This window comes from Centroberyx gerrardi, chromosome 14 (assembly GCF_048128805.1).
Source record: "Centroberyx gerrardi isolate f3 chromosome 14, fCenGer3.hap1.cur.20231027, whole genome shotgun sequence".
NCBI classification, from domain to species: domain Eukaryota; kingdom Metazoa; phylum Chordata; class Actinopteri; order Beryciformes; family Berycidae; genus Centroberyx; species Centroberyx gerrardi.
In genome coordinates, this window is record NC_136010.1 from 11836203 (window position 1) to 11979155 (window position 142953).

At 43.3% G+C, this 142953-nt stretch overlaps 7 protein-coding genes and 1 non-coding gene across 14 annotated transcripts; 3 read left to right on the top strand and 5 right to left on the bottom strand.

The window, feature by feature from the left end:
* Positions 1–994: 994 nt before the first annotated feature.
* On the top strand, positions 995–1066 carry trnae-uuc (transfer RNA glutamic acid (anticodon UUC)). Its single transcript has one exon. It is a non-coding gene; the product is annotated as a tRNA-Glu (tRNA).
* A 557-nt stretch (positions 1067–1623) lies between these two features.
* Positions 1624–20332, top strand: LOC139917613 (RNA-binding motif, single-stranded-interacting protein 2-like). Of its 4 annotated transcripts, none has more exons than XM_071906778.2 (14): positions 1624–1741; positions 7641–7822; positions 11179–11237; positions 11593–11684; positions 14054–14211; positions 14733–14812; positions 14989–15098; positions 15259–15305; positions 15393–15486; positions 15688–15741; positions 15895–16005; positions 16681–16761; positions 16863–16953; positions 17114–20332. In XM_071906778.2, exons 1-13 carry the CDS (start codon positions 1670–1672, stop codon positions 16938–16940), a joined length of 1218 nt encoding a protein of 405 aa, XP_071762879.1. In that variant the 5' UTR covers positions 1624–1669; the 3' UTR covers positions 16941–16953; positions 17114–20332. The 4 variants fall into 4 exon arrangements, with proteins under 4 accessions (XP_071762879.1, XP_071762880.1, XP_071762882.1 ...); XM_071906779.2 differs by having other exon boundaries at positions 15691–15741; XM_078288037.1 differs by having other exon boundaries at positions 1647–1741; positions 7644–7822.
* Positions 20268–27756, bottom strand: senp1 (SUMO specific peptidase 1). 2 transcript variants are annotated; one of them, XM_071906786.2, is made up of 19 exons: positions 27151–27756; positions 26824–26882; positions 26511–26698; positions 26337–26412; positions 26020–26212; positions 25707–25851; positions 25487–25605; positions 25326–25382; positions 24904–25187; positions 24706–24769; positions 24160–24198; positions 23971–24055; positions 23727–23867; positions 23297–23428; positions 22829–23032; positions 22655–22734; positions 22415–22499; positions 21874–21969; positions 20268–21768 (listed from the first exon to the last, which is right to left on the bottom strand). In XM_071906786.2, exons 1-19 carry the CDS (start codon positions 27282–27284, stop codon positions 21706–21708), a joined length of 2244 nt encoding a protein of 747 aa, XP_071762887.1. In that variant the 5' UTR covers positions 27285–27756; the 3' UTR covers positions 20268–21705. The 2 variants fall into 2 exon arrangements, with proteins under 2 accessions (XP_071762887.1, XP_071762888.1); XM_071906787.2 differs by lacking the exon at positions 25326–25382.
* A 1499-nt stretch (positions 27757–29255) lies between these two features.
* Positions 29256–34586, bottom strand: LOC139917622 (protein lifeguard 2-like). Its single transcript, XM_071906797.2, has 12 exons — positions 34490–34586; positions 33191–33281; positions 32793–32881; positions 32573–32637; positions 32375–32428; positions 32214–32264; positions 32088–32127; positions 31686–31723; positions 31321–31408; positions 31055–31150; positions 30899–30952; positions 29256–30804 (listed from the first exon to the last, which is right to left on the bottom strand). The coding sequence occupies exons 1-12, from the start codon at positions 34502–34504 to the stop codon at positions 30655–30657; spliced, it is 831 nt and encodes a 276-aa protein (XP_071762898.1). The 5' UTR covers positions 34505–34586; the 3' UTR covers positions 29256–30654.
* A 797-nt stretch (positions 34587–35383) lies between these two features.
* On the bottom strand, positions 35384–38631 carry slc61a1 (solute carrier family 61 member 1). Its single transcript, XM_071906795.2, has 2 exons — positions 38524–38631; positions 35384–38074 (listed from the first exon to the last, which is right to left on the bottom strand). The coding sequence occupies exon 2, from the start codon at positions 37985–37987 to the stop codon at positions 36542–36544; it is 1446 nt and encodes a 481-aa protein (XP_071762896.1). The 5' UTR covers positions 37988–38074; positions 38524–38631; the 3' UTR covers positions 35384–36541.
* A 577-nt stretch (positions 38632–39208) lies between these two features.
* Positions 39209–51407, bottom strand: nr1d4a (nuclear receptor subfamily 1, group D, member 4a). Its single transcript, XM_071906782.2, has 8 exons — positions 50842–51407; positions 44738–45049; positions 44525–44613; positions 44285–44429; positions 41475–42043; positions 41171–41356; positions 40843–41053; positions 39209–40731 (listed from the first exon to the last, which is right to left on the bottom strand). Exons 1-8 carry the CDS (start codon positions 50861–50863, stop codon positions 40535–40537), a joined length of 1731 nt encoding a protein of 576 aa, XP_071762883.2. The 5' UTR covers positions 50864–51407; the 3' UTR covers positions 39209–40534.
* A 2175-nt stretch (positions 51408–53582) lies between these two features.
* On the top strand, positions 53583–99364 carry rarga (retinoic acid receptor gamma a). Of its 3 annotated transcripts, XM_078288006.1 has the most exons (10): positions 53583–53597; positions 59200–59265; positions 67419–67782; positions 92009–92157; positions 92651–92792; positions 94019–94182; positions 94617–94793; positions 95129–95333; positions 95603–95761; positions 96639–99364. In XM_078288006.1, exons 3-10 carry the CDS (start codon positions 67614–67616, stop codon positions 97001–97003), a joined length of 1530 nt encoding a protein of 509 aa, XP_078144132.1. In that variant the 5' UTR covers positions 53583–53597; positions 59200–59265; positions 67419–67613; the 3' UTR covers positions 97004–99364. The 3 variants fall into 3 exon arrangements, with proteins under 3 accessions (XP_078144132.1, XP_078144131.1, XP_078144133.1); XM_078288005.1 differs by lacking the exon at positions 53583–53597 and having other exon boundaries at positions 59050–59265; XM_078288007.1 differs by lacking the exons at positions 53583–53597; positions 59200–59265; positions 67419–67782 and adding an exon at positions 78282–78882.
* A 2776-nt stretch (positions 99365–102140) lies between these two features.
* Positions 102141–117079, bottom strand: calcoco1a (calcium binding and coiled-coil domain 1a). The gene is made up of 15 exons (XM_078288531.1): positions 116946–117079; positions 115530–115694; positions 115304–115406; positions 113897–114099; positions 113476–113688; positions 113114–113262; positions 112937–113006; positions 112648–112803; positions 110947–111201; positions 110411–110536; positions 109410–109505; positions 105488–105575; positions 105066–105313; positions 104742–104833; positions 102141–104337 (listed from the first exon to the last, which is right to left on the bottom strand). The coding sequence occupies exons 2-15, from the start codon at positions 115659–115661 to the stop codon at positions 104310–104312; spliced, it is 1959 nt and encodes a 652-aa protein (XP_078144657.1). The 5' UTR covers positions 115662–115694; positions 116946–117079; the 3' UTR covers positions 102141–104309.
* Between the last annotated feature and the right edge of the window lie 25874 nt (positions 117080–142953).

Here is a 142953-nt window from a genome sequence, read left to right on the forward strand (position 1 = left end):
GGCCAGAGTGCCCCCCCCCCCCCCAACCCTGACTAGCCCAGATTCGAATCGGGCTTAGAATCAGCGTTAAAATCGTCTAGTCTGTCCTTAGCTTCAGGCCCAGGCAGCCAGAGGACCCCACAAAAGACAAGAATAGAAGTAATATAAACTTATTTTTTAGCAATTTGTTACAATAAAAATAATTTCAATCTTGAGTGATGGCCACTCCCCTCAGGCTGTAGTGGTAGAGGGCTATTCCACTTCAATTCTAGCGCAATATTGTTGCTTGACTTTAAGTTAATTTTCCTTTCACCAGTTGCTGTGAGAGAAGTAAAAAAAATGAAGCAACGCTACTCAAGTGGCACAGAAAAACAAAACAAAAAACAGAGAGGAAAATAGAAGTTTTGTTGACAATTTTTTTAATGAAAGAATCAAGTGCTGCTAGTGTTTCCTAATTTCCAATTCCAATTTTACCACTGCCTCGAAGTTCAAGCTCTAGTGAGCTCTAGTGAAGCAAATGTTTGCTCCACTGCTGGCAGCAACGGCAACAATGATGGTGGGTGTGCTGCCGTGACAACCGATGCTCAGTGCCAAGGGCAAGTAAACATTAGCGATAATAACGATGAAGATGAGGAGGATGACGAAAACATCAAAACATAGTGAGTAACACCATGTGCGTAGTATTATTGTTTTCTTAGTCAGGAGAGGATAGAAAGGATGGATTGAAAAGGGTGAAGGTTGGGAATTAGGGGGAACCATGCTTGCCTTTGCCTAGGGCCCCCAAATCACTATGTCCGTCCCTGGCTTCAGTGCAAAATCATTATTGGCCTTCCAACACCTTTATCAGTCAAACCCTACTCCCTACACCATCAAAACTCCTTTCAGATAAGGTTCCTTGGGTAATAATCCTATCAAATTGAGTTCCTGGTCAAATTGGTAACTATTTAGCAGGGGAAGAAGGGGAGGGGGAGGGGTGGGGCCTTGACCCTTGACAAGCTTGGTAACCCCTGAAACCTCCCATATGGTCTAGCGGTTAGGATTCCTGGTTTTCACCCAGGTGGCCCGCGTTCGACTCCCGGTATGGGAATGTACTTTACCTGAATTTCCCCAAGGGGCTCAATAAAGTGCAGTCTTATCTTATCTTAAATAAAGGAGGATGATCAGCATCAAAACATGGTAAATGACACCATGTGCGTATCATAGTTTTCTTTGTCAAGAGAGGATAGAAAGGATGGATTGAAAAAGGTGAAGGTTGGGATTCAAGGGGGCCCATTCTTGCCTTTGCCTAGGGGCCCCAAATCACTCACCCCTGGCTTCAGTACAAAAATTCACCTTCATCGGTCAAAACCTACTCCCTAGACCCTACATCCTATTTGTATACTAAATCAAAACCCTTTTCAGATAGGGTTCCTTGCTGTAATAATCCTATCAAATTCAGTCCCCGGTCAAATTTGTAACTATTTAGTGGGGGGGGGGGGGGGGTCCTTGTCATGAAAAAGTTTGTGAACCCCCTTGAAATAAACTCGCATACAACAACACACAGCCTATAACCAACGCCAGTGTCGGGTACAGCAGAGTGCTGCTGGGGGAGCGACTCCAATCACTACCGCTGTTCCAGGCTGAATTTCCCTGGCTGACGTCAGCTGACTGGCTTGGCTGTGCTCTCCGCTCCGGACATAGCGCTGTAAAAATGCTGCTCTCTGTGCCGCCAAGGACAGGAATCAACCCATACAACGGCTACACCAGCAGAAATAACAAGAAGGTAAACGCGATATATTACAGACCTAACTGTCCTCTCTCTCTCTCTCTCTGAAGTACGAGTCATTTCTCGGTGTAGCGTTGTCCGAGCTCTTGTCTCTCTCCAGTTTAGGTTGCTCGACTATATAAGCTGCAGTGTCCTTGAAAGTGGATCATAGGCAACGTTTAAACTCTCTCTTTAGTTGCCGCTACAACGTCGCTGTCGACTGTTTGTTGTTGTTGTGGGGTTGTAACAACGAATACGAGGACCGTTACAAATATTGCCCGTGGATTACTACTACAGTTAGCTTTCGTTTGTTCCGATACGGTCGCTGTTCTCTTCCTATACATAACACATAGAGTATAAGCTTGCAAACTGTGTGTTGATGCCCGTAAGGCTCGGAACAAGCCACCAACGGCTAATTATCTTCGACTTTAATATAAATTCGTGGGTGTTTATTCGACTGCATCTTTGCCTAGGTAATGTTTCATTGAATAAACCACAAGTTAGCAAAGTTTTTTTTTTTTTCCTCTTTTACGCGTACAGATATGCCCCACCCCTTGAGTCCTACTAATGATGACTGAAAATGTTTGCATGGCACAATGAAAGAAAAAGAAAAAAAAAGGGGGGGGAAACAGTTACAGAGATGTGTAATAAGTCTAATATTGATATATAGTTACAAACGTGTATGAGAGCAGGAACAATAGGCTTTGAAAGGTCTAACTGATTACCTTGCCTGTGCTAATTAATTATTCATGATGTAACATTGTTAGCTAATTTCAGCTGTTGTTTTTCCTGTATAAAATGACTCTGTACACTTAGTCCATCATATCTGTATTCAGGAACATTATGAAATGATGATGATGATGATGATGAAGCTGGTAATGCAAAATGGTGTTGTAAGCCCTCCTTTGGTGAAAGTAACTAAAGAATACTGCAGGATTTAAAGTATTATGAGTGTTTCTTTCAGTAGAATTAGGGTATTTTTCTTTCTTTTCTTTTTTTTTTGTAGAATTAATTTTAGCATTGAGATTAATACCAGATTGTGTTTTAAGTAACTCTGCTGCTGGAATATGTAGGCCTGTGCTCTGTCTGTCTGGAATGGCATATTAAGTATTTCGATGACTGACTCTCAGCATTTCTTGAATAATGTTTCAACGATGCTGAAATCCAACACCTCCCTCCTTGCCTGTGTTATTCCCTTCCCTGCCTCACGGCTGGCAGGAATTCAGATTGCTCAGATTAATGACCTGGAATTCCTGGAATCCTGGATTCAGACAATGTGCTCATTTCAAGAAGGGCTCTCTCTGCTCCTGCAAACTCAAACCTTTTCCTTTAAAAAAAACCCCCAACTTTATTCCACATTGTTAGGGCTCCAAAGTCACACAGAGGGAAAACTTGTAAATCCCACGTCAAGTGGTAACCCCTGGTCTGTGTCTTTTACTATGAGGAAAAGGGTGGAGAAAAGAAAAGGATTAAGAGATTTTTTTCTCCTTTCTTCTGCTTTTGATTAGCCCCCCACCCCTCCCCTTGCTTCCCCTCCGCATCCCCCCTTTTCTTTTCCCCTGTGTGTTTCACATACCTTGATTTCTTGTCTGTCAGTGGTTCAGTTCACATGGACAAGAGAGCCTGATCATTCCTCTTTAAAGGGTGAATCCCTTTCTGTAAAACCTTGTCCTGAATTCTTCCTTCAGGGTGCTTGAAACCTACTGAAAACATAATTTTGTAGGGATTTTCATGCTGTTTTTTAATGGAACTGGATTGACTCAGAAGGAGGAGAACAAGGAAAAGTCTCACCTGTTAGCCACAAGCCGCTAAGGATTTTCATCACTCTTCACACTTACTTCACTTATTTCTTCACACCTAGTATAGTTTTTTTGTTTTTTTTTTTGCATACGACAGCAGAAATATAGTATAAAGTGATTGTGTCTGTAACAACATGATCTTTTCCACGGTGCCGGTTAAGGTTACTTTTACAAAGCAGGTAGGAATCAATGTTTTACACATTTCTTTCTCATTCAAGATGCAAAACTTCAGTGTTTAGTAAATAGATTTGTGCTTTTTTACATAGCATAAATAATACTTTTTGTGGCATATTTTAGGCTATAATTTGAGCAATTTGCTTGTGCAATAGCTTTTTTTCAAATGCTATTATAGAGTTATCGACCCTGGAAAGTTAGAATGTGTTGATATAGACTAAATGTATCTTTGATAATGATAAGCGAAATAGTTTTTATGTTTGAAACTTGGAGATCAATTCAGTTAGGTGTGTGTTACCTCTATAATATTATTGACAAGATCAGTGGAATAATCTCATACTTTTCATTTCTATATTTACTCTATGAATGCTACATTTGCTTGGATTATGGTTTCCCAGGACTCTGTAGGAAACTACTGTTACATCTTGGGTTAGAGAAAATTAAATGAAAGAAATAAATGCGATGACGTTAGGAAAGATTGTGTTAAGATTGATCTAACATCCTCGGTATCAGTTACACAAACTGTTCGTTATCTTTGTTGCCAGAACAAAGCCCAGTTGTCTGGGAGCCATAGATTTGTGTTCATGGTTCATACCAGAGATCAGGCTAATATCTTTGGTATGACTATACATCCTGCCTCGCTTACTGCTCGGTCTTCTTTCTCGGATAAGAAGTCTTTGAGTCACCTGTGCTCCCCGCGGGCATCACCTCCGCTCTCTCCAACTGTAATCACCTCATCATTCTTCAGTTGCTGCCTGGGGCACAGTCCTCCTCTCTGCACCATGTTGTGGGCCACTTACTGTACTCATGCTCCTTGCAGAACTGTAATAGCATGGCAAAGACTTGAAATATCATCGGGCAGCAACGGCAGCATAAACTGCGATAGTAATGGGGATGTGAAGACTGCATACTGCCTATAGGGTTTCTGTTCACAGTGGCTGGAAGCAATTGAGCATTAGAGTTAACAAGCAACTACGATTAATGTGTCATTATAAGTAGTAAAAAGGGAATGCCTCTTGTGACTTTGATGCTCATGTAGATTGTATGTTTGCTGCATGTAGGCACAGAAAGATTTCCTGTATTTGTCAGGGTTGATCTTGTCTCGTTGTCAGGAATGCCAGTTCCCATAGAACTTGTGATGCATCAAGGAATGTGGTTCACGTGTTAACGACTGTAGCTTGAACCATGGATCTTAACCCTCACCAACCCCCCCTTTTCCCTTCTAGGAGACAAACACAAACATTTGTTTGTGGCGTGGGAATGTAAAGAATGCTCAGAGATGACATTGTGGTGCATGTAAGGGGCAGTGTAAGCAAACATGTAGGTGGCTGTTGACTGAAGGGTAACAAGCAGGAAGGAAATCAGTTACATGCCAGCAGGTCAGGCTTGGGGCACTGACTGACTGAGGGTAAGCATTATTAATGCAATGTTACAGGCAGTGAAGTGAGATAAGTGACTCCTGATCATGCACATTTCAGCTTCTCGGCATACTTACTCACCTCCCAACCTTTTAAAACACAGGAACATAGAAATTCATGATGTTTTTGTGCAGATCATAAGTATATATAACAAGTATAACTGTAGATTATGAAACTGGTAATCATAAACGATTTATAATGCTGTAATCAGTCTGTGTCATGTTCTTGAGTGACTGTGTGTGTGTGTTATTCTGCATGTGTTACTGCACCGTCACGATTGGCATCACTGTATGTGTGTGGCAAAACACCTGGAGCTGGCGGCAGGGTGCTGGGGCAGATGGGGAGTAGGTGTGGATCTGACTCACTGCCATCCTTTTCTCAGAAGGAGCCTAGCGAAGCGGCCTTAATGAGACACTACCTTCTGACTAGAGAGCACATGAGAGGGATTAGCGCTTTCCGCTAACAAGCTCAGACCCCAATTAGACAGGCCTCGCTAGCCAGGCCCGGGCCGAGACCGGGTCTCCAGTCAGATCCTATCTCCCCAGGCCGCTGCAGGTGCATCCCTCCTGATAGGCTGCGCAGGCTGCCTGGAGTGAAGGCAAGGGGAGGCTGTGATTTTGGAAAAACAAACAATACTATTGATGCTAAAGAAGCGAAGGAGATTAGAGGAGGAGGAGACCAGGATGAATGGGCTGTGCAAGAGTCACTGCGACTCTCAGTTTGATGGAGGAGAGGGAGTATGGTGTGAAGGCTGCGTTGATTCAAAACTGTTTGGAAAACATCAGGCAGCTGGGTGTTAGTGGGGATACAGAGCAGATACTATCAGAATAGCTTGCACCACCAGCACTGGTGTTGCTATGTCAGTTGTTTCTGAAAGGATGTTGCTACAAGATATATTCAAACAACCTGAATGACAGTTCATGTTCTATTGTTGCTGGAGACATCAGGTCAGAGTCCACATTTTTCCTGTTTTCAAATTCAAATGAAAATGGTTTTGCATTCACAGGGTAAACATTTACTCTTCTCTAGTTTAATTTAAACTCAGAACTATCAGTAAGAACAGATACAGAGCAGTAAAAAAAAAGGACAGAGGTCATAATTAGCTTGATTCCTGCAGTCTTTTGACAACTCCCTCTCTGTTAATAAGCTGGTGGTCCATTGGTGACCTTGTGGTGTCCAACAAGCCATCCCATTGTTCCCTGGGGCCGGGACTGGTGACCCTAACTAATCAAACAGTTCCTCCTCCTCCAGCACTGAGAGGGAGACAACGGCAGGACCAAACATAGCTGACAAGTGGAGATAGGCTTGGAAAATTGAAACTCCGGACAGTGTGCAAGGGTTTAATCTGAAAAAGGTAATTACTTTTGCTCTTCCATTCGATGCCTTTCTTCGGGAACAGCAAGTTGCTCCTCTGTTCTATTTTTTGCGTGGACTGAAAGTGAACATTGACTTGTGGAGCCAGCCATTCGTTCAAACTGTTAATGATTCTCCTTCCCAAGCAGGGTTAGCTCGATATTGGTGTGATTGAATCGTTGCCCGCGGCTTGCAGAGGCTACTGCGATTTGATTAACGTTAACAGTAAATGCTTGAAGTATCTGTGTGACCTCATAATCATGGTATCAATGGTATCGGCGATGTTTTATGTTTTCCCACCATTACTAAACCACAGTGAGCGCCTGTAATACACGTCTGCAATGCATAGACACTTCCTGTACATATGCAGCATTATATGCAGCATTTCATACTGCACATATTTCATGTTTTTGGTATATTCTCATCATATCATACATTGATTTTTTATTTGTTTTTTATTTGTCTCAGTATGTTCTACTGCTACCACTGCTGCTTTTTTGCGCACCGTCTCACTGCTGCAATCCATCCTTTTTTCATACTTTTCTACTTCAACACGTTCTAGTGTTAAAATTGTCGGTTCCATATGTTTATGTATACACACATATATATATATATATATATATATATATATATATATATCTCCCATCTGCTCTGTTCTTTTTTATATTCTATTGTCTTGGCTGTATCCTATTACAGTTTGCTGCTGCAACAGCCCAGTTAACCTACCTATAGCATCTCATCTCATCTCATCTCATCTCATCTCATCTCATCTCATCTCATCTCATCTCATCTCATCTCATCTCATCTCATCTCCAGAAAGCACTTAAGTCAGATAAAGCAGTTAAATTGCTATTGATGTGCTGGCTCTGACCCCATGGTCTATTAGATACTATTGACACCATGCCTTCAGCTTAACCAGCCACTGTCGCTGGTGATCTGGCTAATTGTATCCTTAATTGATTTTCTCCAGATAAGCATGTAGTTAAGAGTCACTCAGTGGGCCATTCTGAGGAACTGGCTGACTCATACCACTCCCTGCTTCAAACCCAATTACCTACTGCATCGATTATACATCCATTTTCATGTACCCAAGGAATGATCATAAATAAAATTCTGCTTCGTATATGACTGTACCATCCAAAAATCTGACCCTGCGCTCTTTTTGCCCTGCAGCAGACGTATGTGTCCCCCTCCAGCCATCAGATGGCTCCTCCCAGCCCCAACAGCAACACCACCAGCAGCAGCAGCAATGGCAGCAGCGGCAGTGGGGGAGAGCAGCTGAGCAAAACCAACCTGTACATCCGTGGCCTCCACCCAGGAACCACAGACCAGGATCTGGTCAAGCTCTGTCAGCCGTAAGTAGCCTAACAACAAATCACCCCGACCTCTGCACGCGCCCTCAATAAATCTCTCCCAGGCTGCCCACGGTGTGAATGAAGCAGGTTAGAGGAGCAGAGTAGATAAAGGTAGAACAGAGTGATGGATGAATTAATGGATGAATGGACAGATGGGTGATGGCGGGATAGATGGATGAATGTGTTGATATAGATGGATAAATGAATGGATGGATGAATAAATGAGACCTATGACATATAACATTGTGTTTAATCATATATGTGTTGTTGTTGTTGTTCTAAAGGCCCATTTACACATTCGAAATACACATCAGTGCTAAAGCATACCCAAGCAGGTATTTCTTGAACTGAGAAGAGGGCCACATTTTCATCCACAAAGTATGTTTTAAGTGCCATCAGTTAGTGGCCTTATGGAAAAACCAACAACCATTTGGGCTGCAAACTGAGACCTTTCAGTTTAGCATGGCCAAGCACAGACTTTCCAACAACTAGGTACTGAATGTTTAGTCTCACTCTCTCACGCTAACTCTCTCTTTCTGTCCTCTCTCTCTTCTTGCTCCTCCTTAGCCTTCCATCCTATATGAATTATCACTCCTCTGTGCTTTAGTCTTATAAACGACCTTCATACAATATGATAATGTTGAGTATACTCTGTCCTTATTCAAAGTCATATTCTGCACTATAAATACCTCACTGTGTTGCTCATCAGTGTGAATGTTGTCTGAAAACTGTGATGTGGGCAGCATGTAGTCAGACGTCAAACAACAGCGTCATGCGATCTGTGTTTGTTAGATCTTCAATGAAACACATCAAAACAAGTTGGGTTGAGATAAATGATCTGGGTTCGCTTAATTGAATACTGGAGCCTGGTGATGAGATCCAGAAGAGCAGAGAGAGACTTTGAGAGAGGAGAAGAGTGGGAGAAAAGGAGGGAAGGGGAGCGAGAGAGATTGAATGAGAGAGGGAGAGAGGGAGAGGCCTGCTATTTTACAGCTGTCTGGAAGATATGGCTCACATGAGGCTGCCCAACCCTACAGGAAACGGCGAGCCCAGGGGAAAGGGAAAGACAAACAAGGGCAATGGCATGAAGAGGGGGGTGGGATGGAGGGAATCAGAGGGGGAGGAGTGAATGGAGTTCAGGGTTTGTGTGTCAGGTGGTGTTCTGTGGGGGTAGTTCTCATATTTCTGCTTTTACAGAGCAGATAAAATCACTGCATGAAATTTGCCTTTTAGCAGAGCACATTAAGGCCAATGTAATTCTCTGTTGAACTGGACTGAGAGGGGATACTGTATCCAATTATGCTTGATAGAGAGATCGGTCGCAGATGGGGATGTAAAAAAGCAAGAGGAAAAGTCACAGAGTAAATTAGATTTACTTTACTCGAGTTTGAACAACAGTAAAGGCGCGCATACTATCAGGAAACAACACTCCCCCGGCTCCCCTCCCCCACGCCGAGAGTTGTTCTGTGCAGGCTCTGAGATATAGTGTGGAGGGAGTGAGGGATGAAAAAGAAGGGGATGGGGGTTGGTTCTGCATCCCGGCCCCTGCAGCGTCTCTCTGGATGGCTGGCTGTAGCTCTGGTTCTAGCCCCGGTTCTGTCTCTGGTGGTTGACCATGGATGGACGTTGGGCTGGACTCTCTGGACACTGTGCTCTCTCACACATGGCTGAGTCTCCAGCCCCTCTTTTCGCTCCGCATCATGTAGCCCCAGACCTCTGAGCTGAATTCAGTAAGCGGGCATCTCCACTGTGTACGCAGGGCAGCAAGAACAGCTCACAGCTAAACCACTAACTCTAATTTTTCTGAAGTTGTAGACTGGTTATGGGCTGCTGTGTAGTCAAATCGACGATGCATATGAAAAATATAGGAAGTCATCATTAAGTGTTCCAGACAATTATGTTATTCCATAGCAATTGGTGGCATATCCGCTCTATAGCTTAGAAGCAGAAATGTACCATGAAATAGTAATGTTGTATAGGAGGTCAAATGCATAATACAAGAGACCTAGAGTGAGCAAACACTGGATGAATTCAGTTCAGTTGTTTCTTCTGGGACTGAGTTCATATTATGTGGCCAACCGTAACATTTTGATAGGATAAATGAGCAGCTCAACATACGTAAGTGTTAGAAAGAATGTGAACTTAAGTAGTTGATATGTTGGAAGACCAATTATGGTTTGGTCTGCTTGCATTGCTCTATATTGGGGTGGGATAGTTGTAATTACACTAATATATGAACCTGCTGCACACTCCATAGTTAAGTATTTATATTCTGCACATGTAGTAGTATAATCCACTGATGTAGATGCATCCAAGTCAATAATTTATCATTCTTGGATAACGCCAGAAAAGCATAATCATCCTCAATCTCATGGTGACCTTTAGTCACCAAGGTAAGGTGAGAAGGGATTTGCAGATTTCTGTCTGGAAGTAAAGTAATCTAACAGTAACTGAAAAGAATCAGATTGTATTACCAATTTAGAGTAATTCAATCAATTACATTTCAGATTACAATTTTAGCAGGTAATCAGTAGATCTTTAAAAGAGCACATTTTGAAAGTGACTCTCCTAGCCCATCTGATATATTGCAGTGGTGCAGTGTAGCTGGGTGAAAGCAGGAATTAACCGGGAGGGGCACTAAGACCCAGCCGAGGAGCAGAATGCTGCCTAGAGAGAAGCTGGTTAGCAGAGTGAGAGTGTGGATGTGAGCCAGCATTGGACAGGACAGCCAAGGAGAGGCATATCAGATTACACTGCATGCACATGCCTGGAGAGATGGGAACTGATAGACACTCTGCTGCACAGAAGCATCGGCCCAAGCCAGGCCGTATCCTATACATCTGCAATATCTATAGCTGGCCAGCTAGACAGACAATGCAGCATTGTTCATGTTGACAGTGCATTGTGGTGCTGTCTGAAAATGCGGAGACATTAATTTTTACAATATTGTCATGTCACTTTTGATTCCCCTTGAGGTATGATCCCTATCGGCATCTACATGTGGGCTGGAATGAATAAGATATGGAAATCCATAGTTCTTTCCAGCAAGCAGAAACCCACGGGTCGTTACTCTTATTTCATTCAATTTGCGTCCCATCCCCTTTCAAAAACATTTCCCTCTGAACATCATTTATTATCAGCGGATGTAATTGTATTCAGCTTTCATTTTACTCAATCTGTCAGCTTAATTATAATTCAATAGTCGTCGAGCACAAAGTCTGTATAGTATGTTTCGTGTAGATAGAAACTCCATTACTTCAATTGTGTTGCAATGCTAATAAGGATTGTAAACAAGCAATTATTTTCTGTACACAATGGAAGAATACATCCTGAGCATAAACCTCAATGTTTTACAGGTATGGGAAAATCGTGTCCACCAAGGCCATCCTGGACAAGACCACCAACAAGTGCAAAGGTGAGGAGTTGAGGTTATGGTACATTTTTGACACACTCTTCACTATATGTACCCAGCGCAAACATTTTGTGCTGGACCTTCTTTTGTGTGTTTAGTTGCACACTTATCCCCACTCAACAGGTGTGTATTTTGACGTAACATGACTGTGAGCAGTGTTGCATAACTCCACATCTGTCTTCTGTGGAAAGGCACTGTCACATTAATCCAAACCTGGCTGCCTGTCTCTTCAAATTCAAACACTACTGTGCGTGCTTCGTGAGTTCATGCGACATGCCTGTGCCCATAGAATCCTGTAGTATGCATATCTCATTGTCATAAGTTAAAAGTATGCTGCTGTCTGTCTTGGTCCCTGCAGGCTATGGCTTTGTTGACTTTGACAGTCCAGCCTCAGCTCAGAAGGCGGTGACAGCACTGAAGGCGGGTGGAGTGCAGGCTCAGATGGCCAAGGTAAGAACCCTGCTCCCACCCATGAGAATTACTACGCAGTCGACCCGTTTCACACTACTTGCAATCAGGTTAATTTAGAATCTTGGTCAGGATTAAATCCAAAGCACGTGTGGAAAAACTTCACATCCCTCCTTATGGGGAAGACATCTTGACAGTGATTTCGCAAGAAGTGATAAAGATGAGTTTTAAATTATGAATTTAATGATGATCTTCTTAATTCATTAACCTTGCAGTAGGAACTCTCAGTTGGACTGTGGAAAAATCTCTTTGTTCATTGACCTTATCTTCTGCTTATGCACGCTCTCTTTCCATGCTGTCTCAGGATCTTTCTCTATCTCCCCTGCTCCCTTTCTCCCTATGGTTTTTTCGTTGTTAGGGTATTATATGAGCAGTGGCTCATGAATGTAAGCCAATTAAGCCTCTCAGTCTGTGTGTATGTGTGTGTGTGTGTGTGTGTGTGTGTGTGTGTGCGTGTGTTTGCAGGGCTTGCATACATATGCACATGGGTTTATGCTTATACCAGTGTATTCATGGCTATGAATATACTTTACAATATGTGTGTGCACAAGCAAGAGGGTGTGGATGCAGATAGGTATGGGTGTGTAATGGGTGTGCGCACATACATGATGTACATGTGTGTGTGTCGTGCTGCATAGTGACGGTGCTGGGGGAGCGTGTCCCAGGGCCTGCTCTCTGAGCTCCCTGCACAAAGGACCTGTCTGTTCTCCCTGGTGGCGTCTGACTCAGTGTCTGAGCAGCTCCCCAGTCAGCAGGCCCTGTGCCCAGCCACCCGCCCTGTCAACACACACACACACACACACACACACACACGCACACTAACACACCGCACTTGACAACCACACACGCACTTTACCAACCTTGTCTCAACCGGATCATCATCATACTCGCACGCACACACACACACGTACACACACACGCACACACACACCACTAACACCCTGGGAAAGCTGATCTCTCGTTAAGCTGGATCACTGACATTCATACGGCTTCTCACTCACAAAGTAACTTGATTTCAGTCGCCCATTCACTCTGGGGTTTACAGCATGGCTTATGTTTGCGTCAGATTTCTCTCTGACTCACTCTGACTCATTTGTGGTTGAAATCCACAGCAGGTCTTTTCTCCTTGCTCCCATGGGTTCGCTCCTCACCACTACTTCTCACTGCTGAGAGGGTGGAAGAGGAGGAGGGAGGTGAGGGAGAAATCACCTTCACCACAGGTCGCAGCAATTACACATGCATTATTCATGGCATGGAAATTAATTCACAATGCATTGTTACAGGTTTTTAATCACATCTGCACTTCGAAGCAATGAATATGCAAAATGGTTAGAGGGAGATGCAGATTACTTATCTTACAAGCTATCGTTGCTTTTGGTCAAATTCAATTTGTTTGAGCAGGGAGCAAGGTAGGAAAGCCTACCAAATAAATCAAAGGCATAAGACGAAACTGTGGCACTCCAGAAGAGTTTCTTTGAGGTCGTTCTCTAAGAATTTCAGATTCAGCTTTGAAATAGCTGCATAATTTGGCTGATTTATGCAAGCCGACAGAGCCGGCCCCTGCGCCTGAATTCAAGGTCAGGATTAACACATGAATATAACTGCATGCATGTGAGTGACATATTATCACCATGCCCAGGGAAACAGGATGATAATGGTCGCTTGTGGGAATATGATAGCACGAAGCTTTAGATGTTCTCCAAATCATTTCCAAAGGTCTTTGTCCAAAATGTCTTCTCTGTGATTCTCCACAGAGAGCACATAATCATTTTAGATCATCCATGGATGGAGAGCCTTTTGAAATGTAATTATGCTCTGATATCACATTACCTGGCACCTGCCCCTTCATCCTCTTAAGGGGCTAGTCGCACACAATGGGCCTGTCTTCTACCCCTTTGGTAATAAAGTATTGGAGATGCAGTACGAGAGAGAACGAAGGAGGAAAAGAGCGAGAAGGATAGATGAAGGGGGAAGAGAGAGAGAGAGAAGTTCAGCTGAAGTCCAGCCAGACCACTATCTCCCCCATCTCTGCATATCTTCCCTCTCCTCAGACTTCTTCCATGCAGCTCAACTCCTCACAGGCCAAAATGAAATCCGCCCTCAACCTCACCCCTCTACCCTTTCTCTCAGACTGTTTTTCCAACTGTCTGACGTCCTCCACTCTCCGCCCTCCACCCTCCCAAATACGAGAGATTTTAAACACTTCCTGTTAAAAGGTTATATAAATTTCCTGGTGCTTTTGACGGCAGCTTTGGAAGGCTTTTGGTTATTGGAGGACTCCTGTCATCTTGCCACAGAAGAGCTGCGTCTGTTCCTCATCCTTAATCCTCTCCTGGCTTCTCTCCATCCAGCAACAGGAGCAGGACCCCACCAACTTGTACATCTCCAACCTGCCGGTGTCCATGGACGAGCAGGAGCTGGAGAACATGCTGAAGCCCTTCAGCCAGGCCATTTCCACACGCATCCTCCGCGACGCCAACGGCACCAGCCGAGGCGTGGGCTTTGCCAGGTATATGCTTTGGGTGTGCAGTCAGAAGTACTGGGGGGGGTGGGGGGTCCTGGTGGCTCAGCTGGCTAGGGCCTGTACCATGTAACCGTAATGTCCTGGGTTTGAATCCGGCCTGGGACATGTCATTCCCTTCTCTCTCACCTGATCTATACTGTGAACTTTCAAGTAAAAAATCATTAAAAAAAAAAAAGTACTTGAACGGTTGTCTAAAGTCGATCATTTTCGGTGTAACTTCACCTCCTTGAAAAAAAATAAAACATGTATTAGGTAATATGAGGCAAAATTCCAAACCAGAGTAGTTAATACTAACACTGTAGATCAACTTTATTTTCCAGTACTTGCAGTTTTGACTGAATTTGAGTAATGGTGACTGAGCCCTCTGGTGGCCAGTATGGGTAGAAAATATTAAACTCTGTCAAAGTGGAACAAATCAGTGATGCTTTGCCACCTGCTACTGCTACTGCTATACACAATGATTGTTTTTAATAATCACTTGAAATAAAAATAACCCTCTCCTGCAGGATGGAGTCAACAGAGAAATGTGAGGCCATCATCCAACATTTCAATGGCAAATATATCAAGACTCCACCTGGAGTGCCAGGTGAGGTTTTTTTATTTAATTCATGTCATTGAGGTGACATCTTGATTGCATGTAGCGTCCTTTCAACAAATAACAAATCAAAGAAACAAATGTACTGTAATGATATTGGATATAATCCTCCATCACACAATATTGTCCTACTTTGATATAACATGTGAATCAAAACTCTATCCCAGTGCCAGCGGAGCCCTTGTTGTGTAAATTTGCCGATGGCGGCCAGAAGAAGCGTCAGAGCCAAGGGAAGTATCTGCAGAATGGCCGGCCCTGGACGAGAGACGGGGAGACGGTGAGTTTTCGTTTTCATGCTTTTTATGACCCATCTGGAAACTCATATTTTTTATTATGCTACATTGTTTGAGGCGTCTGATACATTGCAGTGATTCACCGTCACGTTGATGCAGTATTTAGTTAATAGCTCTGTCTGTTTTTCTGTTTTTTTCCCCCAGGGAGGAATGACACTTACATATGACCCCACCACAGCCTTACAGAATGGGTGAGTGCTACTAATCTGATAGATGCCCATGATAAATCGGCCAGATTGGGAGCATGTTCCGGTGACTAATGACTTGTGTCTCTACAGGTTCTACTCCTCTCCCTACAGCATTGCCCCCAACCGGATGATCGCGCAGACCTCCCTCTCCCCGTACATGCATTCACCTGTATCTACCTACCAGGTACTATGGTGTTAAAACTCTTAAAGCTGGGGTGTTAGTTGGCTAAGGCGCGTAACTGTGACGTCCTGGGTTTGAATCCTTTAATAAAAGAACTCTTAAATCCGAAGAAAACAAAGCATTTTTATAGGACTTCACCATTAGATACTAAGTTGGAGGACGCTTTTATATTATGTATCATAAAGTGTATCTTTCTTGCCCCAGCAGGTCCACAACCCATCCTGGATGCATCACCAGTCGTACCTCATGCAGCCCACAGTGAGTATCTGTTGTTTGCCTCCCTTCCTGTTTTTGTTATAGAAGACAGCGTGCCGTTGTAATATTCTGTTACCTGAATAGAGGCTGTCTGTCTGTCGGACTAGCAGTCTCTGTGTATTAAATGGTGAGTGCTAACACTTTGTTTATCCACAGGGAGCGGTCCTGACACCAGGAATGGACCACACCATGTCCATCCAGCCGACCTCTATGATGGGACCCCTCACACAACAGCTAAGCCACCTCTCCATGGGCAGCAGTGGCACGGTCAGTGACATATAGAGTGTAGAATCTATCATACAGCTATCAAATAGATAAATTGTAATTATCAGGACCTGCGTACTTCTATCATCAATCTTGCAATTAAAGCTGCACTAAGCAACTTTACACGTTGGCGGCTCCAAATGGCAGCGAGGGGTAACTGTTTGAAAAATTGGAACTACCCTAGATTGGAAATACCCCAGAAATCCTGTGAGATGACGGCAGTAAACTGCACACAGCACACTCATGTTTACCAACCCAGCCAGTCTGTGATCGGTTAATACCAAAAGATACCAAAAGGACCAGAGAGGCAAACGATCTCATGTTGGTGAGTCCAGCTTCCTCTGGACGGAGCGCTCGATCACTGCTGTTGAGGAGACAGTTTGGATGTTGCTCTTATGTTTTGATTCGTCACTTACTGTGGGCGGAGAACACAAGGATTTTATGTGGGCAAACAGAGTGAATCCTCAACAAGGGGATGGGACTCTCTTCTCTACTGCAGCACCACTTAGTGATTTAGGCTGAAAACACAGGTGTATTTTTACATAAAAAATCTCGCCTAGTGCAGTTTTAAGGAAAGTTCTCCTATTCTTCGAGTTCATATTCAACGATATTGCCAATATACAGCCATGTTGAGTCGCTGTCAAGTCTTATGAGCTTATTGTTTCCATTCTGTTACAGTATATGCCTGCAAACACCTCTATGCAGGGGACCTACATCCCCCAGTACACCCAAGTGCCTGCCACCAACGTCTCAGTTGAGGTAATAAACCGTGCCCTTTTTTCCCCTCACTCGAATGAGATAAATCTATAATGTGGCCGGTGAAACACTCATGGATTTGATCTTTACCGCCTCTCTTTTAGGAAAGTGCCGTCCAACAACCTGTTGCCATAGAGACACCCACAGAACACACAACCTACTCCTACCAGCATAACAAGTGAAGAGGTGGCAGAGGTGGGTTTTTGCTGATGTCTAGTGTGTGTGTGTGCATGTTTGTTCTGTATCTCTGTATGTGCACACATGCATGGAGCTAATATAAAAACAATGCAGAGATGTGAGACCATGTAATAGTAGTTTTCATTGCTAATAGTCTGGTCTTGTCACCGTGTGTCAGATCTTCCTCTGGAGCCGGAGTGACTCTCATGGGGCCCGACTGCTGAAACCCAGCACAGGGACTCTGGACTTAAGGCACCAGACACTCGGGAGGAACAAGGACTGTTACACACACAGAGGACAAAAGGATATTTTCTACAAACTCATACTTTATGACAAACTCTTTTACTCCATACAAGCAAGACTAGAGGATGGCAGGCAATGGGAAATGGAAGAACAGAACATGGAGCGTCTATTTTGATAACGGTCAAGAAAACAAAAAAAAAAACCTGTCACACACAAACACACACTACACACATTTCACGGTTGTTGTTTTTTTGTTTTTTTTTGTGCACATATTTGATTTTTTTTTCTAGTACTACTCTGGGGAGCCAGAATAAAACCAGGAACAGAACATTTCAACACCACGTATCATTTTTAGTCATGTTTCGTTTTCACCTATTGTAAGATATGCTGATTTTACTTCTCGTTTTTGTCTGATACTTTCAAGCTTTGAACCTGCCTTTTTGTACATAATTCTTTTGTTTTGTTGTGTTTTTAGCTTCATGCGTCATTGTTTTATTGATTAGTGCAAATATTCGAATAGAGAAGGCTTAAAAAACAAACAAGCAAGCAAACAAAAAGCCAAGGACTCTCTATTTTGGACACATATGGTGCTAACTTGGATTAGCTTCTATCAAAGTGGCAGCAAGTTTATCGAGCATGAAACCTTAACTGAAGTGGTCTCACTTCTTTTTGGCACTTGAGTCTCAAATAATTTATAGTTCCAACAATCTTGACAAAGCTTCAGACAATCAACGGATTACAATGAAGTGATGATTTAGAGATGATGGTCAGCGATGACAGATTTCATATAAAAGACTGCTTTCAAAGAGCTTAATAGACTAAAAGCGTTCCAGAAAATATGATCAGAAAGTTTCAAATTTGAGCTGCTCCACTTGATTATATCCAAAGTTGCTCAACAGGGATCACATCTCACACAGAGCTGCCTGTACATAAGAGTTTTGAGTTTATTTAGGTTTTCTTTTGGTTTCTTTTTGTCAGTGTAATGATGCTACAGTTATTTTAATAACAACATTTGATCAAATTGTGTGTACGTAGCAATTAGTCTATTGCTATGTATTTTCAGTTAACAGGTTTTTACACAATTTGCTTTTATAAAAGCGGACGGTGAATCTCCACAAAAAGAAACCACACATTTATTTTCTGCAGCGAGACCTAAATGTTGTTATTAGAGTATGAAGTTCTTATTACATAGACAAGGAAATCAACTGTTAAAAGTGTGTCTCTGTCCTGTTATTTCTTCAGGAGGTTGAGGTGGATTGATATGGCCAGTATACAGATGCTTTGATATTGGCCATTACTGTGTGTTTGCTTCTACTTCTGCATTACTGTTTTCTCCCTCATGTTTTTTATTACAGTTTTTTTTATTTAAAGAAAGTTTTCTCAAGATTTTTTTTTTAATTCAATTTTAATACTTTTAAGATTGATCCTATTTTTCAAAGAGGCTTTGATTTTATTTTTGGTAGCGTGTTGTGTGCTTCAAATAATGATGAATAGGTGTGTTTTCAACAACGCATTTTCTTTTTGAGATAGTGATTTGTTTGTATGTTGGCATACTTCTCTTGCTCTGGTTTCAATGTTGATGATGTCAAAAAGGCTTTAATGTTTTGAAGACACGATTCTGTCTGTGTCACTTTATGAGCATAACTCCCGATCATGGATGAATTATGTATGCTAGGTTCATATGCATTGTCAGAGTTGTGCCCCAAGCAGTGGGGAACAATGTAAGAGATATATGGTCAAAACCTTAACTTACCTCATCATGCCGGAGCAATGTAGATTCAGTTAGTGTACAAGGTTCATAGACAATAACTAACTACAGTAGTTCTCATGGCTGTTCACAGCTGGTACTGTGTCCATATCCTTAACTCTTCCGTCCAATGTTCGGAAAACATGCCCACGGTCTGATGGTCTATGCAATTAATTTATTATCCTTAATAATGCAATACTACAGATATCTAAGAGACACCTCACATTATGACAATGGATCACCTCACAAAATGACTTCACATTCTGCTATTTCAGTGGCTTTCATTTTCATTAGACGTGAATAGATTTGTCTTTAGTTTCCTGATTGACACATTCATCTTTGGCTCATTAATTGGCAGTAAAATGGCTGCATTAAAAGGGAATTTTTTTTCAAATCCAAAAGTGTGGTTTATAAGACGACTATAGGAAATCTATTCAAGTAAAAAAAAAAAGGCAGGTGTGCTTGATAGACGAAACCTGTCTATCAATTGCAAATGTCCTGTTTGTTTTGTTTTCTGTCTCACCAAAGAAGTCACCCAATGGTTTGCAGTCTGGGTCTATATTAACAGAGGATCTCACTACTGTGGTCCACTGATCTAGGATGGATCTAGGCAGTTTGTTAATATTGACCCTGGAGAGAGTTAGATGTTAGATGTAATTTCCATTCCATCCAGTTGCATTTTTTATGTATTGGTCAATTACGTTTCTCTCGTCTAGTCCTGTTTGTTAATGTGCTTTCACGCGGAGTGATTGAAGCTGTTAGTTTTTCTTTCTTTTATTACCATGAAACCAACTATTAATTCCATGAGAAAATAAAACTTCACAGAAATGCCTTAGATTTCACTGAAAGGGTTATAGGGTGCTACACAGAATTGATTGGCTGGATCTCTGACTGGAATAGTTTTTTTCTCATGCACTGCTAATGTTGAAGAGATTTTTGTTATATCAAACTACTCTGAACATAGATCTACAAAGCAAAGAAATATTTACCAGATTTTTTTTATGACTATTTTGTCTGTGTTCCATTGTCATTCCATTATTTTTATCCAAAATATTGAAGAAAAAAAATCTGTTACAGATTTCCTAGTGGTTTATTGAGTCTAATGAACTATTGCTGCTAATTTTGGATTGCGAAGTGTTTAGAAATCATTTAGCTGAAGCTCGTTCAATAAATCAAGTCACACATGGGGTCAGTTTGCAAATCATGTTGAACAATGTCCTTGCAGTCCTATCTCTGGTTGTCATGCATCAAACCTCTCCTCAGTTGTCTCAATTATGTGTTTGTCCTTCTGTGCCATGGTGCAAGTCTTTTGTCCCCTTCATAGAAAAAAACTACAGCTGTTAAAACTTTAATTTGGTTTGATTTTGAACTTGGTCCTTTTTTTTTTTTTAATTAAAAGATTTTTTCACTGTGGTTTGTGTGCTTTTTATTACACCAGCGACCATCTGCATGTTCATATTTATTGTCCTGTAAAAGAGTTAATGCTCTAAGCCGAGACACATGTCCAGGCTCTCTCCCACATACCAAAAGCGGCAGTTTATATATTAAACCTGGCTGATTTTCAGGCAATACACAAAAGAACAGTCACAATACATGAGGAATTTATTTCTAAAAGGAACTTTGATCTAGATAAAAAATGGATACGAAAAAGGTAAAAAATGTATATTAAATACACTGTCCAAGAGGCTGTATAGTTATAATTATGTACAAAGTTTAAAATATCCTGAATATGCCCAAAAGTTGCTGTTGGAACCTCAAATACATAAAATAGACTTTGAACCTCAGTTTACAATCTTGTATCAAGACTCATGGATAAGTAAGAAATTGTAATACCTTTGTATCCAGCTCTTTTAGGGTGTATCAAAGACTGTTGTGTTACACTTTCAGGTCAGTGGCATGGAAATACATGAATATGTATCACCAATTCTTCCATTTTCATTACAAACCATACTCTGAGGTAATGACACATTTGAAGGTTTTTGTGCATTTTCAACAAATAAATGACAAAAAAAAATAAATACTACTAATTTAGGTGTCATGGTTCATCTTGCAGGGCAAAAAACAGATGAAGTTGGATGCCCAAATAGATGCCCATAGTTTACAATGTTGCTTCTGACAACCCTGTAGCCTGAAATATTGATTCATGTCATCCAAAAAAAAACGAACAATTTTGTTGTCAGGGTATTTACAATTTCACGGTAACTGATAACTTCAAAAACAATTTTTCTTTGAATATACCACATAACTGGTACACAAACATTGACAGTGGGCAGTCACCAAAGAGTATTTTTACTGCTGTTATAATATGATGCAGCATAATGCATTGTAATCATCTCCTTGCAAGACAAAAACAACATGTAAACTTTGTGTGTGTGCATCAAACTGTGGTTTAGCATATTACAGCTCAGAGTATGATTTGTAAGTCAGTACAAAGTCTGATTCTTCAAACAATTCTGGCTGGCCAATACAAAATGCGCAGTGTTTTAGCTGCAATACCAAATGCTCCGTGGGTGCACCAAAAAAACAAGCTGGAGCAGAGTACTGAGGCAGTGCTTTCTGCTCCAGCCGTGTCACAGCAGCCAAGATCGGCCAAGGGCTAGATTGACCTAAGAGGACGTGGCGTGGCGGAGCTGGGTCCTGATCCGGACGGGCTGGTGTGCGAGTCTTCCCCAGAAAAGGACTAGGAGGATCCTGCTGTTGAACAGAGCACAGCCACCATCGTCACACATACTTCTGACGCCTTGAGCTAGCTGTGCCAGTTCACAATCCTCATCTCGACCTCACAACAGTTTACGTTTCAGAATCTCCCAAACCATTCTTCTTCTGAAGTAGGGCATGTGTTTCTGTGAATCGAACAGGGAAATCATGTTAGCCATTTTGTTGGTGGCACACCTGCCACTATGACAGGATTTATCAGATGCATCCTCTTTTGTTGTGTTAGTGCCTACCTGTGTAAATGTGATTGGCTTGTCTTTGGTGATGTACTCTGCGTATTTGCATGTGAACATTCCACAGTCACTGCCATTCATCTGCTGTGGGATTTCCTGTAGGAGAGTAAGGGAGAAAAAAAAAAGTTAATTAGTTGAATACAATTAGTTGAATGTTAATGCACAGTAAAGATGCATTAAGGAGGCTTTTCACTGTCCCATAGCACAAAATGACCTCAATATATCTGCAGGGTTTGATGGGGTTGTTGATCAATAATAATCAACGATTATATCAATGATTGCCAGGAGCTGAGATTTTTGTCTTTCAAAACTCACTTTCCAGTCTGTTTTGGAAGACATTTTGTTCTCAAGCCAAAAAAGCAGATGACAAAGCAGTATTATTATTGTTATACTATTTTGCACAGTGATATATTACCTCTTCACTAGACATTTCTAATGGATCTCTGCTCTCATTAGCTAGCTCACTCCTGTTGATGAAAGTCATACATTACTTAATGCCCCATTTAAATCCTACATTGTGGGCCATGTGTGCAGGACTTACATTGCGCCTTTTGCTGTGCAGAGACCAGCCTGAGGTATCCAGTGCTTTGCCCTTCTTGTCCTTACTTTCCTGCTGCAGGTATTCTCTGTGGACACCAAAACCAATTACTTTCCGTACATGGGTCCCAATTACATTTTAAAGGCTCAATGAAATTAGTTTCAAGATCAATCAATATGCAGCAGTGAAAGCTTCAAATAGCTATACAATGCCACAAACAAATGTGAGAACACTGAAACTTACAACAATATCCTGCACGCTTCATCATTGTTTCCTCCCATAGAATCAAAGTACATGATGGCCTTTTTGCGGAAATCCACCACCTAGGTGAAAGAGTCCCATGTAAACAAATTTGCAATATGAATCACAAGACTAGCTTTTACTTTTTGATCGATAAATGTAGTCATTCTAACTTACAGAGAGGCACCAGTGCACCCCCAAGTGGACAGGAACCAGCAGGATGTCCACAGAGAAGATGTCCATCTTTTTGGTCCAGCGGCGGACAGCAGAGTAGCCGCTGCTGTGCAGCTTGAGAAAGAAAAAAGTGTTGAAGGTATCAACTGACGGCAGGCTGGGGTCCTTGCTGCGCTGCACCAGCAGGTTCATGTAGAAGTTGATCACCTGAGAATAAGAAGAGAGAGACGAAGAGAGAGATAAGCACAACTGTGTGGCACGGTTGGAAGTGCAACAACAAATACTACATGTACATTGTACTTGATTCATTAAGGCCACAAGCACCTGCTGAATGTTATGTGGTGCATAACCACAAAAGATGACAGTAGTGTGTCCATCTGGTGTAATAGTAATATCAACTGCTTGCCATTGACACACACCAGGGCACCATGGCAGTTTTGAGATCCTAACTTCAGGATGATGTGCGCTCACCTCATCATTGAGCCAGTTGAGGTGGCTGAGGGTCTGCAGGTCCTTGCGTGTGAGGCTGAGCCCAAAGCCTTCACTCAACACGTCATGTGGACTGCCTCCTCTCAGCGCCCTGTTCACCTCAACCTCCATCTCCTTGAGAGAGAGAGAGAGAGAGAGAGAGAGAGAGAGAGAGAGAGAGAGAGAGAGAGAGAGAGAGAGAGAGAGAGAGAGAGAGAGAGAGAGAGAGAGAATGAAAAATGTAGGGGGAAATATGATTTAGTCATACATGAATATTTCCAAAAGAAAAAAAAAAAGGCCAGGGGGAAAAAATAAAAAAACCTAGACCTATCACATCTCTGGACGAGACGAAGAGTTAAAAGAACCAAGGGATTGGTGGAGCAAACTAGACAAACAGAGCTGTGCATACACACTGAAGACATGATAACTATACCTCAGTGAGTTCAGGGAATTCTGGTTTCTCCTCCAGGGGCTTCGGCTCTTCTATGACAGGAGTCAGAGGAACTTCCTTCTCCAAAGGAACTCGTACATGGACCTCCACATCTGGGCTACGCTGCCCTTCCTCAGACAGACGCTGAGGACCAGGATCACAGACAGGTTAGTGGAGTAACAGGAGACCCAAGAGCAAGACATGGTACAACCAAATCTAAAAGAGGGCTTCTGTAGCGCAGACTCACCTGTCGCAGCAGCTGGGCAGCCAAGGCCTCCTGCTCTTCAATCTGTCTCCGTCTCTCTCGCGCTCGAGAGTCATACATACTAGTCCTACCAAGAGAAAACATACCTCGTTTCCTTGTAGCTCCGTTTAAAACATAGTATCAGTGGATAATGGGTCAATTGTATAATGAAATGCCTAAGTCTGTACTTACAATTCTTTGATCCATAATTCAGCTTGGAAGCATGGCACACTGCAGAGACAGAGAAAAGGTTATTGTGTAAAATCAGCAAGTACAGACATTCATGCTGTTACTGTATATCTTGATTGATTGGCTTGTCTCAATGTCAGGATGCATGCAGTGCCATAGCAGGTAGGTTGTCTAATGTTAAACCTAATGCAGCCTACAATATCAACAGTGTTATCAAATCATGACTGTGTTAAAAACTCCTGCAACTGATCCCAATGAAATATGTGGTTTGACTGAGTAATAAACTGCCTTCTCAACACCAAGCAATGAGCACTCATTCAGTGGATTTGTTTGGGAAACACTACGACATTTTCAACATTGTGTCTTTGATAATGTGCAGAGAAAATCTTAAATGGGAATCTGATTTCCCATTTGAAGTGGGGATGACTGGTACAAAGAAATAACAATATTGTAATAATACTGTTCACTTTGTGATTTCAGGTCAAAAGTGCCCGCCATATGACAAATGGAAGGAATAAAATAGTAACATTGACTCAAACAAATACAAACCTTGAGCTGTCTGGCTTTTTACCCTTTTGCTCTTTTACAATTATTACTGAGTCGCCATCATGAGCTGCAAGAAAAGACGAGAAGATCACAACCACACAAAGATTGTGGAAACAAGCAAACACGCAATTCAAATATGAAATTCTGTTTTACATTACCTAGATTTCTATTACTGTAAACACAAAAGGTTGCGAATCGTACCTGATGACTGTGTGTCCTGAGACGAGGTATCTTGCAGGGCGGCTGGGGAGGGTGCAGACGTCAGAGTGGCTGCCCCGCTGGAGCTGAGGTCAGCATCTGGAGACCATGTCTGGTTCCCTGGCCTGCTGGAGGCCCCCAGCGGGCTGGGGAGGTTGCTGGAGCTCTGGCTGGATACACCTCTGGGGCTGGGGGGTCCGCTGGGTCCCTCTGAAGTTCCTCCTGCCCCTGACCCAGCAGGGGACGAGAACTGTAGCAGCCTGCGACTGGTGCTCAGGAAGCTGGTGCTGAGGAGAAGGGAGGGGGTAGATGCAGGTCACAAAAGAGAGAGAGAGAGAGAGAGAGAGAGAGAGAGAGAGCGGTGCCCAGATACAGTCAAATGGTTAAGTCCCTGCCTCTGGAGCAACCAGTGTGCCTCCACTGACCTAGGTTTGAATCCTGACAGTGCTTTCTCTTCTGTATCTCCCCTACTCTGTCTCGCTCTCCAAAAAAGGAGCAGGAGCAGTATGTAATGGTTACTGAGAACTAACACAACTGGGATGAGGTACTGCTTAGACCTGGGCAGTGTGATTGTATGGATACTTACAAATCTCTGTGCGACCGAACGATGGCGTGTGAGCTGCCGTTGTGCAGGAAAGACGACTGACCACCAGAGACCATGGTCAGCAGCTGTCTGTACACCGCCTTCTCCTCCTCACGGACAGACTGGCCCAACACAGAGGGGAAACACATGAGATTAATAATGCAACAATTGAATAAGAGAATACCCAAAAGGTGCCTTATCCAGTATGGTCCTGATGTCTGACCTCCTGTGCAGTGCAGGGAGGGCTGGCTCTGTGTACGCGGCTGGATGAGGTGCTGTGTGTCGGGCTCTGCACCACTTTGATGGGAAAGGTCTTCTCATACATGCTGGTGTAGGAGTTGTTTGTTGTGCCCATCCCACTGAACAGACTGCAGAGACAAAATGACAATTTGTTACTCAAACAAGATCAACCGACAAAAATGCATCCGCTATGATAATAAGTCATAGAACAAAAAGCAAATATTCAAATGATGAGTTACTTTTCTCCAGAGAAAAGTAAGAGAAACTACAGAACTAGGAGAAAATCAGCATCTTACTTTGACGTTCCATGTGGTCGGAGGTTGAGGGGCCTGCCTAGCCGTGGAGAGGGATAGACTTTGGGGGTGCTGGAGGGTGGTAAGCTGATTGAGTGCCCATTCGTTTTGGGCACTTCACGATGTGCAAAACTCATACACACTTGTCGCCTGCAGACTTTCGATCCCATAACTGACTTCTCATTTCGGAAGAATTCTACAGTCAAAAGATAAAACAGTATAAGAATCATATCGTCACCAGTAGCTTTAGGTCTGTACAAAAGACTGTAACCCCCCCCTAAATGCAAAACCTTGTAGCATGCTGCAAATGATTCTCTTACCTGATTTGGATGTTTTCCACTCCAATGTTGTCGAGGGAGCAGCAAACGTTTCATCCAGAGAGTTTCTCTCTACAACCTGTAACCCAACACATCAAATATGTACATGAACTATGTAAGCAAATGCAATGTAACTTCAGTATAATCAAGTTTAGGCGCCATAAATGCATCCCATACCTCCCTCCCTGCCCAGGCTGTTGCAGATGTTGAGGCCTCTGGCTGGGGTTCTACTGGTGGAGGACCAGGGGAGGCAGGCAGTATGTTCCTCAAGGTAGGGCTCACATTGTTCCTCATCCATGTAGCCATATTAGAGCTATGACTCTTTACCCCTTCAGCTGCAATCTTGACTGTGTCAATGAGATCCCCTAGAGAAATAGCAAAAATGAAACCGATACAGTCAAGCACATTAAGTAGGTCAGATCTGATTGAACTAAATCCTTGCCTATAGTCACACCACAATGTGTTATGAAGTGAGTGATTTTGCAATTACCCATTCGAGATTTCTTGATAATTAGGCCATCTTGGTCGATGTTATGTCCATCTTCCAAACTTAAGGAAAAAAGCATTACTGTCAACTGCTGCACAGTTACAAGAGAAATTTGTGATCAAACTTTGATAAAGAATGAGTGTGTAATTCTCTTAACAACAAAAGGGTGAACTGCTTCATGCACAGCGAGGCAATAACAATCCTGCAGAGTCCACTGCTAAACTGCCTCATTAACCTCCATGCAAGTTAGGGTCAGTTTTGTTCTTTCCATGTCTTTTTAAATTCATTGGCTTCTCGTACACAAGGGAACAGTAATGTTACAGCTCATACCATTCAATTGGTCTTTTCCTCCTCATCTGACCATCTTCCTGTGCCCCGTGTGCATCTGAGTGGTCTGCAGCTGGCACTCCGTTGCGAAGATTACCAAAGCCTGTTCCTATCCATTCGTAAATTTTGTTCAACATGGTTCGAAAACTTAAAAAATAAAGCCGCTACTTGAAAAATAAATCGCTACGGTTGCTTTCAACCCGCCTGCCAATACAGTCAAAACAAATGAAGCTAACGCACGTCATTCGACTGAGGCAGGTTAGCTGTAGCTATTTCGCTGGCTAACTGTCCTCACAAATATCATGTTACTTTTCCACGAAATGAGCTAACTGTTAGCTAGTTAGCTTAGAGTTGGCTAGTTAGCACGCTAGGCTAACTACCTAGCTAGCTAACGTTGTTAGCCACACGGCTAATTTATACAACTATGTTTAAATTTCAACTGGAATGCGATCAGTCGCGTCAACTCACGCGTCCCGAAAAACATTGACAATTTTTGAGTCGCACCAGAACTCAAATACATAACCTAAACGTGACTTTAAATTGCATTTAAACTCGATAAAGAATAACCTCTCCCGCTTCTTCCTCATTCAAAACCACAACATGGCTGAACTCGACGTCTTACCATCGCACATTTTGATTGGTTGAGTGGATGGCGTAAATTCGAGTGTTCCAGAGATTCAGTGGTTGGTTGTAGATTGGAGGAAAGCATTGAAGCATAGAGTATCAACTATCAATCACGTCACAGCTGCCAACATTGACTTCTGAAAATAAACATTTCCAGCACACCCTGCAACAGACACGCACGCACACAAGCTCTTCGTTCACAGTTGTAGGACAATTTTTTTGTGGCTTAGCTGAATTTATTTATGTTTTGAATCGTAGCTAAATAGAATGGCAATTTCTATGCCGAATATCTTTTTGAACCAAACTCTGTTCTCAGTGAAGTTCAAACACCCCATTATACTTTCATCTTTGTGACAATTAACAATTAAAAATTAAGGCAAAAAATCTAAAATGGAAAACCAAGAGGAAACAATGTTCAGTCTGGAGGCTCAATAAAAAAATAAATCACCGTTCTCTTGTAGTTACTTACGGTTATCAGTTTTATTTTCTCATTTAAAATTTGAAAAATAGAAAATTTAGTGCAATATGATTAGGCGGGAGCACAGAACTTGAATGGATAGAAAGGACACTTCCTCATGGTAATTTCCTTTGGCAGCCTGATTTACATTACAACATTATCAAGCATTATATGGCAGCCATTGCAGGTGTACCAGTCAAATGACAATAAAGAGACTAGATTTAATGACCGTTCTATCACTTCAAATTCTATGAGCGGGAGGCTAGGCGGGACAACGGACTCCACCGACCAATAGGCTAACGATCCATCCTCCGCTTTGGGTTCTCCTGCCAATCAAACGACATGCATTTTTTATTTTTTCAAATGACAAAAAACAAAACAAAATCTGACAAAATTAAAAAGCGAGCATTAAATCTCAAATTAGCATTTATTTATCTGATGGGTAACAAATTGAGATTTTAGAATATTGCACTGGAGTTTTCCAGTTTTCTATTCAATATTGAATTGTAAAACTAAAAAGACAAGACTTATAGGCCTACTGACATTTCTACTACATCATTGCTTTGTTTGTCTGTCTCGCTCTTTGCACTGAATGTGCGACGGCGGCCATAGAGCTGTCCGATGCGTAGCTCACCGATAGGACTGGTGTAAAAAACCCAATTAACTCTAAATGAGAGTTCTTCTGAAATACTGGAGATTAAAGGGATGTGTTCATCACAGCGGGAGGGACAGTTTAAGAAAGGGAGAATCCGGTCTGCAAAACTCAAAATAGACTGCCCATTATCCACCATAGCCTAATTACCATAATTTGTTAGAATTTTGTAGGCCTACTATTAGGGGCCTAATCATTTTCAAGAAGTCACGTCAAATGGTGGATAATATATTTTTTCTTACAATCAAGGCTAACAAATAGTACAGGTAATGCAGAAGTAAATTAGAGGTAAACAGCAAGTGCCTTCATTCACAGTCACCCTTTAATAAATTAATACTGTAACACCAAGACTACAGTGAAATGTAGGCTACTTCTAAAACAATACATCTAATCATCAAATAAACAACAAGGTATTCCAAGGCCACTTTAGAAGGATAATAAATTCATTTCAAGCTTCATTCTATATCACACAAATAAATACTTTCTGAAATGTAACATTCAGGGCTTTCATAGAAAAATAAAATTCAAATCTCATGAAATATAGCCTTCCAGACACTTTTTCAAATTATCAAATGCAGTAAATTGTCCATGCATGTATGGCACTGTCATCATGTTGTTTCACCATGTTGCCACTGCAAACTAAAAAAATTAAAAGAATATCAGCATTAAAATGATGATGCCAATAGTTAATATCAATAAAAGTCTGCACAAACTAGCTAAATATCTACAGTGAAAAATTTAGTCAAAACAATCTTCATTCAAAAGATTTCAGCTTCAACCACAAATCCTCGAGAAATTGCTTACTAATAACAAACATCACTGCAATGTAAATGCAGCGAATGGCAACTTCATAGTTAAATATTACAGAACAAAAATCAGTAAAAAGAGTTTGCCTATACACATACAGAGAATATGAGCTACAAATCAAGGCAGAGATGAGGCAAAATCCCAAATCCCATAAATCGCATAATTTTCAGACTGTCATTCAAAAACCAGGAAAAAACAGGATGTCGTCGACCTTCATCAACTAACTTTGTTAAAAACAGCCAAGGAAGTCCTTGTAATGCACAGAGTATTGTGACAACATCAGAACAGGATGGAGATGAACACCTACACTATAGGCAATGTCTCTAAAGCTTTTGTTTTTGTTTTTTTCGGCTGATGATTTTCAAGGAACATTTTGTGCTTTCGCTCACTAAACCAACACCCACAGCAATAGTCCAATGGTAGGATGAATGTACATTGGCATAGTTATGGTTCCTTTCTTACAGTCATGCATAATGTATTGTAGATCAGAAGTAATGACCTCTTACAGAGCTTTGACATCTGTTGTTAGATTTATGACATCTAGGTATGGATACAAACACGTCGATATAGCTTTAGATGGATACTCAACATGTTTTATCTACGATTTGATACTCTACGCCTTATGGGAGAAGATCACTGGATGTTTCTGGTTGGGTGAAGCTACCAAGCTAACCACGCAATACGGTCTGGATCCATTACATGCTAGAGAGAGGGGTGAAGAGTTGTAGACATCGTGGGAGTAGATGCTGATCATCTCTGGGTTATCTGTACAAGGGATTCACAATATTTTCATGACCATATCAGTAGCGGGCAAAAAAAAGAAAAAGAAAAAAATACAACAACTGTTATAATTGGAATCATCATCACCACCACCATCACCAAAATTTGAGAAGACGGTTATCATGTTGGCCAGATTTCCATATCGGTGAATCCCTAGTCTGGAGATCAGAAAGGGAGGTAGATGGGTTTACTCTCTTTTTGTTCCAAAGATTTGGAGGAAGAAGGAGAAGATGTAGATGATATCTAGGTAGATATTGAGAGTGGCGAAGATGTACTCTTCTGGACTCATGGTGTAGCGCTTGTTCCCCATGAGGAGCTGGGTGTCAAATGCCAAGAACTAAAACAGAAAATACAACATAAAATAAAGACATCTCTCTTTGATGCTGATGACCTACAGTATATGGCTTTATACTGTGAACACATACACTTACCATGGTAAACAGTATGGCTCCCAAGGCAGCGTAGACAGCATCCAACCAAGGTACCTGATGTGCAACAAAGGGCTTGATTAGATGTGATTCCACTATATTGATCATCACATTAAGACACAACTGATGAAAGTGCCTGATCTGGATAGTTGTGCTTACATATTGAAAGGGGAGGACGAATGCCAGCACCAGTCCAGAGATGAACATGACCATGCAGAAGACAAAGAGCACGCCTTGGCATGATGTCACATCAATCTGGATGGACAAAGGACATGAAATCAAATCTATGTTAATCAAACAACATGAAAAACAAACACAACTCTCGTTTTTCCACTCTTAATACTGTATGTTTCAAATGTAATCTGAAGTATAGAAAGGGAGAAATATTATTTAAATAATGTATTACCGAATTTGATTTTGCTCACCTTAGTTTGGAAGCTGAAGATAGTGACAATGAGACAGACCATGGCTGTGATGCCTAGACACATCACCACTGACTTGGTGTTATAGAAGCTATTAGAGAGAAATGTGGAAAACTTGGTCAAGATGTGTTTTAAGTAATTAAAAATGAGATACATAACACAGTTTTATATACCTGTTTTGCATCACAAGCCACACAAACTGTAACCCTACATACCGTAAAGGAAACACACTGCTATGTCGTTTACATGGATGCAAAAGCCATCATGCTGGCCAAGGAGACAGTCTGCAGAAGGCATGCAAAGCAATGACGTTGCAAAGTAAAACAACAGACAACCACATAAGACATTGAGCAGACACACAAGTGTACCTGGACAACATCCCTGTCATGTAGGAGAGGGAGAGGGTCTGTAACAGGACAGACAGTCACATGAAAATGTAGGAATTTAATCAACTGTCACTCTTCAGATAACTACAGGTCTGGAAAACAGAAACTCTCACAACATCAATTCATTTTGAGATCATTTTTAACTGTCAGCTTACTGGCAGTTATATAGTAAATCCATATCATTTGGGGCGTGAATGTTACACATGAACTAAAAGGAGACAGCTTTTATAATCTGTGAACATACTGTATACAACGCTCAATCGTACAGTCTTTATATTTGACTTGAAAACACCGCTCATCGTAAAAAAAACAAAAACAAAGAAAAAATCATGGTTATACACTATACATATAAAGAAAACACATGAAATAGAAACTTGTACTTACAAAGATGCCAAGTAGAATCAGATTCCATGGAAACTGTCTCCTGTAGGAGTAAAGAAGGATCTGAGTTGCAATATTTTAGGTGAGTCACAATTTTTTGTTGTTGTTCTTGGAGAAATGACAACTTACCTTGGTGCGGAACAGCAGGACAGAGTCAGGTATGTGACAAAGAACACAGCGCTGTGTTAAACAAGAAAAACACATCTTATTAGATACTGTATGTCATAAACCAACATTATACAGAGAGACTCTGTGTTACTGACTTGAGACTGACTAAACTTGTTACTTACTAAGAGGCCCAATACCAGCCTGGGTTGGACTGAATGTACTCCTTCACAGGATCGCTAAAAACAATAGAGCCTTGGGTAAATAAATATACAACCCAGTGGATTTTTAACAACAGACTTGCTTATTCTATATTGTTTAACCGGAGAGAAAATGAACAAGATGATGAACTGCAACATCTAGTAACTCACTGTAACACTCACCAGAATGTGAAGAGAGCCACAATAGCAAGAGTGACGAAAAGTTGGATCATCAAGATGGCGTACACCTGAAAGAAGGCAACTTACTATGAAAAAACATTGCATAATGATACATGGATCTGCTCAGTAATGTTAATGTTAAAAGCATTCCCAACAGAGCTAGCACACTAATTGTTTCCATAATGTAGCCTAACCTACTGATTTTAGGACAGAGTTTTGATACCTTGCGGATGAAGATCCTCCTGATGTTCTTATCATCCCAGGTGAACTCTGTGAGCATCTCAGCATCACTGTAGCAGGGGGTGCTGGTGCCTATAGAAAACATTAATATAATAACACTTTTTGGTGGTTATGATTTATCACTTTTTTTTATCCAGCCAACATATAAGTAATCCCATATTTGTATGTGGCCTGTGTTTATCAAGGCCTTCAGAGTTGGGGGTGCTGACCCAAATCCCCCTTGTGTGTCCCAGTTATTGTAAAAGGTAAAATCAGTTCTAGATCAGCAGTACCACACCACCCTGAAACATGTTATAAATACCGGCAAATGAGTTTATTCTTGGAGATAATGACCTGGAGTAACATGATGATAAAATACATGTGGAGAAGGTATAATCATACCGGCAGTGGCTTCCTCGTAGCTGGGAGGCGGTGGAGACACCGAGGCCTGTTCGCTGGAGGTGCCATTGGTGGTCTTGTTTGCAAGTGCAAGCTGATAGCACAAAATATAAACAGTTTTCCTTTAGCTTATAAGACGCATAATTCCTCTTAGGTGAGAATCAATCAGTAATCAAATAAAGACGTTCCCTGGCCTGTAGATTGAACCTCAAATTAAAATATCTGGTCCTAAGTGTAAAATGTTTCCAGTCCTGAGGTTACGTCTCTACAGCTATAACCTAATGCTTCATAGGTAAAGGCTGTTCCCAAGTCTGTCAGTAAGTGAGTCAAATAGCTGGTCTGACCTAATATATTGAGCTTGTACATACACCCCTCTCTCCCAGAGAATATAAAGGTATAAAGCATCACATGACATCATTCATACTTTTAAATGATGAATAACTAAGTCAGAGGGCAGGAGTTTCTCAATCTGAGGAAATGGAAAGAAAAGTACAGACTGAACTAGATCATCACAGATTTGCAGATGTTTGGTAACATCTTATGCAAAGCGATTAAGATTGAGTTTGATGAAAGACTGAGCAACAAATCTGGTCCCAGCTAATTGAATTGCGTAATCTGATGGACAGTAAGGAAATGACTTGTCAATCAGCCACAGGGAAGTAGCTTATGCAGCCTGCGTAAGACGCTTGATTGATGACACTGATCCTATTGATCGCTGTACATGACAAGGCTGTAACAGAGGTAACGAAAGAAATGGGTTGTCATGGTGACGCAACATGGAAAAACAGCCTGTGACGCATTTCACTCATATAGTGAACTCAAGTAGAAGAATCACAACAATGGCTTAGTTTTGAACAACAGAAATATACCATATTCTTATTATTATTCTTATGAATTCTTCATAAACAAAAAAAAACAAGATTCAATGAGTATGTCATTGATAAATTAAATGACGAGCCACTGTATGTGACAACTATTGGAATTATGCAGGACCCTGTGGCTAGAGATATTAAGCTGCAGCACACAAAACTACTCTTACATTACACTATAACAATATTATTAAACATTGCAGTGTTTCAACTACTTAAATCACTCAGATTACAAAATCTAGTGTCGAACAGCCTGTACTACCATTAAGTAGTCCACTACAGAGAGATGGAGCAGAAACACGCACATCCAATGACTGTTACATAATCTAACCCAGATGCAGTGATTCCCAATAAGAGCTCAGTGTGTCTTCATTATTGTTAAATACTGAAGGAAAGACGGATTGAATGAGTTATGATTAACAGAAGCCCTTACCTTGCCCTGTGTCATGATGCCCGTCTCTCTGTCTGTCTTTCTGCAGACGGCTGCTTTGTTTTGTGTGTGAACCAGTCACTGAGCCTCTGGTGTCCCCTTTCTTGATAGTGTGGTTCTTGCAGAGTCTAACAAAAAAGGACTGATAGTTGTGAGAAAGGACACTGGATTGATAATGTTCTCCTCTCTTGCCTGCTCAGACTGAACACCCTCTGATGATACAGTGGCGTAATCCAACAACAACGCAGTTAGGACTCGCACAGATCCCCCCCCCTCCCTCACCCACAGAGGGATATTCTAGCAGCATCCAGGTGAAGCTGCAGCATAGAGAGAAGCTGGGACTGTACCACACCATCAGGAAAAATGGGGAAGATGGTGGCTTGCATAGTGCATGACAATATGAGCAGAGAAGAGAAGGAAAAGACCAGAGAAATCTGGAAATGTGGTCTGCAGTGAACACAAGGAGGGGGGGTGCAGGGGCTAAATCATTGATACTTTCAAATGATTTCCTATCATGGGAAAAACCCATACTACTAGGGCTGAAAAATATCCAATTCTGATATCATATAACATGTTTTGCTGAATACTACTATGATATGAATTGCAATGGGTAGGGAATGTGCTAACAGGTGTTGATACTTAGGATTTGTTAATTTTGAATAAACTCCAAAATCTTCGCTGACTAATAATTTGAACACTGTGTTTATTAAGAGGGAAACATCCCCTCTAACAAATATTGGAAATTTAAATAGCTGATATTTTTGGGGGCATTTTGGGGATTTGTTGGAAACACCACCTGCCACTACAGAACAAAATATAACATGTGGCCAACATCCATTAATAAGTCACAAAGTGGAAATGATAGTAATACAAAGCAATTTATTCCTTCTGTACAATATGTACAATTTTATTAAATGGCACAAAGGCTAGAGAAAATATAGATGGATAAAAAAACAAACAGTATTTATTCAAAACCAAAATGACCTGTTTTGCTCTTTTCAAGAAGAAGAGATAACATGTTTTATAAAGTGTTGTAAAAGATTTGACATTCAGATATTGGTCCACATGCCATTCATAACCTCATTTCTTTGGATACGGATTCAGCTCTCTGGAAGCTCCAGTCTTTTCATTTCTGTTTCCTAAGATAAGTTGAAACTTCGGTAAAACTTTATTTGAATAGTCCAATGTTGATACTCAACTATCAGGTGACAAAAAGTAGATTTTCAACTAATTGTTTATTATTTGGTGCATCTCCACAGACTGCCTAACCCGGACCTTAGCCTAACCCCAACGCTAACTCTGACCACAATTTTAAACCTAACCTGAACCTATTTCTAACATTAACCCTAACCCTAAGATTAACCCAAGCCCAGACACTGAATATCTATAGAACTATAGACTACTTCTATCTATAGACTACTTTTATCTATCTTCCATCTTTTATCTATCTATAAACAAATTATGAGTATCACTTGAAACTCAGTAGACTTGTTAGTGACACAATATAATCACTTGATAGGAGGTTTAGTATCAATATTGGACTATCCAAATAATGTGTGACCGAAACTTCAGCATTAATGATCCTTGTGGGGAAATGGACTATTTCCATTCCACCACATCAACATCCTCCCATCTGCCTGTGGGTGGACACAATAAAGCAATTACATGTTATCTGAAATTGTTAACTGAATGACACAGGGGCTTATGCTGACAAAGTTTCCAGCAATGCACTTGACAAATCAAGGTAGATATGGCCGTGTTCCCAGCTATAACACCATCTCCTGGAGCATCATTATGCAGACAGACAAGATCAGCTAATGTTAAGAGCAGCCAGGAAAGCAAATAAATATAAAACTGTAACGTGAATCTAACTATAATCTACCCAAGCAGCCCTTATGGACTATGATTTCTTTCAGTGCTGCATTTTGGCAAAACATAAACTGATGAGTATTCCTGGAGGTGACATGAAAATTCTGCTTTCAGTCATACAAAAACTTCACAATTCATTTGAGGCCAGTGAAGCAGTAACTGGATTTCTGGTCCACCTCCTGCTCACTACATCTCCCCCTCCCCTCTGGCTCCCTCCAGTCTCAGGTCTGTGTCGTTTCTGCCCAGGGTGAACAGACTCACCACAGCAAGGAGAGCTGCCAGCATCATGACTGCACAGCCCCCAAACATGTGTCTTGTGCCGCTGCCTCCTTCCCCTCCACCTGTTCCTGAAACCTCCCCATGGAGCGCCAGCAGCCCTAGGCAGGCCAGCAGGTGCAGAGGTAGCCGGAACCAGGCCAACACCCCAGCCCGCTTCTCCTCTGGGATCACCCTGCCCTGGAGAAAGCTGACTGCAGGGAAGTAGAGTCCACAGGCCAGCTCCAGCAGCAGGAAGGCCAGCAAGGATTCGTGAGGTCTAGGCTGGCCTGGGGCAGTGGAGAAAGTTAGCATGAAGAAGGAGAAGAAGGCCATCAGCACGGCCAGGCAGAGCAGGTGGCCAGGCTGTAGACGGTAGCGAGTGGAAGTGGCTAGGCGGTACAGCAAGGAGCCAGCCATGCTGGCAGCCATTAGACAAGAGAACACTATTCCCAGAGGAGGTCCATGGGGGTCCAGCACAGGGGTCCACAGGAAGACAAAGATGTAGAGGACACTTTCAAACAGAGCCTGCACTCCACCCAGGAGCATGACTCTCCTGTCTGACAGCAGGCAGCGCAGTCCCTCTTGGCAGCTGCGCCAGAACCGCACCCTGGCAGACATACGGGCCAGAGGTGCATTCAGAGCCCCGAGGAGCGGTGTTTGTTTGTCTCCCTCCCCACTTCCTTCGGCCTCCTCCTTGCCCCATTCTGTCAGCACCACCCAGCCACAGGCCCCCAGGCAGGGCACAGCCAGGAGAAAGGGAGCCACCGGCCCCAGGTGGAGCCACTCTGCCAGCATGTTAGCCACCAGCCCCGCTCCCACAGCCAGCCCGTGGTTCCAGGTAGCAGCCTTGGTGAAGGTGCTGGGGATCCACTCCTTGGGAAAATCATGGACATCTACGTGCCGGTGCACGTACCAGGACTCAAAAGTGGTAGAGAGCAGGGATGTGGACAGACCCCCCAGGACACGGCCTATGATCAGAACAAAGTAGTCTCTGGACAGCTTGGTGAGACAACAGGCTGAGTAGGACAGGCAGAAGAGCAGGCATGCCTGTCTGCGGCCCAGGGCCTGAGGGAGCCAGCCTGCAACAGGAGTAAACAGAACACAGGAGGCCAAACCACACACATACAAGATGGCTATTTGGGATTCCAGGAAGCTGTAGTGGCGGTAGAGTTTGTAGAGGTAGGGGCCCTGGAGCCAGTCTGCCCACAGGGCCAAGAGGTACGCCTGCAGGAACAGACCCTGAAAGCGACGGAAGGCTGGATTGGCTACAGCTGTAGGAGCAGGCTGAGGAGGGGTGAGGCGTCGCGCTGTGAGCTCAAGGCCAACACACAGGGCCAGCAGGAAAATGATGGCAAGATACGCTGTCACCAACATAGTGTCAGAAACTCTGTCCACTTGAGGTCAAACCTGAGGTCCTGGTGGTTCTTCAGCTCTTCTCTATCTAATGTTATCTCTCAAAACCTGTGGAGAGACAGGGTGGACAGTTGTGTGGCATGTATGGACAGTAGCACAAATCATAACGGTACAATTACCACTGAATTAATCCCTCTCGATCTATTTGCCTTGTTGACAGACAGGTAAGACAAGCTCCAGTAACTCGTTTATGAACGAGAAAGCTGCATAGTTAGAGGACAGCAGTCAAGTTTCATCGGCACTAATGGATGTCAGCCTGTTGTCAGTTAAGCCAAACAATTAAACGGATAATGTTGCCGTGTGTTTGCTAGTCAGCAGGGTTTTGTTAAGATGCTAAACAGTTAGCTTGTTTTCATACCAAGCTAACGCGTCAGTTGACGTGTGTGCTAACGTGCTACTAGCTAACCTAGCCTTTAAGCTAAAATCGTTTTAAGTAGCGTCACCATCCTAACATTTGTGTTCGATAGTGACATCTGAAGCTATATAATTTCTCTTACCATATCGTTTGAAACTCGTCCCATATCACTTCCACAGCGCACTGAGAGGTTATATAAAACATCACTGAGAGTTGGAGACATAAGTAATTGTTGTCACCAGGATGTGCAAACAACAGATCACACACTTCCGGGTTCGACGTCATTTCACCACAAGGTGGCCCTGTTGCTGCGTCTTTTGATTTCAAGGTTTTAGGAGAAAGGATAAAGTGGAGTATGCCCTGACCTGCGGTGATTTATTTATTTACAAATGAATGCGTCGTTATTTGAAATAGGTAGTTCCTGAAAACTAGGTCGTGATGTTCTCACTTTTGCTGATCAAATCTACACCTGGATAAAAATAGTAAAACAGGTGCATAGCCTATAACACATAATATAGAATACTGTTAACCCTTACACACCCACTGTCACGTTGTTTTCTTCTGTCATCCACATGTCTACGAAGGTAATCACCCTAGTTTATATGCTGTGCACCCTAATAACCCTAGGATATTTAGTCCTGACCCTGTGTCTTGGAGAATGACAATGTAGGCGACACCTGTAACTTTCCTCAGATGTGCCAATGTACATTTTCAATTCTCATTCATTTCTCATTTCTGTGATCCCCATAATTGATCCTCACATTTTCTTTGTCTTTATTGTATTTTCCCTGAATGGTTACAAAAGAAAGACACACAAGCAGAACCAATAGGTACATAATTTCAACTTTATATCATTATATCATTTCTATTCAGGAAGAAAGATTTACAAAATGTACAAGATGTGCTCAATCAACCATAATCAAACAAGCAAGCAGTGAGAGGATCTATACCAATCTAATAAGATCCCTCACCCAAAAATATCTCTTGTGTTTGTATGACAAACATTGGGGGCAGAGGAAAGGGTGCATGTGGAGTGAGTGCTGGTGATTTCAGGGATTATGCTGGTTGGTTACATCATCTGATAGCAGGTCTGAGCCGTCTGAGAATCCCTAATATGTATTCTCCAGTGCAAAGCCCCCTTGGCATGGCCAAACCCCCACCCAGTGCAGGAAGGTCAATACATTCCTCTTGACACTGAACTCTTCTGTCAGATCCACCATATCAATTCAGTCATTAATACAGAGACATCGGGGAAACATAATATTTACAGCAACAAAAACAAACAAAAGAACTACAAAATCCAACATGCATGGAGAGTCTCCATCGGTCCTGATGTGATTCCAGATACGATACAATGACGCAGACACAATGTTTTTGTGAAATAATAATAAAATGCCATTGCCTTATTAACTTGGCATATTCAAACCCAAGGTGTAAAATGACACTTTTCTGGAAGATTATCCAAAAATGGTAAAAGATAGAATGGGTCCTATTGTGTACAGGTGACACGTTAAATAGTGGTTTCATTCCAGTACTAATGCTGATGGTATGTTTGTTAGTGAAACAGTGATACACAATGACCTTAATATTTCAGGTTTAACTATGTATTATATACAGGGTCCCTTTCTCTTAAACACAAACTGACACATATTCAGTCATCACAAATGGTCCCTAAGTAATAACTGTCTGGATCTACGATATAATTCTTTCAACTGTGGTTTAGTGATGGCCTGTTGATACGACTGTAGGAATAAGGAGAACTTAAGTGAACTGGCTTTTGGTCTTAAGTACACTGGAAATATTGAGTAAGTGCACAATTTATCTGTCCAAAAGGGTAATGGTAAGTCTACATGTTGATTTATGGTCTGACTAGAACAATGTCCCTCAAGAGGTCTTCAGGTGTATGTGTGTGTGTTTGTATGTGTGTGTGTGTCGCAAAACATCGAATGATGATCAACATTGAATCAAAAATATGTTCATCACTGCCCTCTTTTATGTTTTTGAAAAATACTTCAGATTGCACAATTCCTTGTTCCTCATTTCCAAGAAAGTCCCGCTCTTGGAAGATAATGAGTAAACGTGTGTGTGTGTGTGTGTGTGTATGTTTTTGCGTATATGCGTGTGCCTGTGTGCACTGTTCTTGAGTGGCCTGCTCAAGGGTCGATGCGGAAGGCCAACAGTTTGTCAGAGTGCAGATTGTTGAGGGTGCGCAGGTCCGGCAGGCGCAGGAGGAGTTTGGGGAAGAGGGCGCTGTCGTCTGGGCGCCGGCGGGTGATCAGGGACCGCAGGGCGCGGATCAGACCCTCCTGGAGCTGCTCCACAGCTTGCATGTCAGAGATGCCGGAACGGTCTGAGGAACACAGAGGATCCCAACGTGAGTGGTTGACAAAGACAATCACTGTGTTATTGCTCATTAACAAACTGTAACTTCTCTGTCACTCTTATTTCCCTGATCCCTCACCTGCAGAGACCAGCACCACAGCCATGAAGAGGGCCATCTCATCAGGCTCCAGCCCCAGAGAGCCCAGCTTCTCACTGAACTCAAACATTGCGTCCAGCAGGGAGCCCATGCCCAGGACCCGCAGGGTGGACAGGGGGTAAGTTTGGCCGTTAAGGAAGGTCACCGTACGCTCCTCAGCGTTGAATAACGTGCAGAACCTCACCATCAGAACCTAAGCACAGCCAAGAAACAGAGGGTAAGGGTTATTCAAATTCACACTCATCAAGAAGATTGACATATTTTGTATTCATTTTTAGCAATATAAATCATTTATAATGGAGGTCATTACCTGGAAGGTGCCCGACTTGAGCAGCATGACCTGGTCTTGCTGGCTGAGCTCTTGAAATCCTGGGATGCCCTTGGCGAACTCTACCACCTCTTTGACAGCAGGAGTGAAACACTGAGAGAAGGATTCCCATATCTGCTGACTGCTGCGATCTGCTCCTGATACAGGGCATGCATTGAGAGGGCAAGCCTGGGAGAGAGAGAGAGAGAGAGAGAGAAAACAAAGAAACAGTCATAAATTGTTGGCCAGACAAGATACAGGCTGTAACAAGAGTCTTTATCTACGTCATAAGTCTCCATGTACTTACCAGCACTTTAGCTCCTGCAGCTAATTTCCACGGGCAGGAAGGCTGATTTTGGGTTATTCCTGCAGTGGAATAATTGTTATGATTGGCAGATCTGCCCCTTTGAGGTGTGGTACCATTAGACTGGCCATGATTCTGATTTGATGACACCAAGTAGGCGTAACGACTGTTGTCCACAGTGGGGAATGTGGGCTGGTTGTCATTGGGGGCAACAGGGCAGCGAGCGACGTGGGCAGCAGGGCAAGACTGGTAACCCTGGGTGGAACTGGGGTGAGAGGAGACATGGGCATAACTGGCATCCTGAGAAAAGGAAGACGTGTTGTTGTTGGTGGCGATGTGAGCCCTCTTGGCTGCTCTCTCCTGGCTGCTGCTGGTGAAGATGTCACGGTAGGCTCTGGAGATGGCCCCGATGGCCTCTTTAGAGTTGCCATCTTCTGGGCTGGACGGGGTGTCCCTCACTGGAGATGAGTCCATGTCCATGGCAGCCGACTCATTTAGGCTGTTCATGTAGCTCTGCATCTCATCCAAAAGTCTTTGCTTCTCTCTCTTGGGGATGCGGCCAAAACGCACAGCTAGAGAAAACACAAGCAGTGAAGACAGATCAATTTCCACTCTCTGTTAAAACATGTACATTTGTTCTGCACATAAGACAATTAAAACATGCACACATTTTGTCAGTTTTGTATTGTCTCAATAAATGTTATCCCCAGGAGTTTTCTTGGTGGGATGGAAAGCCCTCTGAAACAGCATCAAGTCACGGAAATATAAGTACTCTCCATTGAAACCAAGACAAATTAATTTCTTTAAGATGCATCCTATCTATCCAGTGGAAACATTGCTCTACAGTAAATCATACAGATTGTGCATGGTTTGATTGGATGAACACTTTCCTCTCCTCACCCGTACACCCCCCCCCCCCCCCCGACCCCCAGAGTAACCATCAGCTGGAGAGGCTATTTATAGACCCCCCTGCTACCATCCGCCTCATCCTCTCCTCTATCCAGCCCTCTCTCCTTCTCCTTCTCCCTCCCTCTGTTTGTAAGTAGGGCAGTGGGGCAACGTGAGCGTGATGTCACTAGCACTGAGATCGAGACAGGGAGAGGAACGAGAGAGGTGGGCTTGAGGAGAAAGTAGAGAGAATGAGGAGAGAGGAGTGAGAGTGAGAGATTGTGAAGCACGGAAAGAGAGAGAGAGAGAGAGAGAGTGTGTGTGTGTGTGTGTGTGTGTGTGTGGGGGGTACATCTTCAAAGATGCCTGCAAAAACCGAAAGCACAAAGTATACACCATAACTCAAATTATATGAAAATATAGCAAAAATGTTCACAGGAGCAATAATATCAGTAAATGTATGTACCCTGATTCCTAGATGGTACACATAAGCAATTTAGATCAAATCATCAAAACATAATGATACCATGTTGGGTCAGGTGAGGCCATTTACACATTAGATACTGCCATGTTTATTTTATAAAATATCCAGTAATCTGTTCATTGCCTGTGGGATGCAGTACCATATCCCTAGATGAGGATACAGCCAATCATTTGGCATGAGATTAATCCGTCTCATCATAGTTAAAAAGAGGCAAAATGTGGACTAATGAGCTGTAGCTCTAAAAAAGATGCTCTGGTTAGAGGAAGCAAAGTATGCCATCATGCCAACGAACTTAAATATTTGCCTATATTGCAGAGCCAAAGTCAAACAGCTGCCTGATGTGAAATCAGGGTGTACTATTTATTGTGGGCTGCAGGCAGTTGCATGTGGTTTTCCTGTTTTCGCAATATCTGAAACAGAGCAAAAAGGGGTTTCTAGGTTGTGGTCCTTGAATCTATCAAGAATCTCCTCTAAGGGGGTCGACATGAGTGTTTGTTCTCTTACTGAGCTGCCTTTTGCGACCCTATTTTCTATGTGCACCAAAAGTGTCGAGCACATGCAGAAATAACACTAACCTCTTTACTAGATTAGGCAATGCAGAGCACTGGAGGGTGGAGATAAGCAGAAACCATACTGAGCGGAAGGAGACAGGCAAACTACACCAAGTAGGTCATGATGTATGAGTACACTATAGGCCCAATTCTGTATTGTTTTTCTAGGTCAGCCCAGCTATTTTCTTAATCTGTGATGATAGATGATCAATCAATGTTCAGCTATCAGAGCTAAAAGTAGGTGATGCGAGCGTCATGCCTGATAAATCCTGTCACAGCGTCAGGCTGTTTTCTGCATCCCTAGCTTAATTGTTGCCATATCCCTCATTAATTGCGGTAAGATGTTCTAAGGGCATACACAAGGTAATCAAGTTGACCCTGTTCCAATTTCCTAAAATAATTCCTGTGTTTGCTGCAGTTTTCCGGATGACAGATAGCTTCAGGGACTTCAAGGCTCCTATTCTCATAAATCATTGTCTGAGGGGGAGATGTGAGGGAGCTCAGGGAACATGGTGGGCACGTGGAGGGGGAGGGGCCGCATTGAACGAGAGTACAGAGGCAACAGAACGGGAGGATGCTGCAAAGGGCAAGAGAAAGACACTTGGAAACTTAGAGAGTGATATAAGCCTAGATGGTGATCTCATGTACTGCAATGACACAGTAGAAGGACAAGGCAGATGCAGGACTGCTGATAGAGTGAGTGATTGCGCTACTGGCACGATGACCTCAAAAGACTTTCTGCATTACATTCTTCACACAGACCTACATATCAGCACAGTGCCTCATTCTGGCTGCCCATTTCCCTGCTGCTTTGGCTAATCAGATCACTGTGGCACACTGGCAAGATCGCATGAGGGCCCCTCATTAAAAAATGTGTCAGGAAGTCTCACCATCTCTCGACATGCCAACGGAGAGGCATTTCTTGAAGCGGCAGTGCTGGCACCGGTTGCGGTTCATGCGCATGATCAGACAGTTCTCATTCTTGACGCACATCTTGTAGTTGATGTTCTGCTGGATGCTGCGGCGGAAAAACCCCTGGAACCCAAAAATAAATCGTCACATGAAAAAGACGCCTAAAAATAATCCAGTGTGGAATCATTCAACATGATTTTTTGAGCAGGGGGGCTTACCTTGCAGCCTTCACAAGCGTGCACTCCGTAGTGGAAACCAGATGCGATGTCGCCGCACACTTTGCACAGCAGGACCATCCCGCCTGTCTCTGAAGAGGGGTAAACAAAGTCAGACAGTCAGATAGATTGCCAGGAAAAACAACAGTAACAACACAGATCATTCAGAGTATAAATGACTAGATAAAAGCATTAGGACAGTGAGGAAACACTCACTGGTGAAGGTTCCCGGGAACATGCATGGCCTCTTTCCCGCGATGGGGTGTGCATACGTATGCTGAGGGGGGGCTGCCGCTGCTGCCGGGGGGGCGCTGTACACCTCCGGGAACTGGAACACCAGCTTGGAGGATGGGGTGGTGCAGCCGCCCGCCCTGTGTTTCAACGGCCCGATCTCTGTGAAGGTGACCTCCTCCGGAGATGAGGGCTGGGAGAGGGAAGAAGGTGACTGGGTCTGGTACCCGCTGGAGGGGCTGCCTGGGCTGGGGCTGGCACTGCCGGAAGAGCCTGCATACAGGATCACCCCACCACCTGCTGCAGTCAAGAGAGAGGGCAGAGGGCATCAGCATGACCTCACAGTTCAGGGGTTAGGGTGCAGGCAGTTCAAATTTGAGTTCATGTTCCTAATTACATATGTATAGCAATGTCATTCATACTTTTTCAAGTGCAAGAGAGTTAGCATGATGGTTTTTTATGCTGTTGAGATAAAATAGGAGGTAAAATGGCATCAGTTATACTACTACTTTGTACTACTGTCTGTCTTTCTTTTTTCAGTTGTTTTTCTTGTTTCCTGTAAAGCACTTTGTCAACTCTGTTTTTAGAAAGGTGCTATACGAATAACGTTTATTATTATTAATAATAAATAAAATTAATAATAATTTAATTTGGCCATGACAATTTGCTCTGAACGCCTTAGAAACTGTTCACTTATTCTACGCCGTTGAACGCGATGTGATGTAATGTTGCACAACCTCTGGGCAGCAGAGAAGAAGCTCAGAGAATTTGCAGCGTCGTTGCCTCATCGTGAGTGTAATAGGCACAATGGTGCGCTCGAGCGGATAGAGAGCGGGGCGCTAAAAATACTGCTGGTAGCACAGCAACAGAGCGGGCAGGATCCAAGCGGAAGCACCAACCAAGCGCCCGTTCGGCAATTAATTCCTGCGTCATGCTAATGCAGTATTTATACAGGCTGTTTAAATCTGTAGAAGTGTTTTTTGTCGTTCGGGGTTATCTCTTAAGTTTCTCTTCCCTCGCATCCTCTCTCGCATCTCTAGTCATGCGTTGTGGATGAGCCGAGACACGGCCTCACGTGTCTGTGAGGTCTGCTGCCTCCTCCGCTCCAATAATAGCCCCGCTCCCCTGGCACCGTGCCCAGCGCCAGCTAACAGCACGACACCTGACCGCCGCCTCACATGGACTCCTGACACGGTTACTGGCCGAACCAAATCCGCAGTCTCGTGTTGAAATACACAACAATCTCAAAGTCGGTTCTGTGTTTATAAACATACGCTAACTGGGGAGCGCCCCGAGGATGCTGTGGCACCGGGACGTAGTCTCACCCGCTACTGTTCATGCGCCACCAGCAGTCGGAGAAAGTGAGTCACGTTTTTGCCAAGGGAAAAGCCTATTCTACAGTTGTTTATGGATTTGACTGCTGGAATAATGCAGTGACAAGTCAGTGTAATAGACAGCCCAAGATAGACCAGAGAAGTCCAGAATAAAATAGATCATAATATGCAAACTGAAGGTCAATATTCTAAAGATAGGCTATACTTAAGTCTGATATAATCATCTAAATAATATGGGTCCAATATAAAATTTTATTAATCACAATTGGCCATGTGTTGGCACCAGGAAAATACTTTTTTGCCTGTTAGGGATATCCCACTTTCAAAAAATTTCCATCATCCACAATTCATGCCATGTGATTACAAACATATAGTGTTTCAACCAGCCCAACATTGTGTATGGAAAGTATGCATAAACACAGCAGGCCCATCCCTGTGTTGCTGTGTGTTGCCCTTTGCTGCACAAGGTATTTGTCTAGCTCAAGTGTTTTGATAATCCCTCAACCAGCACGTGTCGGTGGATTTGTTGACTCACTCCACAGCCACAGACCTAACAGACGCAGGCCTGAACCTTGCCTCTACCTGAGCTTACATGCAGACAGCCTGGGCCCAACCCCTCCTCCGCCCAAACACATTGCATGTCCACCTGAAGACTCACATGTGGGTATTTATGAATGGCCTTCCAGAGCCACACTGTGCCATAAATACTGTCAATTAATAATCTGTTTTACAGTCTGCTTTAGAGGAACATTGACTATCAAGATACGCTGGCTTGCATCAAACTCCAGGTTCTGATATAGGGCTACCGCACCTTTTGAGAACACACTTCAACCTTGGGGCATGGGGATTTTTTTCAGGTCATGAGTGCACGTTCCATAGGGGATGTCCCATGCATGAAGAGCCATGCACTTTCTCTTAAGCACAAGCTGGTCACAATTCAGGTCAGTGCAGACAGCATTAATTGAAGAATCAGCAGGTCCTCACTGCCCATCGTGAGCTTAGCCTACCCGTGCAAGCACTAATCTGCCTGGGACTAGGGGCAGGCAGGGAAACGTGAGCAGTGAGCACTTCAGAGGCACAACAATCACCCCTCCCCTCCCCTCCCCTCCTCTCCTCTCATCTCCTCTCCTCTATCCTATACCCTTCCCTTTGCTGGTTTGCCCTAAAATGCAGAGAAAGCCCCACATACAGTTAAAGCTGTCCATAGTGTTTGTTTATTCTTGCAGTGTAAAGTTTATATTGCCTTCCTGTCAGCTATGCTATAATAGAAAATTATGTAAAGTACAATGACAGCAATGAATGACAAATGATGTATGTGCTACTATATATTATAGAGGCCAATAAAAAGAGTTATTGTTTGCTGCTGAACATGGCTGATCTGTGTGAGCGCTATTTTGGTGTTTGCTGTAGACTTCACTAACCCAGGCTTGTGTAAGTAGGTCAATATCACAGAAACATGATAGAATGGTATTTCTGTGCTGTAGCCTCTCTCCAAACTGCTGCTGCATCACGCACTGCACTTGCACTGCCCCATGCAATCACCATCTGGTGGAATTAAATTAGTTTAAATGTAGCCTATTGCAGTGGATATAATTTCAAAACACTAGAATATGATATCAAGATATCATATAATAGGCCTATCATGGGTTTTATGATTATTTTAGACAACATTTTGCATTAGTGGCAGGCACACCCCTTTCAAACATGGATTTAATAACATCCATTTCAGGATTATCAACGATTTTATCAACAACAGAGTGGCAGTTTAATCCCCTATATCTATTTCAGCATCATTTGGAGAGCACAGCGGATGAGAGCAGCATGTTATGTTCAACAGGAGAGTCACGTTCCAGCTGAAACAAACCCTAAGCGGATGTGTGCCCTGAACCGATAAGTTCGGCACAGATGTTGCAGAGTCAAACTCGAGACATCTACAACACTGCGAGGTCTGTGATTCAAACGAGAGAGAGAGAAAAAAAAAAATTGCTTTCAATACAAGAAAAAAGGCGCATGAGGCGGGAAAACGTGACGAGAGACAAAGTTAATGCATGAAATCGCTGACCCACTGACCAAGCTCTCCCTTTCCATCACCGCAGGCTGCATCAACACAGAAGCATCCGTGAGAGCGCGGAAGCGGCGGGAGGAGGGCCCGGGAATCACGCGTCGCACGCGGCTCTGCAAGCGGAGCCACGTGAGGACGCTTTTGACGGTGCTTTCACTGGGAAGACATGGCGCTGCGCTCCAGCCAGTAGCCAGAACTTCTAAAGCCCGCCAGGGGCTTATAATTAAAGAGCCAAATGAAATAGAGCAGCATGATATGTGGAGGGGGTGGTCCTCTGACGGTGCACCACCAGCAGCACCGACTGCACCGTTTATCAATGCAACATGTCAGTTCAAAATGCGCTGCATCTCGTTTAGAAACAACACATCCAGGTGAAATGTGATGTGCGCCTATAGATCTATAGATCACCTGCTCCTATTGGAAGAAATGCTTGGATAGGATAATAGAATTGCCCTGATGTAAAATCACTACAGTGTTCCTATAGGGACTTGTAGAGTCTGTGGTACAGTTCTGACTTTATTGTGACTTTATCGTAGCCTACTTTTTGTATTTTCTAATCTCCTAAGGTAGTCTATCATTAGCCTATAATATGTCTATAATAGCCTATAATAGTCTAGCCTATATGATACATCGTTTATATTTATATCATATAGGCTATGATATATTATGTGAGACATGATAGATATTATAGCCTATTATATTTTTTCTAATATCCTTAATAATATCCCTTTCATAGGATTAGGCTGCTGTAATTCTTTTTTTTCGTAAGGGTGAATTCGGATTTGCAATGCCTGGCACGTGCACGTGGGTTTGCAGTAGCATTATCCGTAACTCACAATTACAGTTACTGTCCATCTCTGGAAAATTAATCAGTAAACTGTCCTGTCGTGGGACCCCCCCCCCCCCCCCCCCATAACGTGCAGGTGGAATGGGGGCTGTGGGTCAGCCTCTCTGGGGTCCGGTTGCAGTTGACCCCCACTCTCATTTAATCTGCTGGACTTTATGAGCCCGTATACCACTGCAGCCATATTTTTAGGCTGGGATATGATGATGTTTATGAGATTTGTTCAGACCACTGAACTGAACTCATGAGCGAAAGTGAAGTCATGTGCATTCCGTGCAATAACCTTATGGGAACAATCAAGGTCAGTGAACCTGATTCAAGGTGGTCAACCTTTTAAAATAGCTTTCATGTAGATGGATGGGGGGAAGAATAAACAACAATAGCCTCAAGGCGAGCCAAAAGATGCACTGTCAAAAACCAAACAATGAAATACTCTGTTTAATCTATAGCCTCAGATATTTCTTGTGACCCCTGCAACTCACCCCCCTGTGGATAAACAGTGCTTTATTGTTAAAACCATTAATAACCTGCCTGCCCACCCCACACACATAGCCTACAACGATGACTAATAGTATAACTATTATCCATGATCACTCCTTTTACAGCCTTGCTTGTTCCATACAGATCAGCCTCAGTGACTAAATGTAGGCCTGTGGATCAAATAAACAGTAGCCCAGTCATGCTGCGGTGAGTGGGTTCAGCGCTCTGTGGACCTGCCTTCAGATAAGTGTAACAGTCACGGAGCAGAGGCTGCGCCCATCACCTGTGCTGGAACGTGACCGCCGCTGTTGTAAATGAATCACCAGTCAATTAGGAGAGGACAGAAACCATGTGCAGCCTGACTCACCTCGAGGAAACGCTGCCTAATGTCATTTACCGGATGGACTTCCCGTGATTATTAACTTTTATGCTCCAGCCACTACCCTAATGGCCTTGATAAGACACCCAAAGACACCGTTTATACATCAATGTTTCCTTGTTTTTACCTCCTGAGCTGATAGCGAGGTGGAGTGTGCACTTAAGTATTGGCACCGACAGTTTATGACTACAGTGACAGCTACTGTAGCTCCACGTGAGTTTGTTTTCATGGGGAGAAACAGGAAGTCGCCAACACCACCACAACCACAGAAGATGCGTTCCGCTCTATCACGAGCGCAGTCGCTGCCTTTCGACATACAGAGCCTCAACTCAACCTTTTGACAGTTTGCATGACATCTGATATGTATGGAAAATAAAGCAAGCGATCTGATAAAATCAACTCCTTAATCCCGAGGATGTTCTTGTCTTATTATCGAACAACTCTATAGACTGAATAAGTTATCCATGTGCAAAAAGCGAGATCATGCATAGTTCTCAAAGAAATATAAAATGCTTCACTCAATCACGAACCTACAAAAATTATATTTCTTGCACTTATCGATACATGTGTTATTAAGAACTCATACTCATTTGCGCACAAATCTTTGCCAAAGTCTTACGAACAGTTATGCACACAATACTCAGAGATTAACACTGAACTTTGAGAAGTGATTTACAAAATAAATTAAAGCAACAGCATAAAATTGGAGAAATTCTGATTAATCTCAATAAATAAATTAATAGGTTTGTCGTTATATTAGTTAAAGCCATATAGCCGTTAAATTAGTTAAAATCATGTAACCGTTTAATGAAAAAAAAAGAAAAAAAAAAGCCAGATTCAGCGAAATTGCTTTAAACTATTGATTGTTGCCAACAACATGAATGACAACGCTAAACAAAGACAAATCAATCAATTCTGACTCTACTGTATTCTTAATTAAGCTGTCGCTGCCAATGTCACTAATATAATGATAAGTTTGATGTTACTCACCACCGCCAGGGCTGTTATCCATTTCTCTTGTTGGTGTTGATGACACTAAATTGACTTGAAGATCGATGTCTGAGAATGTCAATAGACTGGAGCAAAAGTCTTAGAAAGACAGGTGAGAAAGTCGAGAAACACCTGTGCGTAAAACACCTGCCCAATAGAGCACAAAATGGGAAGCAGTAATGGAAATGTGTCCACTGAGCATAAAGCTTTGCCGGTGAACTGTGAGGAGATCGAGCGGCGTGTCTCACTGAGCTCAGCTGTGCACTGGAGAGGTGAGCTGGAGAGGCTGGTGTCCCTAAAGATACCTGGATGCCTTCTGCGCTCTGGATTGTGCGCCTTGGTTCGAACGAGTGTGATGTTGCACGAGCCGAGAGCAAACGATTCTCATGAATTCCAAGAATCTAGAGTAGGCTAAACATGTCCGTGAATGACGCGTCAGGCATGACACACACACCCACTGATACAAACACCCACATCAATCACGTTTGCAGGTGAGTGAGAAATGTGACCGCCTTTCCGTCCCCTTCAACTTGTGTTGTGTCTGTTTGTGTGCGATTTGGCTCACTCTGCGGATCCCGCGAAGTCTTTTCACTCTCTCTCTCTCTCCTTTACCCTTTTGTGCATTTTCATTGGCGGGGATCTGGAGCTGAGGGGAGTTTGATGCGCTTATTCGACCGTGGTATGCGTTCAGTAAAGCCACGCTACATGTGCGCTCTGCATGTGCCGGGGAGAGCGCTGCCCTACTGACACACATTTTATGCAAAATACGGAGCGTGTGATAAGGAGGGATGGAGAGATGGGAGGATGAAGCACATGGACAATAGGCGTGGCTCACCGTGACTGCTTGCTCTCTGGCGAGCAGCGCTGCACACTGATGGTAAACACTGACCAATGCCAAACATCATGCCAGTGCCAGGTTTAAAGCCCATCTGCCAAAGGAAAATATAAACACACAGCTGCATGGGCCTAATGCGCCGTCACATGCAAACACTCCACTTAGTATATTCATTTTATTGCTGAAAAACATATAGGTTATATCTGATCTGATTATTTTGTCCTCACAACTCAACTCTATTTTGTCAACATATACACAGATTTGAGGGTGATATAATTTTTATATCAGTTTTCCAACTTATCCCAAATTTAAAAAGTTATCTGTTCTTTGTATGGAACAGACTATTTTTAAAGTCCTATGACGTGAAAATAGCCAACAGTAAAATCGGGCTCTATCTCAAAATATGCAGAACCTGACAATTACAGACAACCAACCTACTATTTTGTGCAAAGCGCCCCTTAGTGGCAGTTTATAGCAGTGACATATAAGCATGGGAAATACGTTTATATAGAGAGAAGTATATCCTCATATCTATCTATCTATCTATCTATCTATCTATCTATCTATCTATCTATCTATCTATCGGTTGGCAGTCTGGCCATCATAGTAGCCACAAATAAATAAGTAAACGAAGGGTTAGATTACTTATTAACTACTAATTAACAGATTCATTAATTAATTCAATGACTCATTGACCAGACTCAGGCTCGTAAACCAGCAATATTCCACATATTTGGCCACATGGTTTAATTTAATGTAATTTAAATTATGAAGTTTCTCCACAAAAATGTTGTATGACAATTTCATATTAGTATCAATCATGTAGGAGCGAAGAGACAGTACATTTCGACCTTATGTGGACCTTTGACCTTTGAGTCCTTGTCTTAAAATGGTGGGTGAATGAAGCTTGATTTCTCATTGAATAGTTACAAAATATGATGGATTGCATAACTACCTAAAAGAATCCTGTAGGCTAACTGATCATTGAGAGGTAAGGTTAGTAGTAAGCATTTATAAATCAACCAAAAATATTGCTTTTCCATATCAATAAAGTCAATAGGACTGATTGATGAAAGATGTATCTATCTATCTATCTATCTATCTATCTATCTATCTATCTATCTATCTATCTATCTTAATTCATATGTTGATTTTGTTTATATAGTAGGCCTATTAGTAATTAGTAAACATTGTCTTAGAAACATGCTTTATCAATAAAGAACATTATTGATAAACATTATTGACACACACACACACACACACACACACACACACACACACACACACACACACACACACACACACACACACACACAATTTAATGTCTTTATTTTTGCCGCTGTGTTTTATGTTTGTCTTGATTGTGAAGCACCTTATAAACGTTTTTAGAAGTGTTACACACAGAGAATTATCATTATTATTATTGTCATTACATGAAATCCAATGATGACATTATTATAATCGAAGAGTAGCGAGGCAGTCCGGATTATTGTTATGGCTCTTTCCACCTCGCCTCACCTTCACGGGCAGGCTCGTCTGCTGCAGTTCCCCTTTCCCCCGCTAGAGGGAACTGCAGCGCCAGAAATTTGCGCGGACGGCGGCGGCTCCCATCGACGCCCCTGTCTCGCGCCCGCAGTGACGGATTGGCAACACACGAAGGGGTAATTTGACAAATGACTGAAATGATCTCCAAAGCCCAAGATCGAGATATGCAAATCGCGCGAGCCTTCCGTGTCTTTACAAGTTGTCAAACGGCTGCGCTGTAATAGAAGATTTCTCTGAAGACTGTCCATGACTTTGTTTTGTCTTCCCTCACAGCAACTCCAGTGTGCGTGCGCTTGTCATCAAGTATTTATCTTTCAAACTTCTCGGGAATGTGTCTGCTTTGAAGCCGAGGCATAAACTACTCTAGGCGAAGAAGGTAGGACTGTGTATTTTACATAAATCATCTCCTGCCGTGATTAATTAGATCTAGAAGAATAAAAGTAGACAGGCTACGTCAGTCCGTGTGTGTATGGAAGACTCACGCACACATCATGAGAACACGTTATGGCAGGGCAGGAGATAATTACAGGCTGCTGGTACTGTTTGGGGACTGAGCAGAACAGAAGTCGCTGCCAACATACACACCTGCAAAACACTGCTTGCCTGAGGCTCAAAAGACAGTCATCATCACTGTCTGTCTGTCACCCATCCCATAATATCTCTCTCTCTCTCTCTCTCTCTCTCTCTCTCTCTCTCTCTCTCTCTCTCTCTCTCTCACACACACACACACACCTTGTTGAAAGTGTTCTTTATGTGAGTGATGCCAGTTTAGCTGTGGGTGATGAGAGATTTAACAAGTTTATACCAGGCGGAGCCTCCCAGTTTGTTTAGATTAGCTTACAGGACGGTTGATTAAACTCAGCAAAGCAAAGCAAATGAGCAAAGAATGCTGAAAATTTTCCAGTAGTAGACTTTGAGGGATTGTGATCAACAATGATTTTCTCCTCAACAACTCTCTACACACAAAGAAAATGGCAAAAAAGCAGAACCTCACCTAAAGCCCTGACTAAGTTACTGACTAAAAGAAAATCAAATGAAAACATTCTTTTTTAATGTTCTCTGCTTGCTGTTTAGTGCCCAGCTTTCTCACAAGGGCAGTTTTATGTGCAGGGAAGGAGGCATGGAAAAGAAGACCTTTCCTTTTGAGCTCACAGATTTGCAGTAATTACAGAATCACTTCCATATGTGGCTCTCTGGCTGCCTTCTCGCTGCCCCCACCACCCCTCTCTTCCCCAGTGCTCCCCCCCCCCCCCTCCCTTTCATTTGCTTTCTCCCCCATTCCTCCTATTTTGCCTGAGCCCCCCCCCCCCCCTCTCTTGCACTCGGAGCAATTTTTTTGCGAAACCACTGCTTAAACAAAGTCTATGTTAATCAGAACATCCTGGCACATTTGGCAAAGGGCTGCACTGTTGGTGATTCAATTAGACTGAGCTGGCCAAAAAGAGAGTGCGTCTGCGCTTCAGTGAGAGAGAACGAGAGAGAGAGAGAGAGAGAAAGAGACATGGATGGGAGGGGAAAGGTCGAAAAATACGGGAATATGAAAAAGGAGGAAAGAAAAAGAATGGGAGTTCAGTGAAGAATTCAGGCAGGAGCGGAGCGTGAAGGAGGGAGAGGTGGAACAGAAAATGAGGCAGAAAGAGGGAGCGCTGGAGTAATGCTTTTTGACAGAGGTGGGTTCAGGACGGGTTCATGGTGACATCATGGCTGATTTTGAGGAAAGTATAGACAGGAGAGCCATTCACCTTTCATTGGACACACATGTTGGGGACTAGGCAGAGCGCTCATGTGCTGGCACACACGCTGGTAGCTGTGTGGACAGCCTCAGAGTGCACCCCGAAAATGCACTAACGTACACACACACACACACACACACACACACACTCCCCCTTCGTCTCTCGCTCCCCCCCCCCCCCCCCCCCCCTTTCTCTTTTTCTCAATCTCTCACACAGTAAAATAATAGTGCTTTTGGCTCTTTTCACACTGTTCCAAGCTTTGTGCTCATTTGTTGTTGTTAGAGTAGTACATAGCGGTATATGCCCTTTGGTCCCTGACACATACATTTCTCCTTTTGCCGTGAGCAACTCATTTTCCTCTTGAGTAGTATTCCTCTGTGTATGTTTTTACTTCAAGGCGGTTGGACTCTAAATGAGCACAGTTTGCCAGGCTGGATGAATGAGCTCCTTCATTTCACAGGATGTGTGCTTAACTCTGTAACTAAGAAAGTGCAAGCAAGTGTATATTTGTGTGTATGTGCATGTGTGTGTGTGTGTTTGCGTGTGTGTGTGTGTGCATGTTTGTGTTTGTGCCTGTGTGTGTAAATGACACATGGGAGGGTGTGTGTGTGTGCTCGCCTTGCGTCCCCTGCGTGTCTCAGTGCGGCACCAAACTTCACATGACATCAATCTGAATGTGGGGAAATAGTGATCTCATTACAGGCATCTTGTTGCTGATTAAAACCTGCCGCCGCAGCCACTAGCACCCCCCCCCAACACCCTCCATCCTTCTCATTCCCCCTCTCTCTCACTACCCCACTACCCAAACCATCGCCCCCCCCGCCCCCACACCTCCTTCTTCCACAATCCATCCCTCTCTCCATCTAACCCCCCCGTTTTCTTACCCTCCCTCTCTGTTTTAACACCCCTTTCTCTCACATTCCCTCTTCCACTGGCTCTCTCTCTCCTCCAGCCCCTCCCTCTCTCGCTCACTTCCCTCTCCGCCCCCCCCCTCCTCTCTCCATCTCTCTTTAACCCCTCTAACCTCCCTCGCTCCCTCCCTCTCTTGCTCTCTCCATCTCTCTCTCTTTCTCTCTGTCACCCCCCCTTCCTCTTTGCTTTTCTGTCTTTTCTCCTTTTCCTCTGCCAGCGAGCCCCAGGCTCTTACTCCTCCATAGTTTCTTGAATGCAAATAAGTTGATTCTAAAGTGGAAACACACGGCGGAGTACGATGCTTTCATGAATATTACATATCTTCAAAAAAAAAAACACACCCAAATAAGCCGCAAACCTGAACACTAAACAATGCCTGTGTCTGCTGGGTGACTTCCTATGAGGAATCGCCTCTCCGCATTCGACTTTTTGTCAGAGGAGACTGTGTTAGGATTGATGTCACCAGTCAGGGCAGTACGTTATGATGTCACTGGCTGAAGTTAATGATACGAGAGCGGAGGAGGCCATAGGCCACGTTTCCAGTGGTGCCCAGAGAGAGAGAGAGGGCCGAGAGATAGCACCCTGATCTATCTTCATTATCCCCCACTCTGCAGCCTCCCAGACACAATGATCATAAATCTCTGCCTGGAGCACACTTCACTGACACTGAAACACAAACACTAGTAACCTCTGACCTTTCCACTGCTACTGCCTACACACACACTCATCCACGCACACAGACACACACATATTCGCATTTGCAGACGTGCGTGCTGCAAGAGCACGTGCGCGCGCACACACACACACACACGCAGAAAACACACCCGCTCTTCAAGCTCACTACCATAATTCAATAAGAAGCATAGCATGTTCAGCACATTGACACACAAGGGTATCTTCACATGCACTTGACTGCACACACTGACATGCATGCTCTCAGTCAGCCTGCTAGCCTCGCTCTTTGACGCAAACTTCACGCTCCACAATTTGCATTACCCTAAAGGCCTATGTAGAATCAGTGTATGCAGTGTCCCATGCCAGTATTTACCTTCTTGTTTCATATTATACAATTGCTGATTTAGCATTGCTATGTAAACAGTTAAGTGCCTTGAATTAGCCCCCGGGAACCTCACGAGCAACACATAAATCAAATGTAAACGAGATAAGGATCGGCTGAAGTGCTTTTTGCAGTATGGCTTAGATCTCTGCTTCCTGAATATATATAAATATATAAAAAAAACAAAAAACCTGATGCCAACTCGACAGCGCCTTGAACTGCCTGTCCATTCATTCACACTGATTATGTACTAGCAAATCCACATCAAAAAAGATATGAAAGAATATGTGAATAGACTACTGTGGCTGTATACATGGGAAGCACATAGGGATATAGACAGCTGGACTGGGTAGTAGTGGGGTTTTTTTTGTGATTATGATGGCTTGACTTTATTAGGGAGACATATTGGGGTCAGTGTATGTGAGGACAAGATCTCTGTCTGTCCCAGGCCAGTTTTGCGGAGATTTACTAACAAAAGGAATCAGAGCTGCAACTGTGCAGGTAGCAGGGACTTGTGGTGCGTCAGAATACCAAAAGAATAGTTCCACATGCTGCTTTGGTATGCTACGATTACCCTTCAGACTGTGAAATTTAGGAGAATGTGAAGCGATGCATGGCCAATATGCCTGACGGGCATCATTTTAGATGAAGTTTCAGAATAAGTAGTGCATGTATAAGTTGGTTATTTTTAAAATGCTTGCTGTGCTTACTTGATTTAGATATGAATTAGGCTAGATGTTGTCTCAATTTAGTGGGACAACAACATGTGTACATATGAGATGTGTAGTTTTTTTTTTTCTTTAAAGGAGTAGGATGAGACAAAGAAACGTGCAAGCCACGAGAAGGTAGAAGTGCCCGTCCGTTGAGGTGCCCGTTGAGGTGTGTCCTCTCCTCCCAGTTCTGAGGTTTGGGGTGCTCCTCTTAACCAAAACAACTTGAGAAACATCACATTCAGAAAACAGGGCACACGCCCAGAACCGCAAACACATAAACACAGATCTGAAACATATGATCTCATAGGGAGAGAGGGGCACGTTCAGGGGCACACCCAAATCTGCTGCTGCCGCTGCCGCTGCCGCTGCACAGTTCTGCCATCTCACAGGGGACTTCCCTGCAGCCCATGTGCCACCGCTGCTTTTATTTTAGGATTTGAAATGATTTAGAAACAGAAACCTCGATTTAGAAACCTAGATTTAGATTTTATTTTATTATCTTGACTTTTTTCTCAGTACTCCCAAATGCAGCACGTTTTGCAGAATATTGGCAGATGTTGTAGCTTTCTGATTCTCATCCATATACGCTCATATTTAGGTATATGTGCAAATTTGAGATATTCAGTCTTATTTTATTTGTGTCAACTACACCCCTTATTACAGTAGTTTCATAGGGGTCCCATGTTTAGTGGTAGTTGTGGTAGTAGTAGTGGTAATAGTAGTAGTACTATTAACCCCATTCTTGGAAATCTTTGTCACAAGCAACGCAAGGCGCAGTACCAAACCCAACAAAGAACACACTAACCAAACAGTACATACATATGTGCAACCATCCATGTCTATACTAAGCAGATGGGTCAGGCAAAAATCCATTATGATCATTCCACAATTTCATCGCAGTGGGACCAACTGACTGTTTGAACCTCTCTAGACATTTTGGGAAGTGTAAAACTATTTCTGAAACAGCCTCTGTGAATGAGTACATTGTGAAGTGGGTGATGTGTGTGGTTCAGCATACTCTGAAATGTACATTTAGTTTTCAAATATAAATGTATCTATGAGTTAGTTTAGTTCACTACATGGCACTACATTTGGACAAGCACAAACAGTTTGTAGGCAAACTGTGACTTCTCAAAAGCCAAGAAAATGAAGGAGAGAAAAAGAATTCACCCGAGAGACAAAGAAGGGAGAGAGAATTAAAAACAGAAACTTAAGCTCTCTGGGCCTTTTTCTTCCCTCTAGGCATTTTGTGGCTTGTGAAAAAATGTGCTGTATATTTGAAGTGTTGGGTCACGTGACAAAGGAAGGCTTTATGAATCAGAGAGTATAATTATTTCTTAGTGAGTGAGAGAGAGAGAGAGTGTGTGTGCCTGTGTTGAGGGAGTGAAAGAGTGATTTTAAGAGAGGGAGAGAGAGAGAGAGAGAGAGGAGGAGGAGGAGGAGAGAGAGTGCAAGAGGGGGAGTGAGAGAGAGAGAGAGAGAGAGCCTCACTGCTACTCTGTCTTTGCTGTCAGAAGGACTCTGATGAACGTACACAAATCTTTTCTCCTTTTCCTCGGCTAGCTCCGCTCATCAGTCCGTTCCGCCAAGTACGTCATCTGTCCGTCTGTCACATCAACACCAGAGCCGGTAAGTAATTTATAAAGAAGTTCAGAGTCAGTGTGCCTCAGTTAAAGTATTCTTCCTTTTTCACGTTCTCCCTCTGTTAACAGAGTTAGAGATAGAGAGACAGACTGCATTTTTTGGGAACTTGTCGGCAGTTTTAATTGAAGACAGAGGCTCAGTGTGCAAAGCACTTGAGATGCATTGAGAAAATGAATCTTAGTTTCCATGAATCCAACCAGATTTTTATGTGTAAGCAGTAAAACTACCTTACACAGGCTACGTATGTTTGTTTTCATGCAGTGTCATAGTATGTTTGTTTGTGTCACATTTGTGAATGTGAGAGTGAGAATGAGTATACACGAGCACATATTTGAGCCTGTGTGTGTTCTCTGCATGTGTGTTTGTTTGTCTGTGTGTGAGTGTGTGTGATTGTGTGTGTGTGTGTGTGTGTGTATGTGTGTGCCTGTATGTGCCTGTGTGCACATGTGTGCTTATTAGTGAGTGTTTCAAGTGTTACCCAGTGCCTGTGGAGCTTTTTATTATTAGCATATGTGTGTGTGTAAGTGTATACATGCTTGCATGTGTTTGATCTGTGTGAATGTGTGCTAGCTAGAGGAGTCACCAGTCCTTGACCTGCTTTTTTTTTTTTTTTTTAAACCAACATGTGAACACTTGGAGAAGACAAGCATTGTTTTCCACCATCTAAACAGCAAAGGCTAATTCCTTTGGAGTGAGGTGTGTCTCCACCTTTGGGCTTAGTTTACATGGAAGTTTATTTCCATTGCTAGTTGTGTCAGTGAAGGTTATATATTGGTGCTGGCATAAGTGCTAGGTTAACAGGTTCCACTTGTTACAGCACTGCGTAGACAGCACATTTAGTGCTGCATGATTTGGATATCAGATACAGATCAGGCACCTGATGGTAGAACATGTTGTCGCTCTCTCCCTGCCTCCTGTTCCTGAGGGTGTTGCTTTCCACAACGCTTTGGTTTGTTGCTCAAGCAGAGCCTGGCCAGTTGAGCGGCCTTTACTGTAGGTAAACCACTGCAGCTGCACTGTCTTGGCCTTGCACCTGCTGTCCACCACATATTTCCCCTGGTGGACCTGACATAAGCGTTAGAAGAGAGGGACATTTCGACTGAAGTGAATTTAAAGACACCCACATGGCTGAGCGAGCGATGCCTGTTGAAGGCCCATGATATCAGTGTCGCCATCCGCTGTCATCTGGTCTTACTATCATTTAGACTCTGAGTCGGTGACATCTGGAGTGGAAGAAAGCGGAGCTCACCTCTGCGGCAGAGTAATATCACTGCGCTCCCTCCCCCGGAGCACCACCCATGGGTCTTTATGAGAGCAGCTTTAGCTTAATGTAGTCTGCGGTGTGCAGTGGAGTCACAGCATGTTGCTTTTCTTCAATGACAATAACAGTTACAGTTTTGAGTCAATGATCAATTGTGTTGGGAGTTACAGGCTCCAAATGGGCATGTTTCATTACTGATGATCGCTCTTACCTGAATCAGCCTCACCAAAAGCATTCCCGTTTTCATTGTCCTAAATATTTTCTGTGATAACTAAATGATAGTTCACACTTCAAGCAACAGGTAGGCCTTAAAATCCTTTCAGTCTGAGTACACACCTTCCTTCTGTAAACGCACATCCGTAACAATAGACTGGTGAAAGGTACAACATGTCCACTGAAAGAGCTGCTGTGGAACAAAAGCAGCAAAGAGTCGTTCTTTTCTTAATGAAATAGTGGAAAGGTTAGGTGGTAGTTTTCCAGTCTCTCGCTTGAATTAAGACGTGTCGTTGTTTGGGCATTTAATTTAGACACTTCTGATTTGGACTGAAAGGGTAAATGTCATGAGCAAAAGAGTTTACAAAACAGAAGAAAACAAGAAATAATTTCTCACCTGTTGTCGTTTATATCTATGTCTATTTATATGCACATTATATTCTCCCAGTAAAACTATCAAAAGATTAAAACATCAAAAATAACAATCAGTACCCATTTGTGTGAATTTGAGTATTGATTATTTAACATAATTTCAAAACACATAACACATTCTGTCTTACGTATTCATTTTAGATAGTAACAAATGATGTATATATCAGTTATTTTTATGAAAATAATTCCAAAACCAGTTGACCCATAAAGCCTAAAAGGTTTTGTATGGCAAAATCTACTTACAGTCCTTTTTTTGTGGCATGACTTTGAGCAATAAATCTGGGAGTTGTTGATACCTGTCTTTTTCAGGAATTTCTATAGCAATTAAGGCCAAGTGGTAGGGAGGGGCCGGACAGGTGGTTTTAGGGGAATCGGGGGGCTCCCCACCACCACACTATAATTAACAAGGAAACTATCTGCACACCATTTCCTATGTCTATTTTTGCAGGTGTGCAGCTCTGATTGTGAGGATATACATTTTCAGCCTGCCTCCAAGCCCTCATTAAAAGATCTTTTGGCACAGCCTTAAACTTCTTTGTATAGTGTGTGTGTGTGTGTGTGTGTGTGTGTGTGTGTGAGTCCAAGTCCCTGTTTGTTTGCGTGTGCACGTGTGAGTGTGTCTGTGTGTGTGTGTGTGAGTGCGTATGTTGTGTGCATGTATGCTTTTCCATATTCCACATGTGTGTGTGTTGGGGCCTGTTTGCCTCTGCTTCTTTATGAGTGTTGCTTTGACTCCTGGGGCTAAAAGCGGCGGTGGTGAGACCCATCCATTATACATCTCTTTTTACAGAGAAAAGGATTGTTTTCACTCTGAAGTGAGGAGGAGAAACAGTCATAGCTGCTCTTTTGAATCCTCCTGGGTTTCCTGCCTCAGTAATTACAGAATAACTCTTATTAGTAGCACCAAATTTACCCTTCAAATCTCTTTGAACTCTCCTCTTCCTTTGTATTTCGTGTCTCTGTCTCTCTTTCTCCAAATTTGTCAGCGTCATCTGTCTTTCTGTCTCACCTTAAGCGTTTTTGCCCCCCAACCCCCCCCCCCCCCCCAGTACTTCTTTGCCTTTTCCTGGTGTGGTGTGTTTTCTTGTTTTGTCCGGACCCACTGGAGTCTCCATGTTGAGCTCTCCAAAGAGCTCTACCACATCATGGAAACGGCAAGCTGTCAGGATGACTTCATCATGTCACAAAGTGTTTTATGTCTCTGTGTGAGTTCTCACTCTTTCCATACTGTTCTCCACCGCTGCAAGTCGACACAGCCCGTTCCCCGAGACTATTGCGGAGATAGATGAGAAAAAAAAACAAGATCGGGGAACTGACGTTGTGTGATGATGCTGATTTATAGGTACAAAAGGATTGCATAATGGCACTCCCCAGTGACACTCGCCAAAGACAATACCTTTTTAAATGACGAATCATTTCACAAAGGTAGTAGTTTGCATTGTTGTTGTAAGCAAGTATGTGTGTGTGTGTGTGTCATGCCAAGACTAGGCAGATGTCAAACAAGTTTGAGCTGATGGAATGCGGAGCTGTTGCGAGGCATCGGACCGTCTGTCACTAGGTGTCTCTCTCAGAGCCATTAGCGAGGCACTTGGTGAGAGACTGGGAGCTGTCAGCTTTACCTCTGCTAATAAACTGTGTTGACGATATTGCTTTCACAGCCAAAACACTGCCGATGCCAACAACAGGATCAGATTACGCTCTCGTCCTCCTCTTTCATTACCAGCATTTTTAATTTATCTGTGACTGTTCTGAGTCCATAAACAATCCCCGATGGCTCTTTGTGGGCAAATTAAGCAGTGATGACACACCAGACGGTTGGGAAAGCCAATCTGTCGACTTGGTTAGGATACTCTGCCTATAAATTCATTGTTTCGCTGCGGTGGTACTATGATTTCACTCATGACCCGCAACTTGAACATAACTCTCAGCTTGAAGTCCACATTTCCTTTACAGAGTTGCTGAACATAAATCACTCACTATGATGCTGACAATTGGAAGACTGTGCCTGGAAGACATGCACAGTTTTGTGCGGAGAAATGAACAGGAGTGGGCAAGTCAGGGGTGGAAAAAGAGTGAGAGGTCTTGGTGATTCTGCCAAGCGTTCCTTGCCAGGATGCATGGTAAAGCTCATTTATCTTGAGGCTGTGAATTTAAGATTCAAGTCCCTCCAGTAAAGGTTTTGACTTGCTGCTCTGCCCCGTTTGATTGACACATAGTTTCATTTAACCTTGCGGAGAATTTCTTAAAATTGCATATGTTCATGAAACCCTACAAAAAACCTAGAAACTCCAGAAAAAATGTCAGAAAATGGAGGAAAAGTAGTCCTGTGGGAGTGTTGGCTTTACAAGAGTCAGAACCAGAGAAATTTGACTTTAATGCAAATATCCGCAAGGACAAATAAACATACAACAACATGCCTCAATATAACATGGCACACAGTTAAGGCTGCTGTGCCGCTGTGTTTTCCTTGAGTGGAAGAGGAAACACACGACAGTAAACAGAGCGGGACGGCCATGGCACCCAGAATCCTGCTCATAGACGCCGAGTAATCACCTGTGGTTTCTTCTGCTGAGTAAAAACCAACTGCCTTCCTTGGTTGTGCGGTGCGCAGCTTCCTGAGATGCCGTGATTTATTTGTTATGTTTGACTGCAGTTCTTATTGCCTGAGGGGCCTCGCTCCGTCACAACGGTTAAGGCACAATTGTTGTTTTGCTCACAGAGGATTTGATATCCTTTGTTTGACGGACATTCAATCTGTGGGAACTATTCTCTCGCTCTCTGTCTCTTTTTGTCTCTCTCTCTTTCTGTCTTTCCATTCTCCGTTCTGCTCTCTCTGCCTTTTTTGCTGAAATTCATACTCCTCGACAAACAAGACAGTCCCATTCTCTCTAAGCTTGCCTCATCTTGTACCGCCGTCTCCAAATTGCAGGCTAGATTGATTCCATTTCATTTGCTACACGACGTTTTGTCCCGATAAGATCAATGGATCATGTCAAATGTAACCAATGAGTCTGTTTTAACATGATGGACTACCGAGAGGTCTGACGCTCCGCTGTTTACGGAAACAACCAAAGTAAATTTAAACTGCTACTTCTTAGGCAATGATGGAAAGTCCCCACACCAGACCTGAACCCACCCATAGCTGGCTGGTTGTGCTTCTTGCCTGCCTCTCTGTCCGGCCGCCTGCCCGCCTGCTGCCTCCTGTGTGCCCCCCAGGCTCAGGGGAAGTGGGGAGGCCCTCCATGCCCATTTGGCCCTGGCTAACGGGGGATGAGGTCACTCCAAATTCCCCTTATCCCCTTATAGCCCCAGACGGGCTGGCGAAGCGGGCCTACCACAGGACCCAACATAAAACACAAATGGCTCTGTAAAAAGCTGCCGGGCTGATGTGACTCATTAAAAAACGCTGGCGCCAACTCTTTTATTAATTCATTATTGTGTTTGGGGAGAGAGAGGGAAGTTACAAGGCTCCATTTTCAGTGGGTTCCCCTTTAAAAGGCCGCGTCTCTGTTTACGTCCTCGTTTCTTTGTTTCTTCGTTCTTTCTTTGTTTCTTTCTTTCGGTCTTTCTTTCTTTCTTTTTTCTTTCTTTTTGTTTGTTCTTTCGTTATTTTGTCCTTTCTTTCTTTGTTTCTTTGTTTTTTTCTTTTTGTTCGTTCTTTTTTTATTTTGTTCTTTCTTTCTTTCTTTCTTTCTTTCTTTCTTTCTTTCTTTCTTTCTTTCTTTCTTACAGTAGCATGGCATTTTCTCCTGGTTTGAGCGCTGCACTCAGGTTGGATCCTGGGGGGTCTGGAGCTCACTGGACGCTTCTCATGTACGGATTGATAGGCTGCTGTTTCTGTCTTCCCCAGACCTCCTGTGGGAATATGGGAGACACATGCCTGCAGCCATACCCTCTGCCATAATCCCTCTCTCGCTCACACACACACACTCTTTTCTTTCTCTTTATCCTTCTTTTTCTCCCAGCACTCGTAGACAGAGCGCTCTGCCTTTATGGGGCCTGGGCTGAGTTCATGAGGCAGATACCCAAACGGGGCAAACGCTGGCCAAGTACATACTCATAACACACGTGCACACACACACACAAAAGCCTACACACAGCCACACACACACACACACACACACACACACATTATGAGCCTGTGCGTTGCTGGCAGTTTTGTTTTTCCAGTCTGTACCTCTTCTCCCATTAGGCCCACTGTGAAATCTTTAGTGATGTTCTTGTGTGTTAGCCACACAGTGGAACGGCTCCACAGGGTCATGGTACAAGTTGTATAAGCAGCAAAAATGAGTGAGAGATGGAAGGGGGGGTGGGGTGGGGGGTGGGGGGGTGGGGGGGGGGCGGATGGGAGGGTTAGAAAAAGGGAAAAGCAGGGACGGAGGAGAAGATTGGGTATAAGGACATGATTATAGAGAATTTGAGGGGAGATGGGGTGGGTTAGGAAAAGGCAGGAAACAGTGGAAGGTAGTTTGGATGAGGAACAGACTTAGAAAAAGGGAGAGAAAGAAAGAGAGAGATGGCAGTGTGGCTGTGTTGGCAGGATGGGGGTGGGTGCCTATCGGCGGCTGCTCCTTCCTGAAACGTGGCCACCCGAGCCTGCCTGGGCCCTGGATGCACATGTGGAACAGTTTACTGTAATGGAACTCTAAATTAGTGGTGGTTTGAAGCTGCCTGCAGCAGTAGGGTGTAATTAACTGGCTCTGTTGAAAGAGAAAGAGCCAGAAAGAGAGGCAGGGAGGGAGCCAGAGCCCTGGAAAAGGCAAGGGGGGGGGGGGGTGGGGGGGGGGGGGGGGGGTGTGTGTGCATGTGTGTGAGTGTGTGTGCAAGTGGGTGCTCTCACACGTGTTTTTGGAGTGTGTGATTGCATGAGCGTGCGTATGTGTGAGTTTCAGACGTTGTGCGGTGCATGTGTGTGTGTGTGTGTGTGTGTGGAAAGGTTTTTCTCCTCTTCCCGGGCACGACGCCACCCCCTTAGTGCCCCCCAGTGCCCAGACCCTGTCACTGTGCCTCTGTGTGTTTCGCTCAGTTCAGCAGTTCACCAGTTCAGCCTTAGATCTTTTTTCCCCCCCTCTCTCGTTCTCTTTGTTTATACCGAATTCATTACCAAGATTTTTCCCTGTCTTTTCTCCCGGATTCACAAGCCACAGCAGTTCCAAATTCCTTGGCTCTGCTCTTTTTCAAAACCACATTTAAAAAACAAGCCGATCACACCACCCACTCATAAAATCACGCTAGGGAAGCGAAAGGGGGGAAGAAAAAAAAATTGAATGGGAGGGCGGTAGGCTTTAGCGAGATAGACCGTTTTTTTTTTTTTTCTGTATTAACAGTCAACAGTGGGGCATAACTGGAGCCTTGTCCACACTTGAGCCTGACTTGTCTGTACCTACGGCGGGGAGTCAAAGTGACGAGCGGGCCGCAGCAGGTTAGGGCCTAAATGACTCTGTGGGATGGGAGCCTGACCTCAAGAGAAGAGAGTTGGAAGTGACAGCAGCAGTTAGCAATCAGTGGATCTCATTTTCCCTACCCCCTACCCCATCCCCCCCCCCCCCTCATGCTCTGGACCCCGTGTCTGGGCCTCTGGTCCTGGGGGAAAGAGGCAGAGAGGCAGGCTGCTGTGCTAGGCTGGCAGCAGGAACAGAGGAGCTCTTTATAGTAGAGTTCTGGTGATTTAAATCATATGGCATAGCCTGGAATCACTGTAGAAGTCTGGAAGCTTTTCAAAACTGCAGGAACAAGAGCTCTCTCTCTTTCTCTCTCTCTCTCTCTCTCTTTTTCCCTCCCTCCCTCCCGCTCTTCCCTGTTATAACTTTTTCCAAACTTCTTTCTTATTTTCTTTTCCCCTCGCCCAGTCCCAGTTTTTCTGGCTTTCCCTCTTACGGCTCGCTCGCTCTTTCTCCTCTCACATCTTTATCTGTTTTGCTCCTTGTTATTCCGTCCTTCCTTCCTTCCTCCTTCCTTCCCATTCTCTCATACCTGTTGGTATGAGGCTTGCACATCCTTCTCACATTATGATTGGGGATAAACTATTCTCTGTCCCAGAACTCAGAAGGATCAAGCCCCAGAGTTGATGTGAGGTGAATCGTGTTTTTTGGAATCTGAAAAGGATCTGGACAGAAACTGCTGATTGTATCATCATGTCCATGCCAATGTTATCAGAAGCATATATTCTCATGCTTTACGTGGTGAATTTATTAGTTTGCAATAACATACTTCTCTGTCTTCTCTGCCCCAGAAAGGTGAATTGGATGATTGTTCTGAAGTGGAGTCCGTCCTTCCTTCAGCAAACCATCATTCTTCCTCCAGTCCCCACATCCTGAGAGCCTTTGGACGGAGACGAATTCCAGGTTTTCCGGGGATTTCCAGGTGTTGTGAGAGCGATCCCCCCTAACCCAGTGGCCTGCTGCGGACCCCTGGGTGCTCCGTCGTCATGGCTACCAACAGGGAACGGCAGGTGGGTCACATGACCGGCTTCCCACCTGCTGTCTACCCCTTTGCCTTCAACTCCATGCGAAGCCACTCCCCCTTCGACCTGCTGGCCAACAGCAGCCTGTTTGGGAGATTTGGAGCTGACCTGCCCAAAGAGATGGCTGCTCTCTGTAAGTAATTTTCATAGCTGTGTTTTTTTTTTTCTGTATGTATGAAACTTTCCTTCCCTCTCATGTAACGTTTTCCATTAACTGTAACTGTATATATGGGCCCATACCTTCATTTTAGACAAGTCACATTAAACAATTTGGCCATTCACAAATCCACTGGAAAGAGGAAAATGTGCCCAGCTAAATTCCACTTCATTATGTGTAATTTTGTGGAAACGGAAAACTTTAGGGTCTGTTTGTGATATAGGACGAGTGGTAGAAACCCCCCCCACCAAAAAAGTCCGGTTCCATCAATACGATGATTACTTTGCTCCTGTGGTTTCCTTATAGATGCTTGTAGATGGTGTGGTTGTAACCACAAACTCTGGCTGGCTTCACTGGTGTGTGTGTGTGTGTGTGTGTCTCTGTGTGTGTGTGTGTGTGTGTATCTGGACCACTCACAGAGCTTTTGTGAAGCAGGCAACCCACAAGTCTGCAATTAGAGACAAAACAACATTCCTTGAATGTGAGGTGATGAGTGGTGTGAGCATCAACAAATATTTGAAAGTGCAACAAATATTTGAAAAGGAGCACTATTGCAATTCAAAAGGGCCTCAGACTGGGCTTACCACCCACCTTTTCACATCTTGTTTAAAAAAGGAGCAATAGGGGGATTTACCGGGACATTTTGGGTTCACAGCCCAGAAAGATGAACTGGAGGCGGGATTCAAACCACCAGACTTAACCACTAATAGCACGCTCCAGCACTGTCCCTGTAGTTCCAGACCTGGCCATAGGGGGCACTGTTGTATACTGAAGCGGTTGGATGGGATGATGTATGGAACACTGAACACAAAGAGGAGATTGTTGGCAATCCGGAGCGTTTATCTGTCATGGAAAAAACTGGCCAGATTTCACAGACTGCTGACATATATTGCTCGTTGTTCAAGACACCTGCTTGTTTCAAAACACTATCCGCCGGACATTAGATGGTGGTAGACTTGGAGAATAAACTTCAGGATAGAAATAATGTTCCTCGTAAGAGATTTTTTTTTGTTTTTGTTTTTTTAATCAACATCAGGATTCTAGGTCAGGGTGTATCCTTGTGTAAAGTCACTGCTGCGTTATGCGCTGGGGTGTAAGCGTGTGTGCGAGAGACAGTGGGAGAAAGAGAGAGAAAGCAAGGAGAGGGAGAAAAAGAAAGAAAGAACAGGGGCACTTTCATCGAGGCTAGGGGCAGGGTGCGAGGTAAAGGTAAGCAGGAGTTATTTGAAATCTTATCTGGGCGCAGTGCTAAAGGGGCGGCGGGTGGGTGGGTGGTAGGTGGTGGGGCTATAATGGGTGTGGGTGGCAACAGCTGAGTGGAGAGGCTGCGAGCCCCCCCCACCCCCCCCCCCCCACCCCCTGCCCCGCCTGTGTGTGCAGTCCCCCTTCTCTCTCCCCCACAGCATGCCTGAGCACCTCTCCAGCCTTTCAGCCGTCAATCACTACCTCCCCCCCGCCGCTGCCCACCTAATCCTCAAGGTATTTTCACAGAACCAGAGCGAGAGACAGAGCAGGAGAGAGAGAGAGAGAGGGAGAGGGAGAGAGAGGGAGGGAGAGAGAGAGAGAGAGAGAGAGAGAGAGCACCCGGGGGTAATGTCCTAGTGTGGTGGAATCCAAGAACACACCCTGCTAGGAAAACACACAGACACACACATGCAAACACACCACTAGAGACACTTACACACAAGCACACACTCTCTCTTTCTCTCTCTTTCTCTCTCTCTCATACACACACGCACGCACACACACACACACACGCTCACAGCCCCTCTTTCATCTAAAAATTAGAAACACACTCCTGACACAAAACGAAATCCCACTGCACTGACAAATGGATTCTTTTTGGTTTTCGCCCTGGCATGGGTTAAAACAGAAACAAGTATCAAAGCACAACAGACGCAGGCAACCACATGCATTAGAGCTTCATACATGACTGCTTGTATTGACACATCCACACTGGCAGTAGTATCGTTCACCAGGGTTATGGAGTACATAACTTGTGTCGGAGCTTAAACCAAGCCGGGGTCAAAGTTTAAGTCAGGATCATAGTCGCAATTAGCCTCGACCCAGCTTTAAGGACGGAGAGTGACATTCTTTTGAGACAAGGCATGTTACAAGTCGTTTTACTGACAACATTCTCATTCCTGGCTCTCTTAAATGTTAGTGGGGAAGACAAAAGGCCTTGGTTCAGACATTCCCCAGGCCCTGTTTTTCTTCTCCTTCTTCTTCTTCTTCTTCTTCTTCTCCAGGAGTTGGCTTAACAGGCCTGCTCATTGTTGTCAGAGCTGTCTGTAAGCCAGACTGAGAAAATACCTTCCACATAATGGGAGTAGCACTGGGGAGATTTTTCTGTGTGTGTGTGTGTGTGCGTTTGTGTGTCTGTGTGTTAAACAGCACCGCATTCTTGCCCAGCTTCAGAGCTCCATGCGTAATTGCTGTGAGAAAGGTAGCCCGGGTGACGCCTACCTTTGTTGGGTGTGCGTGCAGGCGAGCTAGCTGTGCCGACAGGTCGGAGCACCTCCCACGGCGGCGCTCTGCTCTGGCACCGGCGCTTCGGAAATACCTGTTTTGCACAGAGGAGGGAAGAGACGAGAGAGGATGGGTGGGTGGGAGTGGGAGTGGGAGGGGGGAGGAGGGAGGGGCGAGGGGAGGAGGGCGAGGTAGGTGGACTATGTTTGCACACGTAGAGGTAGTAGCTTTTCCTCATTCTTAATGCATATATGGAGGATAAGTGTATAGCTTTAAAGTGATGTTGAACTTTGGTAGTACCTTGGGATCAACTGATAACGGCTTCCACTGAACACACATGAAATAGGTCTGAAAATCACACTTGTAGCACATAAACAAACATAAACAAAGCAGATATATAGCTGACAAAATATAAAAAAAACTAGTCATCCTGCAGATTTCTTTTAAGTGAATCACTTTCTTTATGTTATCAAACCAACAAGTGTAACACCGAAATCCGGTCTGAAGATTTTTCGGCGTTACACTTGTTCAAACTGAAAGGTTTAATAACAAGTGATTCACTTAAAAAAATTCAGCAGGATGACTATTTTTTTATATATATTGTCAGAGTCTGCTTTGTTCACATTTATGTGCTAGAAGTGTGATTTTCAGACCTGTTTCGCTATACAATGGCAGTGAATGGAAAGAGAAAAAAAAACGCAATTCTCCAATCGTCTCTACCGAAGCAACAGATAACAGAATTGCCAATTTTGGGGTTATATCATGGCCAGGAAGCTACACAACCCAAGGTACTACCAAAGCTCAACATCACTTTAAGGTCGCCTGGGTCCAAGTCGTCTATGAACGAGTGTGAGCAGTTGGGTGTGCTTCCAGCCCTTCCAGCTCCCTTCCCTTCCATCCCTGTGTAAACGCGCAAAGGCGTTTGTTCATCCATGAGAGAGTTTGACGGCTCTCTGCGCAGCGTGTAGTGGAAGCCGTTATCAGTTGATCCCTGTCATTATGGGAGCCCTTCAAACAAACAGTTGGAAGCCCATTAAGGCCACTTACTATGTGATAACATCACCACTGAGCCCTGAAACACCTCTCTAAGCTTTCACCAATCAGGGCCGGAGCCCTGGCCCCCAAAGCCAGCCACAGGGATGTTTTGAAAAGCTAGTAGGTCATTTCCTTCAGCCCACACGGCTGGACCGAAAGTTGAAGTCCTTCGCTAGGCTCCTACTTTCCATACAGACAGTCATTTTTAGCTTACTTAGTGATGGAAACAGAGACCTCATGAGAAGTTCAGCTGTGAGAGTCCGAGGTGCATCTGAGTGTGATGAAATAAAAAGCATTGTATTAATAGAATGGAATGAATAGCTTGTTCAAACTTGTGTAAAAGCCGCCTTAGTCTGCTCAATGGTGCCTCCGATGGAGACAAGGTGAACAGTTTTAGTGTTTATGTAGTGTGGTTGGCATGGATATACACACCACACACACACACACACACACACACAAAGACATACACAGACACACAAACACAGACATGCACACTCATTAGCACGCTGACTGGCAAGCATATATGCATGCATCTATGCGTCTGCACATACACAAACGCTTGCGCACAGACACACACACAAACACACACAAACACACACATACACACACGTGTGCACACGTACACACTCACACAAACACACACAAAGCCATTAAGTCAGGCAGGCTGTGAAAAGGACCAAAATGTTCTAGCAGAAAAAAATATCCTCATGCAGAGTGACATAATTAAAAACACCCATTGCATTCTTAAACACACACATACACACACACACACACACACACACACACACACACACACACACACATAAGGAGGTCATGTTGGCTTAGGGAGCTCGGGGAGTTATGAAAAGGAGCCATTTTGGTGGGAAATGTGGTATGAGGGAATGTAAAAGGGAACCTTTAAATGGAGGAGAGGGATAGCAGGGAAGGACGTCGGCTAGCAGAATGAAGCCTTCTCCACTGGAGGGGCAGCAGAGCACAAACAGCACATTGTACCCAATTATTTATTTTTATAAAACTTGAAGTGCCGGGTTTCAGCCCAGCCTCCATGCAGGTAGGTAGTACGTGGTTGACGGCAAACATTTGGATGTGTCAGGGTGTGTGTGTGTAAGTGCACGTGTGCTTATGTGTGAATAAATTTGAGAGGAGGGAGGGAGAGAGGGAAAGGAAAGAGAAAGTGAGCTATGTATGGGCATGAAAATGATGAGCTCAGCCCCATTAACCTCCACTTCCTTGCAGGCACAGGAAGTCAAATCTCCCACTTCCACGTTTGTAATATTGCGTGTTCTTTACCGGCTCTGACGTCGCCTCTGCTGTGAAACAGCTCTGCGGCTGAGGTTGTGAAAGGCCCTGGGAGAGACCTGAGCGTTCACTTATCTGTTTGTTTATGAGAGTGAAACCAATCCATCTCTCTCCTCTGTCAATCTTAGTGGCATTTACTGATCTCTGCTAGATTTAATAGTCAGGCAAGAGCAATGGTCTGAGCCTGAAGTGAGACAGTTCAAATGAGGTTTCAAAGAACTTCAAGACAGCATCAAGAATGAGAGACAGATATAATCGACTGATAGAAATCTCTGAGGGCTGTTGACATCACATGCAAGCCATGGTAGATAATGGAGTTCATTGCAGATATGGTCATCACATAAGGATTATAATCAAATTAAAGGAGACACCAACATAAAGTCTCAATACAGTGAAGTACTCCGGTGGTTTTATAATAACGTGTTTTATAATAACATCCCTAAAAGGCCGTGGCAAGTAATATTCACTACCAGCATAATGATTTTGACTGATCACCCTCCCATGATGCATTTCTTTCCTAACAAGAGCTGTGTTTTTCAGAATGTCAGTGCCCTTATCAGCAACGCATGAGAGCTCAATTCTGGTTTGATGACAATCACAATAAGTTATGGATGGGTATGCTAGGCCATACTCAGTAGCCAGATATGATCTTAATTCAGCATTTATTTGAGATGCTGGAATTGTGTCTGAGATGGCGTTTTCTACATCAAATTATGGACCCAGACATCGATCTAAATCAGCAGTGGGTAGCATTGACATTGGGGACCTCTAGGGGATGAGTACCAAAACTCTAGAGAGATAGATCTACTCCATTAGGGTGTACATGTGTGTTTGTCTCTTTGTGTGTTTGTATGCATGTCTGTGTGTGTGAGAGCTTGCATGTGTGCGCGTGATGGCAGTGCGCGTTGTGCTGTTTGGCTGCGTCCTTTATCTATCATCGAGACTGGAGCCTCCTCAGCCTTTTAATAAACAGCTCTGCATCGTCTGACATCCCTTCTTTCATCTCCCTAGGCGACCGCTAGCCTCAAGATGACAGCTCTCCAAGGCGCTCCACTCCTTTCTGGAAATCGATTCCCCTCGCATTGCTCTGCTTTTTTTTTGTTTTTTTGCATTTTTTTTAACCAGAGCTGGCCATGATTCAACAAGCGAGAAAAAAAAAAAGACAGAAAGTCCCACTCTGTTTTTCCAGACAATTTAAGCACTCAGTGAAGAGTGAGTTTCTGTGAAATTGGTTGCAAATGGAATATCTACTCCTCCAACGATATCCACCTAAACCCTGCAGGCTTATGCACTCTGCGTTCCCCTGCTTTCTCCTCTCTGCCCTTTTTCTCTTTCTCTTCAGCCTTCACCTTGGATTTCCTCTTGTTATCCCTCTCTGCCAGTTGGAGCCAATTGCCCTAAGTGCTGGAAAGTTGCTGAAACTTTGTGTGTGCGTGCGTTTGTGTATTTGTATGTGTGCTTGCGTGTGTGTGCATGCCTGCATGTGTGTGCTCATGGAAAGTCAGAAAAGGTTGAGTCGGTGCTAAGGGAGAGGCCACAGAGTGTACTACAGCTCTGACATGATGACAGATGAAGATAAAGAGGCTACTATTAAAAATGGGAGGGGTCTGTTTTCAGATGGCCCTTTGTGGGCACGTGCAAGACGAAGACCGCGCAATGGCGAGAAGGGAGGGATGGGCTTCGCGAGGCGTGGGAGGGCACACAGGCACAGGGCGGGCCTATGGGAACGAGACGGGGGGTTCATATTTTTGGCTGAGCAACTAAAGATCTTTCTCTTTTTTTCCCACAAAACACGGGTAGCAAAATGTCATGACAGTGCAGATAGAGGGAGAGAAAGAGACAGAGTGAAAAAGACCTTGCTGAAAGATGGCCAAGAGTGATAGTGTTCTGAAAAGTAGCTCTGTTCGGCTTTGGTGGGACAAGCATGTGAACAGAGGCGAACATGGCTGCCGAAAAAAAGGGCTTTCTCATAACTCAGGCCTCACTTTCCCCACGTCCCCCCTCAGTGACACATCAGGTATCTCCCAGAGATATATTGTGAGAGAGTGAGGTAGATGAGTGGATAAGATTACATGTCTTGTCAGAGCTTAACATGTGTACAGCCTGCGCTGGGTTGAGCCAGTTGATGGATGTGCGAGAGAAAGAACGCTAGGATTCTACTCTGTTTGCTCTGCCGAGCACAACAACACACCTGAATTCACATAAGAGAGTACTTTGATTTGTATTTGAATGTACTCTTGAGTTCATGAATGAAAAAGAAGGAAAATGTATTTGGACTGTGTTTGTTAGCTGTTTCATTAGGTTACAGTGTTTGGAAAAACAAACCTGTTCAGGATCTGTGTGTGTATGTGTGTGAGTGTGTGTGTGTGTGTGTGTGTGTGTGTGTGTGTGTGTGTGTGTGTGTGTGTGTGTGTGAGAGTGTGTGTGTGTGTATGGGTAACCTGAAGCGGGCTGTGGTGGGAGGGAGCTCTGGACTGGTGTTCAGTGTCTCTATCATCACCGGCAATCTGTTTCAGCACGTCCACACACTGCACACATGCTCACATCAGCTATGGAAAAGCTCTACATTCCTTTCAAAATCACCATGCCGGGTTGTGCACATAGCACATAGGCATTTAAAAGCAAGCTCTCTTTATTGCCTCACACACCAGTGTGCTGTTGACCGCTTGGCTGGGAGCTGAATGACTGTATACAGAGGAAGTAGCAACAATGCGTTGTATATGTCTTATCTGTAATTGGCATCAGAGTGTCAGACAGTAGTAAAGGCTGATTTTCATGGTTTCCAATCCATGTGGAGCTTCAGGCTGGCTGGGTCCAGCTGACTGAGCTTCCCTGTCTATAGATAAATTGGTGAGATCTCTTACATATAAAATCCCCTTGTGAAATAATATATGTTGAATAATGTCAAAAGCTGATATAATCAGTGGAGTTAAAAGTGATTGAAAATAGTAATCACACAAAATGACCAGTGAGTTGGCAGCCATTACACATGAAACATTTCCAAAACCAGAGACGAAAGCAGAGAACTTAGTCAACCAAAACAAATCATGCAGTCAGGAAAAAATGGCCATAGGGAACTTGATGAAATGGGGAGAGTATTTGCAGGAACAGAGGAAAAAAAAGAGAGAATTAAGGAGAGCGATGGAGAGACTTGTGAGCCAGAGAGTGAGTTAGGGAGGGAGGGAGGGAGGGCAGGATAAGTTTGGGGGGAAAGTTAGTGGCCCAGTGGGGGTTTCTTCTGGAGTTCAGCCTCTCCGGCCGGGGAAGGAAGGGGAGGAGGGTGGGAGGGAGGGACCTGGGTCAGCAGCAGTATGGAGTATGTGTAGATTAGATGTCTAAACTCTCTCCACAAACCCTCTGAAGCGCTGGAAGACTCCATCTCACAGTGGTGTGTGCCAATAAATGGAGAACTCAAAGTTACTGGACTGAATTATGGGCTAAAACACAGTAAAATGAAATGTCAAAACCAGAGAGAGAAGGATCGGGGCCATAAATCTCCAAACACAAAGGAGTTCAAGTGTGGGCAGATGATAATATAAGTTGATTGTGTTGCGGCTCTCTAACACAGAGACAGCACTGGCAAACAACTCTGATGTTACATAGAACATTTGAGCACCAGGGGATTAGCCAGTCTTGGTTTCCAGGATGCCGTATGAAACTAACAGGGAGGGGGAAAAAAGAAAGACAGGAAGGAGAAAAAAGACGAGTGTGAGAAGAATGCTAGTGGATCATAAAAATGTGACTCAGGGCAGTGATGATTTAATCTGAAATGCATCCCAATCGGGACATTGATTCGATTATTGTGGAAATGGGTGGGAGAGGTGGAAAGAAAGAAGCAAAGGAAGAAAAACAAAGAAAGAAAGAAAGAAAAAAAGGACGAAAACAAAGAAAGGAAAAGAAAGTAATTTTTTTAACAACAAACTGCCAGCAAGGTCTTCTTTGATAGATAACAGTTTGTATACGCCACCACCTCACTGTTCTTCTGTTCCTGTCATAAAGCGCCTGGCTTTATGACACGACAGTTATATGAAGAAAGAGACAGAAACTATTGATGTTCTGTACTGTTTGATGCAACAAAAGGGCTGTTAAGTGCGTGTGTGTGTGTGTGTGTGTGTGTGTGTGTGTGTGAGTGTGCAAGCACGTGAGCGTGTGTATATGTGTGTGCGTGACTGTGTGTGTGTGTGCCAACTTAAGAAAATAAACAATGGGTCTCAACGAAGGAAAAGCTTTTAGGTCAATAAACATTTTAATCGAAATCATTCAAAATAGCCTGAAACGTAGAAGCATGGTTTCTTTCACGAGACAGGAAAAAGAGTGAAGTGTTAGACAGAAGAGGAGGAGGGAGGAGGGAGGGAGGGCACTGTGTGTTTATGGAGAGCCTAGCCAGCAGCACAGATTGACAGGAAATGGTGTCTTTTTTGCCTGCTGGGCTGTACCACTTGTACTGGTCTGACAGGGGGAGATGAATGTGCGGGGCACAGAGACTAAAGCCATTCTATTATCATATATCTCCCATTGTATCGCGCTGTTTGCTTTAGCCCGGCCAGAGTCTATCTGTCTGCTGTGCAACAGTTAGGACCAGTGACAGGCTTTTTTATTGACCACAGACCGCCTATTGATTTACTTTGATTTACTGTCACTGTGAGGGCACTACTAAATTGAATTGTTTTTTAGCGATACACAGAACAGCTTGTGCTGAGGCAAAATGATTTCCTCAAAGAGATGTGGAAGGTTACATTTTGTGGTTTTAGTCAGTTGTGTCTGGTGATTGTATCTTTCAGGTGACAAAAGGCATTTTAATACATCCTGTGGCATCTGTGTATCTCTGTGTGTTTCTTTTCAAAACGCCGTTCAGAGATAAATTAGAAGGAAGGTCAAGTGAACCTGTGAGAAGTGTGTCCAGCACATGGTGTGTTTGTATATTGAGGGTATTTGTCTGTGTAAATGCACTGCGGGGATTGAGCAAGGCAGCCCTCATTCATCACTGTTAAAACACTTCCAGAGGGAGAGAGAGAGAGAGAGAACTGCCCATCTTCTGTTGTTCCCTGGAACAGACAGAGAAAAGGGAGGGATTTACCCTGGCATCTGGTTTCTGGGTTCAGCCACAGCACAATGTTCCCTCTCTCCCTATCCCTCTCTCTCTCTCTCTCCCTCTTTCTCTCTCTGTCTCTCTCTCCCTCTCTCTCTCTCAGAGCCAGCCAGTGGCTGGACTTTAATATGGTTATGATTAGAGACGGGGGCTCAGAGAAGGGAGGGGAGGGGGCTCATATTTACTGCAGGGGAAATGGGGGAGGTGCAATGTAAAGACAGACAGAGAAAGAGAGAGGGACCAGATCTGAATAGGACAGGAGGGGAGGGGGTTGTGTTTGTTTGCATTCGGGACTGAAATATGAAACACAAAAGCAGCATGGAAAAAAAGCAAGAGAAGAATGGGAATAAAGTTTTGTCCTCTAACCAGATCAGTCCTTCCTCTAGCGCAGGCTCTGCTGGCCGGCCCCCTCCCCTCCCCTCCCCTCCCCTCCCCTCCTCTCCCTCTCTCTCCCCTCTCCCCCTCCTTCTGGGTCCCTCTCCCTCCCTCCCTCCCTCCCTCTCTCTCTCTCTCTCTCTCCCTCGCTCTCTGGCTTTCTCTCTCTCTCTCCACCCCCTCTCAGAGCGTCAGGCTGAGGCAGTTGGTTCGCTCCGCCGTGTCTGGGGCTCAGCGAGAGCTGTGAGAGGCTGTTATTTAGGTCTGTTACAGCAGACAGGGAGCAGCTCGCCCAAGGGCAGGGGGAGAGTAGAGAGTCAGAGTCACGCTCGGCACAGCACAGCTTAGCACAGCACAGCACAGCACAGCACAGCACGGCCAGGCAGGAACCAGCTCTGCATTCCAGCTGAGAGGGGAAAGGGGGAAACTCCAGCGTCGGCAGGAAAGGACAGCAGAGGGAGAGAGCGACAGAGATAGGAGGATAGGAGAAGGCAGGAAGGGAAGGTAGCAGGAGGCAGCAGATCTAGCTAGCTGTTGCTGCTGTTTGTTGTTGTCACTGTTTTAGGGAGTGACGTGACCTGCTCCAGGAGGGGAGGGCACAGGCAAGTCTAAGGGCTTATAGTGTATTTTCTGCTGAGGGCGGGGGGGTACACTGAGGTGTGCCATGTTCGACTGTATGGAGGCTCTGGGAATGGGCCCCCGTCAGCTGTATGATGTCACCAGCCGTGGTGCATGCATGCTGCGGAAAGCAAGCCCCTTCTTCGCGGGGCTGGACCCCTTTGCTTGGACAGGCAGTGCCAGCGTTCAATGTAAGTGGCATCCTGTTTGCATCTCTCGTGTGACACGCTCACGTCTCTCTCTCTCTCTCTCTCTCTCTCTCTCTCTCTCTCTCTCTCTCTCTCTCTGTCTCTCTCTCTCTCTCTCTTTCTCTCCCCCAGTGCTGACTTGTTTACCCCTCAGGGCTAGGCCAGGGGGCTGCTGTCAGGGGCTACAGAGCACCACAGGAAAAGACTGGGACAGGCAGTCTCTCCTCTCCTCTCCTCTCCTCTCCTCTCCTCTCCTCTCCTCTCCTCTCCTCTCCTCTCCTCTCCTGTCCTCTCCTCTCCTCTCCTGTCCTCTCCTCTCCTCTCCTCTCCTCTCCTCTCCTCTCCTCTCCTCTCCTCTCCTCTCCTCTCCTGTCCTCTCCTCTCCTCTCCTCTCCTCTCCTCTCCTCTCCTCTCCTCTCCTCTGCCCACCCCCTCACAGCCCACAGCCAGTTTGAGCTGCTCAGCCATCCGAAAGAAACTCTCTGCTATGATATGATATGCACTGTGTGTGTGTGTGTGTGTGTGTGTGTGTGTGTCTGTGTACTTGTGCGTGCTTGCCTGTGTGTGTCCATGTTTGACTTGTGAGTGTGAGCCCACAGAGTCAGGTTTCAGTGACAATGTGAGCCACCTGAGGTTTGACCTTGCCAGGTGCTGTGTACTAGAAACAAACCTTTAAGAATGGGCAGATGAAAGAAACAGGAAGAGGGTTAGTGAGTGAGAGAGAGAGAGAGAAAAATCCTGACACTTTGGATACACTGTCAGCCTTGCTTTGTTTATTTCTCTTCTTTTTTCACACTAGTGCTATTGATAGTCGGGATTTGACACCAGAAGCTTGGCTTCCAATGTATTTGTCATGAAAGGTTAATGAAGAATGTAGCCTGTTTAATGTTACATGATAAAAGTTTTGTGTAGCCTGCTGAAGTCCTCTTAGGTTGCAGGTTTGTTTACGCTTCTGGATACTAGATGGATAATGATATTCCTGTTGAGCCAAACAGCCATGAATTAATAAGTAGATGAATTATTTAATGGATAAAAGGATGAATAAATTAGTAACGTGGGATGCATACGCAGTCTTCGGAAAGCCAAGGCATATTCTGGCCAGCTTTCTTTTCTCTCACTCTCTTTCTCTCTGTCAGCCTCTCATTTTTCCTCTCCCTCCTTCCGCCCCAGACTTCAGACAAGGCTCTGGCTCTAACAACAGGCCTGTCTCTGGACAGACAAAACTGGGGTCCGTTTCCATACACTTCCAGGGGGCCGCTACTGCTGTGAGAGAGCGTGTGAGAGTGGAAAAGAAGGGAGTGGGGGTGTGTGTGTGCATGGTGTGGAGTGAGCAAGGCCAGAAACGACACCAGAAAAACAACCAGGAAAACAAGAGGAGATGGAGCAGTTGCACAAACAACACAATGCATTCCTGTTTTCGGAGCTTTTTGAATTTGCTCCTGACATATTTTTTTTTTTTTATTTGTTCATCCTTGCTTTTTTGTTCCTTTTTACTGCCTCTCGGGGGGAGTCATCTGTCTTCATTAATCGTGAAGACACCAGCGTTTCAGTGGCTGTCATGCACACTGGCTGAGCTTTAATGAAGACAGATGCCCTGTCAGTGGAGGCCGAGGCCAGGGGGGACTCCACTCCAGCCAGCCCAGCCTGCTCTGCTTAGCTGGGGAGCCCTGATGATAACAAGATGAGATTTGTTTATTTAATCAATCAGGCCTCTACGGCCTCTCCTTTTAACCCACTCAAACACATACACACACACACACACACATTTAAAAATTAGTCCTTCAGGTTCCAGAAGTTCTTTTTTTTTCTTTTTGTTCTTTGTTCCAGGAAATCAAAGAGATAAAAAGTCTTGAGAAGCTGCCCTGAGGCTAGGGGAGCAGGGCTGAGCTGAGGCTAGCAGAGCAGAGCGATGGCCGCTGCGGTGTACTGTTTCAGCCCTCTGTGCCCAATAACCTTTGTAAACAAGGCTGCCCTATCCCACACGAGCAGCCATAATGGCTCTCTTTACTGAACCAGTTGCCCCTCATTGTCCTCATCAATGAGGCTGATGAATTGATGTTTGAGTCTGATATCTCATTAGGCCGGCCCAGCTGCAGAACAGAAGGACCTGTCTGGCTACCAATGCCACACTCAACACCAAGCACTCACTCTACACACCAAAATAACCACTGGCTTTTTAAAGAGAGTCACCTGGGGACAGCATGATACTTTAATCAAATCTTGTGGTTTTTGTTAAAAGAATTCAGCAGTGTTGGAAAAGACAGCAAGTGAAGGGTTTGAGATGTATCTTAGAAAAATATGGAGGTTGTTATAAATCCCCAAACTATACATAAAGTATTTGATTTGAGAAAAAAAAAAGTTTGTCACACATATCTCCCACAAAATGAGTACATCCTATTGTGTGGGCAGTAAATCTCCTGCGGTGATAAGTGTCACTTCTGTTGGCCGTGAGCTGGGGACAATCGGGGGGGACTTAAAAGTGTGTGGTCAGTTTTCCTGTTTTTTGTTCACCAGTGGGAGACCTCAATGTCAGAGGTTAGTCAGAGGCTACGGCCTGGCCAATGTCAGATCTACACCATGTGTGGCGGCCTTGTCAGCTTGCTGAAAAGGAAAGCCTTTCAACCAGCTTGGGTTGTGTAATGCTCTTAAGTGCCTTATGCCACGGAGCTGGTACTACATCTGAGCTGCCCTGCGCGTAAGGATAATGGACACTGATTTAGTCATACGTCAATGAGAACTGAATTAGTCAACTGCCAGGGAAGCCATTTGAGAGAGCCTATGCAGACCAATCCCCTCTCTGTCAATGTTCATTTGCTTAGAAGAATGAGGCAATTACGCTTAGCTGTTCTCCAGGGTCAGAAGAAGGGGAAGTGTGTTTTTCTCACCAAAACGCTCTCGCAGCTCGCTCTTTTTGAACATTGTTTGGGTATTCATTCTGATCCTTGCTAGCGATACGTCCAAGTGACATGGCAGTAACAGATAGCCGTAGAGTAATCCATCAACATGTGTGTAATCACACAGCCACACACATGCACGAGGCACACACACACACACACACACACACACACACACACACACACACACACACACACACACACACGCCTCTTTGTTTTCCCTTAATGTGCTGTTCAAATGTGAATTGAGGAGCTAATTGAAATGGGGGTATATCTCGGCAGCAATGGCAGAGAAATAAGAGCTTCCTGTGACCGCTGGCACATTCTGGCCCGATCATTTTCTCCCCTGATGGAAGTCTGCAGTTATTTCATTATAATTACAAAAGATTCAATTAAAAGATTAGAATGCCTGAGGGGGCAGGACTGGGAATAGATAGTGGTATCTTGGTAAGGGGGATGGTGTTTGAGTGTGTGTGAGGGAGAGAAAGAGAGAGAGAGAGAGAGAGAGAGAGAGAGAGAATGAAAGGCTTATGGCGTGGCTGCAGTTCTAATGAGGACTTGTCAGTGCAGTTATACGTACATAAACCCTGTTGATTCTTTCAAGATAATGTCACATGAATGTGTTGAAGTTAAAAGGCTTAACTAGTCAGCTGATCCAAGGTCACTGCGTCGTAATTGATATGACCAAGGGAAAAACCTTCACTTGTCTCTGAAAACAGTTGTGTCGCTATAGCAGAAAAGGCTGTTTGAACTAGACTGAGAATTTTATTTAAAGGAAATCAGGATCAAAGTGAAATGCACGACACACTGAAGTCTAAAAGTAGCCTGTTCTGTTCATTAATTCCAAAACTGAATCTAAAAATGCACATAATTTTTCGAGTGTAATTAGAGGGTAGGGAACACCTGTGTTGCTAGGCAGCTCACTAATTAGGTGGTTAACTGCCCAGCCAATCAGAGCACAGAGCACAGGAGGTGAAGTCGGTGAAAGGCACACTAATATTAAATATTAAACTTTATTCTTCATGATCATCAATATAGCCTTTTCCCAATATAAGAACGACTGCCATTGCTTGTGTTACAGTATCACACCCCCATGCTAACAGATCTTTCTCATGCAGTAATAGCTGAACCCATTAATAGGCAGTGCTGTCTAAAAATAAACAGACTCAATGCTTGCAGTCACTTAAAGTCTTTTCATAAGCCCCCCTCTCCATGTGGGGTTTTGCTTGTATATGAATGAGAAAGTGTAAAACTATGATTGTGTGTGTGTGAACTCTGTATGTGACTGTATGTCCATGTACATAGCATTTATGTGCCTGTTCAGCTGGCACAGGCTCCCAGACTGCTGTGTCAAAGCCACAGACAGACAATGTGCCAGGCTAGATTCCACATGGCTGTGTTGGAATCCGGCTCTGCTCTAATGGCAGTTTATAGCCACTCAGCAGCGTCAGTCACACCACTGTAAATAAAACTCATCTGCCAGCCGTAACCACTATGGGTAGGCTGAAGCTATCACCTCAGACTGACTGTCTGTTTGTCTCCTCCTGTCCATGTTAATAGAGATCAGTGCTCTTCACAGTGTTTCACAAGACAGACTACCACATAGTCGTTACGAGGAATACTGTTTAGTTGAAAAGTTGTGGAGCACAACAGGACAGAACAGGCTGTTATGAAACAACCGCGCCAACAGTACCCTCCTGTGTATCAGCCCAACCAGGATATAAAATGTGGACTTTCATAAGTGCTTTCACAATAGTCTGCTGGTCACAGAGGTATTGTGGCTTGCCCACCCTAACACCCATGTCTGGCTGCTGCTATTGTAGCTGTTTACTGAGAACAGTGCTTTGCCTGCCAGGCACATTTTCCCTTGTACAAAGGCGTGGGCAATTGGCAGGCTATGAGAGTGTGTATGTGTGTATCTTGGCATTCGTGCGTGTGTACTGTATGCCTGTGCGTCTGTGTATGCGCCTGCAAATATGCGTGTGTGTGTTTATTGGCATTTGTGAGCATGTACCGTACTGTATGAGTGCGTAAGTGTGTGTGTGTGTTTAGTATATAGGAGTATGTGTATGTCAGCTCGGAACCATGTGTGAGCCGAGTGTGAAGGGAGCGGTTCTGTTACCACTGTGTTATTGACTGACGGCTTGGCTCGAGCGTTGCTAGGGCTCACTGTTATGAGAAGCCGAGGGCCCGGTCAGCCAAGTTGGGACTAGAAACCCAGACGAGCCTGACTGTCCTCCCTCTGTGTGTGTGAATGGGCTGTGTTTACGCAGCCGACAGTGTTTGGCAGGGAGTGGTGGGCGGCTGGTGTAGTACAGCCATTATCTGGACTCAGAGGTGGAGAGTGATGGAGGAGGAGGGGGAGGGAGAGAGAGGCCCGAGAGCGTTGTTTTCACTTGGACATTAGTCAAATTCTGCCAATGTGAATATGTGGAAACGGTGCATGAGTTCATTTGTATATACTTGCATTCGTTCATTTGCGTGTGTTTGTGTGTATGCATGTCCATTTCAGTGTGTGTATGTTTTGTCTGTGTGATCACTGAAGAGGAACAGGTGTGTGTGTGTGTGTGTGTGTGTGTGCGGCCGTGCCTGTAATGGTGTGCCTAGCTGACAATTCTATGGGACCTTTTACTGGGAGAACATGAATGTCAATGGAGAACTTCACAAAGCTCTCTCTGTGCGTGGGTACATGTGTATGTGTGTGTGTGTGTGTGTGTGTGTGTGGGTGTGTTTGTGTGTTCATTCACTGTCTCAGTGGGCCCCAGCAGTAGATGTCTTGTTCTGAAGCTGACACATGAACTGCATTCTCACTCACACACACGCGCACACACACACACACACACACACACACACAGAAAGAAACCCACACTGGCTACAAGCTAGCAAACACCTTGTCCATCCCTCCTCTTTAGCCTGACGTGTGAGTGAATGAAAGCTGGCTGTAGTCTTCTTGTCAGCAGGCCTGGCTTTATCAGCTACTGCTCCACTGTTCAAGAAGCTCATATTTGCCAGAAACACAGAGAGAAACCCAGCCAGCCAGACAGCCAGTTAGACAGGAAACCATCCAGCGAAGGAGTTAGGGTTGCTTGGATGATTTATGCATTGTTCAAGAATGCTGAATGAGCTCAGGATACAGTGCTGTTATGAGAACTGGTTGAGTGCGCATTGCTCACTTTCTGGGCAACCTATGACAGTTGTATACTGTTTACAAGGTAACAGTCGAAAAGTCAAAATGTCTCATTGCTGCCCTACATTAACATGAGGTGGAACTTCCAATCAAACCTGAGCCAGACAGAGAAGGAAATGAATCATTCTAGAGAGTCCCAGTCTGAATGTCTTGTCAGTGCCATGACAGCCTCCGCCCAGACAGAGGATTGGGCAACCTATTGGCGGTTGGTTGCCAAGCAAAAGTGAAAAAACTATGAGCCACACAGATATGCATCATTCGATTGGGCCACTCAAAGCAGAAGTTTCTCAGGGTGGCTTCTACCATCTGCTATGTGTACAAGCTTATTTGCCGGTTTTCTGGGAATGTAAAAGTATGTACTAGTATTTCAGTGTATCAGAAAGCCCCAGATACCATTAGACCACAAATCACTTTGACAACAGGAAGCCACAGTCTTTTTCTGGCTGCTTTCTCTGTTGGTCTGTCTCTCTCCCTGTCTCTGTCTCTGCCTTTGTTTCCCTCAGACTGCTGCCATCCAAGTCCATTCAAGTGAATGGATAGAGAAAGAATGTAGCTGTTCATGCAAATCTGGAATCAGTAATCGTAGGAAAGAAGTTAGATGGATGGCTATGGCTTGGTGTGATTTTGTAAAGAGCTGCTGTAAAACTAAGGTCTAGGAAAAAGAAAGAGGAAATCCTGTTGTGTACTGTGCACATATGCCTGTGCACGTGCATTTACATGGTGTACGAGAATGCAACGCTCTGTGTACTACGTATGCTTGTGGGTGTGCATGTTCCTTCCAATAAGAGGTTTGGGTTTGCAGTCTTTGGTCTGCGGTGCTTCCCCAGTGAGCTGGTGTGAATACTACTGTTGTTGTTTACGTTATCCTCCTTTCCCCTCACTTCCTCTGACAGAGTGAGGCTGCAGCCACGGCTGGGCTACTTCTACTTTTTTAGGTTTCTATTGTTGTGGGGAGGAAGCAATTGCAATTGAACGAGCGCTAGTGGCCTTGCCAGAGACAGACAGGTGAGAGCCAGGGCTACAGATGGTGAGAGGAAGTCTGGGAGGACGAGAAACAACCCGAGGATCAAAGACACGGGGTTTCCCTCGATGACTCTCCTCTCCTCTCTTCTCTCCTCACCTCGCCTGTCTGCCTTCCTGCCTCTGCTCTCTGTCTGCTTCCCCGCCTGCCCGTGAGTCGTCCTGTCTGCCTGACATGATCAATGGCCCCGGCCTGCTCCGGATTGCCAGGTCTGGGTTCACTCTCCAGTCACCGGAGAGGACCTCTCTCTGCCTCTCTCAGTCTTCTGGTGGGCAGATGAAGAATCAGCTGGAGCCCGCCACAGGGATGAGGGGGCACATTTTTTCCGCAGATCTGCACTTGTCGGTCTGCTTTTTCCTGCACTCACCATAAAAGTGACTAAAACCAGTGACTACAGTCCTTTTTTTATTTGTCAAAGTGTTCCATTTAATTTTGAGTAGGTGTTCATTCTCATTTCTGACCCGTGTCCTCTCAGGTTCTGTGCAAGGGCATTTGAAGGAAACTTTCTTGTGTCTTCATGTGGGCCGGGCGGCTCGGTGGGCAGGTTTGGCTGTTTGAAGCCCACTTGTGTGTTTCTTGACAGGGTTGTGTGGTGCAGGAAAGGGGGGGTGCTTGCTGCCAAATGTTGGCTTGGCCGACTCCATCAAGAAAATATCAAAAGGCCCTTTATGAGGTGCTGTAAAGAAGAAAGGGTGTTTTGAGAGCACCGCCACAGACTGCAAGGGTAATTCCACTTTTTAAAATGTGCCCCGAGGATACAGGCTTATCCCACCTGCTGCCTTTCCTGCTCTGTTCTGCTTGTACACCTTCTTTGGTGGAGGCATAGATGAAGAAGTGTGAAGTGTGTGAGTGTGTGCACGTGCGTGTGAGTTTGTGTGTCGTGTCCCCCCGTCTCATTCTCAGAACTCCAGAGTTCTGTCATTAGCGCTCACCTCTGGGAAACACGACAGGCCGTGAGTCCATGGCAGAGCACTCTACATGTCTGTCTCTCAGATCAGACCATGTGCGTGCACACATGTGTCTTTCTCTCTCTGTGTTTCGTGACTTTGTGCTGGTTCTGACAGAAGGGTGTAAATTCCTGGGGGGTTAAGGGCTGGTTTCTCCCTTCTCCTGGCCAGTTTGGTGTGTTTTCACCGCTCAAAGCTGAGCCATCTCCTGGACAGCAGCCCAGTTTTATCACAGGCCTTCTTTCAAAAGACCGCTTAGCTGGGCCTCTTTACAGGCATGTGTGTGTGTGTGTGTGTGTGTGTGTGTGTGTGTGTGCTTGTGCATGTGTGTGTGTTTGCGTGTCTTTAGGAGCCCAGGTAATGAGCTTTTTGACAGCTGTTGAAAGGAGCTGTTACTGCTCAGCACCTTTAATGAAAGCATCCCCCTCTTGTCAACACACACACACACACACACACACACACACACGCACACACACGCACACACACACAAACACACACACACACACACACACACAAACACACACAAACACACACATACCCACACACACACACACACACACACACACACACATGTATGCACACATTCCTCCCTCCCTCCTTCCTACCACCATATAAACTTTTTTTTCCCTCTCCATGGTAGATGGGTTACATTGTATGTGCTCCTGTGTGTGTGTCTGTTTGTGTGTGTGTGTGTGTGTGTGTGTGTGTGTGTGTGTATGTTTGTGTAACTCACACAATGGAGACTTGTAGTCTCCCACTTGAAAGCTTGCAGGTGACTCAACTGTGTGCAATAGAGCCTGAACAGAGTTGCAGTATTATTTGACCTGTGGGACATGAGAACACACATAAAAAGGTATTTCAGCGAGGAACAGAGAAGTTGCCACAAAAGCAATGACGGAGATCCTCCGGAAAAAAGCGAATGGTACTGAAAAGAGGAAGGAAGTGTGCCTGTTCTGTGGAACCTTGTAGCAGAAGCCACAGAGGGATGGCAGGAAGATGTGGGCAGCGAAACAGAGAGGGGAAGAGAGAGAAACATGCTGGCACTTCTGAGAAGGGTGTGGTTCTCTCTTTTCCTCTTTCATGAAACGCAACTCTTGTAGGCCTGGTGGAGGGCTGAGAGTAGCTCGGTGCCCACCCTGTGGTGCCACAGCCTCTGCCATGGGGTAGAGCGCCAAGGGCACCCACAAAGGCCCCACCTAGTGTGCCAACAAGTCTTTCAGTCCCACTGTTCACCAGCCCCTCTCAATCTGCTCCCCTTCTGCCACTCTTGTCTGCCCAGTGCCCACCCCTCTTTTCACACTGAGCCCTAATGTGTGCCCCTCTCTCACACGCTGCCTCCAAGTCTCACACACTCTCACACGCTCAGTGCTCAATGCATTTGACAGTAACACGCAAGCAGAGAAACCACCGCTCCAGGCTTTGCAAGCTGTTTAATGAAGGTAGCGATAGAGACAAAGGCCCCACATGCCCGTGCATGCAGTTTAACATAAACAACAGGAACACAATGAGCCACACACAGACACACACACACACACACATACACACAAATACACACACACGTAGGAGGACATTCTCATAGGAAACAGTGGAGCTCATTGGCACGTTGTCAATCAGCTATGAGCAGACCTGCATTTGCAAATCAAATGGAGGCTGCAGAGACTGGGCAGCGCCGCTGGCTGGAGTTGCATACACGCAAACGCACAAACACTCACACACACAAATATAGATATACACACTACGCTCACACACACACACAAAGACACACGGGAACACTCACGCATTTGCTCTCACATGCCAAGACTAGACTCTGAACACTGTCCCACTGAAGATTCAATCACACCAACAGTCACGTAGACAAAATCTGCAGGCCTATTGTGAAAGAATACTTGTTCCTCTGCCAGCATGTCATATGCTGCTCAGTTAAAAGGAGTGTGTTGCAACACAAAACACATGAGCCGCACAGTCATGCCTTTACTCACATACATTAGAAACATTCCCCTTTCCAGTCGAGTGAACAACAGGCAGGTTCGCTGTTACCAGAAAGTCCCCCCTTTTTTCTACTCTATCCCTGCTTCTCCTTTTGTCTCCTGTTGTATCTGTTCAACCTAAAGGGACGTCAATTGGCCTAGTTGACTTGACCTAGAATTTAATGTAATTGACCTAGTTGAATTCACCTTCAGCTAAACAGCTATTTCTGTCATGTACAGTTACAATTCACATCTAATGAGGCTGTGGAGATGATGTTGTACTGCACATCCCACTTAGACTGGGGGACTTTAGTGTAACCCTTTGCTAAGGTGGGTAGTGTGTGTGTGTGTGTGTGTGGGGGGTGTCTGTGTTTGCTAGATTGTAGCCAGTGAAGAGTATCCTCCTATGTGTGTGTGTGTGTGTGTGTGCGTGTGTGTGTGTGTGTATGTGACCAGGGGATTAGGCCTGGCCAGTGCAGCTGGACCACTTGTGTACAGAGAGCATTGAGAGAAGGGATTAGGGGGTAAACTGATACTTAGCAGGAAATGAACAGTGGCTACTGATAACTCAACTATCCCTCCCTCCTCCCTCTCTTATCCTCTCTTCTCCTCCCCCAAACACAGCAGCCACCCACCTATCCCGCTCCTCTCATCTCATCCGTCCGTCATCGACTCACAGGCCTCGGCCGGCGGATTGTCATGCAAATGGTGCCCCAGGCCTCAGAGCGCTGATAAGGAGGGCCTCTCATTTCACAGGGCTTTGTTTTCTAAACAGTGATGAGCTGAGTTGAGGAGACTGGGGAAAGGGGCTCAGGGCGGCTGCCTGAATGGGCCCTCTCACTGTGGCGCCCTGGGGTAAGTGGTGCGGGGTATTTGGATAGAGGGGGCTGAATGAGGAGAAGTCTTGGAGGCGGGTACAGGAGTCATGTTCTATGGCAGGAACCAGGTTCAGCGTGTTGACGGAGCCTGATGGATTTTTTCTCCCACTGCTGTCCGGAGTTTTCTCCACGATGGTCTTTCTCTCTCTCTTTCTCTTTCTCTCTTTCTCTCATTGGCTTTTAGACAGTGTCAGTCAGTATTCGTTACTTGACGCCACATATGGTTTGTCCTTTTCTAAGGGCTTGTCAGCGCTCGGTCCGGAGCCTCATTTGCTGCTGTTATTATTGCATAAACACAGAGGTTCATGGCACGTTCAGAGGGTTTCTGCTCTCCCACTGACCCTGCTGCTTTGTTACATTCTGGCCAAGCAGATACGAGAACTGCTGTAGAAACATTCAGCGGGCGTACACTTCAGGTTTTAGATTGATTTGCACATTTGGCTTTGGGATTGCTCTTAAAACTAATGGAAAACATCTTTGCCTCCAGCAAAGTAAGGCTTTCAAAGTAGGAATTTGAATGTGGATTCGGAATAGTCGAATATAAAAATACATATGAAAAACAGATGTTTGAGCAGCAGGCAACAAATGACAAATGTCTGACATATTCCTGCTCCTATCATTAATGAGGTTGTAGCTGGCCAGTCACAGCAGCTGTAACAGCAGTAGTAGTAATGGTCAGCTTGGTCTTGAACAAGACTTGCCCTTAGGAGCAACTGTGTCCTGCCCTCCCCCTTTCCCCCTCTGCCCCTTTCTCTGTTTTTTATCAAATTCCTCTTTTTATGCCCCCTTTTTTTCTTCTTTTTGAAGTCTCCCCCCTCTTGTAAAAAGCCAAGCTGGTGGTTTTTGCCTCAGCCTAGGGTGTGAGAGAGGGGAGGAGGGGGTTGTAGGTTAAGTTTAGGCTAGCCCTCTGTGCTTTCCATTGAAGGTGCTCGGGGGAGGTGGGGGCAGTAAAAGTTAGAATTTTAGAGCCTCCCTGTTTTTTATTTTATGATTGGCTTTTTTTACGGGCTGGGGGCTACAGCTGGTGGTGTGAATAGCTGCCCAAGGTGACCGAGTCCCAATAAAGTGTAGGCCAGCCGGGCTGGGGCCTCCAGTCCAGCCATGGGACCGCCTTTATAGGCCGCCTTACGAGCCTAGGCCTCTATTAAAACCTGGCAGGGCTGCACTGAGGAATTTAGGGCCAGGAAACAAGAGAAAAATAGGGTTTGTGTGTCAGGGGGTGGTGAGATGCAGAGTTGGGGGTTGAAGTTTGAGGGTGACCAAGGGTGAAAGTTGAAAGAAGTGCTGTTGGGTAAAGGGGGGTCAACATGTGTGTCTGGGAGTGTGTGCAGCCTAGCATGTGTGACGAGGGCCTGTGCCTATGTGTGTGCGGGAGCTTATGTCTCTCATGGGAAGTATGGAATCCATACGTTGCATAGTTGAGTGTCCAAAGGGGCTTATTTGGGTTCCAGTGAGGAACATAACGATGTGTAATGTAGCGTAGTGCGTGTGTGACTCAAGGTAGTGCTGACGTCACGGCTGTGTTCCGAAGAAGAAGGAACGCTTTGCATCATTGCCCGCGCGTGTGTGTTTTCTGTATGGTGCAAGATGTCATCATGAGCCTTTGTCAGTCGGTGGAATGAGGAAGAGCCAGCTTCTACTCCTGGCCTCAGCAGCTCGCTCTGTTACCTGGCCTTATCAGAGAAGCTGTCAATCAATCGCACCCTCACTTATCTCCCTAAAAAAGCTATTTGTTTTGTCTCTTCTGTCAATCAATCACCCCCCCCTCCCCCCTTCACTGCCTTCACACAAACACTGCTCTCCCCAAATATCCACCTGAGTGCTGCCCCCTTAGGGTGAACATGGGTGGGTGGAAACAGGAGACTGTTGCCTTCTGTTTACATTCTCTCTCTCTCCCTCTCGCTCTCTCTCTCTCTCTCCGTCTCCCCATAGAGTGACTGAGTGAGAAAGAATATCTGATAATATATCTCAGTCCACCTCCAGGCAAAATGTTTACCAACTGAATGTGACCGTTATTTAATATCTCATGCTGGCTTCACAAATCAAAACAAAGCAAGCGGAATAGGAAATGGCTTCTGTCAGCCGTCGCATCAACTTCAGATAGAATTTAAACACACTTGAATTTCCACGTCCGTTACATGTATTGACAAGTCAACATGTGACATTTATAGATTGTACTGTAGCTGTACGACTAGCTGATCATGTGTTCTACTGTCTTTTTCTTTTTGTCCATAGCGGTGGAGACCCAGAGCACCAGCTCAGAGGAGATGGTGCCCAGTTCTCCGTCTCCACCTCCCCCACCTCGTGTCTACAAGCCCTGCTTTGTGTGCCAGGACAAGTCCTCAGGGTACCACTACGGGGTCAGCTCCTGTGAGGGCTGCAAGGTGAGGCGAACCTGCCGGAACCTGGTTTTAGCAGAGCCTGCTTTGTCTGAATTTATTACATGCATCCAGAAAATGCTGGGTTGCGAGAATTATTAACTACCTGCCTTTGCATCAGGAGAGAAGAGGGAAAGAGCCTTGAAGGCACTTTTGATAATCTACTGATCTAGTTACTTCTGTTAAGTGGGTCAGATACCAGCGTTGCATGAAGTGGATGACAAATGAGAGCTCAAGACAATAAATCACCAATAAGAATGGGATAGGAACAAAAAAGGCCCAATCATAACAGTGCAAAGCAGATTTAAAATGCTAGTGTGATACACTGCTTTCAACGGAGGGGACACAGATGAAAAAGAAGAGAGGATAAGAAAGAAAACAATTCAATGTCACATCCTTAATTCAATGATTTGAATACAAGGCATCATCTCTCCTTGTCTCTCTCTCTCTGTCCCTCTGTCCCTCTCGTCTTCGCTCTGTTGTTTTCTTGATGCTCCAGGGTTTCTTCCGCCGCAGTATCCAGAAGAACATGGTGTACACCTGCCACCGAGACAAGAACTGTCAGATCAACAAGGTCACCCGCAACCGCTGCCAGTACTGTAGGCTGCAGAAATGCTTTGAGGTCGGCATGTCCAAGGAAGGTGAGCACTGCAGGACTGAGCGGGGCCGGAGTCCCCAGGGAGGTGCATAGATGCATGAATACTCAACACACACATGAACACACGCACAGACACGCACACGCCATTTCCAAATGTCACTCAATAATTTCAGGTTTCAGACTCTATCTTCACAGAATTCCCCAAAGAAATAGCATAATATACCTGGGAACTTTGGAGACATTGGCATGGAATTCGTATTTAAACTCTGCTTGGCTCAGATCTGATTGGTTTTCCACGTTACACCACCAAAGAAAAGATGTGATCTGGGTCACATTGTGTGAACTTCAGTAATTCAAAGGGATTGATCTATTAGAGCTCAGTCAGAGACTCTGGGAAACTAAGCAGCACAGAGACAGAAAGCAGATGATGAGCCTACCAGGGTGGTGATTTGGGCGAGGCCGGGCACTGTACCAATCATATGACTAATCGCTTTACGAAATGATTCTGACTTCCTGTTTCACCACAGAACCTCACCCCTCCGGTCTCTGGCCAACAAAGACACTGATTTCATTCATAAAGCCACCAGAGCAGAAAATAAGATTTTGAGTTTTGACAAAGATGATGGCCGAGAGGAATCACGCCCTCTGCGGAATCAAACATCCAATTTCGCGCCCTCTATAATTTGACTCGATGTGTGTGGCAGTCTCTTGCCGCTTGCAGAGCTCATGGGACATGTATGTGGGTGTAATGTTTGTGTGGGATGTGTGTTAAGACCGGGATCACATTGTGCCTCTGCTATTACTGGATATCCTGAGAGGAAGGAAAGTATGGGAGGAGGAGGGAGAGGAGGGAGAGAGGGAGAGAGTGGAGGACTGGCTTATGTGCACCGGTCAACTGAATAGAGAGATGGACACGGAAGAGAGCGGGCGATAAGAGAGAGATAGCCGGTGTCGCTGCCGTGCTAAAGGAAATGGTTTGTTAATTTTGTCAAGGGCAACCTCAGTAGCTATTGAGTTCTGGTTAATACTAGCGAGCACAAGATGTCCTTGACAACCGTGAAAAAGACAGAGCATGAGTGCAGTGGATGGTTTCACATGTGATCATAGATATGGAACACAAGCCTGATGTTCTGTAGTCAATCTTCGAAATTGAAAAAGGGGTTTTGTGTGAAGTCGTGGCAAATTATCTCTCTGTACTTCATTCACTCAAACGTGCCATATCCATCTCCATCCAACTGCTTTCTTTCCCTCTTGTTTTGCCTCTCTTAGCGGTGCGCAATGACAGAAACAAGAAGAAGAAGGATGTGAAGGAGGAGGTGGTGCTTCCAGAGAGCTATGAGCTCAGTGGAGAGCTCGAGGAGCTGGTCAACAAAGTCAGCAAAGCTCACCAAGAAACCTTCCCGTCACTTTGCCAACTGGGCAAATACACCACCGTAAGTCACATACAGTACATGCATGTCTACCTGTATATACACACACACATGGCAGAGACACACCTACACTTTATACACTCATACTGTGTTTGTGTGTGCGTGTGTGTGTGTGTGGCAACATTCTCTGTGGTATGCTGACATCCTGGGCTCCTAAATTGCATGCAAAGACGTAAATTCACCGTAGCTTTCCCAACATAGTGGTGGCTTAACTAATTCAGTTCCCCATTAAGCCATCTGTGTGGCCTCTGCATGATTGATGTTAAATGTAAATGGGTTTTTCCCTTGATTGATGTAATATGTAAATGTGTTGCGAGTGTTGGACACGCTCATCCTTGATGCAAACAGGGTTGCACACCACCTCTGTTACAACATGCTGATCTGTGGGTGTTTGTGCATATGTGTGTGTGTGTGTGTGCGTGTGCGTCATTGTACAGAACTCCAGCTCAGACCACCGTGTCCAGCTGGACCTGGGTCTGTGGGACAAGTTCAGTGAGCTCTCCACCAAGTGCATCATCAAGATTGTGGAGTTTGCCAAGCGGCTGCCCGGCTTCACCACCCTCACCATCGCCGACCAGATCACCCTGCTTAAATCGGCCTGTCTGGACATACTGGTGCGGAGCCACTGTCTTTGTTTTTTTCCCCTCTCTCCTCTTCACTCAATTTGTTGACAGAGCCTGTTTCTTAGAAATAGAGGACTGGAGAGAAAACTGTTAATTCTCAGATGAGGGAATACTGGCACTTGGTGGTGGAAAGTGGTAGTGCAGGAGGGTTTGCCCAAGTAAATATGTTGGGAGTGAAAATAGTTTGCCACAAATAGCATGATGCCATAAGCTGATGCCTGCCTGTTTTTGCAATTGTGAATATTTTGGTGCTGTAGTTTACCTTTGTACACCACCTTATTTTTAGCTCACTGCTTAGAGATTTTTCCACCTTCTGCTGCCCACAGATGCTGAGGATCTGCACACGCTACACCCCAGAACAGGACACTATGACCTTCTCAGATGGCCTGACTCTGAACCGGACTCAGATGCACAACGCCGGCTTCGGGCCACTCACAGACCTGGTGTTTGCCTTCGCTGGCCAGCTTCTCCCCCTGGAGATGGACGACACAGAGACCGGCCTCCTCAGCGCCATCTGCCTCATCTGTGGAGGTACTGCACCATGAGGGGGCTCGCTCACACACGTTGGTTGTAAAGAGGAAATGGCTTCTATAAACCTGTGTTTCTGTGTCAGGAATTCCATCACCGCTTTATTGATAAACAGAAAAATAATGAAAAAATATTGATTTGTTTTAATATGCGAGTACATATTTTCAAACATGAAATGAATCATTCTACATTCCATTTTCTAACAGAAAATGGATAACTCTTATGTCTAGTTCTGTGTTTGGTATATAATACATCACTGTGTCCCTCTCCAGACCGTATGGATCTGGAGGAGCCCCAGAAAGTGGACAAGCTGCAGGAGCCTCTGCTTGAGGCCTTGAAGATCTACGCCCGCCGCCGCCGCCCCAACAAACCTCACATGTTCCCCCGCATGCTGATGAAGATCACCGACCTCAGGGGCATCAGCACCAAGGGTCAGTATGAAAAGTGTAAAGCCCTGTACTGCTCCGTTGGTTTTAGTGACAGATGAACTTAAAACCACAAATACCTTAGTAGCTGAACACATGGCATTGTCTCACTGTTTGTGGGGCAGCTGGGTGGTATAATGAGCTGGGAGATTGCTATTCAACTGGAGGAGCTGGGATCAAGCCCCTTTGTCAGCAAACATTCAGACTGTTTGAAGTGTCCTTGAGGAAGACACTGAATCCCTGTCAGCTGTTCTATAATGCTTGGAAGTCTGGTAGGGTTTCATTTGCGTTTTATTACTGGAGGCGAATTTCATACTCACCATTGTGAGTTGTATGAGAAAGTAGGATGGACCTCCTTAGCAAAAAGAAGAGAATTACATTATATCCTTTTCATCTATGAGGCTCTTCTCCTAAAACTTCCCCAGTACATTTCATCTCTCCTTGCTTTTACAACCATTAACTACCAGATGTCAGGACTGGCTAACCTTAGATATTCCATGTGCATATATCGGATTCGGACTGCTTTCTGGTACTTTGCACCTTATAAATGGAACAAATTACAAAGGACTTTGAAACTAGTACATCTTATCCCGCTAGATTTTAAATTCTTAATTGCTGAGTTGTTTAATGATGTTTGTGATTGTTTCTGATGATTTGTCCATGTATGTTCACTGAATGCTGAGTTTGTAATTGGATTGTGCTTGTCTATTATTTTTGTATATGTTTTGCTGCTGTTCTCAGGTCTCTCTTGAAAAAGAGATCTTGATCTCAGTGACACTACCTGAATAAATAAAGGTTCAATCAATCTCTAAATGTGACAAGGAAGGTGTTTTACTATGTGTTTGCTAATATTCTACCGCTCCTGTCTTGTGTGTGTGTCCAGGCGCAGAGAGAGCCATCACTCTGAAGATGGAGATCCCAGGGCCCATGCCTCCTCTGATCAGGGAGATGCTAGAGAACCCGGAGGCCTTTGAGGACCAGACAGAGAGCAACGACAGCCCGCCGCCCCCGCCGCCGCCGCCACCTCCACCACCGGCCCCGGTCATGAAACAAGAGGCCGAGGACGAGGACGACAGCTGGGCCACAGAGAACGGCAGCGAGCCGTCGCCGGAGGAGGAGGACGAAGACGACGACGACGACGTGGGGGACGAAGAGCGGGACAGGGCCTCGGACAGTGATGGGGAGGCCTGGGGGGTTCTGGATGCCATCGACGGGGCAAGGAAAGGCCATGTGGGGAGGGCGCAGTGAGGAGAGCATCTCGCACACACACCACACACACACTCATGCACATACACAGGTTCACACACACACACACACACACACACACAGACACTTACACACACATACAGACATACAACACGACTCCCACTCACTCTCCCACCCCTAAGAAAATGCTGGCCCCCCCCCCCCCCCCCCCCCTATCTCCCCTCTCTCTCCTTACTGCACATCAGTGTGTCCTCCACAGTGGAGCACAGCAGAGCCTTATCTGTACAGACACTTCTAACTCAGGCCATATGGTCCATGACAAGTGAAATGCAGAAAAACAAAAGGAGAGATGAAACTCAACCATATGAACTCCTGACATAGCCAAGAGGGAAGCTGCGTGACAAAAAGAACTTGATCTCTTTGAGAAAGCTAAATGTCTCTTTTTTTTACTATTGTTGTTTATATCTAAATAGAGGAATGGCCAAATCAGACACCAGAACTGAACAGTTGATTCCAATGGATTACAACAAGCACACTTCTCAAAAGAAAACAAGAGTACAGGGCAAAACCAAACCGAGTATGCTAATCTTTTTTTGCTGTTATTGCTTTTGAATATTGTTTTCAGTTTTTTCTTTTCTTGATTTTTTTCAATTTATGAATAAGTCCATACATATCTATATACCATTATATTTTTTGTCTTTATTTGTTATTCTGGTTTTATATATGAATCCTTTAGATGAGGTTTTTGTTTGAAGAGCTTTCCTGAGAAGATATTCAGAGGGAAAGAAGGGTAATCAGAACTGGCTGGGTCTCCCTAAACAGCTTCATATGTTTAGCTGGGGCTTTTTGGGCACTTTGGCTCACTGTGGATGTCAATGATAATCAACCCAGTAGACTAATGTTATGTTACAGTGACTCAACCAGTTTGTGTTATCAGGGAATTGGCATTATTCTATTTTGCTCTCATTGCAACCAACATATGCTGTCAATGCGGAAAGTATCTTTGTGCCAAAGTTAGCAAAAGTCATCTTTGGAACACGAGTTTGACTACTGGCAGGGACCCCGGCCATGATCCAGTGATCCTCACAGCAGAGCACACACACACACACACACACTCACACACACACACACACGCATACACACACACACACACACACACACACACACACATACATCCACACACACCTTTCACCTTACCCTCAGCTGTAACAGATGTGCCAAACTGGCATTGAGTGCCTGGACAGAGATTTACACTTGGCCATATATGTAGCACTTTGGAGATCCTGTATTCAAGTAAGGCACATTTCACCCACTGAGAGTAGATTTTCTGTCAGTCTGTCAGCTTATCTGCATCAGCATGTCCAACTGACAACAACGTGAACATGTTGAATACAATCAAACTTAGAGCACTCCCTGATGATGTCAACAAACAGATAAATACACACACGCACATTTTCAACACGGACAGCAACATCCACACACAGTACCTACATATGCATCAACAACAAAGATCAAAGACATATGCAAGTCGAAAGCAGGAATCCTTATGGAAGACACCATGGAATCAGACTCAGGGCTTTTCAGTAAGGACCAAACCCTAGCTGCTTGCGGGCACGCTAGAAACAGGCAATATTTATGTGTGTATTCTTGACTCAGTTTGATCAGCTCAACCCCTCTGTGTGTACATAGAAGGTGACAAGTCTGAAAAACAGCCTGGATGCCAGTCTGCCTCTGCCCGGCGGGGGGGGGGGGGAAGCATCATCACTGCCCCGCCTGTGCTTGTGCTGGCATCCATGCAGCAAACTGCCTTCTCATCCCAAAAGCCATTATATCATCTTGTCTTCTCGTGTGTATCCTCTCTTCTCTTTAAAGAAGCTGTGGAGGATTATGTGTTCTCATGTATCATTTCTTCTTTATTGCCAAAATGTCTCCGTACGCGATCAGCTGGGAAAGCGCAGCTGATACACAGAGGTTTTTGCTGTCTCTATTTGAAGCAATATGAACTTAGTTCTCTCTGCAGCAGCGAGAGGTCCCATCTTCTGAAAATGGGCAGGTCTCCTCATTTTGTGTGTGTGCGTGTGCGAGAGTGTGTGTGTGTGTGTGTGTGTGTGCGTGTGTGTGTGTGTGTGTGTGAATGCTTTAACATGTTTCAATGGGTGAATGTCCTCGGTATGGTGCTGTCACACAAAGAGTCTGTGTGATAACCTCATCACTTTCTCTATCTGCCTGGCTGTCATGATGATGATGATGCAAGCAGAACATTGAGATTACGTTGTTTTGGTGTTTTTTTTTTCTCTCAACATGGCCAAGGTGTTGTCAACCCTCTGTTTATGTCAACTCTTGTCATACAAAGAAAAGCCATATAAACAGTAAGAGGCACAATAAATTACTTTTGTGAGATTACTGGACATGCTTTACAGATTCATTTGTTATGGAAAATGTCTGACATGATTATCAATTTCACTGAAATAAGCAACATATTTAGGAGTATACAGTCTTATAACATTGTAAATTTTATATTTTTATTGTGATAGTTATAATCATCAGCCTGCATCCCATATCCTTTCAAGTGAGGCTGTTTTATTAGCGTTGGGCGGCTGTAATCATGCAATACCATGAACCAACAATGGAGGGAGCTCTTGTACCGTGACTCCACAGTCTATGGGACTGCTGCATGCAGCAGTCTGCACCCTGTATGGAGGATAAGAGCCAGGTCTGTTAGGTCATGGCAGGCTATGGGTGCAGAGCCTAATAAATCACAGCCTCCTGCTGAACAAGGACATCAGATAAAGGTCTGTTCCCAAGATTAGTTCACTCTGCAATTTCAGGATTGCAGGTTAAAGTGTAAAAAAAATCTCAGACTTGCTTTTTCCTACAGTTTTTTTCTTAAAATTGTTTATAAATTAATAAGTCTGTCTTGCCCACATGCTATAGTTGCTATCAGAGATAAGTCTCACATCAGCCATGCAGACACCAGACTATTAACATAACACCCAAAAATGAAATTGAACTGAAAATCAGTCAAATACGGACACTGTGTGATGTTCTAGAAAAATCAAATTACACGTTGTTCTTTTAAAAGTCACCAAAAATCAAAGGGGTTCTAGATTTGTCCCAAATTAAAAAACACATCTAGCAGCATTATTATATTTTCAGCTTCAGGAACGGCCACACATCATCACTTTTTCTCCAAAAGCATCACTGTCACTGATGAGATCAAGCGTATCCTCACACAGTTTGATCCTGGAACTGCCCTGGTAAAGGATTTTCTGTGAAAGAATGGGAACCCTCTTAATAAAGGGCTAACAATAGTAAACACTTCTTTTCTTCAGCGTACTAGTGTGGGATACTAATGCCTCACCTTGATTTTATTAATAGATAGAGCGAGAGAAAAAATCAGTGGAGAGTGATAAACTGAGATGAGATTCTATCAATTATATGATTTCTTTAATTAACTATCATTAAAGACAGATCAATAACGCCAGACTGGAATTAAAATAAAGCCCATACATTATACACTATTTTACAAGGAACAATCAAACAGCCTCATATATTGAGCCCCTGTAAGGTGTTGCCATGGGAACCCAAGGGAGAGGGGTTTGGGTGGGCTTGGGGGAATTTAAAGGAGCAGGGCAGAATTTCCATATACTCATCCTTCCACATCATTGATGCTCAATTAACTAATTACTTGACGTGGGATGGCTTATTCACTGGAAATGTAAAAAAGGGTGGAAAATGTGTTAAGTTGGGGCTCTGGGAAAAGGTAGAGTTGTATAATGAATTAATAAAGGGTTAAAATCTTCCTTCCAATATCCTCAGCAGCCACAGCACATCAATTATTCACATAAAGAGTAAAGAATCCATAAAGGTAGGTCATGAGTGCAGCATACCAAAGAAATTCATTTGAATATTTTAATCCGGAGAGACCGCGCCTTACATTCACTGAGTTTGCTCTGAACACGGGCAAACTGCAGTGGTACTTTAGTCAACATGCCGGAGAGATAATGGGGCAGCAGAGGCTTGTCCCTCGGAGAGCGATCGGGAGGATAAAGCTCAGCGAACACACAAGTGCTCCTGGCAGCAGTTAGGGAGGAAGGGCCCGGGCCCGGGGTGTGATAAAGACAGAGAATGGTGGAGCGTATGACCTGGGCTTGATGTGATAAAAAACTGCAGGTTCTGTCTATGTGGACCTGGAGCTATATAAGAGACAGAAAGGGGCATATGTCATATGCTGGATGCATGGAGCTGGGAGCAGGGTCATAATGTGAAATACTGTATCATTTACGGTGTGTCTGGTGGTTGGGTCAGAACAGACAAAAAGGACATGTTCATCATTTGTTACATATGCAGCGAATCCGTGGAGAGTTGGGAATCAGTCAAGGGAGGAGAGGACGGGAAGGTGAGGGGAAGGTGAGAAACGTTTTTGAGGTGCAAAGACCATAAATTTAACACCTTTCTCTGTCCGAGAAGAGAGGCAGGCGGGTGATCTTAAAGAAAGGGTAATGGAGAAAGTGATGAAGGAACGAGTAAAGGTATCACAGACAAGGGTGGAGAATGGAGGGTGTGCCGGCAGGGAGGAAAATGAAGGGAGAGGGAGAGGAAATAAACAAGGCCAGGTAGAGGAAGGGGTGATTTGGGTAGGGGAGCGAGGGCTGGGAAGGCAGGCGTCGGGGTCATAAAAACTAGGAGATGTGTTCTGGCCTCTGGGTCTTCATATCTTTTACATTTCTAATTAAAAGAGATAAAGAGTGAGGGAGTCATCAATCCCACAGTGATTTCCCAGTTAAGGTTTTAGAGGGGGCTGTAAACTAGGCAGCCCGGCATCATTGATTTTATAATTAGCTATCGTCACCCCAGACTTAAGATGGAGGGAGTGTGGTAGAGGGGCAGGAAGAGAGCTTAAAAGAGGGAGAGGGAAACTGCTGGAGGAGTGGGAAGGTAAGAAAAGGATGAAGATGATGGGGTGGTCGGCCCTGGGGGGGATTGCAGAAGAGTCAAAGGTGAGTGGGGAGAAAATCCAGAATGAGAAATGTATCTGAAACAGGCAATGAGCCAAAAGGGAATAGGCTATATAGATGTGTGAAAAGAAATGGCACAGTTAATTGCCAGTGAAATGTCATGTGAGGATCAAAATATTACTATGATCTTTGGCCAAAAAAAGACACATTAGACTCAATAATGGATACATAAACCATTTTATTATAGAGAACCCCGCCCAAACCCTTTACATGACTAATACGAAAATACATGGTGTACATGTGGGATAACCTTCACAAACAAAACTTCAAAACAAGCCATAACCACTGGAGCTTTATTGCAATGTGAAAAAGTGTCCTGCCAAGGAGCACTCATACTGGAGCTCTCAGTGGAACAACAAAAGAATCACTTCCCCAAGACATAAACTCAAATTACAACCACAAATATGACTATGGAGAGAGAATATGTGTAGTGTGCTAACTTCTGGGTACAAATACCAGGTTCCTCAAAACATTCCCACTTCTACATTTGGTGAATCAACATGTACTGCAAAACCAGGATACCTAGCCACACAGGGTGAATGAGAGGTTGTAAAGACAGTTACTACAAAACCTGCTGAAAAAAATCCTCAATGATCAATCTAATATTGCTGTCCCTGCTGAAGTTGCCCAAGTATTAAAACCCATTTCTTTTGCAGATCTTTGATAAATTTTCTCTACTACTTTGAAATCCACATGCTGGTATTAGTCCCTTTCATTAGCACCAATATCTCGCAACAATATAACTCCAATTTGAAACCTTATTAGAGTCAAAGTGACTATTTTCAAGCAGAAAATATGAAAACCGAAAAGTGTATATAAAATACAGGTAAACACAACACACAATATGGTAATGATTGTGATAAAGACGGAAGGACACAACTGACATAAGCATCCATATATCAACTTTTCATCTAAAAACTCTTCTATAGTAAAAAGAGGGTGCAAATACAGCAGATACAAATCAAGCGTCAAAGTGTCTAGCAAATTCTTTTCTTAGCCAAGCATGAAAGACCAAGTTTTTAATTGTCATTTATCACACATTGCGCAAACATTAGCTGTGTGAAAATGGAAAACTTATTTCAAACTAAACCTGAATATAGTTTCATTGCGGTATAACTCAAGTTAATTATAAATAGAAAATCATGAAAAATGCATACAGTATTGATTCAAAGGTAGGCAGCAATATTTTTCAGGCAGTAAATTGCCATAGGCTGGGGGAAAATATCAACACCACGTCATGATGTCAGGATCTATAAAGTAGATTTTCTTAAATGAGACTCTTATTCCATTATTCTAGGCACAAATTTAGAACTGCATTAATGTGAAGGAGAGCGATTTCCTGTACATCACAAACTGTAATAAAGGACAATGCTAAATATCCAAAAGACCAGTAAGTAAATTAGCATTTCAATCTTCTGTATGGTAAAATCCAGGATCAATAACAAGTAAATATTGCAGTTGATCTATAGTTAAAAGCTTATGAGAGCAATAGCTTTATAATATGAGGTTACTGAAGTAGCAAGTTGCATCTAGCCTCTATCTTAGTAGACTTTCAACACAATCTGATCACCTTTCCTTCAACTTCATGTCCATCTTAGGATGCTTCTCCATCACTAACTCTCCTTAACTGCATCTATATAACAACAATCGATAGCTAACGCGTAACAGAAAGTGCATATCAAATCTTAGTTCTGAATAAAAGGAGGAGAAACATAATGTTATAGGCCTACATTACTGCATTATAAGTCTAACATAATGCTGTGTCATTGCTTTACGGTATCATGAACAGTGTTCAAAGCTGCTACGGAGGATTTAATGTTCAACGAGAGTTTTGCCATGATTTTCAGTGGAGACGGGCCCGCACAAAACATCATAATTACAGTGCCTGTCATGACTCCTAATCACAATTGTCATAAAAACGACATAACACCCGTCGTAAAGCTCTCGACATAGCAATGATTCAACAGAAATCATTCTGCTGGAGTGTGTGAACTTTCAAATGCCACAGCCCATGCTTAAAAGCCCACCGTTTCAAACTGTGCAACAGTCTTATGTCAGTCATAAACATGGTGTTGACCTGTCACCACAAGCATTATGTCATTCCTAATAACAAAACAGCTAGGGCGATAACACAACAGTCGAGAAGGGATAAACCAAGGTTCACAGGAGATACAATGTAAATTGCATATTAACATTTTGTCAGTGTAGTGTGTGAGTTGTATATGTGCTTGTTAGTGATTGTAACGTAGAACCACACCGACTCCAAGAAATTCCCCATCTCCTCCTTTTGACCAAGCCTTGAACTGCTACTGCGGCTGGATGTCCACTGGTTACCATAGAGAGGTGTCGGCCAGATCACTGGAGGAAGACATAGAGCAGAGTGTGGGTGCGGAACAACTGAAGAAACACACATTCTGGTAGAAAGAGGTGAGAATGAAAGAGTGGGTGAGTGGGAGAGCGAGGGCTTTAATGACGCTGAAAATTGGCCCGTGACTGCGGTACACCCCTCAGGTAAATCATTGCTACAGCTTGCTGTCAACTTATCTGTCCCCTTGTCCTCCCATCTTGCCCCTCCCACGCCCCGGCTCTGTCTCACACAGCCTCCCCCGCCTCACCCTGGCTCAACTTCTTTTACGACCAGATATTCAAAACTTCCATCTTCCAGCCATACTCACCCTGTCGCCATAAATAATCGGTTGCATGTGTCTGTGTGCATTAGCAAGCGCTGAGCTCATTGTGTATGCGTGGAGCCATTTGGCTACCTGAGGACGGCGTCTGTGTGCTCAGGCAGCAAAAGTGCCGTTTCCTCCCCAGAGCTGTGCCTTCCACGTGGAAGCAGATCAGATTCCTCCTCCTAAACACAGGAACAGGAATACGCATACGCTCACACACATATCTTTCTGAAGGCCATTACAGTTTAATAACTAGCAGCCTAATTGCTTTTAGCAGATAATGTCTATATCAAATGATCCAGTGCCGGTGTATAACTGGTGAGCATGGCTATCAGCATGAAGACATAGCTCATTTTCAGTATCACATATAATTACACCATGATGACGCTGAATGGTTCAGATAGCGTGCCTTACCGATTCAGAGCTGTGTGCGAGAGTGTCGCCGCCGGCCTGGTGTGGCGAGGAGAGAGGAGCTGGCTGGTTGATGACCACTAGGCCCCGGTCCAGGTCCCGGGGGGAGGGAGGAGGAGTGGTGAGGAGCAAGGAGTCGGACTGGCCCTGCTCACACAGGCTGTAGTGGCCCAGAGGTCTGGAGGGGCGAAGCGGCTGCAAGGCCTCTGGGTTCTCATCCTCAGAGTCAGACAACGGGCTGTCAGGGCGCCCTGCCAAACATGAGCATTGACAAACAGAGAAGTGGTCAGCTCTCTTCAGAGCACAGCTTGACTTGCCCATAACACGGGTCGGCTTGAACCTTATTTAGTGTTGCTACTGAATGATAGCTCGCAGTTTTATTGTGCACATCTGTAGGCCATAGATTAATGTGTGACTCCAATCACCTGTAGAGGCAATTGGGGCAGTGCTCCACTTGGCATTGGCCACTGTTCCCATCTTCTGCTCCAGCTGACACATGTACTCCATCAACTCCTGTAGTGGAAAATACAGCCATCAGATCACACACACACCGGGGCAGGACTTTCATCACAGCTGCAGCAGCCATGACCCTCATAGCCCTCATAACGTCCTCTTCCCTGAAGCCAAAACCCAGACAATACAGATGTATAAATAAAACATTTGATAATATATAAATATCATTACCACTGTTCATTACACATTAAAATCTCTTTGTTTGATTTACGTCCTGTCGCGGTGTGCCTGTTAGAATACCCCCACTGATTACTGTGTGTTAAAATGCAATGCTATATTCTGTTGTTAAAACATAGATTATCTAATCTGCCGGAGGTAGTTGGAAACTTTGATGGTGGTTGTGGCCTGAAAGAACTCAAGAAGAGCAGTTACATCAAGACGGGCAGGAGCACTCACAACTCTAAACCCACTCATGAAGTTAATTTATTATTCCAATATGGTAGAATGCAGTTTGAACGTTGAAAGATTTTTTTTAAATTGAGAAATCAGTAGGCTATGCATAACATATATAACATCCATTTATACATATAACAAATATAAACACATGTGGAGGGAGTTTTGACAGTGTAAAACAACTTAAATCCTACAAAAAGAAGTAAAAATAAAATGGAAAAATAAAGAAAAAAACAACAATATAATAAAAATAAAGTAAAGATAGCCTACAGACATTAAATCCTTTTCCATATTTCGGGATGCATTTAAAGCTTTTTATTCTCTTTGATTTTTCTCAAGGAATCATATAAATCTTTTAATGGTTTAAAGATTTATTTTGGAGGAAAAAGGCGGAAATTGGACACGTAATGACCCGGAAGCGAAGCGGCATTGTTTTTACGGAAAACGGAAGACACCCATTCCTGTTCCTCGTCTCGTGCAGGCTTTCGCGGCCCAGAATGCGCGTATTAATAGGAAATGGCGAAAGAAGTTTCTTTCAAAATGTGCAAATTTATAGGCTGATATTACCGTTTTGATATGCTACAACTGTTCAAAACGCGATTGTTGGCTTCTCATTCACAGCGGTGGATTACCATTATCGACTGAATTACCTAGAGGTAAGTTATGGCATAACTCTTTAGTCTTTAATCTTTAACTAGCTAATCTTTAATCCTGGTGGGTGCATGCAAGAGATGGAAACGTTTTCTTGAGTGGCATGTCGCTGGTCGGAATGTCTCTGTTGGACCTTTATTTGTCAGCAAAATGTCCTGTTGTAATCAGTAGGCTACATTTTAGAATAGGTAACAATGTTTTAAAAAGTAGGCCTAGTAGTAGTAGACTATGAGCAGTAGTAAAAGTAGTAGTCGTAATATCAGTAACGTTAGTAGTAGTACAAGTAGTAACAGTAATAGTATATGGGCAATGCTAATAGTAGAACAGATAACAAACTGCAGTGGTGGGTGTAGCTAGCTGGCGGCCCAGCGGCAGAGCCACTAACTGACATGCACATACTCAGATTTTAAATTTAAATTTCAGCAGCCGTTGGATTTTCAGCTTGGCTGAAAATTCTTCCACTTAAAGTTGGCATACCGACTTAATTTCTTGATCGGCAAGTTTTTTTCGTGTTGAACATGGACATCATTTTCTATATTTTACTCTTTTGTGATTTTGATTGGTTGGTAGGCTATAAAGGGTTCAGAATTTAGCTTCTGCTGGTTAATACTGGTAATGTTAGCAAAGTTGACAGACTATACTTGCTATGTTCAATTGTATTCTCTACCCTTTTAATACTAAACCTTTTAGCAGCTAATAACTTTAGTTAGCTGTTTAAGTAGCTAGTACGCTAGCTAAACTAGTCAGTTATTAGCCCAATTGGCGCAATTCGTTAACGTTAACACTACCATTTCAAAATAGCTTACATACTAGTGAGTAGCCTATAGCATAATTGATTTGCACGAGGGAGGCGTGAAAATGTAGAAGCCTGTCTAAAATCAGATTCCTTTGCAGTCACTGATAATAAAAAGGAGTTTATTGTAGATCTGTGTTTGCAGTTAGTTCCAGGCAAAAACACTGCCTTCAAAGAATATCGACTACAGCAAATCAGACAGCTACCTTCCAAATGAGGCAGGGGGGTTGTCTATTAACTGACTGATGTTACAGTAGCCTAATTTCATTTTCATTAGCTTACAGTTTGAGGAGAATAGTGCCTACGGGTAATTACAGCTTTAACTGATATTCAGGACAAACTGATGTTGAGTTCAGATCAAACTGATGTTGAGTTCAAAAGTTTATTTTGGAGCTGAGAGGCAGTGATCCATAATATCTTGTAGCAATAGTAGGGATATGGCATGTGTATTTGGTTATAGGGCTAAGTGGTGACAAGGTTAACAACAAGAGAGCCAAGACTTAAATCTTTTGATATCTGGTGCTACTTCAGTGACAGTGGTTTGGCAACTTATAATGTTCTCAAGGAATCTTTTTAAGTTTAAGTAAGAGTTTAAGTTCTTCATTACTTAAACTCAACCCTTCATAAAGTAATTATTTAAAATAATACGTAGACGCACATAAGGGGAACTACGGTAGGCCACTGTGCATTTGGCATTTTATTTTTGCGGGTGCAGACAAATGCATACGTGATAATGTTTTTGGCTTACAGCCTGCCATTGCCTTGTATGCAACCCACCACAATTATGGCGACCAGACGTCCCTCTTTTCCAGGGACAGTGTCAGTGGTGCTTTGTTCCCGGCTGCCACTGTCCTGGAAATGTCCCCTGCATTAGTATTACCAGGGGAGTCTGGTGATTCTCATTTTGCCTCAGGACCACAGGAATTTTTATCTTGTTTGGCTGTCCGGATGGGATTAGTATTGCAGGACAATGTTGGTAATGTAATCCAGTACATTATGATTTTAATGCTATCTGGATGGCATATATGTATTACTTCATTTCTCCTATACATTACTAAGGGGCGTGTCATTTCTGTCAGATTCCAGAATACTATCACATTGCATTGAACCGGACAGTATCCTACCAGAAGTGACAGATGACGTGGGAGTTTGCTGAAAAACATTAACATTTATCTGCATGGGGTTGAAATCACTGATTCACTCTAGTAAAAACTACATTACCAGACCTCCTCTAGTGGCTAGAATATTAATTGTCAGTAATTTTCTCTGGCTACCCCAGTAAAATTCTGTCTCTGAATTTACCTAGGCTAACTATTGTACTGTATGAGTGAACTCTCTCTGACGTCCTGGGGTAGTTTTAATCCTGTCTAGACTGACATCCGGTGTTTCACACAATTACCGACTTGTGCACCGGTATCTGTATTACAAGGACCATATAACCAGTGGCTGGTAGAGCTGCATCACTTTAGATTGATTAGACCAATCTATATTGATCCCCATGGGGAAATTAGGTTGTTGCAGCAGCAAAAGTAATGTTCATGTGCTGAACCACAGCAAAAAGCAGGATCACATTGAGACATTCATCTCCAATTGTGTGTTAGAGCACTGATACAAACTGTATAATGTTTGTTTAAAAAGAAATGTTACTCAGAAGGCATCATCATTTTTTAATCATTTATTTTTAACAAACATTGGTTTCTATCAATGTCTCTGTTTCATAAGGATAGTTTTCATTGTAGCCTACAAAGTTAACATTGTAGCCTGTAGGCTTTTCCCATGACAAATTTAGCAGTCCCAAAGGCAAAAAGACTTTGCCTTTAAAGATCACTAAAGTCAAGTCCTAAGATACCATCTATCCACACTGTTCACACATATTAGGCCTAAATATAATCAATGTCAAAAACTCTTATATCATTCCCTTATTTTTTGGCAAACTTTCTGGCAAAGCACATTCTAGTTTCTCCCCTGTGACTGGACAGACAGAAAGTGTTTCTGACCTGCTTCTCAGCGAGCAGCTGCTCCTTCTCTTTTTGGGCGACCCTCAGACTGGCCTTCAGCTCCTGGAGCTCCCTGCGGGTTTCACTCAACTGGACCTGCAGGCCAGATGCCAGAGGACAACAAGCGATATCAGAACCGGGTCATTCCTTGTCAAATCACACGGCATGTGCACCTACCATCTCAGATTGCTGTGAAAGGGTTCCTGTGGTTAGAAACCAATAAGACAAGTATTCCTGTAACATTATTTTGTTTGTCTTCAATCCCAGCACATCATCTAATCCTCAGAATGGTTACAGTCACATTATATAATGAAATATAAGATTGATAACTTCAGTGACTCATTAATTTGGATGGGGGGAAATAACGTCACCATATTCAATGATAATACATCACATATTATGAAGAAGCAATATTCCAGGGTCCAGATTAATGCTTTTGATCAAACGGAGACAGTTGATATTGTACAGTGGTCATTTGAGTGGGATTGGCGTGGGTTTTGGGGGGTCTGTGGGTGGATTCTGACCATTTATGTGGATTCCTCATGTCTTAATCATTATTAGGAAGAGGTTTGGTACAAATAATAGGTACTATATTTACAGGATGTTATATGAATCCTACCAGATTAAATTTGATAGTTTAGATGCAGTCAAATAGTTTCATTTTTCACTCTTCACCAAGGTTGATCACCCATCAACCTTATCCATTTCTAACTACAGAAATCCTTTCAGAACAATCTGAGACAGTGGGTGTTGAAATTCACTTATAATAACTCTATTTATAGAGCACTTTTCTGTGTGATTTGACATGGAATGACTCAACCATCTAACAGAACCTGTGGTTCCTGATTGACAGTTGTACAATATACAGGGTAAATACGAGTGAAGTTGACCGAAATTACATGGTACTGTATATATTGTAGTAAATTCAAATATGCTTTTGACTAAATTGCCCTATGACAAGAAATACTGCACTGCAGTAGTCTATGGACAGTCTGTCTTACCCGGTTGCAGTCTTTTTCTCTCCCAAGCTCTACTTCCACCTTCTCTCTCTCCATCCTCTCCTCCTGCAGCCTCTCCTCCATCCTCTGCATCTCTGCGTTGAGTTTCTCCAGACGATCACAGTCCTTCTGCCATGGGAACACACACACTCAAATATATTACATATTCACCTCAGTCAGCCAGGTCAATGGACCGTGCACAAAAGTGGTTTTCTGCACACAAAACTGGTCTTCCACATGGTAGCTGCAATGCACAACAGATTAGCATGGTGTGCCTCATAGTGTGGGAACATTTCATCTTCAAGGCATAAAATGCTGAGTAGAAACATAAGGGCTTGCAGCTACATAACTCATAGAGACTGAGACAGTGAGGGGACGTAGGGCAAAGCTTTATTCACAACTTTACCTCTTGTACCTTCCTAAAGTTACAGGTGCCATTTCCATTAGCTCATCTTTAGAATAAATTCTCCACTTTTCAAGGCAGGGATACAAGTTAAATTGCCATTTCAGTGATCATGTGTATTGTAGCCATGCAGTACCTCAGCAGTGCGGTGCAGACTCTGTCTCTCCTGGGCCCAGTGGGCTCTGCCTTCTCTCAGGGCCAGACTGGAATCTGCTAGCTGCAGGGTGAGTTGGGCGGCCTGCAGACGAGCCTGATGCAGTTCGGCCTGTCCGTGGTCCCTCTGGGCCACCATGACACTCAGATCCCCCTTCAAGCCCTCTGCAGTACGTTCACTAGCGCTCAGACGCTCCCGCAGGCCCCGCATCTCCTTCTGGGCTGCCTCGCTCTCCGTCTGAGCAGAAATGAACAAAAGAGGCTGTGTTGGGTACATAACTGAAAAATACTGAAAAAAAATGTTGAATTTGAAATGTAAAATTATATCTTTTATTTTATAGCAGTTTTAGCATGAGCTTGGATACAAGTATTATTTAAAGCAACATTTTATGTAAAAATACACCCATCTTATTGGCCTAAATCACAAAGTGGGGCTATAATGGAGAAGAGCGTCCTAACCCCCCCCTCCTAATTGAGACCCCGTAGATTAGCCCTATTTGCCCAAATAAAGTTTTCTTCAAGTATGGACACTTCTCCATCCACAGGAAGTGATGAATCGAAACTTAAGAGCGAAATACAAACGGTCTCCTCAACAGCAGTGAGCGAGCGCTCCATCTAGAGAAAGTGGGACTTGCCAAAGTTAGATCTTTTGACTCTTTTATCCCTTTGGTATCCTTTGGTGTAACGTGATCACAAACCGGCCAGGGCCAGATGCATAAAATCTGTGTAGATTGAAGACTAGAAATCTGTGTATGCAGAAAAGGGGAGATATGCTTACACTGTCTTTTCGTCAGATTTATAAAAACCTATGTGTCTATGATTGTGCGTGGTTTATCATTATAAATCTCAATCATTCTGAAATTGGGCGCATGTGCACAAGCCTTATGTCTATGCCCACAGTTTGCCATAAATGGATGTCTACACACCTCTATTTAACCTGGTTTGAACATAAACGCCAATCATCATCATGGGCCAGAAAATCAGTGTGCTTGCTCACTGCTGTTGAGGAGACAGTTAGTATTTCGCTCTTAAGTTTCAATTCGTCACTTCCTGTAGATGGAGAAGTGTCCATACTTGAAGATAATTTTATTCTTCCCTTAGTCTATATTGGTAACGTCCTTTAACAGCCAAAGCAGCCAATTTATCGTTACGCACAGCCATTACGCACCGCTATATATTGCGAGCCATAATAGCCTATTGATTGATCACATGAGTAGCTCTAATTTATGATCTGCGTTATTTTTATTCCCACATTACTGTACGATTTGTGTCACAATATGTAAACCCATTTACTCACACTAAAATAAAAAACATACTTGTAGAAAAAAATGAGACCTAATAAAAGAAAAGATTAAGGCTCCAAATAAAATGTCACCCAAATTCCCTCTTTGACGTTCTCCTTCTCTTTGCCACATTGCTATATCACACTCGGCTCATTAATTTTTTTTTTGCGTGGAAAGTGGCCTATGCATACTTTGTGCGTACCCCATCTTTATACATCTGGCCTCAGGTTGGTAAACATGAACATGCCGTGTCTAGTTTACATGATTTCTGTGTATTGAAGTTGACATTTTACCGCCATATGGAGCCACTAGTGTGCAGCGCTATCAGTCCACATCTTAAAACTCAATCTCCATTCCTCTTTTCCACCCCTTCCCCTCTAATTCCCAAAGAAGTGTCTGACCTCTTTCCTGTGGGCAGTGGTGAGTTTCTGGGTGAGGGTGGTGATGGTGTTTTGAAGCTGCAAGACACTGGTGTCTCTCTGGGCCAGGGAGCTCCTGAGGCCCTGGAACTCTTTAGACAGACTCCGGAGCTCACCCTCCGTCTGTTCCAGCTTGGTCTGAGAGAAAAGAATGAGCGAAGAAGATGGGAAAAGTAAGAGGGAGATTTAGAAGAAAAAACAAAATAGGGAGGCAGGCTTAACAGAGTGCTAAATGTATCAGGGATATGCGTTCATCTTAGACATAAGGTACCTGCAGGCTCTTTCTCTCACTCTCCTCTTCTTTTCTCTGAGCTGCTGCCCTCTTAGCCCTTTCCTTCATCCTGCACACAAAGACTTGGTTAGCAAAAATCAACAGAAATAGCGAGACCCATGTAAAAAAAAAAACGGCAAGAAAGATAGAGAAATGGAAAGAAAGACAATGTCAAACCTCTCCAACTCGGTCTCTCTCTCCACAGCTCTCTGTGTCAAGGTTTTGATGTCATCCTCCAGCTCTCTGATTCGCAGTTCGCTCGCCTCCCTTGCAGCCAATAAGGCACTTTTCTCTTGGGCCAGGGACTCTCCTGAATCCTGCACCTCCTAACAGACCAGAGGCATTTTAGGATTAATAAGAAGAGATTTGCATTTAATGTTCCGGCTCACAACAAAGACTAAGATACCCAGAAATGAAAATCTAATTCACTGAACATTTTTATAGTTACTGTTATTTTGAATTGAATTTTGAGAGTATTCAAAATAACAGGATACAATTAGATCAGAGACTAATTAAATGATCCTCGCCCCCAACAGCACCTTTTGCTTCCTCTCCATATCCTCCATCTCCTCTCGACTCTGCTTCAGCTCTTCCTGCAGCCTGGCGATATTGCTCTCCAGCTCTCTGCGCCCTCTGTCCCAGGCGTCCCTCGCCCGCTTGTACTCCTCCCTCTCCCTCTCTTTCTGCCGGCTTGCCGCCTCCTGGACCTGCAGCAGCTCGGCCCGCTCTCGCAGACATTCCTGCAGTCGACTCTGACAGAGACGGGAGGAGGCAGGCACAGGGTGAGGAATATATCATCGTTCTCTCATCTTTTTTTGTACCGGCAGTAAACAACAGTATTGATTTCCCAGCATATCTGTTATCAGTGCTCATTCATTTTGCCAAATTGAAAGGAGTCACATAATACACTCTCCCTTGCTACCCGATCTCTTCAATCTTTTCTTTATTTGTTATGCCCACCTGCAGCAGTTCGGCCCTGGGTACTACCAGCAGCATGTCTGTGCCTCCTTCCTCTCCATGGGCCCCCTCCTCCAGAGTGACCAGATCCTCAAGTGGCTTGGGGGCGCAGAATGTGAATTTGGAGCTGCAAGAGCACACTTCCCCCTTACCATCGATGTACACAAACTGATACTCCTGGGAGCTGGGCTTGGGCAGGTAGGAGGCTAAGGAAATGGTGGGAAGGAGAGGAGAGTCCATATTGTTAGCATTCATTTGCAGAGGAGTCATTTTGTGTTACAGTTGTCCTATTTTCATTTGTATGCTGCCTTACCTTTGCTATTATGCTGTACATGGTTTCAAGCAAGAATGAAGGGGAGGGTAAGTGCACCTAAAGTTAATTTACCTACCTCTAAATTTGGAAGAGCTTATCACCTTTTTACATGAATATAAATCTTAATGATATCACCAATAGTAATTTGCACTGTAAATAGTACTAGTCTCATCTAATTTAAATGCGGTGTGGTCTTTTTTTTTTTTTAGAAAATAAAAATCTTATTCTTAAAAATATGTTTTGCTCATGTTTTTGTTTGTTCACCTAATCCTCATCACACACAGAAGTTCATAGATTAGCCTCATCTTTGATTTCTACTTCACTGTACAAAGTTAAATAAAAGGAAAGATGGGAGATAGACAGGGGAGATGACAAATGACAAAGGTTATGAGCTGTATTGTAACCCATGACACCAGCTTAGGTCACAGTGTTTTTTTTTTTTTTTATCACTACATCACTGGTGATAAGGAACCATCAGCAGTTTCTTTACACTTGTTTTCCTCCGCTTTCCTTGCAATGAAGAATGACATTGGCAATATGTTTAAGTAAGTGATAAATCACTCTGGCAGAGGTCAATGCCACACCTGCTGCACGTGTACAACCCCCTCTCCCCTCCTCCCAGTCGGGCTTATCAGCTGCCACTGACACAGACAGGACAGTAGACACGAGTCACAGTGTCCACTGTATTCTCCAGTACAGTAGCAGTAGTCAGTCCAGGCTTTGAGCCATTGTCTTCCTCATTCTCATTACTCAACCTCATGCTTACTAAAGAAATTGATTCAAACCATGACACAGACTGATTAAAATTCTCTGTGAGAAAGAGACAGAACAAGAGGGAACTTTGTCTATTTCAAAGCAGTTTTTCTCTTCCTTTTCCTGCTATAGGAAATACTTTTTGTGATACAAATAACTCTAACAATAAACCTTTCTCTACTCGATACACCAGTCGCAAGCCTTCTCCACAACAGAGTAATTCAATTTACGAAAAGATCAATCCTCAGCTGAAGGTTTTATGTGCAGACCTGAGCAGAGTACTTTTATGGATTTCAACTAACTATGGGAAATAAAATACAATTACAAAGCAAGAGCATGAGTACCCTGGAAGTGAACACAGCAGTTGACATCTGTGCCCTCCTGGTAGTCAGCCGGGGCCAGTGCCCAAACAAACGTGTGGTAGTCCCTCACTGATGACCATCCCACCTGAGGAAGTTGACACACACACACACACACACACACACACACACACGCACACGCTGTTGTGTTGCACTTGGACACATACAATTCATTTATTTGATTTTGTGACAGTCATCAGGTTAACAATACCTTGAAGAGCCCAATCCAGTCATTGCTGGCCCAGTTGTGCAGTGAGCTCAGAGTGTAGTGGCAATCAACTCTGCTCTGAGGGAAGTAACTGCAGCCCACGTTTCTGAACTCCACCTGCCAAGCTTTTTCCATGGCAACGCTAAACAATGGCAGGCTATTTTGCACCTATGGGAAATGAGATACAGTAAACAAACTCATCTTGGGTCATTTTCCACAAACCGAGGCAAACACTGACAAGCATGATTAGATGAGGTAATTGGGAAATAGGTGAGAGGTGAATGCTGGAAAACACATAGAGAGCCAACAGTCTGTGAATATTTATTCAGTGTAAGAAGATATCCTGACTGAGCGCACACTTGAGGAGAGGACACCACAAGATCTAAACCTCAGTGACAGTGGGGCCTATAACCAGCATGCATGACATATTACACTGTCACTAGGACTATTTAAGTCATCGTCACAACCATTCCCTATTGCACACCGTCACGTGTAAGCATGCAGTGTAGGCTGACTGGAGTCTCCATTATGGAGTGTAGAGCTCGAATTGCATAGGCCATGCAGCTACAAACACACTCTCCATGAATTTTAAGGCGTTCTCGCCTGCAGTTATCCACACTACTTGGGGACACTGTGGCCTACAGAAAACATTATTAATTCATTTGCTATTGTGCGAGATATTTACTCTTTTACAGATCACATGTGTCTGACAATCTGTTAAGGTAATGAAGTTGAAGAAACAGGCAAACTTTCCATTTAATAACATATTTTTGGCTTCAGCTATTGGACTTAAGAGTGGGTTAACATATTTATAGCTAAACATTCTATAGCCATTCTATACCCCCCCCCCCCCCCCCCCACACACACACACACACAGCAAAACAATAACAAAAATAATAGTTAATAGTGACCTTATTGTAGGCTACTTGATATTTTTTTTTATCTCCTATAGTCAATCATTTGCATCTAATATAGGGACTCATAGTTTTGCAGTGATATTTCTAAAGCATCGTTATAAAATTGACTTTACGAGTACCATAGTGTTTCGTCAGAGAGTAAACTAGTCTATATATTGCAGAGCATTTTACAGAAGCTGTCGAAAAGTACAGATCTGTGTTAAGAATACACTCGCAACATATTTCAGAGGGTTCACATTACACAGCATGAGGCTTGAGGCCCAACAGTAGCACATGTTGAGAAAAGACAGTGTGCCATGCGCGACGACCACACGTTGATGCAAGCTTATAAAAACAAACATCTAAACAAAGGCACTGTCGGCAGGTTTGTGGCTATTTAAATAACAATAACCTATTAGTCAAAGTGCAGCGCATGTACGTCAGACAAGACAATTACGGGCTTTGTTAATTGCAGACGACATCTGCGCAGATATCTCTCGACCGTCTCTGATAACTCGCTTACCTTTTAGTCTTCGCTTCTCTGTAAACGAGCTAAACGAGCCGTCCCTATCAGATGTAAGAGTCACAGTCCATGAGAAAACATCAAAACATGAGACAAACTCTGACTATGATCTCCTTCTCGGGCTCAGCTGTTCCACTAACCCGAAACAATAACAAAAACCAAAGCAAAACACAAGCATGACAGCTTCGGGACCACCGCTGAATTGTGGGAGCTGATGTTCCAAGATGGATAAAATTTGTCTCAAATCCAGCGATTTAAACTACAACCCCCAAGCACAAAGGAGAACGCCAAAGGTCGCATTAAACGTAATACGATGCCGCTCCTTGGCTCTGGTTTTTTTTCTAATCGCTTTTCAACACACCGGGCGCTATTGGTTATACAACAATAACGCGACGACTGACCAATGGCGAAACAGGACCTCATGTTTGCGATGAGAAAAACAACCAGTTACTGGCGCTGTTGCGAAATGGATGTGCCATGAGGATGCACATTTTGACCCGTGTTTACTCGGCTTACTGTTGTTTTCACCTCATTATCTGAAACTGTTCATTTCATATAGAAACGTATAATAACGCATGTGATTTTCATTGTGCTTGCTCTATTGCTCTGCACGTCAACAAGCCTACGCATTATTTTGCAGGTGAAGGTAGGAGTTGAGCGTCACACTTATTTGCATAACAATACAAATACTCTGCAACCTCGGCTGTGGCCCACGCACTTGTATCCATTTAAGTTTTTTCAGCTATATTACCTATTCATCAATTAGCCTACCTATTCGGTTAATGACTTTCCCAGTTTGGCATGTGGTTTGAGAGACTCTTCACTGTTCTGTGGTTATAAAGGGGCCTACAATTCTCCCAAATAATGAAGCTGCGGTGCTGGACGCCAGATGGCAGTATACCATCTTGAAAACCCATTGCATAAAGCAAGACAGACCCTTAGTTTTTTGCAATGAAGTTGTCACATACAGGCCTACACACAAAGCCCGACGCCACCAAAAGATATATGCCCTTTTAGCCTCTTTAGACTGTCCTATAGCATATTGAAGCTATCCTACATTTTTCTTTTGCAATAATAATGGCATTATCTACTCACCGACCTTAGATAAATGCAGACTACTTTTTCCACTCCTTGCGTGTGTCCCACGGGGTCCAAAACAGAAAAATGTAGACCGTTTTATTTTGTTATGATTAAGTGCGGCACAAGGAGGAAATCGCCTGTTTTACAAATATTACAGCAAAACTACAAACTATGTTTTATCCTGCATTATAGGATACTAGAGATACCATAGAATAGAAAAATACTGTTATGTACAATAAGATCACTGTAAAGTCACTATTGAGTCGGGATAGGCTATTATAGTATTTTTAGGTTATTTGTTAGTTCTCGATCAAAATCCCTATCCTAATTAGGAGTCCTCATAAAAAAGATTGGAAAATAATGTTTTCGGCCATTAACGAGGCCCAATCCTATTGTAGCACGAACTGGGTCAATTAAGGTTGCATGCCTTAATCCGGACTGCAAATGAAATCTGCACTGCTGCAGCAGGACGGCAGCTACCTGAGACCACATTCAGTAGCCTAATTGGTAGCAAAAAGTCACATCACAGAGATAGTGATTTAAGTTTATATTCAAGTTATCGTCCTTTTGCAGCCGCTTGCAGCTTAAAAATCGTCTATCCTATATTATTATTGATATTTCTATATTGCTTAAAGCCAGCAGTAATTTATTTCTGACCTTCATTCCAGCCTGCTCATTGTTGAGTCAATCCAGTCAGACAAAGTAGTTTACTCCTGCTCAATTAGTCGGTCCAGTTTGGCTAATTTAGTCCGTTGAAGACACTATAAGGACGCTTCAGGTAATTTTATGCCGACGGACAGTCGATGTTGAGACCCTATAAATTGTGTTTAAGTGGATTAACAGTGTGCTGAGTTTGTGTGAACAACGAGGTCCTGGAAGCAGCCTAGTGGCTCTCTATGCGAGTCAGCTAATTAAACAGCCTGTGCCACAATGAGTAGCTTATTCATTAGTAGGCCTAGTAGCCTACCATTGTTTACATTAGTATTTTATACCAATGTTATGAAAACGAATATAAAACTCATTTCAATTATACCGTATATTTTGTAAGGTCTGTAATGTCCAATAGACTAGATTAAAAACTAATGTCTTGATTCTGCTTTCTTTGTATCATGACTTCAGTCTACGAGTGTGAGAAGGGAAGAATACACTCAAGCCAATAAAATAGATCTAATTGCCTCTCTACAAATGCACCATAGACTACTACTGTACACTTTTTTTTTTTCTGTTTTCTTTTGGTATTTTGTGGTAGGTAGGTAGGTTTTGTGGTTTAGAATACTTTCAGAAGACCGTAGCAGATGTCAGGTAGCCTTGACTTTGAAGCAACTGTTGTGAAGTTATAAGGTGGTTGTGCAGCTGGAATGTGAGGCTTGTTCACCTAATAGAGACTAGACTGCAAGTGGATTGTCCATGAAACTGCTTGATCTTGACCTCGCTGCCTGCTGTCACAAGTCCTCCGTCTGTTGGTGCCCCCCCCCCCCTTCCCTACAGACACACACACATATACACGCACACACAGTCTGACCTTAGTCTTTATTTCTTGGGGAATTGTGAATTGGGCTAATATTGACACTTTAAGCATTAGCTAGAAAAATATTATCAACTGTTCCTGCACAAAAGCCTTGGCGCACTGTTTGGTTGTAGGACTGTTCCACTCAAATTTCATCCCTGTTGCTTGTTGATTTCCAGCAGCCTGGCTTGGAATTCCTCTCAATATAAGAAAATGGTATAGCCCCTGTGTGCTACTGCAGTTTTATTACCTGAGGTGGTCTGCCCGAATATAGCTTACCACATGTCTCATTCAAAGGGAATGGCAGGTATGTGTCAGTAGTCATAAATTGCAACTTGCCTTCAGCACTAATCAGTTGCCAAGGAAACCTAAAATGGGATTATGAGCTTCTGTTGTATTTAGGCAAGGAATATATTAGAATTGTCAACATCCAACACTCTTATTTTAGAGACAAATGTCAAAGCATCATATATTTTCTTATGTCGGTAAACAATTTCTTTCTTCATCAGACTAAATTGACACATAATGTGTTTCGTCTGTGAACTGGGCTCTTAGAAATGCAAGTCTATATTTTATTCTTACTATCAAAGACATTGTGTTATTTACAAATGAAGCAGCATGAAAAGCAAATGTGTGTTAAATAGTGCCAATCAGCATGGGGTGAGTGATGTAACCAGTATGGGGTGTTTGATCATTTAGTAGAGCAAAGGCATTAGAAGGGTACAAAACAAAGAAAGAGCGAGCGAGAGCAGAGAGCCTGGAAGGAGGGCAGAGTGTTGGGAGGGCGGAGATAGAGAAATGGGGGACGGTGGTATTTAGTATGCACGGCCAAGCTGCCCCATCTGCTTAGCGCAGCAGTCCCTGTCGTATAACTGTCTACAGGCCGTGGGCCACATAAAGAATGTCTCAGATTTGATGTAATTCCGCAAAATTAATGACAGCTTTACTCGGTATGGGCCGTGAGGGAATGATTAGTGTTTGATCGTCCATCTGATCAGCTCCCTTGCCTGGCTGCAGGAGAGATGCTCCACTATATACCGGCATGCTGCCTATGGCAAGCACACATGCGCACCCACACATATAAGCACACACACAAGCACACACACACACAGACCTATCCCACCTATCCCAAAACCTTCCCTGGGCTCCCATGCTCTAGTTCTGCATCTAGTCCTGGTTCCTGTTTCCCTTAACGCACAGAACCAATGTCTTGTTAAACTCTCTGTGCTGTGACACCTCACATCCAAATGAACACCCACTGATGGGCGGGATGCAGGTCCCACTGGCGGTGTGATTGTGTGCAGGGCAGTTTTTATATCACTCAAAACAGGCTGTGCAGTATTTCAAAGGAAAGTGGGCCAACCGGCATCCAATTTAGAGAACCCCGAGGTCGCACTGTGACCTTTTACAAGATATGCTTTATTGCAGTTGTGATTGGAATTGGGTATTAGTTTTTAAAAGAGATGGGGAATGGATTGGGAATTTGAGAGAAGAAATTGATCCACTGGATGGATTGCAGGAGTTGGGCAAGTGGAATTCCTCTCCTCCTTTTAATCCAGCCCCACCCCAGACGCCCAACCCCCACCTCTTTCCTCCTCCTGGGCTGCTGCGTTTACAAGCGAAGGGGGCATTCTGTTTTACAAGTGAGCCTGGTGCGTCTCGGTGTGCTAGCAACATTAAAATTGAACCCGTCTTATCTGTGCAAAGCGTGAGGCTTTACATCAGAAGCTGTCGTGCTGCTGCCATGAGGCTCCTGTGGGCTTTTATGTAATGTGGTGCAGTCAAAAACCCAGCGGACAATTAAAGTGAGCTGATAGATAAACAAGTGATTGAAGACAGGGATGTTAGTTGGTGGAATGTTAGGTAGAGTTGGGGGAGGGCGACTGCATTGCTGATGTGTTTACCATTGTTAACAAGGCCAAGGCCAACACACAACAGCCAAAATCAAGTGTTTTCTTCATCATCCTGAGTAAATAGACTGATCTGTGTGGAAATGTAGTTTTCAAACTCATACCTATTTTGTGCTGAGTTGCATATGGCAAAGCTAATTTCCCATCTGACCATTAGCACTCTGGTCCAATACCAAGCACAGGAAGCCTAATTCAGCAAAGGCTTGGGGAGGGTTGTGTTTCTGCCAACACAGATTGTTGGACAGATTGGCAATCCCTCATTGTGTATGGATGCAGTGTTGTTTTTTCCCTGAAATTGTAGGCCATTATAACAAATTACTTGCAAAAACACCATTAAAGTAAACAAAAAAGCCTCTTGCATCTGTTTTGATGCTAGGCTCGTTCCAGTTCAGTTCCATCTGAGTTCATTATCCTCCCTCAGTTTTCCTTTTTCCTCAATATTTTTCCATTTTTGCATGCCCTTCCATAACACTGTCTTTCCGTATTACTTGAACGTGCCACCCCCCCCCCCAATCGGCATCCTCTGATCTCCTTTCATTTTGCTCTCTTTCTTGGCCCACTCCTCCTCCCCCACTGCTTTCTTTTTCTCCTCCTCATTTTATATTTTTGGCTGAGCTGAGGACCTTTCTTAGCGCGGTGACCTTTCTGGTTTTAAATTAAGCCCCACTGCGGCATGTCTCTCTTCATAGACCGCCGGTTACGAGCCTTCAGAGAACCGCAAAAAAATAACGATTCTGATGAAATGGCCCCTTTAAAAAGCTCTTCCAAATTCCTTTTACATTTTTCTTCCCCTCTTCCCCCCTTTCTGGTCGCATTAATATTCACACTAATGAGGAACATCCTAAAGAGCAGGCCATGGAAAATGTGAGATGAGACACATGCACTTGCGTATCCACACGCACATCATACACACACTGTTGCTCATTGCTAATGGGTTCTAATCAAATGCCATGTATGTTTGAAGTGATTTATGAAAACTGGGCAGCCAGTGCTTGCAATGTGATTGCTTAATCAGAAAGAGACCATTTTTCAAAGGATAACCTAGTTTGTGGCCTTTTAGAAGAGACCATGTTTTACATTACATGATTAATAGGCTAATATTAAATTGTATTTAGATGATGAAGAGCTTTTTACTGCACTGAAATCATGTTGTATAGTTCTGAATTTTTTTCCGCACTTCACACATGTCCAAAATGTCCTTGTTTGGTGTCAACAGGCTGGTACAGTGAAATGAGGTGATGATAAACCTCAGTGCCATACAGTTATACCTCCCAGGTGCTGAGTAGGGGTGTAATGGCCTTGTTACTGCACCATCGTCCTCTTGTCTGCTGTGCATAATCCTGCCTTAGTTGTGGAAAATGGAAATGAGGAATCTGACTTAGTCAACCAAACTGCTACAGAAATGCCCCCAATTTAATTGAAACAATATGAGCTGTGTCCGCTTTCCAAAGCCACAATCAAGCCATACCTGTTCATTGCTCCCCTATAAAACTCAGACAGAGAAAGCAACAGCAATTACAGGGAATAATCAGAGCAATTAAGTTCCCCAGCGAGGGCTTGAGCTGAAGCCTGTTCTTGGGCCTCGTGGGAAAAGGCTTCCAGTGAGAGTGCTGGAGTCCCCTCAGTACCAGTGGAAGGGCCAACTGCACCGCATGTACTCAGTTACCACTACTTCAGCAACACACAGATATCTATGTACGCGCAAACTCATTACGCTGCCTTTGATACTATGTGGAAATACAGGCCTAGATAATCTTAGACACAGACACTCTGCATTTTGGTGGTGGACTAACACAGACAAATTACATTTCTAAATGTGTTTCTAGCTCCATAATACCAATACATCTTTATACTCCAACACAGATGTCTCTGTTTATTCATTGTGGTGTATTAATGAACTTGGATGCTGTCATGTCCACATACCATTAAAGGAGTTTTTTCAATTTTGGAAGAGGTTAGCCCTACTGGGTTTATTGCATTAGGAAGATGGCTGCATTTAAGCACATTAGAGCCACACATTTTCCGTTTCCATATTTCACCTCATAAAATTCCCACCGTCACCCTCGGACGCAGACACAGTACCCAGGAAAAAAATGAGTGTGGAAAATTCAGAGCAACCTGTGACTTGATGTGGAAATATGCAGACAACATCAAACCCTCTGGTTTCCTCTACTCAACAGATTGGTCTTCTCCACTAAGGATGAGCATACTGTAGCCTTGAATATTAATCTCCCCCTATATGGGCTGTATCTAACAACAAGCAGAGATGATTTCTAGGGCCCCTCTCTTAGGGTGCTCCCTGTAGCCTTGGTAACCCTAATGAATTATGGGCCAGCCCAGTTAAAACATGTGTGGTATTACCCCATTCCAGGGTGTGTCCTCCTGGGTGTCTATGAATCATTGATCTCATCAGACTGGTTCTCTCTCTCCCTCTCTTCCCTCCCCTCCACTTTTCTCTCTCTCTCTCGTCTCCCCTCCCCCATTGCCTGTCACACTCCAGTCCCCTGGGGCGTCTGTCTGGGATCTGCCAGGCTCATCAGTGGAGCAGAGGAGGAGAGGAGAGGGCTAACTGGGAGCCCATACAGGCTGTAAATCTGACCAGGGAGGGAGGGGAACCTGCAGTGTCCACACTTCCCCTGCAGCCCAGTAAGTCTAGCAGGCCCCCAGTACATTGAACCCCCCCCCCCCCCCTCTCTCTCTGTTTCTCTCTCTCTCTCTTTCACGCACACTCTCACATGCACCAACACGTGCAGACACACACACACACACACACACATATGCACGCACGCGCACAGAGGCAGTGTATACTTGGGTGTTCAGGTGTTCACTGTCACCACAGCCCACCTAACTTACTGCAATTAGTTAAACTTGTCTTAACATGAGAGCGATAATGAGCTTGCATGTGTCTTTACTGGCAGATCTTTACCATTCTTTCACATAATCAACCAGCATGCGTACACATGCTGACAGGGAATGGCCCCTTTTATGAAGGCATACAGATGAAGATATTTTAGAGCATCTAATGTGGGATCTGTAATGAGCTTTATTTTTTATTGTAGATCGCCTACAATAAAAATAAATATTATGTGTCTATATATTTTGTTTCAAGATGATTAACAATAAAGGAAATGATGCAGTGATATGGGCTTTTATCTTGGAGGGATGAGGATCTGCATAAATGCACATATTGTATGTGTAGAGTACGCTATCATGTTTGTGTTCTTCAAGTGTTTTATTAATTCCTAGAGAGAGAGAGAGACTGCTAACATTTGCTGCTAAGGGGGTGATGAGAGTTGGGTAGTATATGCTATCTAAGAAGTGAGAGAAGTATAATGCGATCCATGGTGCTATGCAGAGGTAATTCCAGCCTCAGAATGGCTATAAACCCTTGGAAGCCTAGCGGTGTTCTGGACTGCAATGCAGTGAGGTGGGCCCTGCTCTCTCATACATACGTTTAGCTGGGTGTGATACCATTCCATACACATAGACACACACCCTCCCTCTCCTTATCTGAGAAATAAGCATTTTTACAGAGTTTGAGCTGTAAAAGGCGAGGAGCAGATAGCCCATAAATCTAGCCATAAAAACGTTAAGTTGTCAGAGGTGCCATCAGCTATCAATCGTGTGCGGCAAGCTGATGAAGGGGAAATAGGTGATAAAAAACAGCATTTTAGGGAAATTATGTCCAGTCTTCCATTTGCGAAGTGCTGCAGTCGCATCACGGCAGAATCTTAATCACTGGCTGGTGTGGCCAGGGACTGTTCCTTGGTGTGACAGTGAGGAGGAGCACACCCTGGTGGGAGGGTGGGATATGGAGGAGGAGAGGAGAGAGCTAGGGGAAGGGGGGAGCAGCGTTGTAGAAAATTATACAACTAGCATAAATCACTTCTACACTACCGTTTTTCTCTCTCCCTCAATTTCTCACATCCCCCATCTCCCTCTTGCGTTCTCTCCCTCTTTCTCTGTTCCTCGCTCTCCTTCATGGCCCTGCATCTCCCTCTCCTCATTTGCACTCCCACTGCTCCTCACCCTGACGGTCCCTCTGGCTTCCTGCCCTTTATTCTTCTTTCAGTTCCTTGCCATGTGCTTTATTTGAAGCATTGCTGGTCACACTCACAACCCCTCTCTCCATCCATCTCGGCTTCATTTCCACTGTGGTTTGTTTACATGCTTTCTTTATTGATCTGCTTTTTGTTGCCTACCAGGGATTTATCCCCTGTCCAAGGGACTGTATTAGTGAACCTTGAGATTGACTTGTCTCTCTGAGATGGTCCAGATATAGTCTGTTCTTGAAATAAAAGAAAATACCATCTGGCTGCAGCTTATTTCACACTTTATCAGACTGTCCTGTGACAGCATTCTTGGTTGCTTCTTTATTATGGTGTTTTTTTCTCCCCAAATAGAAAAACAACCAGTGATGCTTTTATATCCAAAGGCATTTTAATATAAGCCTGTTCTTCAGATATGGCTGGCACGCTGAAACTGCAGTAAGACAAAATTACTTATATACCCCATCGCATTTTTTTCAAATTAATTATGTAGAATACAGTGTGTGTCTTATTCCTGACGATGGAAGGGTCTGTGACCTTAGTAGTGCAGAGAAATGATATAAGGACATCATGTGAGAGTACCCAATGCCCATTGAATTGATAAATGCCTTCATTGTCTGATCTGTGACTCCCCCTTTAATCTAAGGTCATTTGTTAATTAATTTGAATAGCCTTACAGGCTTTGGTTCTGCTCCAGTCGTCTTGGTTGAGTGATGTCATTCTGCGCTGAGCTGACTTTAAGCACTGCGAAATGGACGCAGTGATGCATGTTCATCTGCAGTAGCCCCCCTAGTGTATTCTGCCCTAAGTCAATCTATCATGGGAAGGTGTTACTGAGCACAAAGCACTCGTCAAGGAGAACAAAAAAGTGGCAATGCTGTATTTCTCACTTAAAATTGTGAAAAGGATAGAAGAGACTATTCAGTATGGGATAATGCTCTGTATCTGTGGCGGATAAGTTTAGGAAGTTATAATGGTCATGCAGAACTGCCACAATACTGGCTGCATTCACCAGAGTTACTGGTCACCTACCAAGTGATTCTCTGTGGTCCTGGTGGTTTATGCTCAGACATTAAAGATGTTCCCTGGCAGCGATCAGAGTTAGCCTTGCCTTTAGTCAGCCTGTGTCAGGGGCTGTGCTGCCACCTTTAGTAAGACCGAGGTACTGTAATGCAGTATCTATTCCCAGAGCATCAGGTTTGGTGGGCTACTCTGCAGTTCAGTCACACAGCAGGTATTTGTGAAAGAGGCTAGTTTAACAACATATCTGTGCTTACTGCATTCCAGCCAGTGTATTCATTAACATGCAGGCATATGTAAAATATACCATTGCTTAAATTTAATGTCCAACTATGTCCAAGATTTTCTACCCTCTGAGTGTGATGATTATTAAATACATTAGCCCTGTTGAGGGGTTTTGTTGGTTCTGTAATGCTTTTATCCCATTGTGTATCAAGAAGTATCATTTCCTTCGGCTTTACTGTGCTTGCGCTTTATTTTACCTACTTTTATCATTTGAATGGTTTCTCTTTGTCAGGGAAATGTCATTCAGCAGTGTTGCTGCTATAAGGCTGAAGTCATGTTTTTCTTCAAATACTATTGAAATACACTGATTCTTGACTCATAGATTGAAACTGGTCTCTTTGCATCTGTGCTCTTTTTAACTTCTCACCAGTTGTTCCTCAAATACAAGTCTTTCTGCCCTATTTACAAACAGTGCCAGTAAACAAGCCTAAAATGGCTTGATGTGACACAACACACTATTATTTAGCTTTCATACACTTATCAATTACTGTACCAACACCAACCAATAAATCTGAGTGAAAAGAAAAAAGGCTCTGATGTAGAACTGCTGTACTGTGACTTAAAGTTTTAATTTTAGAAACTAGCAAATTTGTCACAAGAATTGTCTTAATTTAATTTGACCTAGATTGCTAATAGGATTGAGCATTTTTTTTAAGATATGCTGCCAAGACCAGGCCTTCTCTTTATTGGTCAACAGTTTTGTGCATCTAGCTGTGAATACCAGTCTGTACCTTATGTTTATATTCAGAGGCTCATACCTTTGACTAATGTGTTAAAGATTTCCAAGCAAGCCTAAACCACTGAAACTTACAGGTGCTATGCTGCCTTCCAGCCTCATGTATCAGGCGATTGCAATGCATGTTATTGAGTTTAACCCCAAATCATTGCACAATACTGCAGATGACATAAACGTGAGGTTGTATATAACAAGCGTGTAGACATGGGGCCATTCTTCTGGAGTATTCTGTTGTAGGGAGTGGTTTTCCGTTCCTAAGAAATGTCGGTGCAGTGGCAGCAGGATCTGCCAGGGGGCAGTCGAGCACACACATCAAGCCATTGGAGAGCTAGGGACCGTCCTGCCTTTGTAGATCTCCATTTCTCCCCATGTGGCAATATTTCTAGGTCCTCTCCTCTTTCAGAAAATAGCTAAAGCAATGTGCAAATTAAGCATATCTCTGTAATGTGAGATGAATATGTGTTTAGACATATACCAAAGTGTATTAATAATTTTTGAGCCTTGGACATTGTTCTGTGAAGCTCTGCTGTAATTATCAGCACTCACTGGTTTATATCCCCTATTAATGTTCTCTTCATTAGCATTAAATCATGTCAGTCATTTTCCATTTAGAGGTCAGAGGGGGGAAATTGCAGGATGGAGTGAAGATGATCTAATCTATAGGACAATGTCTCGAAAAGAACACCGTGCATGTGGAGAGCAAGATAAGCTAATGTTAAAGTATTCAAAAAGTTTAAACAGCGTGCATAAAAAGAACATTTATTCACTCTCCAAAGTAAGCTTGCAAGTTACAGTTCAATGAATTCGAAATGTGGAGTTGTAATTTTGTACCCATAAAACTGTTGAAAGAATTTCATTCATTTCACTACTCAGCCCATTTATGAGCAATAAGAAATAGATACATTAATGTTATTGTACATCAGAATAATGGCGCTGCACAGGAACATTTTACTGAATATTCATCTAATGGTTTTGGTTTTGTCTTAAAACCAAAGAAAGAAAGTACAATCAAGTAATGATCCAATCCCTCTAATAGTGAAGTTTTGGAGGAGGCTGTCATTTTACACAATTATTTATTTTCATTGTAATGCTTCTTCATGTGTTTATAACAGAACATAATGAAATTAAATAATGCAGTTTGTTTTCATTCGCAAGTAATTTGTTTCCTTTTTCTCAGCACTTGGACTGTCAGTGTGATTCAAGGTTTGCTGCTTTTGCTCAGCGGGTGTTTGCTGAAAAGTATGTTGATTGCAAATGTATGGTTGCATAGTGTGCAGTGTAGCCTATTTGTTATTGTGCTATAAAAGTGATTACATCCTAGGTTTAAACTTGTTTTTTAAGCCCAATGTCACTTCTGTTTCCTCAGCCCTCCATAGAAGAAAAGTCATAAACCTTTTTTTTTCAAGCAACTGTGTTAAAAAGAACACCTGTAACTCGACACACAGACCTCTCTACTCAAATGCCAGGGGCAAGTTTATGACTCATGGGAATGGGGACACATGGCTAAATAGATAGTTTGTGTACAACCCTATCTTCCAGTCGAGCATTCTCTTGGTTTCAAACAAAAAGCGCATTTGGACAACATCTGAATGGAGGCCATTTTGGTTGGGCCTTGTGTTTGCACAGTCCTGGGATTGTGCAGGCGCTAGTGGGGGATGGGTAGGCTGCCGCTACCCTGAAGACTCCTGTTAATGTTTTAGTCATTCTGGAGCCGCTGGGCTGGGAGACAGATTCAGTCAAAAAGCATTTGAGTACCCTCAGGTCCTCGGAGTGATTTACTGCTTATTTGGACATCTGCAAAGAGCTTTTGCACCTTGAACATTCTCTCTCTCTCTTTCTCTCGCTCTCTCTCTCTCTCTTTCTCTTTCTCTCGCTCTGTCTCTCTCTCTCACAGCAGTAAACCCTTGGGAACGTTCTGTCAGACTGAGTCACCTTGAAGGTATCCAAGGTAGAGTCACTTCCTGTCACCTTCTCCCTCAACGATTCCCCCTCCCCTCCACCCCTCCATCTTACCTCATCTTTCTATCACCTTCAAACCTTCTGCTTGGGCCTCAACCACACCCCTCTCATCTTGGCCATCAGATTTAATGTGCGCTGCTCCTTCTCCTGCTCCTGTGTCTCTTAGCCCACCTCTTGCTCACCAGCTGGACACATCAATCCATGTGACAGGTGCTTGTCAGTCTGCTCCTTACTGGGTAGCAGCCAAAAAAGGAAACACAAAGTCTTAGACAGCACATCTCTACCGGGGCAAGACAAAATCTGCCAATATGAACATATCTTTATAGGATATCTATCTTCACTAACAAGACAAGTTGACTGATAAGCACTGACAAATAAGTTACTTTACCTTGACAAGTTGTGTTTGCTGTTTTGTTTGCTGTGGCGGCCACCCTGACCCAAGTGAAGAAAAGAGCCGTCAATGATCATCAATAACAGGTCTGTGTGGTGTGGGTGGTGCAGGCTGTGTGGCATGTGTTTTAGAAGTGATAGCCAGAGGCCTTCTGTCTCTGCAGCTCTGAAAATATGGTGTCATTAGCATCTGTGTCTCCATAACTGGGACTGTTGCTGAAGAGGCCCAAACATATCTGGTATGCAGCGTTTAGGAGGCACGCAGACAGGATAATTGGTGGGCAGAATCTGGCCACAGCTCCAGACTTTCAAGTGCTCATTGCCTTTGAGCGTTTTACACCCCAAGTGGCTGAATAGCCCAGGGGAAACAAGGTCTGCATTGATTTATTGCTCACCCTCAAGTCTTTTGTTTCTAAAGACCAAGGACAACTCAATCAACCACCAAAGAAAAAGTCTCAAAATTCTTTTTGTAATATCTTTGACTTTAGGCTGGCCTGATGTTACACATAGGAAGCAGAGTGCAATAGAAATGAATTTGTATCCTTCACTGGTGCGCTGGTGTTTTCTCACTTGTATGGCTGCTTTTCTTAATAGCCAGAGCAATCTCTCTGTCAATGCCAATGGTTAACCACAAGTACAAAGTGTTCTCACTCTGGTGTAGTTGGATTTAGAAAGCTCTCATTGCAGGGTAAATCTGGGTAACAAATTCTTTATGTTGGTTGACTATTGGTTGTTACTGCATCTTTCCTAGCTAACCTATTTAATTGCAGTGCAATAATAATGCACGGCTACAAATGCTCATTAATTATTTCATTTACTTGATCTATTCTTATTTTGTGTGTAAATACACAAGTGTGACATTGCAAGTACTGTTTAGAAAAAAGGCAAAAGATCAAATGTAGCAAATAGTGTCTCTCTCTCTCTGTCTCTCTGTCTCTCTCTCTCTCTCTGTCTCTCTCTCTCTCTCCCCCCCTGCCTCTCTATTTAAAGCACACAAAAAAGACTTCATAATTAGTTTCATGTGGAGCTCAACTAGCATACTCATTTATTTGCGTGTTGGCTGGGACATATTTACAGTCAAATGTTATGTCTTGCCATAAACATATTTATTGTTATATACACACTTGTGGGAATGGCACAGTGATTGACATCACAATGAGGAAAAATGTGGACAGGCTGTAACATTGTGATTTTTCATCCCAATAAGTGTGATTTTATATTCACACACAAAACCGTACACGAAAAGTCAACATAAACAATTATTGCCTTGTCTTTGTTGTCAAAATAACCTTTTATTCGACACTTAGCATTTTTTTTTCCTAAATGAGATCAAATATATTGCATTTATTTATTTTCCTATAAGTGACATCTTTCTATATTTTGTAATAAATATCAGTGACAGTGCTTTTCAAGAATAAAATCGTCATATAATGCATTTTGTAATATCCGTAGATGGTAGGGTTGATACTTTCCTTCGGAATATTAATTTCTGATGAGTAATTTGTAATAGAGAGTTGAAATAAATGTTACGTGTGTGTTTTTCACTGTGACAGGTGGCAGACTAAGCAGTTGTTCAAGTATTATGCCATACTAATTGCATTGTTTGCGTTATAACAAGCTTGTCACTTAGATGCTAATCCTTTTAATTTTTACACAGTTAAGCCACATCTAGGCTTTAGTGGATTACGAAGGTATGGTTCCCATTGCCTATCTATTTTGATGGTGAAAAAAATCAATCAAACCAGATTATCCATGCACAGTAAATGTATTATTACCTTAGTTAGCTCAGCCCAAACTGGGGAACTTTTGGATCATCTCAGGATTTAGCTACACTTAGAAGAGGAATATCTATCCATTTGAAAAAAAAAAAAAGAAAAATACTGCTAGCCCTCTAAGGTATAGCTTGAAGTATGCTAAAACTGAGCCAGCCATTTCTTGCCAGCACTATAAATGCCCAGATGTCAGTACCTAAGCAAAACCTGACATGAGGAAAAATGATTAAGACAAGCAGAATCTCCAATGACACACACAAAACACCAACAACCACTGAGAGATGAGCATTTGCCTGAGGATATCTTGACAATTAAATCCATCAAAACTAGCAGAGCGACGATTACTGTTTCAAACTGTACCTTGAATTATGTGTGAATTCACGGGATCTACATGGCATTGCTCTGTCCACATAAGTTAGTGATTCCTTCTCAATGTAGTTTGAGTTTTGGGAGAAATGCATGTAAAACGTGACACTGTTATATATCAGAAATCCAAATGTAACTCACAATGTTCCAGTCAATCTTTGGCCAGACATAAATAGTGACAAAGGCTTTCTGGGTATTTAATTAGAGGCTACCTAATGGCTTCCATGTTGTCCTGAAATGGTTGGTAGTGGTGGTGGAGACATGGAGAGTTGGAAAGAGGGAGAGAAGAGGAGTGACATCAGCGTGCGTAACTGGAAACACATGAAGGCTAATTAAGTAGGATCATGCTGTAATGGAAAGTGAGGTCGAACTCCTCCACAGGTGTCAAAAGAAGACAGGGAAACAATTCCGAATAATTAATGTGGAAAGAGGTTTGTAGGGGGCACAAAAGGTCTTGGTGGAGTCATTTTGTACAGAAGCATATTTCCCCCATTTGGTCAGAACTGGACCAGAAAAGATACATCCTTTTGTGTTACGCAGTTGAAACTCCGCCCACATGCCCAAATAAGTCCACAATGCCACACTCCACTCCACCTTTTTCTGCTACAAAGCTAAGGGTTTTGTGGTGAGATTAAAAATAATACTTTTTTTCCTTTTGCAAGGGCTTTATGACAATGGTATATGCATATACTTGCGTAATTATTCACTGGGACACATTAAGGCTCCAGACATGGGTGTGTGCTCATGCAGACATGGAAAACCCACTGAAGTCGAGGGAAAATTGCCTAGATCAAGGGAATTAAAGCCTTTGTATTAAATGACCATTAGTGGTTAACTTTCTACAAGTACAGCAATGGCAAGCAAGAGTGATGCACCTTAGGAAGTGATACTGATTTACAGCATTTGTAATTCTAGACTTTAAAGTCCCAATGCTGAATCCAAATATAAATAAAAGGACAACCCCCCACAGATAGTTAAAACAAGCGATTGGAGTACATTTCATTCCCAAATTTATTGGCAGAGCTCTTTATACGAAAACTGACAATAAGTGACTGTTAAACATGATTTTAAAAAATAGTTTACTGATTGTAAAAAATCTAGTAAAGAAGACTTTTATTTTGAATTACGATGTGATGAAAAAATTGTGAAAAGCTATGGGTCATGAAATATCTATAAATACTCATAATATAGTCAGAAAGCTCAAGAAATGTAATAGTTTTGGTTACACCTAATTTGAAAGGGGCATACATAATGGAACTCAATGTCATACTTCATTTATGTGTCAGTCAAACATTGTGCCAGTTAGAGATTTTTCAGGTAAAAGTCCATCTCACAACATTGCGTTTTGCAGTAAAACTGAAGACATCCAGCTCTTCAGTTGACATTTGACTCTACAGTACTTCCGCAATAGACCATGTGCTTAAACATGACAGCGTCTTGGTTTGGTTTCATTACCTGTCCTAAAGGGCAAAGCATCCAAATGGCAATGTATGCTCAAAATTTGAGAAGTTTTGTTATTCTGCATGTGAGTTCATTGTCAAAACAGGAGGCCACCATCTTTATGCACCTGATCAGTTCACTTGGGTTATAGTAGGGTTAAAATTAGGGCTGATAAAGGGCAAAGGAAAACCAAAAACAAGTATGAGGACATACATTTTTCTCTTGAAGTTTAACAAACTCAACAAAATTGTATTAGTTTGGATTGCGAGACCATTTCTGGTGATATCTAGCTCGGCTGGACTATAGACTGTAAAATTGGAAAAAAAATGGAAAAAACGCTTTAATGTAGCTGACCTTAGCTGATAACAGCAGAGTTTAGAAAGAGTAGGAGAGTTCCTAACATTTAATTTGGTAGCAGGTTTGCTGTCAAGTTATAAGAAAAGCCAGCCATACTTAAGAATGACTATGCCACAGTCTATATGTCTATCTATCTGTCTATCTGTCTGTCTATCTGTCTATCTGTCTGTCTATCTGTCTATCTGTCTGTCTATCTGTCTATCTATCTGTATTTTTTAACCTGCTGATTGATTGCTTTACACTGCGGCTGGTTTGAGTCCTCTGACATGCAGTTACAGCAGTCTAGCTGTGTGTAGGTGTGGGTGTGGATGTGTCTGCTCGTGCTCGTGCTCGTGCTCGTGCTCGTACTCGTGCTCGTGCTGGTGTGTCTGTGCTGGTGTGTGGTCCCAACAGCCTGGCTGTGTTGTCTGGGGGAAACCTGTCAAATCTTGGTTGTGTTGGTTTCTATGTATTTTTGTCCTGCTTGGATGGGTAAATGGGATCAGTTGAATGGCACTGCAGTTAACTGGCCCATATGGTGGTATGACGGGCTGTTGGTGCAATTTAGGGGTGGTGTCTTTGTGACAGGATCTCTTAGAAGGCCTGGCTCTAAAATGCGCAGCTCACTACTGTCAATACACCTCAGGGTTAGGGTTAGACTCTGCCTCACAGTGCTCAACAACAGTGAAACATGTTATTATGGTTGGCAAGAAGTCAGGCTTCAAATTCAACAAATCATGAATCACTTTTTCATGCTAATTTTTTTACCGATCATGTGTATTATGAGTTTACAGAAAACAAATCTGATTTAATCTGTGTGTAATCTCATACATAAAATTTGTTTTAATTTGATTTAATGGGTTTAAATAATTGGTAATTGTTATCATTTCATTGACACTTCCATGTGTTAAATTCATGAAAATGAATAATAGCAAGGACCAAATCTTTACAAAGGAATACAGGGAGGGAAAATATAGTTTCCATGTTAGTAAGTTGTTTTATATAATTAGTACAGTCAGGAGGGCTATAAGTATTACAGCCAAATATGTAATCAACTTAAAGACTGTGGCACAAATCTTTCTCAGAGAATCAATAACACCAAAGGCTGGGACAAAGTATTATTCTGATCTATTACAGGAAATGCCTCTATATCATATGATTGCCAAATTAGTGGTGGAGATGCATTCCACTGATTTATAAAAAATGACTATTATCATTAAACTCAGTAGCCCAAATTATCTGCTTCTTGCTTTCATTCGGGACACTGTGGTGCATTTCAGGTACAATTTTCAGCCTCTAATTCATGAGTAAGTGATATTTCAAAAAGCAACAGAGGGGGGAGAAATGAAATCTGCCGATAGAAAGCAGCTCACAGGGACCATAGAACATCGCACCAATGATCTTTATTGCATTTTACTTTACCTCAAGACATTTTGTGAAAAATCCAACATATAACATCTTTAAAAAAAGAGTGGACAACCTCCCAAATCCCCCCACCCCTTTATATGATTTAATTAGTTTTTCAGACAGTGAACAGTGGTGACAAGAGAAGTGTGACAGTGTAGCTAGGATTCCATGCCCGGTATATTACATGGACGGTTTCACAGACATTTTTTCAACGCTTGCTACTCTATGATTTCAGTACAGTAGCCCAATAACCTCTTTTGAGATATATAAATTGGTGTGGTGGTCTGAAAACTGACAGGAAAAAGGTTTGTCTGTCATATTTTGAAACTGAGTCAGCCAGCCCTGCCTCTGCAAGCTCTGTACAAGTCAGGGAGGCAGAGAGAGAAAGGTGCACTGAACACCGAGTCAGTGGGGGGAGGAAGTACATAAATCTTTTACTCAACCATAAGTAGATATACCTTGACAGAGTAGTATCCTTGTAAAAAAGCCCTCCATTTTTGAATTCTACCTAAGTATTACAAATATTTGCTATTTGATTTAAGTAATTAAGGCAACATACTCACACAATGATCATATTTTGGTGCTCTGAAGTGTCCCGTCTGCCCCATTAGCTGGTCACATGTTTTTTCATTGCAATAGCTGATACAGTAACTGTAGGCTCTTTGATAAATATAAATAAATAGGATCTTTGTTCTAAAATATAGGCTAGTGCAATAAAGATTTTCAGTTCCCAACAATGGAAATACTCGAGTGAAATAGAAATATCTATTTCTGTTTAGAATGCATTATTGGTAATAGTTTAATATCGTATTTCATTAGGTTTGAGATGTTTTCCACTTTGACATCTTAATTTGATTCACTGTTCCACCCCTGGCATTGAAGTTACATTATCACCTTGTCATTAGATTTGAATCTGTTCTCAGGAATGTGTCATGAAACTGTTACGCAAGTCTCATCCAGCCAGTTTGAGTATTTATCATGTTATATGGCCAGTTCTGAAATGAAGTTTAACTAGACGCATAACTAGATATATTTTAATTTATTAACCTGATAATTGTGTAATTTTTCATCCAAAGTATTAGAAGCAAAACATGAAACAGTGTGTTGCTCTGTCACTGTTTTGCTTGTGTCAGCTGGTACATGATTAGTGCATTTATGACATTTCTTGAATGGAGCTATAGCAGTAGGCAGGAAGGAAGTACAAGGAATTTACACACGACTCTCTCACAATTTATTATGTGAAATCCTGTTGAATTTCCTCCAGTAGTAAGTTGATTTAAGCCACGAGAAAAGCAATGTTTTGTAAGTTTGTCATCATTTTTTGTTATCTGATTCACTGGCTGCTAACATGTAGCTGTTTGCTCAGGTTTGGAAAGAGGCGTGTTTGCATTACCTTTCATAACGCCAAATAAAGTAGACTTATGACTCTTGTCATGCTGTGTCAAACATTTTGTTCAGACTTCTTACACACGAGTTGGTGATTGATGTCTAAAAAAGCAACAGACCATGGCTTACTCTCTGGTTCCTTGTTTTCAGGGCTCTGATACTTTTATAGCCCTCCTAACACCATTACAAAGTATTACTTCAGCAGTGGGCTCCTACCTGCAGTCTTTCCTGTAGAATTAAATAGGAACAATTGTTTGCTCTGATCACTTGAGGCAAGAGTTTGTTTTATAGATGTAGCATAAGGACCTATAGATGTTTGAAATTCCACATTGTCAAGGATGCTCTGGTAGAACTCAGTCCACTGCTGAAAACCCACTGAGATGCAAGATGCTGAGTATCTCAAAAGCAAGATGTTAAAAGTCTGATGGCAAATTTAAAGTAGCTACTAGTTTGAAGAATCTAGACCATATGTTTTAAATGATCAAAATGTTGACCTTATCTGTAAAGACTTTGAAAAGGCCAAGACAGATCTAAATAATTGTAAACTAATCTAACGAAACATAACATTCTGGGTGTTAAAAAGTGGAGTGGAAGTGGAGGTGAGGTGAAAGACTCTGCACGACACACACACTGCTCAACAGACATATTTCAATCACTTTTTGGGTTCAGCTGTTGGAGACTGTGTTGAAATTTTGAACACAATCAATCGTCATGATGGCAAAAACTAGGAAAATAAGGCCAGGTTGCAGAATTATCCTTTAAAGTTGGGGTTAAGGTTAGGTAGGCAACTAAAACTATTTGGTTAAGGTTGGGGTAAGGTTTTGGTCATAAACATGTTAAAAATTAAAACTTCACTCACAGTAGAAAATGTCTTGGCATTTTCGTGCACATTTCACAAATTTTCTAGCCTGGTTCCAGACTCCTGCCCACTCTTCAGATTTTGCTGTGTGACAAAGAGAGCGACAGAGAGTCTGGTGTTGCTCTAGTCAACGGCTTGTTCTAGCTCAGGGAAACAAACGAACCAACCAACCACCTTGGATAGGCTATAGTAATATGTTATACCCGGATTTATCAAGGTCCACATTCTCAGCTATCAAGCCCAAAACTATCACCCTCCAACTACATGCTGCACTTTTCATTAAACTCTTACGGACCAAATTGCTCATTGGCTTCTATAGGGAAATTAGTTAAGATCAATTCACTTTTAGAGGCACTTGGTTACTTCGTGGCAGGTTTGTAGACTGCATGGGTTTAACAGTTGAGAATATTGGTCATTGAGTCAACCAGATATACTTTACTACAGTAGAGCGCTAATTGCTAGTTAGCATTTGCTTCCAGCAGCCAGTTGCACCAGCTGAACGTACGCTGTATCGTAAGTTAGGGTGTAAAGTCTACACTAACTGTTACGTTGAAACTAGTTAGTTTGACACTAAAGCTGTGTCTTTGTTTGGTTGCACCATGAAGACTTAAGGTACATCTTAACTAGTAGAACGTAAAGGGACCGCCAAAACATTGTTGCAGACAGTGACGTTTTCACCTGCCACAATTTAGTAGTTAGAGCTAAAATCAATATCTCGTGCCAAATCAACGGTTGCTAAACTACTGTCATGTAACCTTGGCTACGCAATAGTGACAGAAAAAGATTGTAAATTTGCAGTCGTCTACAAACACATCAACAAATAGGTACGTTATCGAGTAGGATTCATTTTAGTTTGCCTCCTATACCAGTCATCTATATGTAGTCTACAACTATAATTAATAGTGACATCAAGCGGTTTAACCGTTATTTTCAACAGAGCAAAAGTTAGGCATTTCCCCCTCATTAACCATGTGGAAAAAAGTTATTTGTTTTATTGATGGCTAAAGAAAGTTGTAAATTTGTTATTCGTCAGTTCAGTGATCTAAATTCATGTTCAAGATGTAAGTCAGTGGTTCCCCCCCCCCGCAGTCAGTGTTGTCACTCTCCAACATCCTGAATGTCTGGAGCATCTCTCCTTAGCAAGTGAAGTAAATTGAAGTGGAGCAATATGGGCTGAGGGCACTGTTTCTGTCCGTGTCATGCTGCAAATCCGCCGTTAGAAGATGGGTGATTTTTTTGTATCTCTGCTTGGGGAAAGCGTGAGTATAAATCTAAATCATCATACTGTTCAAAAGGATGTAATCTGTCACGGAGGACACACTGCTGATGTAAACCGCGCTGGATTTGTTCCTCCTGGGCCTCCAGCAAGTTATCCCACCTGTCAAATTGATGCGCCATGGCAACGATTATTTTACGGAGGACTTTACACCTAGTAGGTGGTAGGTTTAAGCTTTAAGTTATAATGTAAGTCTACGTTGGAACTATTTCAGTCGGTGCAGCAGTTAAAATTTTAGTAATGCGTAAACTCGGACTTAGTGAAACGTTCAAACTAGCCTACGTTTGAACTTAAGTTTAACTGGTGCAACTGGCTGCAGAACACCTAATTAAGGAAGCTTTAAAGCTGCACTAGGCAAGATTTTTCTGTTAAAATACAACTGTCTTATCAACAAGATTGTAGATAATAGTAGAACAGCAATAGAGAGGATTGTCCCATCCCCCCTAATTGAGATGTCAAAAATGTAGATATTTTGACATTTGGACTCATTGTTAGCAGTAAGAGGCCAAGCAACAGGAGATCGCCATTTCAACCGACAGCTGACTCAGGACTCGATATTCTCTGCGGGTCCCACTATATAAGACAAATTATATATAGGTCCAAAATCGGCAAACTTATCCTTTAATTTAGTTTTGTCAAAGTTTCTTCGTTTTATTGTTATTTCACTGTGTTGAGTGTTTTCATATCAGTATGTGCATTCAGAGACCGCTCATTGGACCTGAGGATATTTCTCGCTTTTTGATTGGATGAGCTAGGCCGGAGGGCGTGTGTGCACAATGTAAACACATGATATAAGTATAACTTTTCACCAATTGCTGACAGCCTTTGTGATTACGTTCCTGTCAATCACTTGACACCTACAGGAAGAAATGGAAGTCTGCCAAGAAGTTATTTGTCAATGACATGTCACCTTACAAACTTTATTGTTACATCCATGTCTTTTTATTTATGGTTTTTGTTTTTGTTTTCTTTGTTGCCAGGACCGCAGTTAATTTCAAACTAGGTTTGACACACTCAATTTAGAATTTTGAAAAACAACGTACATGTTAAAAAATCTGATTACATGCAAAATGAGTGGGAGAAATGTAAACTAGATGTAGACAGAAGTAAATGACACCGGTGTTCTCCTTTTAACTATGTCACAACTTTTGGACAGACTCAAGAGTACATCTTGTTCAAGGCAGTTGTCATAGTCTCCTAAAGGCAATGGCAGACCAGAGCCAAGCCCATGTAATTACACGTGTTTTTCAGTGTGCCCCATGTATCTTACATTTTACAAGTGTGTCCTTCAGTGTGAACAGTGTCTTTTGGCGCATATTAAAATTGAAACCTATTTAAATTAAATCCAATTCATCACAACATTCTCCTCAAATATTTGTCTGTTTTGGTGTCTTTCAGGTAATGCTTTCGGTTGCATGTAAGCATTTTTAGCTGCAGCTGTAGCTCAAGGCCTAGACCAGTAATGGGCAGCTGGGGCCCCACGCATTTCTCCAGCCCCCACAACTCTTAAACACTGCTCTCCTGGTCAATACACAACGGGTACCAGCATCTGATTTTAACCACATTTTCAGGACAACCATGAACCTCTAATATGCATATTTGGTAACATTGAACTTATCTTTCAATGGAGTTACATTTCTGTCAGATGAACAGAGATCACCAGTGCTCTTTATTTTGTGTTTTCCCCTGTTACATGGCTTAAACCACAGGCTTAGCGGGCCTAGTGTAACTAAGTCTAAAAAAAAAACACTGTCACAAAACACAGCACTGAATCGGAATGATTTGCTGAATATTTTCCATGGTCTTTTATGTGTCTCTAGGATTATTCATATTATCGTGGCCATTTCCATCTTAATTTCTACATGTTCAAGTCTCTCCCACAGTGAAAAACAAGAGATTTGCTTTATCATGGGACAGATTTCAGAGCTTCTCCTTTGACAGTGAATTGGAGACCAACTTGCAGAATTAACCAGTGAATTAGAATATTTCAGGGAATTTTTGCATACCTAACTATATGTACTCTCAATTCACTGTGCAAGCACATACTTCACTAAACTCAAACTCCTACATTTAGCAGTAATAACTCACTAGAACTAGTTCTTGAATTTTATATTTCAGAAAAATGCTATTGAATATAATCTTCTCCCTCACAATCACAATCAGTCTTGCCAGCTAGTCTTAACTTGCTGCATCCATTAGGAAGAGAGAACTAAAGACGGAGAACTAAGGACTAAGTCAGAGGCAAGGTGAAGAGAGGGAGAAAATACAATGGGGATTTATTTGCCCTCTAGCTCCAGAATGGATGTAAAAACCTACAGCCACTTGAAAGTTGTTGTCAGCTAGACTGGAGCTAAGTAGAGTATTTCAAAGTAAGATATAGTCTATATCTTATATCTATATACAGTATATCTATATCTGCTGATCTTGAGCAGTCTTAATCTTGAAGCAGTTAGCTGTTCCTAAGTACGAAATACTTTTCAAGATGATGATGGTGATGATGATGATGATTATTAATAAAAAAACATAAGATGAAACTTTAATTATCCCCATGAGGAAATTGGGTCATTGTAGTAGCAAATAGTAATGACAACACAAGAATGTATTAAGTAGAACTAAAAATGAAAAGTATTAAATATATGAATAATGGCATACATGCAGGGTGTACAAAATGATAGCAATAGAGCATACTGAGACAGATTTTTTTTTTTTTCATTTATTCACAAATTTGTAAAGCAGAGACTGAGAGTAGGGAAGACGCAGCAGAGAAAGTTCTAGTGGGCTTCAATTCTGGGCCAGCAGGGGCCCACATCTGGCTACTGAGGTATTGGACTTAACCACTCTAAATAGTTCTTATATTGAAATAACTATCTGTGCATCAAAAGATCAGCACACAAAGAAATGAATGAAAAATATGTGATATACAAATATGAAAATAAATGGAAAATTGTACATGTATCAATATACGTGCAATATATAAAATATGAGAAACAAGAAAAGCAACACATACAGGAAGTGTACTGCATTTGCATTACCCGGTCTACAGATGGCCATATGTACAGAAAGTGTCTAGGCAGGCAGATGCGCACTGTAAAAACTATTCACTTTATCAGTATATTTAATATACACATGTAGATAATGTAGGCTATGTACAGGACGTGCAGATACAGTATGTGCATTACTCATAGTAGTTGTGTTGTATTGAAAACATCAGATGAAGACCATATGTACAGAAAAATGACAATGTGCAAAGACACTTGTTGTTGTTTGTTCTCATTATCAGGACATATAATTATTATTATTATTTGGAATGTTTGATTCAAAAACACGATATACATTATGACAAAAGTGCAGATAATTCCATCCTCAAAAATTACAATTTTGAAAGCATATTGTCTAATAGTTGCTAATAACATAAACAACGTCCCATTATGCATTTTCCTTTCATAGTTTAACAGGGTGTGCAAAAATACACAGACACAAAATCTGACCGCCTGTAGTATTGTTTATTGTTTATTGTTTATTTGGATCCCCATTAGTTGTTACCAAGGTAACAGCTACTCTTCCTGGGGTCCACGTTAAGAACATAAATGTATACACATGCTTTCACATACATGCATACATTAATACAATTACAGCAATAATCTGGTCCACCCCACCCCAATTAAAACTGTATAAACATTACAAAAACCAAATACAATTTCAACAAAACCACGTGAAACTCTCTCTCTATAGGCTACATCTCTCTCTATATGTATACATATGTATATGCATACACACACACACATACACACACTTATATACACATACATACACACACACACACATGCATACATACTATATAACAAGCAGTATCTATGACCATGTTTACCAAATACTTTGAGCTACCAATTTAACAAATTTGACAAATTTAACAAAACCAAAGTTTTTTTAATTTTTTAAAATGTTTTTATTATGCAGGCCTGTACCCAAGAATAACCTCTTTAGTTGATTTTTAAAACTTTCTTTAGTTGTTGCTTGAGTAATAAAGTATGGCAAACTATTCCAATGAGAGATGGCTCTATACATAAGTTTTTTTCATTGCATTGGTTCTAGGTTGAGGAATTGTAACATGACCCCTCCTCACTTGTCTTGTTTCATGGTCATGTCTGTTCTTAGAAAATGTTATTTTTGAGTACAGGCAGTAGGGTTGTTTTAAAACACACATATTTCTGAATAAGATTGGGATTCATC

Bases quoted from the DNA above. Each gene is read 5' to 3' on its own strand.
- rarga (XM_078288006.1), top strand. From the start codon at position 67,614: ATGGCTACCAACAGGGAACGGCAGGTGGGTCACATGACCGGCTTCCCA. The intron at 92,793-94,018 runs GTGAGCACTGCA...TGCCTCTCTTAG, and splicing joins GGTCGGCATGTCCAAGGAAG to CGGTGCGCAATGACAGAAAC. The intron at 94,183-94,616 runs GTAAGTCACATA...GTCATTGTACAG, and splicing joins AACTGGGCAAATACACCACC to AACTCCAGCTCAGACCACCG.
- senp1 (XM_071906786.2), bottom strand. From the start codon at position 27,284: ATGTTGAACAAAATTTACGAATGGATAGGAACAGGCTTTGGTAATCTT. The intron at 26,699-26,823 runs GTAATTGCAAAA...CTATTTCTCTAG, and splicing joins TATCAAGAAATCTCGAATGG to GGGATCTCATTGACACAGTC. The intron at 21,769-21,873 runs GTAGGCACTAAC...TTCGATTCACAG, and splicing joins AGCCAATCACATTTACACAG to AAACACATGCCCTACTTCAG.
- LOC139917622 (XM_071906797.2), bottom strand. The intron at 32,882-33,190 runs GTATGATTATAC...TGTTTTCTATAG, and splicing joins CTACGAGGAAGCCACTGCCG to GCACCAGCACCCCCTGCTAC. The intron at 30,805-30,898 runs GTAAGTGTATGT...TTTCTGTTTTAG, and splicing joins GAGCCATACTGTTTACCATG to TTCTTGGCATTTGACACCCA.
- nr1d4a (XM_071906782.2), bottom strand. From the start codon at position 50,863: ATGGATAACAGCCCTGGCGGTG. The intron at 42,044-44,284 runs GTGAGACTTCCT...TGTTTTCTCTAG, and splicing joins CGTTGGCATGTCGAGAGATG to CTGTGCGTTTTGGCCGCATC. The intron at 40,732-40,842 runs GTGAGGGATCAG...TGTGTTCCTCAG, and splicing joins TGTGGTGCTGGTCTCTGCAG to ACCGTTCCGGCATCTCTGAC.
- calcoco1a (XM_078288531.1), bottom strand. From the start codon at position 115,661: ATGGAAAAAGCTTGGCAGGTGGAGTTCAGAAACGTGGGCTGCAGTTAC. The intron at 112,804-112,936 runs GTACCTTATGTC...CTTTTCTCTCAG, and splicing joins GTGAGAGAAAGAGCCTGCAG to ACCAAGCTGGAACAGACGGA. The intron at 109,506-110,410 runs GTAAGACAGACT...TCTGGCCTGCAG, and splicing joins GAGAAAAAGACTGCAACCGG to GTCCAGTTGAGTGAAACCCG.
- slc61a1 (XM_071906795.2), bottom strand. From the start codon at position 37,987: ATGTTGGTGACAGCGTATCTTGCCATCATTTTCCTGCTGGCCCTGTGT.
- LOC139917613 (XM_071906778.2), top strand. From the start codon at position 1,670: ATGCTGCTCTCTGTGCCGCCAAGGACAGGAATCAACCCATACAACGGC. The intron at 14,212-14,732 runs GTATATGCTTTG...CCTCTCCTGCAG, and splicing joins CGAGGCGTGGGCTTTGCCAG to GATGGAGTCAACAGAGAAAT. The intron at 15,306-15,392 runs GTGAGTGCTACT...GTGTCTCTACAG, and splicing joins ACCACAGCCTTACAGAATGG to GTTCTACTCCTCTCCCTACA.